Here is a 144,179-nt window from a genome sequence, read left to right on the forward strand (position 1 = left end):
CATGGCAGGCAGCAGGGCCTTTTTTGGTCTTTAAAGTATAACTAGGTAATGCCTTGGAAGTTGAACTATTTTCCTAAATAACCCAGTAAAAATTAATGCACTACTTCAAAGCACTGATCATGCAGCTTTTATTTACCACTTAATATCTTCTGGGCATGGGAAAGATTTTCCTTTCAAGACTATCACATGCTTAGCTAGCTTATTACATATTGCAGAGGATTCTATGAGGACTTTGCATATAAAATACAAAAATCTGTTACATATACATCCATTTAACAACAGTCTGTACATTACAATGAGTGCCAGTGTCAAAGTAATTCCCTGTACTTAACAAGCAGCATAAATATACTGTGGCAGCAGCAGATAGAAACTTCCCCCAATGGGCAGACAGTGTTCACACAGTGCAATTGCTACTAGAGCACAGACCAACAAGGTCACATCTTTTTTTCTTTCTTTTTGTTAGTGAATACACAAGTAAAGATGGAAGGGTAAAGCAATAGAGATTTGGTGGCAGTCAGTTTCATTGTGCAGGTACACTGTTTTACAGGTGGACACACTGGCAATTGTAAACTGGACACAAACAGTAATTAAAGAAACAGCTGCTCTTTATCACCAAAAAGACAGTTTTATACTTTGATTTCCAATTGCCAAATTTCAGGTACCCCCTTTTCATATATCAATAAATTTGTGAAGATACAGCTAGTGTACTAATTCCAGGAATAAGGAATTGAGTAGACTTTCTAAATCAGTTGCTTATATGACATGTAGCACTTAATGTTGCTAGGGAAAAATAATAAAAATCTGTTCCAGATAGCTTTTGGAAAACGGTGGCCAAAGATATAAATGTACACAGGGTCCTTTTGCCATTTGTTCACGAATACCAACATTCCACAATTACAAACTCTCAGTTATTAACTCTTAAATAAACATGTGTGCACATGCACACCAAACACAAGCTGCACTGGGAGACCATGATTAACGATACTAGTTGTGCAAATGACTTGTCTGGTCAAGATGAAGGCAGTTAAGTGTAAAACTCAGAAATGTGCTTAGAAAACTAAAACAAATTAATTCAATAGCACTAAGCACTAAGGTTCAAGTATCTTAGCACCTCTCTCAGCACCATGGGAAATTCCCAATATTGAATAACAAAATGTTTTGAAAGCATAAAATCTGATGAGGTTTCAAACTTGATATGGGCCAAGAGCACAATCCTTGCCCTTACACTCTTACTTTCTAAAAATACCTGACCTATATCATATTCTTACCTAGGAAGGGTGTCCTAGGTACCATACATGAAAGTCAGAGGGCACTTTGTGGAGCGGGAAATACTGATATGGAAAACACCAACTACTATCAGGACACAAGCTTTCTGAAAAACATCCAGAGTTGATTTTTTTTCTCCAGGCAAACACCATTCTCAAGTGGAAGTCCATGATATTGTACTTAAATTCATGGATGTTACTAAAACACACAATTCTATTTCCTATTTAGTATCAGCTAAGAGAATGTTCTGGTAATAAGCACATAAATTTTCCATTGTACACCCCTTTTCCAACCAGAAGCAACCCCTGAACATAACACATACAGCTAAGTTTGGTTACTATCTATGGCAGTGTTTTTTAAAATATAGCAACCCATTTATGAGTCAGGAACTTAATTTAGTGGGACTGAAGAGCATTCAAAAACATGGTGGGGAGCTGGGGGGGGGAATCAAAGCAAATCACACAGAGTAGGTATCATCTCACAAAACACTTTATTTCAGTTAAATATTTTATATTTGTTTTTTTTCCTCTCTCTCTTACACACACACACATGCACACACACTCTGCTCTGGGTCACAATGTAAAATGTCAGTTTTACTATGGATCATAGTCAAGACAATTTGAAATACTTTGGTTAATAGAGACCACCAAAAATAATAAACATGGAGTTTCCACCCTGGTGTTAATGTCAGGAAGGGGCCACTGAGTGTAAGCCAATTTCGTGCTTGGAATTCAGGTTGAACTAGAGTTCTCGGTTTACCTGAAGAAATACTTAGGTTAGACTTGTTTTTTCCCCTTACCTTACACCCCTAGGCAGGAGCATGAGCAGTATAAGGAAGAAACCCTAGCTGCAATTATTTACTTTGAATGCCCTCATGTTATTCCCAGGCGGCTAATTAAAATGCTTTCCTTTCTATCTCATGGGCATAATGTTAGCATAAAAATGGGTGGAAATTTTTAATTTTTAATTTGTCTTTACAGTTTTGAAGTTATAAATGGTCTACACCAAAGCAGTCGTGATTTCGTCGTTGGTTTGTGTTTTGCAAATTACATAACCAAAGATACAGACAGAATGAACACTCTCGTCCTGATCTATCTTCATCCGCTTGCAGAAGGAGGACAATTAGAATTATCACACGAGGATCAAATTTTCCCTCCCAACCGGTAAAGCTGGTAAATAATCATTCTCTGAAAACCAATCATCTAAACAAATGTGCAGCTTCTGAAGTTCAAGAATCCAGTGGTGCTTAGGGTATGGGTCAGTTCCGTTCTGCTGCAAGGACGGTTGTACCGTCTCGGGAGTTTCTCAGGGAGGCCAGGGGTAGCACTGATTGGCAGCTGGTTGTAAAGGACAGTATCCTGGGCAGGTCATCAAACACACAGGTTCCAGCCTTGGCACAGGCCTCCGAAAGGAAGCCAGGTCATTTCATAGCCTATCTCTTCAGGTGTAAAGAAGGGGGGTTAAACTAAATGCTTTGTAGAACCCCTTCCAGAAATAACTTCATTGAATTTGGATGCAGTTCTAAGATGTTTATGCAGCTTCCTCTGCAACTTTGTCTATTCCTTTAATAACGGCTTTAAAATTCTTTCAACAGCTATTTCTGTCAGTCTCACCTACAACCACCTCTCAGATATCCAAGGTTTCATTTAGCTCATTAAGCCCAGATACTTTTAAAACATCAAGTAAAATAAAGCTAATAAGGAACAAAATTTAAGGCATTTTTTTTTTTTATTTCAGCCAAGGAATGATGCATGCTACAGATTAATCTTTACTTTTCCCCACTTGGTTTTTCAAAGAATACCACCATTTCAACCCCCAATGAACATGGCACTTGTCTGTTTCTTCCCCTTCTAATTTATTCTAGATTTTCAAGTGTTTTCTTCAGTAACGATGCTTTCTCCTGCAGCTCGGGTCTGCTGTCTGTCTCCATAGTTGCTAAAGACTCAATTAAGAGCACTCTGCACTCAGATGTCAAGCTTTCCCACTGTTTAGATTCTGAATGGAAAGAGAAAGAACAACAACAAAAGAATCCTTATAGAACAAGCAGGCAGAAAACCCAAAACTATTCTTTCTGCTTTTCCTCCACACATCCTATCCCCAAAATAAATGCAAAGCAACCCCTTGGTAACAGTTCTGTAAATAATGATCACAGGCTTAACAGCTGTCTCCAAATCTATTATCAACAATAACCTGGCCTATCAGGGAGTTTCATCCTCTGTCCCCTGATGGAACAAAGAGAATGAAGCAAGGCTGAAGCACAGCAGGAAGCAGGAGGCCCTGAGGCAGGGCACACACAGTGACAGAACACCTACTGCCGCCACAGAGAACACCTCTTTATAAGACATGCACAGTAAAAACCATCTTTAATAAATTTCACAACTGCAAAGACAGTTTCAATAGATGACACTTTATTACTCCTTCTTTAAGAAAAGCACCAGAGAACCACAAGCACACTCAAAATTTTAAAAACTCAGAAAGCATGTGAGATACTAAATCTTGCTCATAAGTTTCTGACACTTTCTGGTGATGCGGTTTCAAGCAAGTTGTTTCACCATTTAGCCTCGTCTAGAATATATTCAGACAGATGTGGCAAACTGTGAGAAACTGGAGCTATATCTAAGTGCCTACCTAGCTCTTTTACTTCCACAAGGACAAAATGGATTATGAGACGTGTAGTGTTCCTGGGTGTAAAAGGCCTGTTTTATGGAGCACTCAGAGAGGTGCTTAGCTGTAAGCAAAGATACAGAAATAGGAACAGTAAATACACACAGCTCTGGAGAAAACTGTTCCATCTTCCCCATTCTTAATCCAAGGGGTTGAAATAATGAAAAAGAGGCCTCCTTCTGAAATCAGTAACAGATATACCGCCAGGGAAAATACTAACAGTTGTCTTCTGCCATTGACACAACATACCATGAGGTGAAATCTGCTTTTCAATAAGAAGGTTTAAAAAAAGAAACACAAAAAAATACAGGATTAAGAGAATTGCCATCAACTTTGATGACTCAGGTAGATGACTGTTAAATGTTTTCCCAACTCCACTTCTCAGTGTGTCATTCTGCTTATTCACATGTGTATGGTGAGTTCTGTGCCACTGACAGCCGTGTGCTATAACTAGCCAGGATTAACTCAAGATTCATGATGGAAACAAAATCATTTTTTTTCAGATAACTATAGCTTCATAGTGCATTAAAAGTATATAAAATCAAAGAATACCAAATTTAACACTTAATAAAATTTGACGGGTTTAACTATATATATTTCACTTCCATGTACATATGTATTGATTTGTATTTTAGTGTATGTGCTTATCAAAAACAAAAACAGAAAACAACAAAGTTCCTAAAACATATACCATCAAATACCCTGGCTTTCTGGTCCTCCAATCGGAACTATCAAGAACTCACCTTCAAGTTTTTTAAGCAGCAATTCTATCACAGATAAAGCTTCTGTTCTCACAGATGAGTAGGTCTTATTTTCTAAGAAGAAAATCATATAGTTCACATTATTTGTTTTATATGCCTTACAAAGAGAACGTCAAAGATTAAGTTAGTGTTATTGGAAAAAAAGATGCTCAGAAATGATAAATTCAGGGAAAGTTACACTTGTTCTTAAGTAAGCCTCCCTTTGCCAATTATCATCAAATACCTCAAATGTGCTACATGTCCACATGCCCTTTAAAAAAAAAAAAAAAAAAAAGCCCTCAGCCAAATACACCTATCTCCACAACGAATGGCAATATTTAAAGGACCCTAAGCTGAAAATGAAAAAACACTATCTCAAACAGGTAAGTCATCTTCGCAGGAGACCTAAGAAAGGTCTTTAGGTTTGCATGACCTCTTCACTTTACCAAATGACATTACACAACACAGGGGTTAGGCCAACTCAGGGACACTGGCTGGTTCCCTGCAAAGACTGGTTTCTTAGCTGGCAATTCTTTATCCAAAAACACCTGCTACCTCCAAGAACTGCCGCTTAAATATGCTTCCTTGGTGTCTACTCTAGACACAGCATCTAGTTCACAGTGAAACTGTCTACTGAAAAAAAAAACACACAACCAAACCCAAGACAAAGAAAGCTCAAGATGGGCTTATAATGTCCATGTCCTGTTACGCTCCAAAGTACAGAAGCACTTAAAAGAATGATGGTGACCTGGCAACAGGACACAGGAGTCGGATTGAAGGGACTTCCACCGGCTCAATCTGGGACAATCTGAGCAACAAATTAAGGAAAATAATTATAAACCAATAGGGAAATAAAAGAGTCCAAGAACTAGTAAGGATAAGAGGTAAATAAAACTTAGGGAGAGGGAGGGACCCTGCTTATGAGTGGATACCAACTGTCAAGTGGTAAATGTGGAAGAAGTGCTAGAGTTGGAAAATCATCTTAGTAAAAGCTGGTTCAGGAAAAACCCCATCAATGCCACGTCTAGAGAAGACACTGTGAAGAGGAGCAGTGCATCTGCAAGGTCCTGAAGGGTCTTCCCCCAGACGGCTTAGGAGAGACCGTTCTGAAGAGGGGCCTGTTCCCCGAGTGGTCCTGAAGCGTGTTCCCAGAGGCTGCTTATTAGACAGAGGGGGGAAACCAGTAGCAGCAAGAGAAAACTGAGTAGTACCTTGCCTGGGTAATCAAAATAGACATGGCCACTGAGGGCAGATGGACACTGTGCCTACTGATGTGAGAGGACACAACCTCACCTACGGAGCAGCCCACCTGGGACTTCACAACCTGCGTCTACAGACCAACACCAAGTGAGAAACAGTCTTTTTTTTTTTTTTTTTGGCCATGCCCACAGCATGTAAAAGTTCTTGGACCAGGGATAGAACCTGCACCACATCAGCAACCTGAGCCACAGAAATGACAACACCAGATCCTTAACCTGCTGAGCCACAGGGGAACTCCCTGAGCAACATTCTAGTTTAAGGGATGAGGCAGGGCGGGGGAAGGGGAGTTCTTCAAAATTGTCAGTGTCATATATGACAAAGAAAGACTGAGGAAGCATTCCAGATTAAAAGAGACTAAGATAGGACAACTAAATTCACTAGATGATTCTGGATTGGATTCCTTAATGGAGGAGAGGAAAAAATTATATAAAGGACATTACTGAGTCAACTGAAAACCTAGAATATGAACGGTTAACAATAATGCCTCAATGTTATACTATGTCAAGATGGTACCTTTACTCTAGTTATATAAAAGAATTTAGGAGAAAAGGGGTATGATGTAAGCAATATACTTTCAAATGGTTCAGGCAAAATAATATATAGAATTGCAAATAATAAAGAAAATGAGGCAAAATGCTAACAGGTGACTCTGGGTAAAGGATATACAAGTATTACATGCATTATTTTTATAACTTCTATGTAAGTTTGAAATTATTTCCAAGTACATGTTTTTAAAAGCTACTTATCACAAAGCCTTTTCTAACCTCGTTGTTAAAATCCTAAATCACAGTTCAGATTTGTATAAGACACTCCAGTTTGGGGGGGCACATATTGAGTACATTAAATAGGAGAGTTCAGTAGTTGTTCCATAAATTTAGCTCCTAGTACAAAGCAGGGAATATTTGAAGCCTAACTCCTTGAGCTTTAAAATTAAAACTCCCTGGAGTTCCCATGTGTTGCAGTGGATTAAGGATCCTGCACTGTCACTGTGGCAGCTTGGGTCACTGCTGTGGCATGGGCTCCATCTCTGGCCCAGGAAATTCCACATGCCATGGGCGTGACTAAAAGTATTTAAAAGTTTTTTTAATTAAATTAAATTAAAATTCCTTATCAATGTCAGTTTACCACTCACCTAAAGAATATGTGATTGATTTACAAGTTTCAAGGAGAATTTCAGCCAAAGCCTCAGGATCTGCATGTTCTTCTTCTAAAAGCATTAATCTGTACAAGTCAGAACACAAGATACAAATACCAGTTACTAATAAACATTCCAAAAGCTTTCTGGCACATACAATTTCTAACTCTATGTATCACTTGACGATGTCACTACAGCTTTTAGCTTTAAAATTTTTTTTTAATTCCATTGATTTTTTTTTTTTTTTTCCGTCTTTTCAGGGCCACACTGGCGGCATACGGAGGTTCCTAAGCTAGGGGTTGAATTGGCGCTGTAGCTGCTGGCCTACACCACAGCCACAGCTACGCCAGATCCAAGCCACAGCCATGACCTATACTACAGCTCAGGGTAACGCCACATCTTTAATCCACTGAGCGAGACCAGGGATCAAACCTGCATCCTCATGGATGCTGGTCAGATTGGTTTCCGCTGAGCCATGACAGGAAACTCCCCCAAAATTCCACTGAATTTATATAAGATGCTAAGGGGTTGGGAAAGGTCAAATAAATGACTAAACTATGAAGCAAATTACCCCTGAAAAAAGGCATTCATTGACTGTAGGACTCCTAGCTGCACTTTCCACGTGCTGAGTTTTAGCCGTTCACACATCAATTTGCACAGTTCCTGGCGGTAACAACCTGGAAAGAATGACAGAACAGGGCAGAGCAGGACAGAGGGTGTGAAGGAGCAAAAGACAGATCGAGGAGGGCGAGAGAGAAGGACAGAGAGATGGGAGCAGAGAGGGACAGAGAGAGAGGGTAGGAGGAGGGGGAGGGAGAGAGGCAGAAAGAAAACAAATGCTTTAATTAAAGCCATGAAATCTCAATGACACTTCAGTAGGAGTTTATGCCTGATTCCCACAAACTTCCCTGATCAGAAATACCCCTTCCCCTACAAGAGCCTATGTTCATCTTCAAGGCAATAGCCTTCTCTGAGGACCTGACACAGAGGCTTAACCACACTGCCTTTTCCCTGTGAAATACCCTGAGTGATGGCCAGAGACAGCAGAATGCCGGGGGCCAGGAACTCCTCTCTGGACGCTCACATGATTCTACATGCTGCAGGCTTGAAGGAGTCAAAGGTGCTTTATCCCAAACCTGTCATGCCAACTGCACTTACTATTGTAAATATAGAATTGATGTTATTATGCCAATTGATGAAACAGGGGTATCAAACTCAACAGAATAGTTATCTTTAAAATGCTGTAGAATTTAGTAAAGTTCACAAATGTAAAAATGGATGGTGGTTTAAAAAAAAAAATCCAGAATTCTGCATCTGAATTGCTTCCTAAGAGACGATGATTTCCTTCCCCACCATAAAGAAATGAAACCAGAAATGGAAGCTGTAACATTATGAGGAAGATGTGTACGAGAAGCCGGTGTGGGACAAACTCTCAAAGGCCAGAGCCCTCCCCCTCGATGATAACCAGCATAACCTTACACGAAAAGACCTTTGTATATGTATCATCTTTTTATATAATGCTCTGCTTGAACTTTTTCTACCTATCAAGCAAAAGTTATTGTCCTAATGATATAAAGTAAGTGGGCTTTCACTGCAGCCCGCACCGTAATACCAAGAAATAAGACCTCTTACAAATCTGTTTCTTTTGGGAACCCATCCTAAACACAGCAAAAATACTTTCTGAAGTTCACACAAAGGATGGCAAGGCTCAAAGATCATCTTAAGTCTCATTTTAGAGACCTCCAATCAGAGAGAGTCAGCAGTACTTTTAATAAGATTCAAAAATATTGGGAGTTCCCGTCGTGGCTCAGTGGTTAATGAATCCGACTAGGAACCATGAGGTTGTGGGTTCGATCCCTGGCCTTGCTCAGTGGATTAAAGATCTGGCGTTGCCATGAGCTGTGGTGTAGGTTGCAGACGCAGCTCGGATCCCACGCTGCTGTGGCTGTAGTGTAGGCCAGCGGTGTAGGCTAGGTGTAGTTCCTAGCCTGGGAACCTCCATATGCCACGGGAGTGGCTCTAGAAAAGGCAAAAAGACAAAAAAAAAAAAAAAAAAAAAAAAAAAAAAAATTAAGACATTCAGCAGAACGCACCAAAGTAGCAATGCAAGGCAAACTTAAAAGCAGCATCATCCCGAGGTTAAGCCCTGTCCAAAGGACTCCTACTAACCGCAACCTAATCCAACAGTAAAGGTTTATTCTTTACTTACTTCATCTTTTGGAAAGACATGTTCAATTCTGAAAAGCTCTCAAAACTCCTGAGTTTCTCAGTGAAATAGAGATTTGCTCATTGAAGATTTGGTAACAAAGCCATTAATTTCAAGATGAAGAGACCCCACTAATAAGTTCTGTGGATTCTTCAGAATACAGTACCATAGAGAAGAGTAACAGAATTCTCTGTAGAGTCAAACTACCTACACAGAATGAATCATGGTTGTTATGAAGTCCTAACCCCAAGTATCCCAGAATGTGACTGTGTTGGGAGATAGGGTTTTTAAGAGACCATTTGGCTGGGCCCTCATCCAAAGACTGGTGTCCTTATAAAAATATGTTAGGACACAAAGACACAGATGGCCATTTGCAAGCCAGGGAGGGAGGTCTCAGAAGTAACCAACACTGCTGACACTTTGATCTCAGACTACTAGTCTCCAAAACTGAAAAAATAATTTCTGAAGTCACCTAGTCTATGGTACTCTGTTACAGCAGCCCTAGAAAACTAACACAACAGTCAGTGAGATTATCTGCCAATGCGGGAATGAAACTTCTATTAGGTAATTCTCGCGATTAATCAGTCAGGCTCTACGAGAAGCAGCAGCTGTCCTCCGTCACACAGAACACCTCTGCTCTCATGAAGAAGCCCCGGGTTACAGCACTGCTCCAAGGGCACAGTCTGCTGCTTACGTTGGGTCTCCACATTTCGGGGCCAGGCTTTGCCCAGACTTTCAAAGGCTCCCAGCAGAGATTCCAGCTGGAGCTCCTTTTCCTTCTCATTCTCATCTTCGTTTTTGCTTGTCCGGACTCCAATGCTTTCAGGTGAGTTCTAAAATGTGCCAAAGACAAGGAAAGCAAGTTTTAATTTTTTTTTCCTTCAAAGTCATAGGAATAAAATTAAAACAATCAGGATACCAGAGTAGGGGAGGCTGACCAAGAAATAAATGCTAAATTTTCTACCAGGAGTTTTCCTATTTGCAAAAAGATTTTGTAACAGAATACTACATCTCTCCAATAAATTTTCAGAAGGAATCTGTAAGCAAAGATGAAAAAAAACACCATACAGGTAGTATTTTGAGACCAAGAGAAAAAGACTTGCATTAGAATCACAGAATTAAAGGAGGAAGAACTTGGTCATGTTGTAAAAATAAATCCAAACTCCTTCTTAATAAGATATGGAAAAGGCTGAGAAGTGACTTGTCCAGCTAGCTGGTGGCATAAGCCATTTAAAATATACATCTTCCAGTAGTTCCTGTCGTGGCTCAGTGGTTAACAAATCTGACTGGGAACCATAAGGTTGCAGGTTCGATCCCTGGCCTTGCTCACTGGGTTAAGGATCTAGTGTTGCCATGAGCTGTGGTGTAGGTGGCCAGACTCAGCTTGGATCTGGCGTTGCTGTGGCTGTGGCGTAGGCTGGTGGCTATAGCTCCGATTAGACCCCTAGCCTGGGAACTTTCATATGCCACAGGTGCAGCCCTAGAAAAGACAAAAAGAAAAAAAAAATTAAAAAAAAAAAATATATATATACATCTTCCAAATCCATCCACTATTATTATGCATGTAACAAAAATTATTTAAACAGGATTTTTTACTGAAAGAAAACAACTGCAAATTAGCAGCATCACAAGAAATAGACTAAGAATGCTATTTAAAATATTTTGTGTTTCACGGTGTTCCCGTCGTGGCTCAGTGGTTAACGAATCCGACTAGGAACCATGAGGTTGCAGGTTCCATCCCTGGCCTTGCTCAGTGGGTTAAGGATCCGGCGTTGCCGTGAACTGTGGTGTAGGTTGCAGATGCGGCTCGGACCCTGGGTTGCTGTGGCTCTGGCGTAGGCCAGCAGCTACAGCTCCGATTTGACCCCTAGCCTGGGAATCTCCATATGCCATGGGACCAGCCCAAAAGATGCCAAAAAGACAAAAAAATAAATAAAAATAAAATAAAATATTTTTCATTTCACAAAAAAATAAACCATACCCTTTTCTTTGAACCAGTGCTCAACTTTCAAAGGCAAGTACTTCATTTTCCAAATGAAACTAAAGTCTGTTTTCAATCAAAGTCCCCCAAAACATGCCGAAGGCAGTCAACAGTGACACACTGAGCTCCGTGCCTTCACTCCGGGATGCCCGGGGTGGCGGCTGCACACACACGTGCACGGCAGAGCTTAGTACAGCCGTGATGGAGACCGTTCCTTCACTCCAACATCACTCACGGGAACTCACTGCTCCCATAGCCCCTAGTTGCCCAGCACGCAGGATGACACTCCTGCAACAAACTCATCTTTCTGCTTTATTTTAGAAAAAAAATAAAAACCACCCACCCTTCTCCCACGGAGGGGAAAGAGATACCCAGAATGAAGACTACTATGCCCAGTCTCGCCTGCAATCAAGTGTGGCTACTTGGCTAAGAACTGGCCTGTGAAAAGTTCCTTTGTGGCACAGCGGATTAAGGATCCAGCACTGTCACTGCAGCAGCTTGGGTTGTTGCTGTGGCTTGGGTTTGATCCCTGGCTGGCAAAGTTCTACATGCCATGGGCGCAGCCAAAACAAAACAAAAAAAAAGTAGCCAATGGGATAGAAGTGAAAGTGCCCTGTGGCAGCTTCCAGGAGCTCTCTTAAGAGCGAAGTGACATGACCACTTTGCGCCTTCCTCCTTTCTCCATCTCCTCTGCCATCACCTGCCTGAACTGCAAATACACTACGGACCATGAGGGCAATGGCCACACCCTGGGATGGCAGAGCTGGGAGCTGGAAAGAGCCAGACTCCCTAAACTATTACGGGAGAGACAAATGTCTACCTTGTTTGAAGCGGTGAAATTTTGTGATTTTCTACAATTTGCTTTTTTTTTTTTTTTCAATTTTTAAAGTATAAACCAGACTTGGAAGAATATGGCAGTCATTACCTTCTTGATGAGAGGTATGACAATATCAGCAAACTCCTGGAATCTGTCTTCTTTGGTGGCCTTTAAGACATCTGCGGTACAGCTGATTGCTACAATCTTGTATTTGGGATTCTCCTTGCCACACTCCTTCAGAACAGCCTGGAGAATTTCATTTATGCTGGGCTGATTGGGCACAGACTTTTCCAGCTCTGCACTACAGAATTCATACAAAAGTACCAGGACAGTTAATAAAGGCTGAAGCTTTCAGGTTCAATTTAAGAAATGGCATCGTCACTGAAAGAACGCTTACCTGCAAGCTGTCACCACACAGGCAATGGCTTTCAAGAGTTCCTCCTAAAGGGTTGAAAGATGAAGGGATACCATTAAGCACACACGTGTCAGTTACATTCTCCATGCTGTGTCTACAATTACTTCAGAAATATTTCAAAATTATGACAACAAAAATTAACCAGAGTCACCAAATCTTTTAATACACTTTACTGTTTAACAAGCATGTGTGCAGAGTTTCACTCCAACTACAGAAGCAAGATACTTGTCTTTGTCTCTATTTCATGAAGCCTAGAGAACAGACCTGTTCAAGGTCACGGGGCAGAAGCATCAACAATGGAATCAGAACTGCCTGACTCCTAGTCCTGTACTTGATCTAAAGTACTGCCCTGGCCACTACGGACTTCCACAACGCCAAGTGGACTGTGTATGATGCCACAGTCTCATGTTCCCCACAGAGCTGTCATCGTGTATAACCTACTATCGCCCTTATGTGAAAAATGACTATTACTCGTTCAGAGGCCCAGAGCCAGGCATCCTCCGCTCGGGGTCTAGACGCAGTCTGCCTTGCTACTCAATTTCACAGACACTCAATCATGACTGGTTCATGAGGTCAATGGGTGCTAAGACTTATCTTTGAAAGCTGCACAAGATAAATAAAAACCAGCCTCCAGCATTACTGTGCAGTATTCAAGGATACGTGAGTTATACTGATGAAACGTCACATTTGATCAGGCAGAGTTTACTCAAAGCTTCCCACTGCCCAGGAAATCTAATTCACAGAAACAATCCATCTGATGTCCCACAAAACGACATTCTAATTGTTACAGGAAATGACAAAGGAAAGACGAAGTCATAATCCTTTAAGGATACCTTAAATGTAACTGGGCATGAATGGTTCCTTTACCTTTCCTGCCCATGTTCTTCCAGCCAGGCCTTGCAGTAATGCAGTCAGTATCATCCCCAGATACGGAGGCACCAGGGAGCTGGTTTGTTTAGCAATGGATGCCATGGCAATTGCACCCTGGGCTTTCATTTTCCAGGACTGAGACTGTAAAGCCTTCTGGGCAATGGTTATCAACTCCTGCAGGTATAACCGAATGCCGCCAAAGGAACCTAAGTTACGAAAAGCAAAATTAAAGCGACTTTCAAGTGATTAAAAAAAAAAAAAAATTAACTGCTTTTTCTTTTCTAAGTCTGGAATAAAAGTCCATGACCGTCAGTCTAAAGCAATGATTCTCAATGCTTATACCACATTGCTCTGTGAAAGGGAGAGAAAGTGGGGGGTGGTGTGAAGTGTCTTTACAGGAGCAGGACTTCACGACCTTGGATATGGCCATAGGAGGGCCGTCATCCATGCATGCGTGTCAAGGAGAAAAGCAGAGTTCAGAGGCATTACTGTAAATTAATACTCTAAGGCAACAACAAAAAAGATATCACTGGACACTCTGGACTGAAATAAGCAAATCTCTGCTTCGCTTGGGCAGGTGCCATTCTCTCACGTGGGCAGCAATGAGGGAGGAAAGAAAAGAGCTCTGGGACCAACTTGAGAACCCAGAAACCTGGACAGGCTTAGACCCCAATGGGACACACATTGTCAAGATTCTGGAAAAGTAACTGCAAAAGCTTATGAGTAAAAAATGCGTGGTTCAAAACCGTATGATATCACTTATATCTGGAATCTAAAATACGGCACAAATGAACCTTTCCACAGAAAAGAAAATCATGGACTTGGAGAAGAGACTTGTGGTTGCCAAGGGGCAGGGGGAGAGAGTGGGATGGATTGGGAGCTTGGAGTTAACAGATGCAGATTATTGCCTTTGGAATGGATAAGCAATGAGATCCTGCTGTGTCGCACTGGGAACTATGTCTAGTCACTTAGGATGCAGCATGATAATGTGAGAAAAAAATCTATACATGTATTTGTAACCGGGTCACCATGCCGTACAGTAGAAAATTGACAGAACACTGTAAACCAGCCTATAATGGAAAAAATACAAAACATAATATATAAAAAAAAGTTAAAATAAATAAACAAATAAATAAAACGTGTGGTTCTTAAGAAGGTTTAACGCACAGGCACTGCTTACTAACCAGGTACGTTTTCCTGCCACACCTCAGTCCACAAGTTACATTCTTCTTTTTCTGCTTTCTCCTCATCGGCAATTTCATGCATGCCTAGAAATGCCAAAGGCAGGACTTCTTTGGCATGGTTCTTCAGTACATCGGGGCTGTATCGTCCAATAGCATGAACAGTCAAAGCACAAGAGGTCTTGTAGACGGGTTCTGAAGAGAAGCGGAAAAAAACCATCATCTTTCGATACCTATTGTTTTTAAGGGTAACTGCTCAACTTGCACCAGAGCGAAACAGATCAGTAAAATCAATTAGAAGTGTTTCTAGCAAAGCACATAAAATCAGAAAGGGTTAAAACCTGATTTGTACTGTTTCATTAGGTTCTTTACATCTAAATTAACAATAATATAAAGCAGGAAGAGAAAGGCACCTTCTTTCTCCATATACCAGCCATTGAGCTTCTGCAGGAGTTTCTCAGTGCTGCTATCCCGTGAGGTCTGAAAGAGAAACAAGCCCGGTCATTTCTCTGCAATTATCCATGTATAATTACTCAACAAATAAGAACTTCAACTCACCCGAACTAAATGGCCCATGGCAAAAGCACAGGATTTCTGAATTACACTGTTCCGATCCGTCAGGCCGCTAAGCAAAGCACTCATAAGTTTACCTAGCAGAAACGAAGGAGAAAAATCTAATATCTGGTTGACCAAATGCTCTGCTCTGTTCCTAGGACCAAAACAAACTTAACCCTATATTTAGTATCTGATTAATTCTGTGATAGTCTATAACCCTGCATGTTACCTTTGTACTATCCATTTGCCTCTCTTTGCATGGCGTAAAATTAAAAATTAATCTGTGTCTAGAATATTGTGGGGCAAGTTGCAAAAATGAGAACTAGTTACATAAAGTTCATCAGCCCCATCTAGGAGCCAATCCAAGAAGAGAAAAATGCTGCTGTCAAATCAGCTATAGATGGTAATAAACAAACCCCACAGGACAGCCAATACTTTCACTTCCTTATACCACTAGGAAATCAACATTTACAAAACAATGGAAACTTGCTAAACTTGATCATCCTGTACCTCTTACAAACAGCAATAAAGGTAGAGGTGGGGGAGTCTGAGAGAAGAAAAAGTATACAATATCACAAGCATGTCTGAATGATCATACTTTTCCTTTTAAAACCATGTCACGCAAGACATGGCCTTACAAAAGTATCACCCCATGTGGTTTTGACAAACTCACCTGAGTAAGGTGTTAGGTCCTGGGGACACTGGGTGGTTAATGACACAATGACACTGGCACAGCCTCCCTACAGGGTTACAAAGGCAAAGGTCTAAATCTGACGGTCATAATGTTCTATCAAACCCTTCGTTTTTAAGAGTCAAAGATTTAAAAGACATACACAGTCTAACAGCCCCTTTCAGGATTCAGTGTAGAAAGAGTAAAACTAAATTATTAACACGAAGATTTTCAAGACCTCCAGTAGAAGGTTAGGGTGCGAGCGTATGCTGCTCTCATACACTGCAAGTGCGAAAAAGACCAGTTCAATCTTTTGGGAGGACAACATGTCATCTTGTCCATCCTTGTTCTAGAAACTTAACTACAGGAAAGTAGCTTCAGATGTGTCTCATCACAGTGCTTTGTTTAGTATCAAAAAAGCTAAAAACAGGTGAGATGTTCCTCAGTGGGTTAAAATCAATGACGTTCCAGCCACACAAGAGTAGATGCACAGAAAGAGGCTGGAAGAAACATTTTGAAACAGTGACAGCAATGACCTCTGGATGGTAAACTTATAGACAATTTTGATCATTCTCCTGATAGAAATGATACAACTTTAAGATACAAGCAAGTGTTAATTTTGTCAGGAGAAAAAATGTGAGCTGTTTGCTTTCCAAGGGGCGGGGGTGGATCTGATCTTTGAAAGATCTTGCAGAGGAAGACATTTTTCCATCCAAATACCTGCTGATTCCTCTGTGAAAAATCCCACTCACCACCTGAAACAACCATGCCTTGATAACTAAGTGAGATCTCCATTAATAACGGATATGAACGAGGACCCAGGCACATGTACACGGCAACCAGGGGACGGAAATGATTCCACTAAAAACGCAAGACAGTATTTACTGAGTAAGTCACGTTGTATATTCTGAATGAGTTACATGTTTTACGTTATTAGTGCAACCATAGAAACAAAACAGTTAATGTAAAATAGTATTAGACTTTAAGGGAAAAAAAGAGTAATTTCACTCAAGATGGCTGTTGTATTTTTGTGGCCCAAACTAATGAGGACGCACACTCCTCTTATGAAAAATACACTGGCCTAGGAGTTCCCATCGTGGCACAGTGGAAGTGAATCTGACTAGCACCTGTGAGGACAAAGGTTCAATCCTTGGCCTCACTCAGTGGGTTAAGGATCCGGCACTGCCGTGAGCTGTGGTGTAGGTTGCAGAGGTGGCTCAGATCCTGTGTTGCTGTGGCTGTGGTACAGGCCAGCAGCTATAGTTCCGATTAGACTCCTAGCCTGGGAACCTCCATATGCAGCGGGTGCGGCCCTAAAAAGATACACACACGCACACATACACACACACACACAAACACACTGACCTACCTTAGTTCCAAGACCTACACCACTTCTGATCAGTTCACACAATCTAGGAACTAGCTCACCCAGCACCGACACATCAAGATATTGCAGGCACTTTGGGAAGAGAATATATATAAAGTTAACCATAGCAAATAATTAAACCAGTACCACATCTTCAATTAAAAACTGCCCATGTCAACTATGTACCCAACTGGTTTTGACATGAAGTTGAAAAACTGCTGGTTTGATTTTGCTCTGAGGTCAGTGTTAAAACTGTACTACAAACAGGAAAACCATTCATCAGTGGTTCAACATTAAAAACAAAACAAAAGTATTTAAAAAAAATTGATTTATAAAGGAGCAAACAAATAATGATTACCCAAAAAGAAAGGATCTCTCTGGGCCTATTTCCTCTTTATCAAGTCATATTTAATGTGAAAGACCTAGATTAAAAGTGACCTTCTTCCGGGGGCTTGCCCTATCGAACCACCTTATTAATAAAGTTGACTGCTTAGTTGAACTTGCTATACTGTATTTTTGAAAATATCATGATATATATTCTATTACTGAGGAGCATATCTATAAAGTGTTTGCTAACTATTCCTATTTCTTTAAGCTTTCTTCTCCCCCATCATCCAGCTAACAACCTTAGACCATATTTTGTAACAGTTCCCCAGTAAGCACTAAAAAAATTTCATTTTTCTCTTGTCCAGCCTTGTGACCAGCCAAGCAAAACCATTTCCAGCAGCTCACGAGCTCTCAGTTAACCACTCCAGGGCATGCGCAGCAGAGTTGGTTTTGTGACCTAGCCTCTCCTAATCCTTGACTCCAGAAACATTACACCTTGGAACCTCCATGCCAAGCAGTTCCCTTCCTTCGTCTGAACAACCTATCGACACTGCTCAATTCTCTTTCCCTACCTTTTATGCTGCCTACTTCATCAAACACTTCCAGCTTACACCTTCCTAGGTCCTCCCAAAGACGGTGCTCAGGCAGAGACAAACACCTGAACCCTTCTAACAGGCAGGCTGAAACATACACAGATACAGATTTATAGGGCGATCCTTTAATATATTGTTCTCTTATGGAACACAAATCTGGATTAATGGATTCTACTATTTGGAAAAGTACTAATTCCATTTATTAATACAGGAGAAGAAAAGAGAGTTATATTAAGAAAAAACTAGAGTCACAACAGCTGCTTGACACACCCCTTAAATCTCTCCTTCAGTTAATGTAACCTGAAGACTTGGAACAATTACACTGTAAGGCAGGCGAACAAACCGAAACGCTGTCGTGACATGAGGCACTGACCATGTTGATTGTTTCCATCATGGGAGAGGATTTGGCAGCACTGAGTCGGGCACTATCCATCGCAGCCTGAGAACACAAATTCAAGCACATTCAAACAATGAAGAACCGCCACACACTCCCACTGGGCTTTGCTGCCAAAGTAAAGAATATTTTTAAAAATAATGTGGAGGGATTCCTGCTGTGCTACACCAAGTTAAGGAGCTGGTGCTGTCTCTGTGGCCGCACGGGTTTCATCCCCAGCCTGGCGCACTGGGTTAAGGATCCGGCGTTGCTGCAGCCGTGGCAGAGGCTGCAGCTACGGCTTGGATTCGATCCTGGCCTGAGAACTTCCATATGCCATGGGCGTGGCAGAAAAAGGAAAAAAAAAAGTATGGATGCAACAAATTCAAATACAAGTCTGAGTAATTTCTTTTGTCCTACACTCATATACACGTAGAGGCAGCATCTCACCCCAGGTGAGACATTCAGACAACAGTGTGAAATTAACTGCAGTTAAAAAATAACAGTGTGGCTTTGAACAAGTTATCTAAGCCTTCTTGAGCCTCAGGTTCTCCAAGCACTAAATAAAGAAACAGACTAAGTAATTTTCTATCTAAGACACAATTTTTAATTTTACACATGCATTGCTTTAGCTCTGTGAAGGACCTTCATATCTACAATGGTATTTTAGTCAAACTATGGTAGAGGCTGACAACAGCCAGCGAAAACAAATGAGAAAAAAATAGGCATACAGAAGTGACCTGCCTAGGGCTGCCAAGTTTAGACTAGAATTTATGTTTCCAAATTCTCAACACCCAGGAGGTGGGAACCTAAGGAGGGGCACGATTACTGCTGAAAGAGGAAAAGAGTGATGAACAGAGAAGAAACAGTACTATGAGACACAAAAGGAAAAGAGAGTAAGAGATTAGGATAGATTGTTGAGGCAAGTTAAAAATCAAATAGTGCACTGAGAAAAAACTTTTACAAGTCATATGACAGTGATTTGATATTCTTAATAAAGACAAACATAAAAACATAAACAGTACAAAGATAGACATAAAACAGAAACATACAATCCACAGAAGAATGGCTAACACATTACGAAAAGGCAATGGACAACGCCAGAAACAGGAAAGTGTAAGTCAGAACAATGAGATTCTTGCTTAGGCTGATGTTACTCATGTTGGCAAAGATGTGGAGAAATTAAACATTCATAGGAGTTCCCGTCATGGCGCAGCAGAAATCCATGGGGGAACCATGAGGAACCATGAGGTCGCGGGTTTGATCCCCGGCCCCACTCGGTGGGTTAAGGATCTGGCATTGCCATGAGCTGTGGCATAGGCTGGCAGCTGTAGCTCCGATTCGACTCCTGGCCTGGGAATTTCCATGTGCGGTGGGTGCAACCCTTAAAAGAAAAAAGAAAAAAAAAAAAAGGAAATTAAACATTCCTAACTTTTGACGCCACAAATCTCTCTCACAGAAGTTCAAAATCACCTCACTATAGAATGCTATACACACATTAAAAAGAATGAAATAGATCTACAAATACATGATATAGTCTTTAAAAAAAAATCAAGTTGCAGAAAAATATTCATAGTCTGATTCTATTTTAAAATTAGCATATTTGGTTTTGTATCCTATAACTACAAAAGAATTTGAAAAAAGACCCAAGAAGCTGCTGACAGTGGATATTTTGCTGGTAGGGGAGAGGCAACTCCTAAGGAACTACTTACTACTCTTCCATGTTCTAATTTTTCACAATAAATATGTTTCATCTGTAACTTTTTTCAAAGAAAAAACAACTCTGATCAGAGACTAGGGAACTACTACAGTATACCTAAAAAGCAGAATAATTTTGGATTATGCCAAAGTCTAGACACAAATCCTCCTGACTTTTAGGGCAGGAGTGGTCCACAGAAGGACTCTGAGGGTGTAGACCCAACCCCTAAAAAATAAACAAATGTGTACCCAAAACTGTGTTAAATCAATGTATTAATGCAGATTTTAAATGGAAGAGTCATTTTCCCTGAACTGCCTCCCTGCCAGCACCCCTAAAAGAATAATGCATGTGGGCACAGGAGTCGAGCTGATTCGGGAGTGGGGAAATATCCCTGGAGTTGGTGCGTTTGTCTAAGGGCCCTGCAAGGACTGTTCAGTATCTTAACAGAGCTCTCCCTTCATGATAACGACCAATACGTCTATGTGGTCAACTCACCTTTTCTTGGTCTGTAGCCCGGAGGCTCAAATAATTGAGAACCTGGGGCTCCAATACACTTAAGGACTCCAACAGGGCTGGGATGAGTTTTGGTGCGTGTGGCTTCAACATGGCTCCTGCACTTTTGCTGATCTTCACAAGGGTGTTAATGCTACAAACACAGAAAACACAACTCCTGAGTCTTAACAAAAGTAACAGGCCCTACAGGTCTCATCATGAGGATATTCTGCACTTTACTTCATTAAGGAACATACGTAGTCTTAGCTCTACATCGTTTTTATTGGTTTGTTTTTTTTTTTTTCACCTTTTTGTAATAGAAAATTTCACACATATAAGAAAGCAGAGAGAACCATAAATGAAATTCTGTATATTCTCCATCCAGTTCAACAACCCACAACCTTCGACCAATTGTGTCTCACTTCTACATCTACTGCATATACACACCATACATACTTTTTTCCCTGCCATTGTAGTATTTTGAAACAGAATTCCCTAACAGAATTTCCTTAACTGTATCGTTAAGAGATCAGGACTCTTTTTCATAATGAAAATATTTCACACCAAAAAATATTAAGATTTTTATTCATTATCATCTAATATCCAAATTTCGTGTTTCACAAAGGTCTTTAAGAGTAGGTTTGTTGGAATCAAACCCAGAGTCCATCCATGCATTGCAATTTACTGCACTTCTTAAACCTTTTTAACAGTGTCCTCCTCCCTCCTCTTCTGTTTGTATAATGAATTTGTCCTCATTGGTTGTATTCTGATGGTGTCACTTAACATGTTCCTCTGTAGATCTGCAGGCTAAATCAAGTTCAGGTTCAAACAAGAACCTTTCATAGGTAGTCTACACATGCCCTGTCCCATCACATCAGGATATAAATAAAGGCTGCTTATCTTTTTTTATGCGGTGAAGAGTGGTCAGTGGGTTCAAGTTCAGTTAGTATGAACCAGCCATCCATGATAACGCTCCCTATCAGCCTTTCACCAGTGGATTGAGGAGCCACTAATGATCATTACCTGAATTGTCTTACTGAGGACAGCAAAATCTTGATATCCTAATTTTACCATTCCTTTGCATTTGTCAGGTGAATCTTTCTAAAAAGAACTTTCCCATACCGACTATTTAGTTACCATGAAATACTGTTGGTACTATTAATTTGATCTAATTTCAAAAGTGAAATAAAAATGAAACAGATGAAGTACCTAGATAGCATTCTCGTTTAAGGAAAAAAAAAAAAAAAAACAGAATTCTTCACTATTGATTTTAATTTAAAAGAGCGACATACGGAGTTCCCCTCATAGTTCAGCCCTAAAAAACCCAACTAGTATCCATAAGGACGCTGGTTCGATTCCTGGTCTTGCTCAGTAGGTTAAGGATCCAGTGTTGCTGTGAGCCATGGTGTAGGTCGCAGAAGTGGCTTGGATCCCATGTTGCTGTGGCGTAGGCTGGCAGCTACAGCCCCATTTTGACCCCTAGCCTGGGAACTTCCATACGCCACAGGTGCAGCGCCCCCCCCCCAAAAAAAAAAGAGCTGTATATATCTTAATGTGTAGGGTGTATTTCCTGAATACTTCATTGCTGCAGGTGTTAAATAGTTCTTTTTAAATCTAGTAATCTGTGATATATTACCCAGTGGTATAACCAACAAGCAAGATACTAAGTACTAGTGAGCATAACAGAATTGGAAGATTTGACTGCTGGGGGCAGAGGCCAGTGACAAGAAAATAACATACTTTACTCCAGGCAGAAGCAGAGAGGAAAAGCAAGATTCCAATGAGAACATCTCTGCAAAAACTGTTCTGACTCACAACTTCCCACAAAGGCTCTTGGGTCACCGCAACAGATTCTCCTTAACTCATTCCTCCTCACTTTCAAGAACCTAACATTCAAGAAACCCAATTTCTGCTGGATGGCCGATAACTAAGTAAATCTAATACATTCATTTCATCAGCTGATTCAAACCTGAGGGCTCGAACTTCTGTCACAGGACTCATCATTCCTTTGTCCAGAAGGCAAGGCAGAAGGACAGCAATGGTTTTCTGGCCAGCTGCTCCTTTGGCAGGGTCACACATTTTCACACAAACCTCACATACAAAGAGAATGGAAATTAGGGAAACTGACCCCACACCCAGTAAAGCAATCATCTGACAACACTTCCACTTTCCCATATCCACAGAGAAGACTGAATGATTACTTTCTACGAGACCACAGAGAGAAAAAGAAGAACGAGATCTGGGACTGAGTTCCTGTCTGCCAACAACCAAGCAGAAACGCTGGTAATATATTTTACTTTCTAAGCTTTGGGCTTCTAAGTTGTGGAACAGGAAACAGCTGAAGATGAAATGAGAAAATGTTTAAGAAAGCACTTTCAGGAAGCCGTAAGGTACCATTATTATCAGCAGCAGCAAGAACTTTGGGTGGCAGCATGACACAGATCAAGAACACAAATGCGGAATAAGAAACACTTGGTTTTAAAAAAATTTTACTGCTTATTAACAACATGATTTATGGCAAGATTTATATAGCTAGAATACATTAGAAGTCCTTGGTATATCACAAAATCAAGTTCAAGTGGGAAACTAGTTTCAAAAAGTCTGCCACCTCATAAATATGAAAGGCAGATTAACACATACAGCAACAATAAAGAGCACAGATGTTGCTTGATCTAAATGTAATGTGCTCTTCAAGATCAAGAGAAAGTCAGACCCTCTATAAAGGCCCAGAAAAACTTGCCATTCAAAGAGCCCAGAGATACTTTGTTAAAAAAATACTAGTCTCCTAATGTAATAGCAACCAGTTTCCCATTCACTGTCAAGAACAGTGGACTGTGGAGTTCCCAGTGCAGCTCAGCGGTAAGGAACCCAACTAGTACCCATGAGGATGTGGATTTAAACCCTGGCCTTGCCCAGTGGGTTAAGGATCCAGCGTTGCCATGCGCCGTGGTGCAGGTTGCAGATGAGGCTTGGATCCCGAGTTGCTGTGGTGAGGGCCAGAGGCTGCAGCCCTGATTCAACCCTTAGCCTGGGAATTTCCATACGCCATCGGTGCAGCCATAAAAAGACCAAAAAAAAGAACTGTGGGCTATAAAGTGAAGCACTAACATAGCAACTAATGTCACTTTATGTGACAAAAAAATGTCATTAGTATTACTGTCGCAAAGAATCCTGTCCCACTTCACCCCCAAAATAAGATAAGAGTTTTCACCTTGCTCAGAGTTTTCAAAGCTAGTTCTGCTGCTTTTCGTACAGATTCCTAAAAATAAGAAAAGTATGGTGTCATAAAAGTCAGCATTTCCTTCTCATTTACTGCAAAATGTGTATTTAACTACTTCCAACTCTACACAAATTAGTGAAAAATTCTACTTTCATTACCAGGTAAAAAAAATTATGTTTCATTAGGCTCAATGCCCATTAAGGAACATGTTACCATGCCATACTACTAAAATGTTTTAAATTAGATACAACCTAGTTTGACCTTATAAAAATATAGCTATTAAGTATAACAGTTTAGAAACTGTGGAATCTGAAAGAAGGAGAGAATGAACTTCTTTGCAGAACAGATACTGACTCACAGACTCTGAAGAACTTACAGCCTCCAAAGGAGACAGTTTGGGGGGTGGGGGCATGCGCTGGGGTTGTGGGTTGGAAATCCTATAAAATTGGATTGTGACAATCATTGTACAACTATAAATGTAATAAATTCATTAATAAAAAACTAAACATAATATAAAAGCAAATGTATAAAGCGCTAAGTGAAGATTCTAAAAGACTTAAAAAAATCTCTGATGAATAAAGCTAAAAACCAAAGTGCCTCGTTTTAGGTAAAACTGACGTATCTAAAATTTAGACTGCCGAAGCAAAATTCAGAGAAAGTGGTCATGCATGTTATTTGGGAATAACTGATCAAAGGAAAGTTATCTTGGATTACTTCTAAACTGTTTCTCTGTCTCGAATCAACAGCATCACAAGATACCTATTCAAAGAAAATCAGGCAGTAGGTGCTTTTTTTTTTTTTGAAGTTAATTTAGATCTAAAGATACCTAAACTTGCCAGTTCACAGACACGTCAAGACTGAAACTTTGGAGGAAGATTCTAGTCTTTTAAAAAAACTGTCTGAACTTTGAATTCTGAGATACGTAATACAACACATTTTAACAATTCTGGTTTATATTATTCTACAAGTAAATGCAGATTTCTTTATATAGTACCTTTATATCATCTTGTACTCTAAAGAGAGTTTCCCAAATTTCTGGAAGTTTATCAATGATGTCATCTAGGGGTCTTCCTCTCAATAAATCATTCAGAGCTAAACAGCTGAAAATAAACAATTTGGTTTCAAATATATGACTAAGAAAGCTCACTATTTTACTATGATACATTCATATCAAATAAGAGTATGGATGCTGCCTAGACTTCTAATCCTCACCGTTCACCCCAGGACAGCGGTGATGACTCCCTGCTTGGTGCCTCGGATGTACCACAGGCACACGGCATTTACAGTCATCAAATGTCTGCGTCCCGTGGCTATGACACAACTTCCCTAAGACAACACTCAGTTTTTACTTACCAGTGTACTTCCAGGGCCTAGCTCACTGCCAAGTACATAGCAGGCACTGAATAAACATACATTGTATATGTATAAATAAATGCCACCCTACAAAGTCATGAGAGTATATAAACATATCTTGATGTCTAAGTTAACAAGTGAGCTTGCACTTCTTTAACTACACAAAGTATGATACTTGGAAATTTGAAGGGAAAAAATTTCAATTTTATTTGACTAGTCTTACATTTCCAAAAATGGTACCTGGATTCTCGAACTCGCCACATATTGCTGGTAAGATTCTTAACCAAATCCTGAAGAATTTCTTTCAAATACTTATCCACCTAATGGGAGCAAAAGGATAAAAATGGAAATTCAATATCCATCAACAATGAAATGATTCATCTCAACAGCACTGTGTTTCTGTAGTAATAGCCTAAGCGTCTCTCTAGGCATCCCAGGCTACAACTCTCTCCCCAATTTAGTTGCTAAGGGCTGCTCACCTGATCATCCTAAAATGCAAAGTTGATCCCTTTATTTTCCTCAGCATGTGAGACAAAGTCCCAGCACCCAGGCGTGGATGCGAAGCCTTCCTGGGACCTGCCCAGCTCCCAAGGTCTCCCGTCCTGTCCCACTGCCGTCCCTTGGCACACACTCACTACCTCTACCTCTCCCGTCTCCTACCTGTTTGGCTGACTCCTACTCCCTGAGACCCGAGTCAGACATCGCCTTCACAGACAGAACTGGCCTACTCTGCCCCGGGTTTCCACGGCACCTTCTTAAGGACATCACACCCGAGGACACGGTCACTGTCCTGCCCCATCACACTGAGACCTCATTTAACCTGCCTTTGCATCCCCGGTGCCTTGCACTATGTCTGGCACGTGAAGTATCTGACTGTTCAGAATGAAGATGAATTTAATCTTCTAACCCTCTTTCGTTTTGATACATATGTATCAACTTGGAAATAATGACACACTGATTTGCTTTGTATGCTGAACCTAAGAACTTCAAAACCTATGGCTTTTCCACTCTCATGGACAGCAGAGGCTTTGTTATCCTCACTTATATGTAAGAAAACCAAGGCGGGGTGACTAACTCCCCTGAGATTTAGGTAACCGAAGTCTTTCCATGTCCCCATCTCCAGTGATCTCATCCACACCTGTGGCTTTACCTTCCATTCACATCTCCAGAGCCTAGGCCCGGGCCCTGAACCTGGGTCTCTGATGCCAACCGGCCGATTAGATCTCGGCTGCCCCATTGGCACCAAGTACTCTCCTGGAGCAAAAAAGACTCACCGACCCCTCCAGTGCCTACCAACATCAGACCGGAGAGAGAAGAAAAATCCATGTCATGCAATGCTCAGGGGTGGAGAGCCATGGGAAGGGTCATGGGGTTTATTTAAAGTGAACGAGGATGCCACTCAAGGATTTTAACCCAAAATGCAACCCAATTTGCATTTTTAAAAATCACTTTCGCTGCTGGTAATTAAATGGAGGCGGGCAAAGAGAGGGGAAAGATGACAACCTTCCTGTTCATCGGGGAAGAATTAGGAAAAAAGGGAGTGAATTCAAGAAATACTTTGGAGGAGTTCTCTCATGGTGCAGCAGATTAAGTCTACGCATTGTCACTGCAGCGGCTCGGGTCACTGCTGTGGCACAGGTTTGATCCCTGGCTCACGAACTTCCACATGCCATGGGCACGGCCAAAAAAAAGAAATACTTTGGAAGCAGAATCAACAGAATTTGTTACTGGATTCAGTCGAGGGTGGGGATAAGAGACAATAATCAAGGCTGACACCCAGCTTCCTGGCTTGGATAAACGGCTGCATGTGGAGGAGAAGGGAGGGAGAGGGTATTTTTTTTTTTTTTTTTTTTTTTTTTTTGGTCTTTTGTCGTTGTTGTTGTTGCTATTTCTAGGGCCGCTCCCGCGGCATATGGAGGTTCCCAGGCTAGGGGTCCAATCGGAGCTGTAGCCACCGGCCTACGCCAGAGCCACAGCAACGCGGGATCCGAGCCGTGTCTGCAACCTACACCACAGCTCACGGCAACGCCGGATCCTTAACCCACTGAGCAAGGGCAGGGACCGAACCCACAACCTCATGGTTCCTAGTCGGATTCGTTAACCACTGCGCCACGACGGGAACTCCGAGAGGATATTTTTTTTAAGTCCTGTTCTGGACGTGTTAAGTCTAAGGTATCCTGAAACAACATCCAGGTGACAATGTCAGGCAGGCAGTGAGAAAGGCAAGTCAGGAGTACCAGCTGTGCCTGGGCCAGAAGTATACGACTGGGAAGCATCACCGTCTAGATGACACTTACAAGCCTTGCAACAGATGAGTTCACCTAAAAAGGGAATGTGAAGAGGGTAAAAGATACTCAGAGGCAAGCCCTAAGAAATCGTAATATCTAAAAGTGGAAGAGAATATGAGAGGCAGCCAGATGGGAGAAAACCATATAGGATAATTGCCTGCTTCCTTATCTAACCCCTCAACTAAGTGAGCTCCTTGAAGGCAGGACCCATGGCTGTTCTCCATGTATCGGCAGTAACTACGGACTATTTGTGTGGATATCCATTTGTGTGGATACACTGCCATTTCCTTAACCATCCACACAATGGATATTTAGATTGTTTCATTTTTGAGCTTTCAAAAAATGTTGCCATGAGTACCTTGAAAGATGGAAGCAAGGGATCCATTTGTTTGACCAAAAAAGCACACAGAGTAGAAAGGAAGATGAGGATGGGCTTACATCACGTGTGTCATCTCAGACAAACAGGGTTCACAGATACTTGCCATTGATTTGTCAGTGACCAGTGCATTCCAAATACTTGTCATGGCCTGTCGAATACCAAGGTTGGGATCAAACTGATAACGATAAAGACGAGGAACTAGTTGAGGCAGGAAAGGAGCCAGTTGTTCTCCCGCTCTGGTAGCAATTACATTAAAACCAAAAGCAGCACCCTGAAATAATAATAAGATGAAGTGGCTCAGATACACCTGCTCCAGTAAAACAGTAACATATTAAATATCACAAAATTCTCCCTCCCAGCCTTGTCCCTGAATAGCGTTTGATTTATTGGGTGTCCAGCTTCACCCATCAATAACAGCAGCTATGTAGTGGTCCAGATCGCTCTAATCACAGACTTCTACAAAACACACCGCATATCAATTGTCACTGTCTACCAATGCAGCAGGTTTAACTGAGAGGAAGGAAAAAATAAATCATCCAGCAACAGCACCTTACCTTCCGAGAGTTCCACATTGCATGATGGTTGGCTAGATTCATAAATTTATAGACTAGATCTGGCTGACTAAGATCACTTGCCAGAGAACAAAGCTCCTTGTACGTAGAGAGGCCCTGGCTTGAAAACAAAAAACAGAAAGTATGAAGTAATGTATTTCTTCACCTCCCAACTTATAAAAATTACATTGCGAATGTTACTAGGACATTTTAAAATTATGTTTGCAATAAATTTCTAATACTAAGTTATCTCATTACCACAGAGGTAGAGAACGAGGGTGAGGAAAATACAAGAAGTGGCCTAGTTCAGCGATCAGCAATGGCTGGCAAATGATCTAAGCAGCCCTCATCACCCCGAGAGGTGGCGTTAACTCTTCGGTACCTGTGCACAAAGCCCTCTCAGGATCCTCAGAAAAGACAACTTCTGTCTTCCCTGCATCTTTTCTAAGCTGGAGCATCCCAATCTTGATAACAACTTCTTTGGGTCCTGTTAACTTCCTTCTGAATAAATAATGTTGCTCAAATACCTGATCATTTGCATTATCTTGTGAAAAGTAAGCACTTTTTAAAACTCAGAAGGAGTCTAGAGAGGGGGTCAGTGAAGCTAAACATCGTGGATGTGAAAACACGGAGCTACGGCGAGATGCCCTGAGGCAGGGCTCTGCGGACGCCCCAGCAAGGCCCAGCAAGCTGCTGCTGGACCTGAGGCACTTCAGAAGAAGGGCGCAGTACGATCACAATGGAATAACGGTAACAGAGAGGAACGAACTTGAAATGCCAAGTTGGTGGACTCCAAAGTGCCATTAAGAGCTGCCTCCCCAAAAACTCAGTAGGTGTCGATTCTTCTCTGAGGACCCGCTGGCTGGTAGTTGACAAAACTGCCCTCAGGCCAAGGTCAGGTCCTCCCCCAGAGTAGCCCACCGCCAAGGGCTAGTCAGTGAGGGCGTGAAATGGCCTGAGGAGGGAACACAGAGCAGGGCCTCCCTCCTGACAGGTCAGGATCTCGAAAGCATGGGCAGCAGCTCAGCCCCTCCTTGGCCACCAGCCCTGTCCTGCCTTCTCATTCCCCTGGGGTGACTGCCCTGTGGGACCCTTCGATAAACTTCCAGCACTCAGAGCTCCTTCTCAGTCTGCTTCCCAGGAACGCCAGGCTCTTTCATTGACGTCTTCTCCCACTGACGCACAACGCTTCCCACAAGGGTGGACATCAACTCAGGGAGCGCTCTCTTCGCCGGACGGACAGTGTCTCCAGGGACTGAGTGGCGGATGTGGCCCACTTACCCATCAGGGGTTTTGCCGAGGCTTCCCCCTTGAAACACCACTGTCTCTCCAGAAACTTCATGTTTAGCTCTAAATGAAAACAACGAGCATTTAAATTAGCCTCAAACTTTTCATACCACCATTCAAGGACTGCACACATTTCATCTATAAACTGATAAAAATCAAATTCCCTATCAAGAATCTACGGTGTGCACGAGGTAAAAGTCAACTAACCCTTCCTGTTGTAACCGAGCAGGACCCTGTGAGGCCTTCCCAGGGTGGGCCCCCCGACTCAGTGTTCCACCTGCCTTTTTACCTACAGGAAAACTTTAGTCAAAGAACCAATTTAATCAGAGAAGTGGAAAAAAAGAAAAAAAAAAATACAGAGAAAAAAGAAAACAGTAATAATTCAGCCATTCAGCAAAGTCAACGACCTTCAGTTCTACAAAGACTATACATCATATCCTAAGCCATGTCCCTGAAGCTGTTTTGCAGGTGCTAAAGCCTCCACCAGGTGGAAGAGGTTGGCTGGATGCTGCCCACAGGCCTGTGGACCCCAGACCAGTCGGAACCAGAGGGTTGAGGATGCTGACTCCCAGTTACCTCACCACCCACCCATCAGGAAAATGTCCATGAGCTGCTGAGCCCCGCTCCTCAAACACCACAAGATTCCTCACTACCCCCTCCGAGGCAGGGGCACAGTCCCTGAGGCACTAGCCTGCTGTGTTCCCCTCTGTGCCTGGCAATTAAAGCTACTTTTTCTGTTGCCTCCAACTCTGTCTCTGCATTTCTATTTGGCATTCGTGTACACAGAGAGGCAGCCAATATTTCGGCAACTCTATCAGTCTGTGAATTTTGTAAAATGAAGTCTAGGGAGGACAAGTAGATGTAAAAACATCCCATACAAAGTTACACTGGATTAAATGCAGTTGCACATTAAGAACCACCCCTCCTACAAGGAAGGTAACATAAGGCAGCAACCAATCACGAGGATGACTGCCCCTCTGGTCCTCTACGCACGTCAGACTGTGCACGACACACAAGCTCCCTCTCCATGTCTTCACTTCCAATTAGCCAACAGTAATTATGGTATTTCCGTAATCCAATGCCTTGCCTATCCCGAAATCATTTCATTTGCAAAACCTGACCTACTGGCATGTTTTTTTTTGAAGCAGTAATTTAGTGTACTTTCTAAACAGTATACATGAGATAATTAAACTGCTATCCACAGCATAGCAATCAATGACTTGCAATGTAGAAAAGACTTAATAAACAGGAAAATCAAAAGCTTAACTCTCCTTCTTCCACTGTACATTCTCGGTATGTGCAAAACCAGCCCGTGTGCTCAAATCTGAAATTTTCCAATTCACCGTACCTTTTGCCAGTCATCAGTGTTTCTACAAGAGTAGAAACCAATTCCTGTTGATCTTGTTCATTGCCCAGTTCATACACCAACCCAAGGCCTTTTGAGGCAACATCTTGGCTAAGTTCTACAGAAAAGTCAGACAAAACAATACTCCTTTAAGAAAAATCTGTCCACTGGCCATCAAGTGGAAAAAAAAAAAAAATTAAACTTGTAACATTAACCCAAAATGTTATCAAATTAAAGGTACAAAAACATCTTCAACCTGCCTGTTTTGTTAACATACTAAGTCATTTCAGTGGACATGACACCAGCAAGTCTCTGTAAATGAGAACTACGTTCACAAAAGATCCAGCTCACAAACCAAGTCAACCCCGCTGGGCCTTAGCGTGCAATGCACAGCGACAGAGGACCCACAGATGCCAGTCACACACGTGAGGGGTAATCACAGGATCTCAGGACACCCATGCGCAATTTTTTAAAATGAAAAGTCAATATCAGATCACATGTTTAAAACAACTTATAAAACAAATCTACTATTTAAATAACACATATATTTTCACTGGCTTCAATCACAAGGAAAGGAATGAGAAGCAGAAGAAAGCTATTATTTGGTAGAAACACTGCTGTTAAAGAAGGCCTCAGCTCCACTTTTAAATGGAAAACTGATCTAATGAATGATCTAAATAACAAATACATAAGAACTGAATTTTCCATAGCCTTCTTTTATGTTCATTAATTAAGATTTTTCAAAATTTAAAATACAAGTCTAGGGAGTTCTCGTTGTGGCACAGAAACGAATCCAACTAGGAACCATGAGGTTGTGGGTTTGATCCCTGGCCTCGTTCAGTGAGTTAAGGATCAGGCATTGCCGTGAGCTGCAGTGTAGGTTGCAGATGTGGCTCGGATCTGATGTTGCTGTGGCTGCGGTATAGGCCAGCAGCTGTAGCTCCGATTGGACTCCAAGCCTGGGAACCACCATCTGCTGCAGGTGTGGTCCTAGAAAAAATTAATTAATTAAATAAAATAAAATACAAGTCTAAATGAATGCATCTACAAAACAGAAACTGACTCACAGATTTTGAAATCAAACTTATGGTTACCAAAGGGGAAACGTGGGGAGAAGAGACAAATTAGGAGTTTGGGATTAACATATAAACACTGATATACATAAAACAGATAACTCACAAGGACCTACTGTATAGCACAGGGAAATCTACTCAATGTTCTATAACAACCTACATGGGAAAATAATTCAAAAAAGAATGGATATATGTATAATGTATATGTAAAACTGATTCACTCTTCTGTACACCTGAAATTAACACATTATATGTCAACTATATGCCAATAAAATGCTTTTTTTTAAGATTAAAAAAATGCAAGTCTAGAGAGGTTAGCAAATCAATTATTTACCAATTACTTACCATCATTCTCTGACAAAACAGAAACAAATGCACTCTGAATTTCTTTAAGATGAGACTGAAAGAAGAAAAAAGGCATTTAAGAACACTGAAGCACTACTTCCTTGCAGGAATAAGAATCTGGCTGTCAGGGAACACAATATCTGCAGTCTTACAACCCAAGGCTGTCACAAACCCTGCCGTGCTCTCATCTTTGAACGTGGCCAATTTACCTAAAGGTTGTATGGCTTACAGGCAGTCTAATGTGCACAGTCTGATCCTCCCTGTCCTTAGCACTTCCTGACTTTACATCTTCAAGTTAAGAATCGGCTTCCAGCCCATATTTATCAGGTGCTACTCTTCATTCCTTCATGCATAGCTTATTTCGAAATATGCACTACTGGGACTTCCCAGCGTGGTGCAGCAGAAATGAATCCGACTAGGAACCATGAGGTTGCAGGTTCTATCCCTGGCCTCGCTCAGTGGGTTAGGGATCTGGCATTGCTATAAGCTGTGGTGTAGGTCACAGACATGGCTCGGATCTGGCGTGGCTTTGGCTCTGGCGTAAGCTGGCAGCTACAGATCTGATTAGACCTCTCCCTAGACAGGGAACCTCCATATGCCACGGGTGTGGCCCTAAAAGGACAGAAGATAAATGCATTACTGGATAATGGCCCTCATATACTTTCCTTCCTTTCAATTATAAATATTTCATAAACAGGTTCCAATAAAGCTGGGTCACCTTTAGAATATGGCTTACCTTCACTTCTTTATGGGCACTTAGCTTCCTTACAAGGGAAAGGAGCCAGATGCAGGCTGCTTGTCTCACATGTGGGTTGGGGCTGGTGATATGCTTATTTAAAATCACATCTAACACCCAGGGGACCACATCATTAACTTTGGCTCCTAGAGGAAAACAAAGAATGATGATAAGCAATTAAAACAATTGAATAGAACTTCATGAAAAAAATAAATTTTAATCAACATTTACTCAATGCAACAATCCCACAACATATTAAGATCTAAATGTTTAAATAAATTGCTGATGGACCTGATACTCATTTCAGAACCTGGCATAAACTAAATAACCTCTCTAAGGTCCTCAGATAACTTTAGTTCCCTAGAATGAAAAATTACTGACATAATGGGGGAGGCTATGCATGTGTAGGGGCAGGGGGTGTGGGAAACCTCTGTACTTTTCTCTAAATTTTGCTCTGAATCTAAAACTTCTCTTTTTTTTCGGAGTTCCCGTCATGGCGCAGTGGTTAACGAATCCGACTAGGAACCATGAGGTTGCGGGTTCGGTCCCTGCCCTTGCTCAGTGGGTTAAGGATCCGGCGTTGCCGTGAGCTGTGGTGTAGGTTGCAGACGCGGCTCGGATCCCGCATTGCTGTGGCTCTGGCGTAGGCCGGTGGCTACAGCTCCGATTCGACCCCTAGCCTGGGAACCTCCATATGCCGTGGAAGCGGCCCAAGAAATAGCAACAACAACAAGAGACAAAGGACAAAAAAAAAAAACTTCTCTTTTTTAAAAAACTACCTTTTTTTACTTATCCCTATTTTCTCTAGTGTTGGCAATTTTTCTTTCTCTACTATATCTTTCCCATCTCCCGTCTAAAAACTAAAACACAGAGAGTTCCCGTCGTGGCTCAGTGGTTAACGAATCTGACTAGGAACCATGAGGTTGCAGGTTCGATCCCTAGCCTTGCTCAGGGGCTTAAGGATCCGGCGTTGCTGTGACCTGTGATGTAGGTCGAAGACAAGGCTCGGATCCGAGTTGCTGTGGCTCTGGTGTAGGCCGGTGGCTACGGCTCCGATTGGACCCCTAGCCTGGGAATCTCCATATGCCGCGGGAGCAGCCCTAAAAAGACAAAAAGACAAAAAAAAAAAAAAATTTAATTTAAAAATAAAATAAAAACTAACACACAAACGAACCTCTATTGACCTCACTTTTCTCCTCCAACTACCTCAACATTGTTCTCCTGTCCTGTGTCCCTTCAGACTTCCTCAACCTCAGCACTACTGACATTTGGGGGAGGACAGTCTGTTGGGGAGAGCCATCACATGCACTGCAGGATGTTTAGCGGCATACGAGACATGTGACGTCACAGTCTCTGTAACACAGTCAGAAAGTGCATGCTCCCTGCCCCTGCCCTTGCAATCACGAACACCCAGAGTGACTCAGCCCAGAGGCACCTGCAGCAAGACCTTCACTATGCGATGAAGTGCTAGGGGACACAAAACTTGGAACTGCTATGCCCTGACCTCTGGCACTGGCCAAATGCACCAGTGCTCATGAAAAGAGCCCAGGTCTGAGGTAATCGACAGCTCACTCCCCTGCCTGCTTGCTAAAGCACTAGCCAACAGTTCTTGTTCATTTTGCACACGGTCTCCTTTAACCAACTATTTGATAAAACATATATAAATATTGGGAGGGAGAGTTCAAATTGAACATATACATTTTTTGCTTCAAAGGTGATCACAAGAACAGAAGAGAGTTACTAGGGGTTATAAACCAATTAGCTGACTACATGGTACCAGCAGGGGGGGTATATTCTTCCTCAGTCACCAGCCAAGCATCCCGGGCGGCCACGGAGCTGGTTCCTATCGCAGCGCTGGTAATGGCTTCGCCGATAGTGAACTGAAGTTCTATCTGCTTGGCCTGCAATGAAGGAGAAAAAACCAGGAGTCAGAGAGAACATTTCTCGAAAACATCCATTTCCAAGAAAAGGCCGTTGACCATCTTGACTCTCAGCGTGCTTTGTTTTCGCTCTTTTGCCTGAAACTCTCTCAGCGAACTGGATAGTTGGAAAATGAAACAGGCTAAGAGAACGGAGAACACAAGAATGACCTGAGGGTTCTTCTCCCAAGTCCATGTTGCTTGCTCCTCCATCAGGAGAAAACCACTAGGCGGTGCTTTTCAATCTTTGGAAGAATGGAACCATTTACTTAGAGGAGAAGCACACAGACCTCGGTAGAAATTCTGTCTCCCTCCAGTTACATACCCTTATTTAAATTCTGAGCCTCAACTTCTTCACGGGTAACATGAGCATAAATAACACCATCACACACCTCATCAGGCCACAAGGATTAAGCGAAGTTAAGGCACATGAAGCTTCTAGTAGACATCTGACTGCTAGTAACTGGACAGTAACAGCAGGCATTCTCGTTTATTAACACCTCCTCTTTGCACTCTTAAATTACATGATACCTATCTGCAAGTTACCCTCAAATGGGTCAGGAAAAAAACAAGGAATGATAAAGCAAACATGTTAAAGGCTAAAATTTGGTAAATATAGACAAAGGGTTAACAGAAGTTCTTTACATTATGCTTACAAATTTGAAATTGTTTTAAAAATCAAAAGTTAACAGAATTCTCAAATATACACTCAAATGTTTAAAAATCAGATTTAGAACTTTTTTTTTTTTTTTTAGGGGCATACTTGTGGCATAGGGATATTCCCAGGCTAGGAGTCGAATAGGAGCTGCAGCTGCCAGCCTACACCACAGCCACAACAATGCAGAATCTGAGCCACGTCTGCGACTTACACAGCAGTTCATTGCAATGCCAGATCCTTAACCCACTGAGCAGGGCCAGAGATCAACCCGTATCTTCATGGATACTAGCCAGATTCATTACCACTAAGCCACAACAGAACTCCAGATTTAGAAATTCCGACACGTTTCACAATTATGAATCACTGACTCATGGAACTGGACCTGTCTTAGCTCGCTTTGGTCTCTTTCTCTATTCACTGTGAACTGGAAGAGACTTAAGAACAGGAGAACAAAAAGAGAAAGAGGAACAAACAGCATGAGGGGTACAGAAGCCCTGACCTTGGGGAGAGCTCTGAAAAGCACAGACAACAGGTTAGCCTTTCCCAGGCTCAAACTGCTAAAGGCTCTAGCCTTACTGAGGTGTCAGGGGCTGATACCTCATGCTTCCTACTCTGAGGAAAAAAGATTTCAGGGCTTCAGTCCTACAGCTTCCATGGTCATCTCTAAGCTGAGAAAAGGTATCTCAATACAGAGACCCCCACATTAGAGATTCATTTCACATGCCTGTTTTTACATGTTTACATGTAAGTTACAAGATTCCTGACATTACAAACAAAAACAAAACTCCCTAATTCCATTTGTAAGTTAATAGCTAGACTCTGCTTTAAATACTCTAAAGATTGGGTGAAGAGAATGCAACAAATCAGGCACATGGGAATCATTTTATTATCATTCTCTCTACTTCTGGGCATGTTTGAATTTTTCCATAATAAAAAGTTAAAAGAAACCAAAATTCTTACCCTGTCATCTCTCCACCATGTTTTGAGCTTTCCATATTTCTGTACTTCTAAATGCTTAAAATAATGTTTTCAGCAGCAAGTTAAGATCAAGACAAACCTTCATTTATTTAAACAAAACTGGAAGAAACCCATCTCTATCGTAGACTTAAAAAAAGAAAAAAGCAGGTATCACAAGCTTTTCCCCAAGAGGTTGCAACGTCAGGGAGACTCATCTCCTATCAAAAAACTTCACCTTAAAAATACTGAATCAAGAATGCAGAGACCTGGGGAGTTCCCACTGTAGCTCAAAGGGTTAAAGACCCAATGTTGTCTCTGTGAGGATGCGAGTTCCATCCCTAGCCTCTCTCAGTGTGTTAGGGATCCGACGTTGCTGCAAGCTGTGGCGTAGGTTGGATCCAGCGTTCTCGTGCCTATGGCATAGGCCAGCAGCTGCAGCTCTGATTTGACCCCTAACCTGAAAACTTTCATATGCCACATGTGCATCCATAAAAACAAAGGAAAAAAAAAAGAATGCAGAGACCCAAATCCTAATACAGGCTCTATCACTCAGCAGCCTTATCACCCAATCCCGCCGCCCCTCTTTCTTCCTTCTCATCCTTCAAGGCCCAGCAGCATCTTGGCCACCACACAGTAGGCACCAGCCCTCCCAGACAAAGACTCAGGCCCTCCTTTGTGAGTCCACTGCCTGACATGCAGTGGCTCTTCATTGAGTTACTCTTCCAAACTTTTTTGAGGTCCTACCACTAAGATCGCACTGCCAGGCCCCTCTTTTATAAAGGCGGGGAGGGTAGACTTTGCCCTCAGTCTAGTAGGCCAATAGAAATTATGGTAAATGTTAAAAGAAAAGTATGGGAGTTCCCGTCATGGCTCAGCGGTTAACGAGCCCAACTGGCATCCATGAGGACTCGGGTTTGATCCCTGGCCTCGCTCAGTGGGTTAAGGATCCGGCGTTGTTGTGAGCTGTGGTGTAGGTCGAAGACGCAGCTTGGATTTGGTGTTGCTGCGCCTCTGGCATAGGCTGGCAGCAACAGCTCCGATTAGACCCCTAGCTTGGGAACCTCCATATGCCGTAGGTGCGGCCCTAAAAAAGACAAAAAAAGAAAAAAAAGAAAAGTATGGAAAGGCACAGATAATTAAAGACTCTACTCTAGTTTGAGGGGTGGGGAGGTTTTCAGAGGGGTGCAGCAACAACCCGAGAAAGAAGAGGAGGTATGGGTCTTTCCAAAGCTCAGAGCAGGAGTTCCCTGATGGCCTAGCAGGTTAAGGGGTCCAGCGCTGTCACTGCTATGTCGGGTCACTGCTGTGGGGCAGGTTCCATCTCTGATCCAGGAATGTCCATAGGCAGCCCCCCACCCCCCGAAAAAAAAAAACAAAAAACAAACTCAGAGTACACAAGGACAAAGAGGCTGGTATACAAAAATGTAAGTGACAAGAACCAAGGACCAATCAGGGCCAGATTAGGCCACATTACAACACTTATCACACTGGCCACCAACTATCTACTTGGAGGTCTTCTTCACCACACTGGACATTTCTGTAGACGATAGAAGCCAAGTCACTAGATTCAATACCGGCAACCACGGCCACCCAGCTGACTAGGTAACTTTCCCCTTCTACCCATGCCGCACCACGCTTTATCAAAAATCATGAGAAAAGGACTTTCCCACATAGGTGATGTACTCAATGCTTGACTACCACAGTAATGAGCCCAAGGCTAGGACTCAGTAAGTACTTGCTACATAAATGAGCAAATGTTTAATTCAAAACCTTGTAGCATGCAAAATTCCAGCTAAAAAAATGCCTTCTGTTTGAATGGCTAACAATCAGATAGCAATATAAATACCTCCACAGAATCCATCAGACCTTGCAAGAGGAGTTTCTGGTGAGGAAAATCTCCATCTCCAACAGGAAAATATCCCAGTGTTTGGATAGCTCGTTCTTTCATCTGGAAGAATAGAGAATGTTTTTAAAAAACAAAGTATACAACAACTCAATCCCAGAACATTTCCAAAATGAGGAGACAGGGAGAGGGAGTCTGTCTATCTGCAACAGGGTGAGCATTTGGGGTTTTCTTTTTTTTTAGTATCCAGTTTTACAGCATTATGTCTGTAAGACATTGGAGACAGAAAGAAAGAAAACTGAGTTCATTAAGGGTCCAGAGCTGCAAAAGAAAAAAGAATAGTCTTTAGGTTCATTTTCCTACAAACTGTAACAGTTACAAATGCAGGTTCTGGGCCCAGAGTCACAACTCGAACATGTTAGTACCCTTTACAGCTCTGTGATCTTAGGCAAATTACTCAACCTCTCTGTGACTCTATTTCCTTAACTGGGAAAACAGAGATGACAACTGTTATCTACTTCACTAGACCTTTTAGGGATTCAATTAATTAATGCATGTGAAACATTCAGCATACGCTTGGCAGATTCCAAGTGCTCAACCATGGATGGTAATGATGGTTAATAACAGCTAATAAATACTACACTTTGATCTTCTTAGAAAGTTTTAAACAGTAGCTAGATGAAGAATAAAGTAACATATTTATTAAACTTGTAATTAATTGATTTTTCTCCACATTAAATCACCTTATACATCAACATAGAGGTGCTCTTATCACAAAGAAAAAATTTTAAGCCTATGAAAGTTTTTACTGAAAAATTATAAATGCCCTTTTCCTCAGAGATTACTCGTACTCTACTTACGAATACCCAGATTTCTTAAAACCAAATTGGCTGTAAGAAGTTAAATTTAGATTTGGTCTAAAATTACAAAAATCAAAAAACTATTTCACAATGTATTACCTACTTTTTGCATGACAAAAGAAGTACCTGATGCATTTCACAATGACCCAAATCTTAATGGTTACAGGCCTAAACTGAAGTCACTGGGTCAAAAGCTGTGCACAAGTCACGCCCACTTAAAAATTCAACAGTCAGCTGGACTTTTTTTTTGTTTTGTTTTTTGTTTTTTAGGGCCACACCCACGACATATGGAGGTTCCCAGGCTTGGGGTCCAATCAGAGTTACAGCTGCCAGCCTGCACCACAGCCACAGCAACGCAGGATCCAAGCCGCATCTGCAACCTACACCACAGCTCACAGCAATGTCAGATCCCTAACTCACTGAGCAAGGCCAGGGATTGAACCCACAACCTCATGGTTCCTAGTCGGATTTTGTTCCTCTGTGCCACAACAGGAACCCCTGGACTGTCTTCTTTATGTTACCACTTGTTCCCACTAAACTCTTCTTCCAGGTGTAATGCCATCCATCCTTTCTGTGATTGCATTTTTACTCATTTATCTGTGAATGGAAAGAATTTTAGAAAGAAGGATAAAAAGGAGAGACTTGCCTTATTTGTTTCTTTACTGGAGGGTATTCTATTTAGCAGGCTTTCCACAAGATGCAGCTTGGTGAAGCCAGATCCCTCACTGGGGATGGGCAATGGACCATTTCTACCAATTTCACCCAGAGCTGTACAGGCAGCAATTGCCAGGAGGGGTGAGGTACTGTCCAAAAATGAGCCTGTAAGCATATTCAGACAAAAGAGAGAATTAGATATTATTACCCCTGTGATCCAAACCGACCAGCAAGGTACTCCAGATTTTTTAAAAGAGCAAAATAAAATCAAAGTCTACAACATTTTCCAGTTGATAACTTGTTAGCATTTATTTAGAAATAAAACACCAGAGAGTAGTGTCCTTTCTTACTGTTTAAATTTTTTCCCATAATCATCTCTGTTAACTAGAAACACGCAGGGAAAAAAATATAGAAAAACTAGAGTATTTTCACGGTTATTAAAAACACAATTTATTGAGCATCTAGATTTTGTGAAAAAGCTTGAGTGTTTAGAGTGCAAAGCTATAAAAAGAAATTATAGAAAGAAATGTTACAATAAATTTTAACCTAATTCACAAAAATTTTAACCGAATTATGCTGACCTCCAAGTCAGCATAAACACATTCGTTACCTATAGTTTCTGTGGCACTCTGAATGAGTTCCTCTTGCTCAGGCAGGAAATCAGCATTTGTCTCCACACCTTGTTGCTCTGCCATTTTCATTTTCTTTTTAGCCAAATATCTTCCTACTGTGAAACCCAATGCAAGCAGGGATCCGTGCTGTATCTCAGGGCTCTAGATTCAACAACACAATAGCGTGTGTGTCTCTCTCTCTCTCATACGTGTGTGCATGCACTGAAATAACTGTGTGTTTATTACAATCATCTCTCCAATAAAAACATCAGGCCAAAGAATAAAGTGACCATTTGAGGCCCCACTGGATGTTGATAAATCAATTAGCGCACATGAGAAACCCTGAGTTTCTAACACAGAGAATCCTGAGAAGTCAAGCTGAGTTCTGACTCACTTCGAGATTGAAACTCCCTAATATCACACCCACTCCAACTCTGGGCAAGGGGATTTCCTTGCCCGCTCTTATACACACCCACTTTCTTTGAGCTTATAACACTTATGACTACATCAGCACAATTTTCAAGTAAAATTTTCCCCTACTGCCAACAAAACACACCGAACAGATCCTATTACTAATCACTAAAAACCTCCAAACACAAGGTAGGCAATAAAAGCTTACGGTTTCTACAATGCCTTCTCATGGGACAGGTACAATGAGAAGTGGCGGTGGATGGAGAAGAAAAAGGAACTAACATTTCTGAGCACCGAGCAGTACTAGGGCTTCCTGCGTATTCACTCCCCACTGTATTCCTAGCACTTGAACCAGTGCCTATGAGACACAAGGCACTCTAATTTGCTGAATGAACTGACAGAATCTACGTATTCTCCATCTCATTTAATCCTTACAATCATAAAAGCAAGGAATTTGTGAGTTCATTTTACAAATAAAAACCTCAAAACTAAAAATACATTAGATGCTTTTGTAAAACTATTTTCCACAAAAAAAAGAATACAGACAAAATGATAACATACGTGATTGTCCTTTGTCGTCTTTATAAGCTGTTCAATCATTGACTTCAATTCATTTCCTGACACAGTAGAAACCACCACGGAATAAAACAATGCTGCCAGTTCACGCATCTCTTCTTTACTGCTATTCATCAGACTCTGAGTGGTGTAGAAAAAGAAATACATACAGGATACAAGATCATCTCCCTGCTGACAACTTCTAACATTTAAAGTTAAGAATAAGTTACCCATTACAATGTTCAACCTACTGGCATCTATGAGAAAAGAACTAGCTGTTATTTCAAAACAAAAGCTGTTACAGACCAAAATCTGACATGGATTTTCAGCAAAGATACAAAGCATAAAACAGGGAATAAATGCACAGATGACATGAAACAAAGGTCAGCACGTTTTCTATAAAGGGCCAAATCTCTTGCAACAATTCTACTCTGCCCTTGTGGTGAAGCAGCAATCACAGACAACAAATGGGTGAGTGGGGGCTCCAATACAACCTAATGGACACAATTTTCACACATCAGGAAGTTTTATTATCCTTTTGATTTTTCTTTTCAACTCTTTGAAAGTGTAAACATGGAGTTCCTACCACGGCTCAGTGATAACAAACCAGACTAATATCCATGAGGACGAGGGTTCAATTCCTGGCCTCGCTCGGTGGGTTAAAGATCCGGCATTGCCGTGAGCTGTGGTATATGTCACAGATGGGGCTTGGATCTGGTGTTGCTGTGGCTGTGGCATAGGCTGGCAGCTACAGCTCCAATTTGACCCCTAACCTAGGAACTTCCAAATGCAGCAGGTATGGCCTTAAAAAGACAACAACAACAACGAAGTAAACACTGGAGCAATGGCATCATCGTATCTCTGCAGCACCAGAATGCAGATTTGATACCCCGCCAGGCACAGTGGGTTAAGGATCTGGTGTTCCCGCACTTGTGGTGGTAGGTCACAACTGTGGCTGGGATCTGATCCCTGGCCCAGGAACTCCATATGCCACTGGGCAGCCAAAAAAGGAAAAAAAAAAAAAAAAATGTAAGCTTAACTTGCAAGACGTACAATCAAGAGGCAGGCCAGATCCAGTATGTGGACCGTAGGTTAATGAGCCCTGATCTACAAGATCGAAGGTCAAAAACTCTAAGATCATTTTAAAATCAGCAAATATGCACAAAGAATAAAAAATTTTTCTAAACTAGAAACAATTTCATATGACAAGATTTTCCAGAAAAGTGCAAAACTCATCCCTGGTGGTAAATTACATTCATGCTTTCACACTTAGACAGATAATTGGTACATTTTACTGTAATTCAACCTGCATTTTCCAAAAAGAACTGTATTATGTAGCATGAGCGGTATACAAAACTATATGAGCCAGACCTGTACTAATGAAGATTATTCATTGTCTGAAATTCGAGTTTAACTGAGCATCTTGCATTTTTATTTGCTAAACCTGGCAACACTTTTGGTGTGACCATGGGACAAGATACTTTCCAAGCACATCGCTGGTGGGAGTGAGCAATGGCACTGCTTATTAGGAGGATGTGTATTATCTACCAAAATTGCATCCATGTGTCCTCAGTTCCACTTCTAACAAATCCATCGAAAGACACACCCGCTCAGATTCAAATGATGAATTGTTCATTGTAGCCAAATGGAAGCACCCTAAACGACCATTAATAAGGATCTAGTTCTCCTGTGGCACAAGAGGTTAAGGATGTGGCATTGCTACTGCAGTGGTTCGGGTCACTGCTGTGGTGCAGGTTCAAGCTCCGGCCCGGGAACTTAAACATACCACAGACGTGGAAAAAAATAAAATAAAATATACAGAATCAAAAAGGAGGATATACCTTTATCCATTCTGTTTTGTCCACAAATTTAGCAGCCAGTTTTTCTGGATACACTGAGACAGCTTCCAACAGACAGTACATGACTGGCAAACCTAAATAAGAAGGAATTCAGAAATGTTTTGATTTCAGGAAAGTGGTAAACACACAGGGATCACTAAATTCCTCTAAAGCATAAGGCTACTGCTTTAGGAGGTATTCCCCAGTTCTATGAAATAAAAATTAACCTAAATATAGTATGTGATTCAACGTAGCAAATCTACAGACTAGTTGTCTAAAAAGATGCCCTGTTCTTCACACCCACTTCCAAAGTAAAAATACACTATCCTCTGTTAGCATTTCTTTCTGAAAAGAGAAATAGTGTATCAAAGATGCATCAGGTAAGTTTAGAAAAGAAACCAAGATTAATATTCAGTTACAGAAGTGAAGAGAGAAAATAATATCTTGCTATAAATTCTCAGCTGAGTTTATCTTTTCTTTTTTTTTTCGTTGCCAGAGCATACAGGAGCTTGATGTAGGACCTCGGTTCCCAGACCAGGGACTGAACCCAGTCCACAGTGGTGAAAGCGCAGAGTCCCAACCGCTAGACCACCAGGAACTCCCTCAGCTGAGTTTAAAATTAGATTTGTGCTTAAGTGCTTTAATATCTGTCCCAAACATCATGACCTCCTACCTCCGACACCTGCTAAGAGCTGCTGAAGCAGGCCAATGTAGATCTGAACGGGGTTGGTTTCCCCACTCTTGGAGGAGGAAGAAGAAGAGGAGGATGACGTCGCCTGGCTGCTGGACATTAAAGTCCGTATATAGCGTCCAATGGCTGGGGCATGATCTTGCATATCAGCCAGACTCTGAGAGGTGGGTACCACTCCCGCACTGTGAGCTAGGCACATCCGCAAGTACAGAACTATCTGCAAACAAAAGGAAGAATACCAGATAAGCTCCTCGAGAAAATCAAGATGGGAGATTCTCTTCAAAGTGACAGTTCCCAGTTTTGATTCTCCCACCTCCTTCATCAAGCTATTCAACAATCCTCACAGAAGCTGGAAAGCATGACTCACTATGTGAGCTGAAAGTACCACAATGGAGCAAAATTTACATAACCAGCTTTCATAATCCAGAGAGTGCTGTTTTCTTTTTAAACAAAGTTTAGTGGAGTTAAAATGCAAACTCAACTTTTAAAGTCTAAAATATGACAATGAAAATCATTATTTTTTTAAAGATGTGTGTGAGAGAGAGAGACAGACAGACTCTGGGCAGAAACCCGGGGCCAATGATCTATTTCTCTGGAATTCCAATTGCACTTAATCCCCTCTGTCGCAAGAATTTGAGAAAATGGGTTCAAATCATCCAGAGAAGTGTAGCTAAGATGCCATAAAAAGCTCTGACATGAATTAGCCACAAAGGAGTCTTCTGGAAGCTCTTTCCTTAACAGCTAGAATAGGACAGGCAGCAATTTCACTGTGAGTACTCCGACTCTGAACAAGATTACTTCTTGCATTTAATTAATGCAAGTCAGTGACTTAAACGAGAATTTCCCTTAGTAAATGTGAAAATTAAGTCTCTTAACCTTCAAAACTGCATCAGCCAAATAATCTCAATATATTGTGGGCTGTAGAATTCAAATTTAATTTGCTAAAAATTCCCAATAGCAATCAACGCAGAGCATCCAGTTCTCTTATGAAGAGAACTGTCCTGAGGTAAATATGAGTCTAGATTCCAGATTCCACTATGAGTTAAAATAATACCATTTACACCAAGTACTGTTTTCCTAATGAAGAACCTGGTATAAAAGTGACATCACAACATGCATTTACCTAGAACTCAAAAAATTCAGACCTTTTTTTGACTGTAACATTCTCTTCAAGAACCTTTAGTGGAAGCAAAATAGAAATACATGCCAGTCCTACCTCTCCAAAGGCAGCCGGGTTAAATGGAAGGACAGTGGTCCCAGTCATGTACTTGGCCGGAGTTTTCATTCGATGGGAAGCCTAACAAAAATAAGCCCCCAAACCAAATTACTGAAAAACAAAGCACATGTACTCTTTCTCAGCCCAAATATAAACTATCCTCTGGCTACACTGTTTTTCCATTCATTGTGCTTGATTCGCATAGACCTCAAACCCTAAGCGACAGGTGTGTTCCCTTTGGACTGGCTTGTTTAAAAAGAATAAACCTATAAATCAACTGTAATAAAAGAAAGAAAAAGAAAAAAGCTGCAAAGATGACATAAAAGCAATTAACACATACAATAAAAATAAACAAAAAGAATAAACCTACTCCAGGCATCTACTGACACGGTCACCCCAGGACACTGCATGCCAGTTATTTTCATTAATAATAGAGGTAGAAGGAAAACGTTAGCACGAAAGCATCTTCTGACTCTAACTATGAAAGAGCTATAGAGAAGAGAATCGGGGCCGCTACACACAGACCCAAGTGACCCAAAACACCCTAAGATGTCTATCTAAGCAAAAAGCTAAGACTACTAGGAGAGGTAGAAGGCAGCAATCGGGGGGGGGGGGGGGGGTGTCATGACTGCCAATACCCTAAAGCATTCTTAAACTTATGATGCCCCACATAGGGCCCTTACAAAGAGAAAGACATATTTTTAAGTATGTCATGCCAAGGGGAAAATTTTTAAACACAGCCACAATGCTGAAGAGCATAAAAGGAACAGTAAGTAATTCAGATGTGGGCAAAAGAATTTCATTACAATTGAGATTTATATTTTTCTCTTCATTTTGTACCTTCCTCTTAGTGTAAATGATCACATTGTTAGACACCTTACTACTGTTCAACATTTAGTGAGTAACATTTTAAAATATACCACCTAAAAAAAGTATGTTCATTTTCATCATACATTATATGACTCAAACTAATTATCTGAAGTTAAATGCCATACCTTTTCTTGGATATAATATACCATTTCTGGGAAAGATGGCATCTGCTTAGAAGAACTTTCTTTTCTGTTTCTACCAGGAAGACACCTTAATACTCGCTGTGCTTCTCCATGAACTTCTTCCCGTCTTTCAGAAAGACAAATAAGAAAAATAAGTAAATTTCACCAACTAGAAAATGAGCATATGAAGATTAAGAACAGCAATTTTATTTGGCATCTGTCTTAAATATATTCTTGGCTATCTAAGCAAAAAGTCATAAAATACATGATAAGCAATCACTTATTTTTGGAAATTTCATGAGATCTGTAGAGCCATGTGGCTTTTATCTCTGATTTTTACCCACAGAAAAAGCAAGACATGGTATGAGTACAGATCTATATATTACATCGAGGAGGCCATACTCTGAATTCGAATGACTTGCTTCTAAATTCCACAGACCAACACCGCAAACGACACACCTTTTAATGAATTTTCAAATAAATTTTAAATGAACTCGAATTCAAATTAACATTTTTTGAAACTTACGGATCTCCAGCAGCTAGTAAGAGCAAATATCTGGACGGTATATGATCTGAGGGAAACACCGTGCTGGCAAATTTCACAGCCACTTGTCGAACTTGAACTTCAGGCTATTTGACACACAAACACAGGCACACACACGTGAACAAAGAGATATAAACATTACCAACAATTCATTACAGTCAAGATAAGTCATTTTAATTGTAAACAATTAAAATTTAAGTTGCTATTTCAATTATCTTTAAATAAATAAAATCATTTAGTCAAGATCTTTAATCATGTTGTTTTTTCGAAATCTTTGGACAATGACACTTTTTAAAAACTACTTTTATGGAGTTCCTGTCGTGGCTCAGCAGTAACGCACCCGATCAGTATCCAGGAGGACACGGATTCGATCCCTGGCCTCATTAAGTGGGTTAAGGATCTGGTGCTGCCGTGAGCTGTGGTGTAGGTCGCAGACACAGCTCAGATCCCATGTTGCTGTGGCTCTGGTGTGGGCCGGCGACTACAGCTCTGATTAGACCCTTAGCCTGGGAACCTCCATATGCCACAGGTGTGGCCCTAAAAAGACCAAAAAAAAAAAAAAAAAGTACTTTTATGATCTAAGAGGCCCCTCCAAATAAAACAGGAAACCCTACAAAAACCACAGTCAGAGAATCTCTGTAGAAGCACATCCTCAGCCCAACGATAGGACCAATGTCGCCGAGGCAGTTTCTCGCCACCACCCCTGCTTCCCTAACTCTCAAACTCTCAGGCACATGAGTGAAATTCAGATACTTCTCAGGGAACACACACAGAACTTGCTTGGAACCCTTACAGATTTAAAACAAAATACCTCTAACATTTTTAGGTTGGAATTCCTGTTGTGACTCAGTGATTAATGAACACGACTAGTGTCCAGGAGGACACAAGTTCGATGCCTGGCCTCACTCAGTGGGTTAAGGACCCAGCATTGCCATGAGCTGTGGTACAGGTTGCAGATCTGGCTCCCATCTGGCGCTGCTGTGGCTGTGGTGTAGGCCGGCAGCTACAGCTCTAATTAGACCCCTAGCCTGGGAACCTCCACATGCCACGGTGCGGCCCTCAAAAGACGAAGAGATTAACAAAAAATAGATACTGTCTCATTCATTCAGGTGTTCCTGCTCTTTGGCATTCCCTGAGCTGTTGTGAAGGGCAGTGAGGACTAGTCTATATGATTTAGCCCAGGGTAAATCATATCGACTGCCTTACATGTAGTCTGAAAAAAGAAAATAAATCACCTTTGCCTTGGAAATATTGTTATATGCTTTGATCCACATAAGTATAACCAACACCCATGTGCATTACACAAGCATTACATTTCCTAGTAAGGTTACCTACAGAAAGTTTTAAGTATTCTAATGTGCTTCCAAACAAGCCTGTATTTCTTTGTCCGTGTTCTATGACCATGAACCATGTACACTGGACACCAAGAGCATTTGACAATGGGACTCTACATATAATAAACCCTCTGAGTGTACATAATTATCCTGTGATATTTCAATAGAAGCCAGATACCTTTCTGAAGCTTTAATAATTCCTTCAATATAAATGTATGAATATGATGGTGAAATTTCAAGAAGACACAATGCATGTTAATCTCACTAATATTTTACATCATTCCCTCTTTCTACTCCTAGAAATGGAGGACAAAGAGCTGACTAAAGCAACTGCATAATAAATTATTTTACACTGCATTTTTCTTCACTTTAAATATATTACATATTATGCATCGTGTATACATATGTGCATATATAACCACAGACATTCAAATTTCTCCTACCAACTCCCATGACAGGCAAAGAGGACTAGAAGGAAGAAGAATATGTATGATGGTACTGGCTGACTTCCTAAAAACTCATTTTGATAAACAACATGTGTCTTTCTTTCCTTGTGCTTTTCCCCCCAAAGTTACCTACAGAATTCCACCCCAATGGACTGCAGCACTTAACTACCAGTTAAAACCAAAACACTTCCAACTGGAAGAACTATGGCATTAAGAACAGTTTTCCAACAAGGAAGGCTTTAAACATAAGGCCTTCTCCCCCAAAAGAGATGCTAAATCACAGTCCAAGTAAAAGCAAATATTCCTCTTCCTTATCGAGAGTTAAGACAAAAAGCAATTTAGATTTTGATCTCACAAATGTAAAATGCAGACACTACCAGCCATGAGAGTTCACATGGTTGAAACCTACCTTTATTAAGTACGAAGCCACAAGTGCCTCCATGAGAGTCCGCTGTGCTCCTTCCAAAGTACTATAAGCTCCAACCATCATGGATAACGCTTCTTGAATAGCAAGTCGCGTCTCGGGCTCTTCCTATGACGATGATAAAAAGAATGTTTCCCCCCGTCGAGCTTCTGAGTGAGCATCCAAACAGAAAGCATACACTTGCCAGGTGTTTCCCTACCTTACACAGGGCTTCAAAAAGCTGCTGCACGAGAGCTATGTCCTTAGTGAACAAGTGGGGCATTCGACTGTAAGAGAAAACGAGAGCATCGTTATGTCACAAGCTTCCATGAGGTGGAAGAAAATGCAACTAAGCACAAATGTTCCTGAACTTGTACTTTCACCTTTGAGCATCACTGGATTACCTCCCCAAAGAGCCAAATACTTTTTAAGGTAAATATTTAATTCTTCAACCGTCTAATCCAAGTAACCCTGGATTAATACACATATTATCCAAATGGTATCATTATAATCCATGCATTCAGTTAACATTTCTGATTTTAAAATAAAGAAAACAGGTAAGACTAAATGGTATTTAAACTAAAGACTATGGTGATAAGGAGCTTTGTCACTTTGTGACCACACACAAGGGACAAGGTTTGCTGTGGTGTATGAGTTGCTCTGGAGTGGCTTTCTTCTGAGTCCCAAAGCTCCTTCCCCTACACAGGGCAGAGCAAGACCCAGTCCACACAGGCCAATACGGATCGCGTGCCAGAGGTGGAGGCAGCACCTGGGGCCACTGAGGAGGTGAGCCTCTATCCCTCTGCTCTGAAATACAGAGGAAGAGGTAACCAGGAAGAACTGGGTACTATACCAAGTAGAAGAAAAAAAAAAAAATCCACCTTTGGCAACAGGGTAACTCAGAATCATAAAATAATACTATCAGAAAAGATAATCCCTAAAAAAAACCTTGATTACGGAGATTATAAAAACTAGTAGGAAGTAGCAACAAGCACACTTAAGGTCAATTAAATGTCTCGAGGGTAAAAGAAATGGAACACTTTAGATGACACAGTCCAGTTCAGAATCTCAATTCAAGACTGCCATTTAATATGGTGACATAGCTTCAAATGTAAATTAAAATATCTCATGTCATTATCCTTCTACAAGGAAAACATTTATAAACAACCTATGGTTATTAAATACATCTCCTTTCAGAATCATGACAAATCTATTCTCTATCCATTATTAAATGCCACAATTTTTCTTAGTTTACCGACAAGACATCTCTCACTGAAAAAGAGTTTACTCACCTGGAGAGTTTTCCAACAGCTGAATATGCCATTGACAGTAGCTTAGGGTCCTTGAAATTAAGGGGGGAAAAAAAAAAGAAAAAGAAAAAAAAAAGAACAAAAGCAGACAAAACAAAAAACACAGTAAACGGCAAAACCTTTTTGCTACAATTAAATGCATTATTTTACTCCTTGTTAAACCTAGGCCTTACTCTGCCTACCTATATGATATCAGCATCTGAACAAATAAACAAAAATGTTCAAACCCAGAAGAGATCACACGACTAAAAGGAAAAACTAAACAAAACCTTACATTCCTGACTCAAAAGGAAAATACAGTGGTCGTATGCGAAAAGGGTCTCTTAGCTGCCACTAAGCTCAGAATATTTTCAATATTATGTAAACTGCAAATACCAAAATTCTCTGCCAACATACTAGGAAAACAGCTTAACTTATGAGAAAATTCACCACCGGCCCACCGGACTAGGACCCACCCTCTCTCACCCCAAACTGTAGCAAACTGGGGAGCTATTGTCTAAAAATCTGCACTCTAGTAAACTTCTCATACCTACTACCATAAAAAAATTAAAGGGCTCATAGTATTTGGGTGAGTCAGTGAGGTTCCCACCTCAAGATACAGGTAGAATTTTACATGGTTTTATGAAAACCGATAGTCTGACATTACTCAGAAGCATTACCCAGTAACACTGAAGTTTATACATTTAACATAGGATCCACACAGCTGCATGGCCACTCTTAGGGGTTTGTGTGTTGGCAAGACATGCAGGCATCATCTGGAGGTAAGAGGATTAGAGCCCTGTAGTTTATATGGTCTCTCTAACCTCTTTTCTTTCTTTCTTTTTCTTTCTTTCTCTTTCTTTTTCTTTCTTTCTTTCTTTCTCCGTTTCTTCCTTCCTTCCTTTCTTTCCTTCCTTTCTTTTACTTTGCTTTTTAGGGCCGCACTCACTGTACATGGAAGTTACCAGGCTAGGGGTCAAATCAGAGCTACAGCCCTGGCTTACACCATGGGCACAGCAACGCGGGTTCAGAGCCGCATCTGCGACCTACACCACAGCTCACAGCAATGCCTGATCCCGACCCACTGAGCAACACCAGGCATGGAACCCACATCCTCAAGGATTCTAGTCTCATTCATTTACACTGTGCCACAAAGGGAACTCCTGAACTATTTTCAAAAATACTTTTTCTCCCCAAGCCCCAAAGTATTTTTATTTCTACCAACCATCCAAAGCATTTGACTGTCTATGTCATAAAAATAATCTGAGAGTGTCTCAAGGTCTTGTGAACCACGCAAGCTCTATTCAGAGGAAGACAGGAGAGTCAGACCTAACACTGTGCCAAACCACCGCCGCACACAAATACGTAGCTTTCACTAATAATAATATCTACTAATATGCTTCACTGTGCTGAACAATTTACATTATCTCATTTAATCTTCACAATAATCCAATGAAGTGATTTTTTTTCTGATAAAGAACAGAGGTCCAAAGAATTTAAGTAATTCACCAAAGAGCAAAACTAAGATTCAAACCACAATTCTAACTCTAAATGACAAAGTGTTGGTCAAGCATGCATTCATGTTGAGCTAAGACTTCAGAAAACAATGCTAACTTCAGAGTTCTTGAAACCTTACCTTTCTTACCAAATTCCCCTGAAATACTAGAGATGGTAAGAGTGATATGGCAAGGAGAAATAGGATTTGAAAAATCTATAATCCAAGGAATCCTCATCCCACTTAAAGAATCAAAAATTTACTGAATGCATGTTTTGACAGAATTTTGAATCAATAAAATCAGAGTCCCTAAGAATTAGCACTATTTCTCAAGACAAGCAAATCCAAATTGACCCATATGGAAACAAATCATAAAATTTAATTCTTTTCATTCCATTTTTGCACAGTGCCTAAAAGTAAATTAAAATGTACTTTTAAAAATGGTATCTAAAAAAAGTGTTAAGACAACATCAAGATCCTTATCAGTTTTGTTTTGTTTTTGTTTTTGTCTTTTGTCCTTTTAGGGCCTCACCCGCAGCATATGGAGGTTCCCAGGCTTAGGGGTCTAATCGGAGCTGTAGCTGCCAGCCTATGCCACAGCCATAGCAACACCAGATCCAAGCCATGTCCGTGACCTACACCACAGCTCACGGCAGTGCTGGATCCTTAACCCACTGAGCGAGGCCAGGGATCGAACCTGCAACCTCATGGTTCTTAGTTGGATTCATTTCCATTGCGCCACGACAGGAACTCCCCTTATCAGTTTTTAACACTCATTGCCCAAAAAAGGGCAAAAGATGGCAGTAATTTCTAAAATTTGCATCAGTTCAATTTAAAATGTTAAGAAACAATGGAACAAGAGCAAACTTTAACTATATCAACATATAGACCAGAAAAATTTACAATAGAAAACACTTTAACGTGTAAAGTATTAAACACAAATTAAAAAAACAAGTCACTTACTTCTTTATATTCATTGATTAGCTTGGTGAGGCCATTCAAAAGCATTGGACCTAATGGCTTAATCTTGACTTCTGGACAGCTTTTTAAAAAATAACACATACACATAAGCAAGATATAAGAATCTCATAACATCTTTCCAGGTGACTACTTAAAATAGAGACATAACTGAAGTTAAGTTTAGATAATCTATTAAAATACAAAATATTTTAAGAGAAGCAAACAGGATTTCTTTCTAGGTAAGATATACTTGCATCACTTGATCACTCCAGCTTGAAAACTTTACAAGTAGTTCAAAAGACTTACGTTACACAAATGTGATGTACGAATTGGAGAGATAATGTTCTTAATTTTGAATTTGTATTTGTACCAAAGAGTCCATCATACACCACCTATGAGAAAGGAACAATGTCACGAACACCAATTAACAAGAACAGCAATATACTGTGTTCAAATACTGTTAAGGATCCAACAGCAGATCTTTTACACGACATCTTGCTCTTCAAAAACAATGCAGTTCTCGTCAATAAAATATTTTCGCTGAGAAAAAAGAATGGTTACATTTACACGTATGACTGATTCGCTCTGCTGTACACCTGAAATTAATACAACATTGTAAATCAACTATACTCTAATAAAATAAAGTTTAAAAAAATAAAAATAAAATAGATAACAAAAATGAAAAAAAAAAAATAATACAGTTCTCTTCAGTACAAATATTTTCACTAAGCAACTCAGGAAGCCAATCAGTAGCTTCAATCAACAGTCTGTGAAAGTTCCTGTCATGGCTCAGGGGAAACAAACCTGACTGGTACCCATGAGGACGCAGGTTCAATCCCTGGCCTTGCTCAGTGGGTTAAGGATCCAGCGCTGCCGTGGGCTGTGGTGGAGGTCACAGATGTGGCTCGGATCTGACATTGCTGTGGCTGTGGTGTAGGCCTGCAGCTACAGGTCTGAATTGACCCCTAGCCTGGGAACCTCTATATGCCACAGGTGCAGCCCTAAAAATACAAAAAAAAAAAAAAAAATCAGTAATCTGTGGTGCAACAAACACAATGGCCGATGTTACAAGCCTACAAAACTTGCAGATCTACCACTTGGAAGCAACAGATTTCAGGTTGCAGCAGGCCACCACCCTGTCACACAGGGGACATTAGCAGATAAGATCACTCGGGGGGGGGTTAGATTTCTTAATTACATGTAGTCACTCAGGACAAATTATAATAAAAGCACCATGGAAAATATCAAGATTAAAGTATTCTTCAAGTGTACAGTTGGAATATGGGTGCTCCATGTATTGAGGAGTCACACCTAAAAGGCAAAAGTTCTTGTAGTAGATGAGTCCTGGGCAGCATCCAGAAGGTTCAGACAGTACATCAACATCAAAGAAATCTACACTCCTCCACTTCCTATTTCTATAGGAAGGACAGTCTTACACTTAATTAAAACAAACGAACAAACAAACAAACACTTACTCTGGTTCCTAAAACTACTAGCAGTAACCTGATCTTACGTGACAATGTCGTGTGACTGGACACAGACTAGTACTGAGCATCTGCTGTGTAACTGACACTATGCAAGGTGCTGTAAGATATAAAAAAGGTGAGCACTGCTATCAAGTCACTCCGTCTTGCTGGGGAGTCAAGACATACATAAGTTAAAAACGACATAGCACAACACATAATTAAACACTACATTATGTGGCAAAGACTTTTTTTAGAAAATTATCTGATCAGCTATATTATGTAGAATCATATGGTAAGATGACAGAAACAAAAGAATTAGCATACTAAAGTTTTGTGGGAAAAAGTAAAATTCATGGCTCACATATTACACATGAGGAACTGTTCTAGGTGCTTTCATAGGTTCAAAATTGAGGTGAGGTAATAGGTGCTTGGTTAAAGGTACTGATACCAGGAAAGAAGAGGCTCATCGGAAAGACGCTTTCAAGAACTCTGAGACTGACGGAGAAGTGGAAAAGAGAGGGGTAGGGCCCACTACCTAGGAGAATGGAAATGCTATCCTTAGAAATGAAAATGATAAGATGAAGAATATTTATGGGTGATGAACAATGAGTTTATCTCTGAATACGCAAAATTTTAGTTGGGCTTATTTTGAAAACATAAATAACTACAAATAAAGTGTATACCTAGAAATATTTTACTACAAAACTCCATCTGTTTATTACATAACATAGTGTTACTACAACCAAATTTTCTGATCCAAAATTGTTAAGACATTTTCAAAATTGTTAAGACTGCAGGAACCAGTGCCTGCAAAGTGAAATGGAAGCAGCTCCGTGATTATCCTGTTTATGGAGACACAGAGCAGCGTACTTGAAGTCGGTAAAATACTAGAGAGCTAGATGCTGGAATGAAAGCTTTGTCACCTACAAGGAGGAAGCAGCTGCCTAAACAAATAAGCCTTAAGAGGGAGAGATTGCTAAGAGAGAAGTCCACGACCACCACACATGTACACCAATAACCACAGTGAGCAAGAGGAGAGTGTTCTTACTTTGGGACTGAAAGAGGGGCGAGGCAGGAAGTGGGAGCATTTCAGATAGCAGGGAGCACATTCGAGCAAATCCTGAAACTCGAGTAGATGTTTACCAGGCTACATACAGGAGCAGAGGCTCCGTGCCAGGCAAAGGGAGTATCGGGAGCAGAGACACAGAGCCATAAAAACAGCATAAGGTACAGGGTAAGGGGGTGGTAAGATAGGAGCCCAGAAGGGAAATTAACTGCTACCTTTCCACCATTTACTGAGACCTTCCTAACCAAATGAGCACAGGCTACTATGCTCTAAGCTTTCTACTTGTTCTCCCACTCGGTCCTTATAACAGTGCTATGAGGTAACTGCTGTCATTACACTCATCTTACAGATTAAAAAAAAAAGAAAACAAAAATTTTAAAGAGAAACAGGCAGACCCCTGAGGCTTACTTCAGAACAAAAGCAAGTAACTAATGCTAAAGTTATACTCGAACGTTATCTGCCGCCAGAGCTGAGCTGAGCTAGTCATCACCTGAGTAAAAGGCAAGGGCTTTTGCAGAGGGGCTTGTAACCCACACCGACAGAGTACAAGGATTTCCAGCTGCGAAAAATAACTCTGGCGACAATACAGAAAACAGACTGGCTGTGGGAAGACTAGGGGCAGGGAAACAAGGAAGATGCCTGTGATAACCAAAACAAGGAGTGCCAACCTCCACTAATATCAGCATTAGATGTAGGGAGACGAAGACCTGGAGGCGGCAGGTGATCTGGCCACTGCCTTCACATATGGTTTCCCATAAGGATGACTCGTTTTTCCATTTAAGTGACAGTTTAGGGTGGTACCATTTTTGGAAAAAAACACTCAGAAAAACACTAGTTTGAAAGGGATTATCACCATACCTTTAGGGGGAATAATAACCACAGAGAGTATATATTCTACAAGACAAATTTTAAAGTATTTTCAGCAGCTTAACTTGAGAAAAAAAGATGGAATTTCATTAATCATGTGATACACATCAACCTGCCTCCTGGATATCCGTCAGTGCAGGTCTTTCTCTAATTAAACAGACACAGAAGCTATAAACAGGCCATTTTTCTCTGGAAAGAATGAGTTACCTGAATGTTAGCGGGGAACGTTTCTGCAGCTTGTCTAGAACGAAGAAGATGGGGGACAATCTTTAACTTGACCCTCGTACTGACAGGGTCCCTTTTCAGCTCTGGCTTCAGCACTGCTCCCTGTTGAAAATATGTTTGATCAAAATTCAACATTTCAAAATTATTGTGCACTGAAAAAAAAAAATCATGAGATCATCTAAACCAGTGGTCTCTCAAACTTTTGTTTCAGGATCCCTTTATACTCTTGAAAATTACTAAAGATTCCAAAAAGCTTTTGTTTATACTGGAAAAATCTATCAATATTTACTATACCAGAAACTGAAACCAGAAAATTTTAAATACTTATTCACCTTAAAATATTAAACTCATTATATATTTCTGTAAATAACACATTTTTAAGAAAAAGAAAAAATTACTTTCCAAAACAAAAAACTGTACTGAGTGGCAGTGTTCTGTATTTTCTGTAAATCTCTTCACTGTTCACCTTAATAAAAGAAAGTTACTATCATGACCAATCTCATCAGAAACGTCTGTAGGTACTGACAGGCTGTCAAGCTCATTGTGATGAAAACAAATTACTCAAAACTCCAATTTTTGCTTAAAAATCTCAACTTTCATTTCTGCCAATAAAGCATGTTAATTATTTTTCTTTAAGCCTCATTTTTTTCATTTTAGAGAAAATGCATGCCAAATACCCATCTCAAGAACCAGAGTTTGCCTATCTACTCTTAAGGTAAAATCATTTTTGCTGCTTCATCTAGGATATTTTTAAACTGAGTTTTATCTCTTTTTTTTTTTTTTTTTTTAACCATGCATGCTGTCAGTGAGGAATAGAAGACTCGCTAGTATTATTTAATGACAAAGCTCTGATTCGTGCTAGGATCCCAGCACTGACACCCACCATCGCTTTTACACTATCAGTGCAAATATCAACAGCTTAAAAAAAAAAAAGGCAAAACAATTTGTCCTTGTGGACCTCTCTAGAAGTTTCTCTGTGATCTGACAAGTGTGCACGGACCACACTCTAATAAGAGTCACTGATTTAAATCCAACTCCTTCATTTTCTATACGAAGTACATGAGGCCCAGAGCAGTTCAATTATTTATGGTTTAGAAAGTAAGCAAGACAACAAATAACCTTGCATGTCAATACTTGGACTTGGAACACTTTTAAACATACCGAACTAAACAGAACTTACGTTATTAAGCAAACATCTTACTTCAAGACTTAAGAAGAACCAACCTACTGTTCTAGATCTAGACCAGGGGCCAACAAACTACAACCCACAGGCCAAATCTGTGGGTTACCACCCTCTGACTTGGTCAGGCCAGTGAGTTGTGCAGCTTTTACATTCTCAAATAATTTTTTTTAAATTGTAATAATGTTTTGTAAAATTGTATCTCATGAAGATAACATGAAATCCAAATTTCAGTATGAATAAAGCCTTACTGGCACGTGGCCATGCTCACTCAGTTATGTTCTGCCTATGGCTGCCCTCATGTTATGACAGAGTTGAACAGCTGCAGCCGCAGATCTATACAGACAATAAAGCCTTAAATACCTATAGAAACGGTTTACTGAGTCCTAATCTAGACAATTATTATATAAGCACCTGAACTGAAAACACCAGGTCAGGCTAAATATGTTGGCAGGAGATTTTAATACACCTACACCAGTACAGCTTAAAAGCAGTATTTCCTATAGTATAAGTTCAACTTAAGTAAAAATAACCAGGAGAAAATGTTCAGATATATAGAGCTCATGTCACCTAAATACTTTTTATGATGAGGTGAGAATAAACCAAAACAACCTACCTCTTTTGTCTTCAGTGGTATATCTCCAAGGTATACTTTGTACATCTTATTAATGATGGCAGGATTATTCCAGTCAATCAAGCTATAGAAGGTTTCAACAAAGCTTGTTAAATTATTTTTCTCCCATTTCAATAATTTCAAAAAAAATCATAACCCCAATATGTGTTACCCAAAGAAAAATGTTAAAATACACAAATGAAATAGCCAACGGACATTGTCGAAGGAAAGGGATTAACCTCTACCAAAGTTAGTTTCCAGATAGAAAAAAAAAAGTCACTTATGCCACCATGATTCAATGTAAAACAGATCACTGTATCCAGTGGCCCAATTTGGTACCACACAAGAAATCTGGACTGCATCTCATTCTCAGGATCAATGCCACGGAGCAATTCCAACAGACCAGAGCCTTGGCACACTTGTTCTTAAAGCCCTAAGCCATGATCCTTCTGCTTAACCACTTGGGAATTCAAAATTGAGAGGGAAAGTAACAAAAAACATTTTACCCATTAAAGCTACAACCCTAGGAAGATTGCATTTCTGTAAATCTGTGTCACTATGATTCCCAGTATATACCTTACCTACCAGCACGAACTTGCAGTTTTAGCATCTAATTCTCCAGAGCAGACATTCTGCCACTAGTCACTAAGACTTAGCCCTAACTGGGCCCCACAATAAGGTGACTCAGAATACAACATGATTGGTGGTTGGCACCCACTCTCTGCAGGAGCCCCAAGACAGTCATTTTATTAACCTAGCAATAATGCAATGCTGCATTTCACTTGATTAGTAAGATTTAACCATATTACCTCCTCTCCTTTGACACGGGTTCTGCTTTCAAACCAGGCTGATTTTGTACAAACACATGATGCTGCTTGGACTGTTTTTCTAATCCATCTCTCCTTTCAAAGTTTATCAATCCATCCCTTGTTTGGATATCCACAATTCCACTATCCTCAAAGACATTCTACAATTCGATTTTAGTTATTATTTACCTATATCTTTCCTCAGCTGATTGCCATTAACTAATCTGCAATCTCCACTTTTGTTTCCCTTCTGTATACTTCAGGTTTAGATATTTTGACAAAACACATACACACACAATCTTCGGAAAAACAAACAAAAATTTGGTAGTGCTTAACTGATAAGGACAATTTTCACTGTTCTTTCTACTTTTCTTCTTGCCTTCTTTCTAGTTTCAGTTTTCTGATTACATGCTTGCGAAAATTCAGAAATAAGTAATATAGAAGTAAAATTTCTTATAATCTGCACCACATCCCTCTCTATTCCTTTTCAATAACCACTAACTTTTGTGTATCATTCTTTAGACTTCTTTCCTATGCAAGCAGAATAGATAAAGGTATGGCAGGGAGATAAAGAAATAGATCAATACTTAGATATGTCACCTGAAGAGACATTTGTGGATTTTTCTTTAATCAAGTGGGATATCTACATATTGTTCTCAACTCACTTTTTACCTCTTAACAATGTTACACTATTTTTATGGAAAAATGCATACATATGTTTTAATAGACAAAACCACAACTGATTAGAATACTTAAGTACCATATTCATATTTCCAACAACCCAATCCACTATATGGTGTAAAGGATAGGGCCAGTTCAAACACAACTAGAAATTTTAAAGGAAGATTTTTTTGATATTTCAAAACCAAATACATTCCTTGAAAGAGATACTAGGAAGATGCAGTCATAAGCAACATGAAGGAATATGAGACTTGGGAGGGAATGCTGAGTACAGTCTAGTCCAACTTTTATCATTTTACAGTGATGAGGGCCTGATGAAATTGAGAGCCTTCCAAACTCAGACAATCAGCAAGAGGCGTGGTCAGAATTAACTCCAGGACAAACATGCTTCTCCTGCATGCCACCTCAAAGAGCCCCTTGGTAAGCCGTTCCCAACCACCACCACAGTTTGCTTATATTTCAACAAGCAAACTAAGACACAATGAAGTTAAAGTCCTAATTCTATCACACCTACTTGTATAGGTTTCTTTGGAGAGGGGAAACTACAATACATACCTTTAAGAAGGTTTTATGGTCTTATCCACATTCCATGATCTTTTAGAATTTTATTACATTAAGCATTAAAATAAATTCAAAAAAGAACTAGTCCATAATTTGATTTTTTTAACCAAGTATCTTAAATTTTTCATGTATTCTTCAGTCTTTGCAATGCCATTTTTAAAAACCAGTACAGGTATCCTTTTGTATCATGCTTTCTTCACTTGCCATTACTTGGGGGCAATTTACATGTTGCCTTATTATTTTTTATAATTATTTGGGCAGATATAAAATATTCCATATAGATCACACAGGTAGTTTACTTAACTATTTACCTATTATGGAAATCTGAATTTGTTCCTCTTTTTTTTTAACAATTACAGGAAATGATATAATGAACAAATATAACATTTTTCTAAATACAATGTTTTTCTCCTTTTGAATGATTCTCTTAGGAAAAATTCCTAGAAGATTCAGATAAAAGATTATAAAGACTTTTATGATTCATTACCTACTGCAAACTGCTTTTCAAAAATTATTTCAATTTACAGTGACAACCAACAAGGCGTAAGAACAGCAGTTTCAACAGAAGCCTAAATGGAGTTATCAACTGTTATACAATTTTATTCACCAATGGGTACAAACTGGCATATCACTGTTTTTATTCTGCATGATTTTATTTCTTATATGGAATATTTTTATAGCCTATTTACTATTTGTATTTCCTCCTGTGTAAATGAAAACTGTTCAGGCACATCTTTTCACAGGACCCAATTTTCATCATATTAACCATAATACCTACTTATTCTTTATTAAAAGTCATCTCAAATGGTTAGAGATAGAGGAAAGATCAAAAACAAATAACTCCTGGGTTTTTCTTAATATCAGTTCCTAAAGTTCTCAATCCTTATGGTAATATTTCTAAACTATTACAATTTTAAACCATTTCTCCAAACGGTTTTCCTCTGTTCTTAGAATTCTGCTCTCTTGCAAACTGCCTTTATTACAAATTAGGTATATTTCACAATCTTACAAAATGGATGTCTCATTACACAAAACCCTAAAAGAACAAGTCTGTGCTGCGCGAGCTTTAAGAAATCTAGTCTGTTTTCCATTTGGAGAGTTAGAAAAGGAAGCCATTTACCTCTGCTTGCTTTTCAACTCTAGGTCTGCGGCCGTGGCCACACTGTGGCGTGTGTCACTAGAAGCGATCACCAGGTGGAGGACAGCTTCAAGTTCGGGCACCTGTTCGGCTTCTATGAATTTCACTATACCCAGTTTGCACTGTAGATAAATGAAGGGAAGGCAAAGCACTGATCAGAGAAACAAAGACCACTGACCAAACACACTCGTTTAACATATCAGTGTGGTCATAAACCAAGGATTACTAAAACAGGAGCCACTCCTATTTAAGCCTACAACGTGCCAGAGATGATACCAAACCATACATACTCATACTTTCACTTAACCTTCACAATCTATGAGGTATCATTATTCCCACTTTTCTGATAAGGAAGCTGAGGCAAGGCTTAAGAGCTTAAGACATCATTAATAAATGATGAAGGCAGGATCCAAACCAGATGTCTCAGACTCCAAGACCAGCATGATATACAGCCTTCCTACTTAGCTTACAGAGCGCCTCTAGAATGATGAAGCCTTGAACTGAAGTCCGAATCTGGAGGCTCCAGGTACAGTGAGGTTTGCTAGGGGTAAAGTACTCCATGGATTGTTTCGACAGTTCAAAAAGAACTAAACTCATTCCATGGAGTTCCACCCTACTGTTAATATACTCATCCTTGAACTCAATATTCTCATGTACTGAAAACAGTATGATTTCAAACATAAAATGCAAGTAAAATTCTAATCAAACAGTATTCAATCTAATTGGCCAAAATGAAACACAGACTGAAGAGAGATTCTGCTCAGAACTTCATGCAACGTGAAGGAGCTATGAATTTCACTACAAATAACTCTATTTAGGATAAATACACCTGAAGAATAGAACTTTATCTTTAAAAATCAGTTACATAATAGTTCTCATGTATATATAAATTAGGACGGATAAAGCTTAAGGTTACTAAATGACAGAGGATACAATTTTTAAAGGTAGACCTTTAACCTGGGAATTCCCATCGTGGCTCAGTGGTTAACAAACCCAACTAGTATCTGTGAGGACTCGGGTTCAATCCCTGGCCTCGCTCAGTGGGTTAAGGATCCAACGTTGCCGCGAGTTGTGGTGTAAGTCACAGGCACAGCTTGATCTGGTGTTACTGTGGCTGTGGTGCAGGCCAGCAGCTGTAGCCCCAAGGCTGGGAACCTCCATGCGCCAAGGGTGCAGACCTTAAAAAAAAAAAAAAAAGCCTGCCTTCCCTCCCTCTGTTCAACACAACTGACTTGCAACAAGAGCTACAACAGAGAAGACTCAAGCATTTACTATAGCCACAAAGTCAACGACACAAAGATATAAACAAAAAGTGTGCAAAGGAAACTGAAAACAATATTAATGTCCAGAAATAGGAGACTAGTTTAAAAAATAATATGATAGGTTTTGGAGTTCCCGTCATGGCTCAGTGGTTAACGAATCCAACTAGGAATCATGAGGTTGCGGGTTCAATCCCTGGTCTTGCTCAACAGGTTAAGGATCTAGCGTTGCCGTGAGCTGTGGTGTAGGTTGCAGACTCGGCTTGGATCTGGCATTGCTGTGGCTGTGGTGTAGGCCGGCAGCTGTAGCTCTGATTAGACCCTACCCTGGGAACTTCCATGTGCTGTGGAGCGGCCCAAGAAACGGCAAAAAAATATATATATGATAGGTTTAGACATATTTTATACAGGCATTAAAAAAGATGACATTGTTTAAAAACCTGATATACTGTTGAATGAAAAAAAATGAAGTTCATTAGTATATTATATGGTATGCAAAAATGTATCGTGTAAAATTAAATCTGCGTATAGACACACAGAGCAGGCTATGAGTGAATGACACAGGGAGGCAGGACTCCGGGTGGTTTTTAATTTCTCCTTATAATGTCTGTACAACTCAAATGTTTACATTATCACTAACTTTATCATTAGGAAAAAAAAAGCTGTTTTATCTGAAAGAAAAAAATGTAAAACAAAAGAGATATTTAAAAATTAGAGGAAAACGGCTTTCATCCTTGAAATTAAACTGTTCAACACTAGACCATGAACTTGACAAAAGGCACACAGAGGCCCTTAGATATTAGCAGATAATGACCAACATAAGACTATGATTTAATGTTAATAATTCTCCAGCACTTAAAACTAGCCCTCAGAGAGACTTAGATGCAAAGCCTAGTACCAGGAGCGAGACCTCGGTGAATCTCAAAACCTCTGTTCCTTTCCCAAAATGGAATTAGTTTAATTTCTGTACCTCATCAGGTTGCTGTGAGGATTAAATGAGATAATGTATTCAAAGTACTCAGCACAGACCCTGTCACATAGATCACACTTCAAAAGAGTAGCCTCTGTTACTATTTACTTTTCTTCCTTACTTACATTGTGGTTGAAGAAGAAGGAAGATCTATAAAACAGGAAGGCATTAATCTCATCAAACAGAACCCTCGCTGAACAAACCACTCTATAAATGTGAGTGGCAAGAAATGCCCACGGCCTTTTTCCCTCTACGGGGAAGACTGTTTTGATCAGTGGTCACTCACACTGCCCAAAAGAAAAGGGTCAAGCCATTTAGACCGCCATGGAGAGATGATGGAAGGGCTGCAAGACTACCTCATGCCGCCTGAATTCCACAATAATCACATACTCATCTCATCTGCTCTTCCCTGAGGTGCCTGATGACATAGACACAATGTGGCACCTTCTGTGGAGAGCATCCGTTGTTTTTTTTTTTTAAAAGCTGCTCAAAGAACATCTGTGTCCTGTTTAAATCGAGAATAAAACTCTTAATGCCAGTTTTTCAACCCCCAGGAAGAAAAGAAAAAGGGCGTCATGCTTCCTCCCATATGGTCACTTGCTCCTCACTTTACACAAAACGTGTGGCCCTAAAAAGCTGAATGATGTGAGATAATCTGAATTTTAACTGCACCAAAACAGCTAATTATTAAATCTATAATTAAAAGCTAAAGTGAAAGAAACTAAATATACTCAGTTTGTAAGTGGGCTGTATTTTATACTTGAACTCCATAAGCACTATTAGGAAAACTAAAGAGCCTTTCCCACTCCTCCCTTTCCCTGGGGCTTGAACAAATAAAAAACGTGATGACAACAACACGAACATGAGCCATTCCTCTCAGGTGGACTGCACAGGAGAGCTAAACACACTGGCGGCAGGGGACCCATGCTTCCACAGACTTGACGCGGCTGGCCGAGGGTGCAGGGTTAAGTTCCATGGGAAACAAGCAGTGTTTGCTACCTGTTCCAGCTGTTCAGGTGTCCACGGGTTATCACCAATAACTCGTTTAGCTGCATAAAAGCTCATTCCTGGGGGAGGCTGTGGGATTCCAGAACCTCCTCCACTATTTGAAGAAGAACCCTGTGCTGAAGATGAATTTTGGCGACTCTGGGATTCATTTAACACATATCTGGAAAGGAAACAGGAATTTAAACTGGTCTATAAAAACACATATATACACACACAAGCACATGTAACACATTCAATTATACACTTTGCTCCCATAGAATTTTCCTATAAGAATAAACATTTGACGTTAAATTCCATCACAAAGAAAAATTTTAAAGCTATCTAAAAAAGTACCTACATCTTTAGCAAATGAACCATGAGAATACCTCTGCTCAACTTGGTTACAAATGAACTATCACAGTTACCAACAATGAATATAAATATTTTGTTCACTCTCAATCTATAAAAATTGTTCTAAAAACCACTAAGGACTCCCTGTATTTTGAGTTTTTAGTTGACAAATAAAGAGAAAGCTTTGTTGATTGCAATGGGGGTTTAAAAAAAAAAAAAACTATTGGGCATTCCTGTTGTGGCTCAGTAGTAATGAACCTGACTAGTATCCATGAGGACTCAGGTTCAATCCCTGGCCTTGCTCAGTGTGTTAAGGATCCAGTGTTGCCTCGAGCTGAGATAGTCACAGACACAGCTTGGATCTGGTGTTACATGGCATTACGTAGTGGTGTGGCTATGGTTGTGGTGTAGGCGAGCAGCTATGACTCCAATTTGACCCCTAGCCTGGGAACTTTCATATGCCATGGGTATGGCCCTAAAAAAAGACAAAAAAAAAAAGTTTAAAAAAACCCCTACTGTTTTATACCCAAATCAGAGAATATTTTTACAGTCTTTCCCATTTCTGTTAGGTTGCAATTTACCTTCAATTCTCCTTGAATTCCTTATATCCCTATATTAGAAAACCCAATGAAGCTCCCAAACCACTTACCACACAAGCACATAATGCCCCACAATGAAAAAAATTCAAAAGGACCCAAAGAAGAAAAATCATACTAAGAACCAGCTTTGCCTATCACATGTTCAAAGCCTAACTTTGCAGCTACTTATTTATTAATTTATCATCCTATTTCATTTTTAGCTTCTATAGATTAAGAAGAGGATTTCTGATCAATTTATTTAGAACCAATTAAACTGGTACTCCTCATCTACGAGACAAAAATTTTGATATAAATATTAATTCAAGTCCCTCTGAACTCTAAAATTCTATGCTGACAAATTATCGGACTGGATATTAAATTAAATACCCATTATAATAAAAATTAAAGAAAACACTTGGACCCTAACAGTATAGTCAATTATTCTACTTATATATACCATATTCTACATTTACATATACCATATTCATTCAGTTCCTAAATTCAGCTATCTAAAAAAAAAAAAAAAAAAAAAAAGCTGTTAAAGATCACTTTAATATTTTTATATAAATGAGACAAATTTTTACTAGTACAAAAAATGTGAGGAATCACTGGCTTGGGTACACTGTGTGTCTAAGTTAAATCTGGATTTCAAACTTAAATCACCAAACTCATCGTCACTTGCCATTTTTGGCTGCCTCCTGATTTAAAAACAATAAAAGGAGGTTTTCATTTATTTCTAAGTTATAGCAAGACTGGAAGCAGTAAGTAAATCAAAATCAACATTTATGAACAGCTAACATAGTACAAAACACTACGCACAAGAGAGGACGATGGGGAGGGGTAAGACCGAGTCCCCACCGCCTAGAACAAGCTGAGACAGTAACACAATACACACTGTTATCAGACAGACTTGTCTGATACAGAACACGTTATCAGACAACAAAGACAGTGTAGGGAAATAAGAAATGCTGTGACAGAGATAGTGGAAGTTGCTGAAAATAAAGCTGCCAAATTAAAGGAGTAGGAGGAGAGGCAAGTAGGAGAGGAAAGAAATCGTACAGTGTCAACTCTCTTGTGGCTGGATTGAGGGACAGATGATCTGGAGCCCCACATGCCAAGCTCACAGCACACATTACATTTCTCATCAGGGAAGAAACATTACGGAGCAGTATTTTGGAAAAATATCTAGGGCAGCAGGACAACCCAGAAAATGAGTAGGGTGGAATGAACCACAACACGGGCACTATACCAGGGACCGGGGCTAGATTAAACTGGTCCTGATTGCAGAGAGTTCCCAATCTATTAGGCAAGATGGACATGCCAACAACAATGCAGTAAAAACACAAAGTGGCATAAGATGGGTGTTCAAAGTTAGGAGGACACAGAAAGGAATGTCCTATGCCTACGGCGAGGAACTTGCGTCAGAGACAACAGGGCTGATGTCCAAGCTAGTTTGTGATGCTTTTGCGGAGTGGGTTTTTTGGCTGTCTCTTACTGTTTTCTTTCTTTTAGCATTTCTTTCCTTCTTCTTTTCTTTTTCAATGGGTAAGCACTCTAAGCAGAGAGAATGATATTCTCTTAAACCATAGACAGAGACAGAGTGCATGAAATGCATGAATGCATGTAATGACTGGAAAGTAACAGCCCAAGGACTTCAAGGTGTGACCTGATAAGATCTGTGTTTTAAAAACCGGGAAACACAGTGTTAGAGAGTTTTGAAGAAGAGCAGCTGGTGAGAAAGTCGTGACATGAGCTAAAAGGAGCTGAAACTAGATGGGAGCAGTGGAATGGTTCCAGGCGACATCAAGGAGGAGGGATATAGGGCTATGGAACTGATATTGTAGCAACAAGGAAGAGAAAGCTGGAGGCAATTTGTAATCATGTGCCTACATGGCTCAGAGAATCATCACAGCACTGGTAGTAATTAAAGAAGAGAAACTACTTTTAAGGGAAAAGACTGATTTCAGGTCAAGTCTGAAAGCACAACAGCAGCTCCACACTCTAAGGTCAATAAGCAGTGAGGCTGGAGTGCAGAAGAGAGCAGGACTGCAGCAAAACAAATCTGAGACACACTGATTTTCAAATGAAACCTGAATCACTGAAAACAGTACTTGATGCCACACAGTCAAAGCAGTCAAGAGCAAGGTTGCTTTCTTTTTTTTTTTTAACTTACCCATAAGGCATCAGAAGGACATCGAGCATGAAGTCCAAAAGCAGCTGCACAGTCTTTGGTTTCTCAGCAAGATTAAACGGAGAAGCTGATTTTGATGATTCAACAGGGTATTTCATGTGAAAAAGGGTTGGTATTAAAAGATGCATTAAGCTGAAAAAACAATTACATTTATTGCAACTATTTAAAAAAAATAAGGTTTTCATACATGCAAATAACAGACAACAAAAAAAATCACATAACGAAGTGGTGAATGTTGCAAGGGCTATTCATTTTTAATACCACTAATTTACAAAGTCCTAATCTAGGAACCGGCCTAGATTTCTTATTGAAAGCTCAGTATATTGAGTGACAAGCGACATTTAGCCAATCTGGCTCATCACCAAAAACACCTGAAAAAAAATGTACATAACATGGGCTCAGTGTTAATATCTATTAACACAAGAGATTTAATATTAAACCCTAGGTAAAGTTCACCTTATATCCTTTCAATAATTTTTCCCTTTCCATATTTAATTAAAATAAAGTCATTCTAAATCTAAAGAAATTATACACCAATCATGTCAATATTTGAAATAAAATATTAAATTTCCACTGTGTGAATTTAAGTAATATAGCTTCAGTAATTACTTTTTTCACTATACATCTTTTGCTATTAAACTACATGAAAACAATTTCTAATAGTGTTTATAGTGTCTATTAATTTCACTTGTAAATATCTGTATTACAACCTTTTAAAATTACATACGCTCTAAAAAGTGAACTGAAAACATGACTTAACTCCACCTTTCTCCCACAACTTCCCTTCATGATTTTCACCATAAGGCTACAATATGGAACTTTTGGCCTAAACCTAGAAACAAAGGATGATACTCTAAACCTTCTCACCTCTCCAATTCCCATATTAATCCAAATGAATAATCAGTTCCTTAAGAAAACTGCTCTGAAACTTTATATTCTCCATGATAGAAATATTTGATTAAAAGCATATGATAACTCTAACTTTTACAATCACGGAAAATCTGTTGAGAAGCAACTCACCAAAATAAAAACACATTTACATTAAGAAAGTTGTTAGTTCTACACATTTTTCGATATGCTCACAAGAAACTCTATAATTTAGAAAATTAACAAAAACATAATGTTGAGGTAAACACAGAACTATCAGGTCAAAGAGCTCAGCTCAAGCCTTGGCACCTGCCCAAGTGAAACCAAATGTGCGGACCAATTTCTAAAAGGCAGCTGCTGACTCTTGCAGGTGGGAAATAAGATAACTGAGGAAATCCTACCTGTCCTGCTGGGGCTGAGGCTTCCCCTCCATGGCAGTAAGAAGCGTAGGAGCCAGCTCACACTGTTTTTCCACTGGTAGGCGAGGATAGCCCATCTTAACATAAATTATAGTGAAATTCTAAAGCAATGAGAGAAAAGTAAGTCAGTTAGCACCAAAGAAACACTCTAGGATTTCAACCAAAACACATGACTGATAACTTAGGCAGTTACGTTATAACAAAGAAAATGCACCCTTCTTCCACATGTTTATCACCGTTTGTTAGAGCTTTTGACCAATTAACTGTATCTCAGAAGGCAGCCCAGCCTCACTCAAAATATTTGCTTTGGGATGGGCTTCATACGAGGGAGCATGACCTAGTCTAAAGCACTTATACATCTATCAAACCATCACGTTGTACACTTTAAATATAGTCAGTTTCATCTGCCAATAAAGCGGGGGGGGGGGAATTAAGTACTCCTATTTCAATTACTTTTCACTGAAAAGAAAAAAGTAATCATTTGACCTACCCAAACTTACATGCGACATACACATCAGCGTCAGATTTCCCAGTTTCTTACATTAACCCTTTCAAGCTAAGGGGAGACCCCATGCTACACCCTAGGGTGCCATTTCCCAACTGGTTAGTTACTAAAATACCCTCAGTATATTGCGGCACTCTGGCTCCTCACCCTAACAACTGACCAACAGATGATGAAGCGAGGGACGCTGAGTGCCATTGGTTTGTCTGCATCACCGTAACCCATGTAATGCCTCATTTTAAGCACAGTTGGATTTATGCATAAGATAAAGATTTGCTCTTCTGAAGGATTCTTCACTTTAGAACAGGACTCATAAAATAACTCCTTTAAAGACACTCTACTTGGCAGTTTTGTTGGGACCATCTCTATTTGCTTAGAAGGAACATATACGGTGGAGCTGTATGTTCAGAGCAAGCACAGACAAGATGCCTAGACCAGGAGGAGGCTCCAAAGGTTTGGAATCCAGATGTTAGACACGACCCAACAGATTCTGCCTCAACTCAAGGAACCACAAAGACTGGGAAGAGAATATCATCTGTCATCATAAGGCATCGACACTTTTTACATTTAATTTTCATGAAGAGAATATTTAATAGGAATATTTCCTACCAGCCTCAGTTTATTCTACTTCTTTTTAAAAGTGATATACCATATATATCACAAACAGATTTTTTTTAGGTCAGCCTTCCTATCTCTTCTTACCATTTTACCTTTTTTTTCTTTTTCTATCAACCTTTATTCATGCCTATGCTACATAATCCTTCTCTTTCTACTCAGACTGACCTCCTATAATCAATCAATCATTCTTTTATATATCAACATACCTGACAAATCACTACATCAACATTCCTCTTCCCCGTGTAAACGGCCATGCATCATCCTGTTCCTATCACTTCCTCCAGGTCAATACTTAGCGGAAAAACAGGGTGTCCATTTGAAGAAAAACATCTCATGTTTCATTCAGAAACAGTCTAAAGTAAAATTCTAGGCTGGTCAATATACTGATGACATCTAATAAACATTACAAAAGAAAACTTCCTGCAAGTCAGAAAATACCCCAAGATAATACTCACCGTGACAAAGGAAACTGCAGCAGGGTCCTGGTACTGAACCAATAGTGTCTCCACTGGGAGCTGTATTTTGGGGCGGCTTTTTATACGCTTATTCAGATGGACCAATAGTTCCATTACCTAAAATACAGGAAGATATGAATTGAAATTACTGATCATATCTTAAAAACAAAATGCACTTCCCAGGAGTTCCCGTCGTGGCTCAGTGGTTAACAAATCTGACCAGGAACCATGAGGTTGTGGGTTCGATCCCTGGCCTTGCTCAGTGGGTTAATGATCCGGCGTTGCTGTGAGCCGTGGTGTAGGTCGCAGACACGGCTCGGATCCGTGTTGCTGTGGCTCTGGCGTAGGCTGGCAGCTACAGCTCCAATTAGACCCCTAGCCTGGGAACCTCCATATGCCGCAGGAGCAGCCCCAAAAAAGACAAACAAACAAAATGCACTTCCCTGATATTGCCTTAATGAACAGTAGCTACTTTGTCCTCTTAAAGGATGTAAGTCTGACGTTCCAGAAAGGGAGCATACAATATTGGAATCTTGTTCCAAAATGCTATTCCAAGAAACCATGCACAAGAGTTTCACTAGTGAATTTTTTTTTTTTTTTGGTTGCACTCACGGCATGTGGAAGTTCCTGGGCCAGGGACCAAACCCGCACCACGACAGTAACAACATTGGACCCTCAACCTGCTGCGTACCAGGAAACTCCATTTTACTAGTGAATTTATTTTTACAATGTCCTTTAGTTAAATTGAGATTCCAGATGGGCCTATGCTGAGGCACAGTGCCCCCAGAAGACCTCTGAAAAATGATTGCAGGACACCGTGCTATAGACTCAATGCTCATGTCTCCCCAAAATTCACACGTTAAAGCCCTCATCTCCACTGTGCTGGTTCTGGGAGGAACTTAGGTTTGGATGAGGCCATGGTGGATGAAGCCCCATGAAGGGCTGGGTGTCCTCACAAGGGGATGACGGTAATTTCCCCTCTCTGCCTTCGGAGGATAAAGCAAGACAGTTCTCTGTAAACCACTAAATGGTCCCGCTGAAAAGCCTAACCATCCTGGCACCCTGACTTTAGACTTCCAACCTCCCTGACTGTGAGAAAGAAATGCTGTTTAAGTCATCCAGTCTATGGCATTCTGTTACAGCAGCCCAAACTAACTAAAATACGCCATGAATACTACAGAAAGAGAAATATACAAGGTACTAGAGTTTCAAGAAGAAAAAGCATCTGCCAAGATCAAAGAGGACCTTGGGGAGGATGTGACAGAGAACTAAGTCCTAAGGAGCAGATGAAATCCCCAGCGGAAAATCAGTCACGAGGCAGTATCCAAGGCCTAAAAGAACATGGTGCACTCTGACTGACTGAAACAGAAGGGGGGCAAGAGAGAAAAGCAGGGCCCGGGTGATCAACAACCCAGGTAAAATGTGGAGCAATTTTTTTACTTTATTCTGAAGGTCATCTGACTCTACTAAAGAGTTTTAAGTAAGTAATATCAAGCTTCCCCTCCTTTCTGTGGGAAAAGACAGCAGAAATAAAGGTCGACAAGTCTAACAATTCCCATGGGTAGAAAGGAAGCTACAGGAATTTATGCCAAACGGCCCCAATCTTACCGTAAAGGTGGGATTACCTTGCTGAGCGGAGCACTGAGATATAAGACTTAGAAAGCCTCACCTAAGAAAGACTGAAGAATTTAAAGGGACTATTGGCCCTATTCCAGAGGGCCAAGTCTATTCTCTATCATTTTTGAAATCTGAACTCTAGCTTCAAAGCAAGTATTAAGGAGAGCTGTAGAGATGTTTACAGCAACAAGAAAAGTTCAGTTACCTACAGCAATAATGAAATAAGTGAATTTTAAGAAAAACAACAAACAGGAGTTCCCCTGTGGCATAGCGGGTTAGGGATCCAATGTCGTTGCTGCAGTGGCTCGGGTAGCTGCTGTGGTGTGGGTTTGATCCCTGGCTCAGGAATTCCCATATGCCACGGACACGGCAAAAAAAAAAAAAAAAAAAAGAACAACAAATATAATAATCATAATAATTACAATATATAATAATATAACAATCGTTAAATGAGTGATAATAATAATCATAAGGCAGCTGACATTTATCAAGCAGTTTCCATGCCCAAAAGCACTTTACATTCTTTATCTCATCTGCGTTTAGTGTTACTACCCACACTGCCTGTGAGGAAGCAGAGGCTCAGGAGGTGAAGTAACTTGTCCCACTTACTGTGTCAGCACATGGCATAGTTAAGACTGACTCCAGGATCCATATTTTTAACCTTATCAGACACTGACAGTTGAGCTCAATTTATCCAAAGCGTCTGTCACTGTGAGACATCCTTGGGACCCCTGATAATCCTTAACAAAGACCTAGAAACTTGCCTTACCACGAATACCTCATCCAACCGCCTGCCTATCCAGATCCATGATTTAGCTGGAAGACAAGGAGAAGAGTCAGGAGAAGCCAGGCTAAAAGAAACGACCCTCTTCTGTGATCTCATCTAGGCTGATCCCTAGAAGGACCCTATGAGAAATCATTATTGATGGTGACTGTCAATCATGCCCTTTTTTAGGACGACTTAAAAAAATTTATATAAACTACTTAATTTTCTTCTAGCAACATTATCACCATAAATAGTGATTCATTTCCTATATTTAGTTATCCATTGCCTGCAATCCTCTATAAGCCCATTAAAAAAACAAGAAATCAGCTGAACCACTCTTTCCCCTGGCTAAATATATAACTGTTAACCTCTGTCCATATGTCTAAAGAAGAACCAGCCTCCAGTGGTATAGAATTTTATCCCCATCAGTTGTCCTTATTCTTCATTTATTTATCCTCATTTGCTCATCAAACATTTTTTTTTTTTTTTTTGTCTTTTTGCCATTTCTTTGGGCCGCTCCCACGGCATATGGAGGTTCCCAGGCTAGGGGTCGAATCGGAGCTGTAGCCGCCAGCCTACACCAGAGCCACAGCAACGCAGGATCCGAGCCACGTCTGCAACCCACACCACAGCTCACGGCAACGCCAGATCGTTAACCCACTGAGCAAGGGCAGGGACCGAACCCGCAACCTCGTGGTTCCTAGTCGGATTCGCTAACCACTGCACCACGATGGGAACTCCATGCTCATCAAACATTTTAATTGAAGTAGCATATACAGCCAAAGTACAAAATTGAGAGTGTATGGCTTAATAAATTTTCACAAAGTAAACACACCTTTGTAACCACCAGAAGCACAAAAGCCCTGTACCGCACTCAGCCCTGTTCCTGAATTCCACCACCATCCTTAAATTTACATAACTAGAGAAAATAGGATGAACCTTGTCTTTCATTCTACATTACATTTGATAATTCATCCAAGTTGTTGTTCATAGTAGTAGTCCACTCTCACTGCTCTAGCAGGAAAAAAAAAAAAAAAGAATTTACCCATTCTCCTATATCATGATAGACATTAGATTATTTCCAGTTTGGGCCATTATAAATAATGCTATGGACATTCTTAGCAAGGCCTTTTGGTGCACATGTATACACACTTCTACTGTATATAAGCCCAGAATTGGAAATGTCTGGTTATGCAGTATACATATGATAAGCCTGAGAATATTTTGAACAGTTTTCCAAAGTGATTATACTGATTTACACTGCTACCAGGAATGTGAGAGCTCCAGCTGCTCCACACCCTGGTCAATACCTCATATGGTTAGTCTTTAATGTGGAGCTCTTCTAAGAAAGCTGAATATACGTTTGCGGTAAAACAGATTTCTACATAACGTATCTCATTTTCCTTAAAATAGGAAACATACTCTAATGATATGTCAGTAGCAATCTAAAACTTATTTCTCTTTCACCCAATTTATCCACAAATTACCAGCTACGTGACAGGTATCCTTGTTAAGCCTAACATACATTATGAAACTGACAGTCAGGAACCCTAAAATTACATAACTGAAAGTCAAGTCAATGCAAAATTAATTCCTAGTTCCATTGACAATAAAATTTTACATACTGAAGTTATTTATACATAAGCTTTCATTAAGAAATTCTGTGCTTTCATACGGTAGAAAAAGAAAAAGGCCTAATATTTGTAACTGCCCACAATTCTAGATTCATGATCAATATCCATATCCTTTGTTTTATTAACAATTATATAATAACCCAAACTGCAATTATTATATTCATCCTATTTACAAGAGGTTTAGCCTGAGTACATGACTGTACAAATCATGAAAGTCTGACCAAGTATCTATACTTTGGAACAAATAAAAGGGTAACATAAATAACATCAAGCCTCTGCTACCTGGGAGTCAAAATAACATACAAGCAAAATTATGCCATTGCTTCTGGTCATTCCTTTTCTTTTGGCCACAACCACAGCACGTGGCAGTTCCCTGACCAGAAATCAAATCCACACCACAGCAGTGACCTGAACCACAGCAGGCCTTAACCGCTAGGCCACCAGGGAACTCAGGAACTTGACTTTCAGTCATTCTCTATATTCAACTTTCATTCACTGACCCTTCCTGCACTGAATTCACCTTCATACATAAGCTAAAGAATGAACATGTCTGTCACCACATGGAGGTAAAGCCTGGTAGAAATCATTGAGTTTCGGAACAACATCTCATTTGTAAAATCCCTTGTTCGTCATGTGACACAAAGTGAATTACTCAACTTTTCTGAGCCTCATTTTTTTATTCATAAAATGGGAATAACATGAACACCTACACCCCATAGAGTTGTTAACTGAGTTGTGATGAACTGCGACAATGCCCAAAGAAGCATTTAATGCTTTGTGCTATTATTACTTTCAGAATGACTTCCCCCCCATGCAGAAATCAAACGATAACATTTCACAGGCTACTGGGAGGACTAAATGAAATGTCAACAGGTGTCCCAGCTGTTAGATCTCTTTCCCCTCACTGCAGAAGTTTTCAAACTTATGTAATAAAACCCCTTTACCAACAGAAATTTGATAGGTACACAAAAAAGTATTTTATAACATAAAATAAATAGACGAGTTCACTATGATTATGACTTTATTATCTTATTCTATCTTGTTGCTTTTCAAAATTCTAATATGACAGATACATTGATTCTAACTATCCCTTCTCCCTAGTCCATTCACTGCCCCTTGAAGACATCAATAGGAACAGTTTGGTGTTTATCCTCACATCTTTCTCTGTATCCACAAAAATTTCTGCAAACATATTTACATCTTTAGATTTTCCTTGTTTATTACTTTTTACAAAAATGAGCTATACATCATTCACATTAGCATAAGTCCACAGTGTTTCCACTTAAAAATATAGACACTTCTTAATTTAGAATTAACTTATTCTCTGCAGTAGTTGCATAATATTCCACAGGATTCAAAGTTGTTTTTTAAAAAATCACCTGTACCACTTCATCACTCAAAGTAAATGTATTTTCATCTATATCCTTCAAGCTTTTTGTAAAATGGTTAGAAAAGTTCACCTATAGATCAAAGTCAGCATTATTTGAAATATGACAGGAAAATCGAGGGGTAATTTCTACAGAACAAGCACCAAAAGCCCTTTTGCAAATTTCCCCAAAAGTGACATACTGCACAGAGAACTATAAATATGAGATTTTTTTTTCCAGAATTCTATGGCTTGAAAAGAGGCTGGGCCTTCTTTGGAAAAGATCTTTAACACGTATTTTTTATTGAAAAAACCTTGGAGGACACGATGAGGAGTGGGGAGGCAGTGACAGAACAAGAAATAAGAAAAATGAAGAAAGAAAGTGGCTATCACTTAGAATTCTAACAACAGTATGTGGTTTAAAATTTCGCAGAGGATCCAACCAAACACAGATCCTCAGTGCTTCCTAAAGAAGTAAGAAATAGAAGGGGAAGGGAAGAGAGAAGAAATCTGAACAAGATAAAATAGTGTATTGCTGGTAACTGAGTAAAACATTTTGTATACTCAGATACTTAATGACTAATAATGTGGATAAGACTACTTGATTAATCATTATATTAAAACGGAATACAGGTTATCAAAGTCCTAAACAGAAAACATGTGGCAGGAAGGAGAGAAAGGAAGGGTGGGCGGAGACATGGAGAGAATGAGAATAGATCAAGTGATGAAACAGACTATTAATCATAAAAATTTATGTAAATGTGCCTTCCAATCACACTTCAAAAACAAGTGACATCCAGAGTTCCCGCTGCGGCAAAATGGGATCAGCTGAGTCTCTGGAGCACTGGTAGGTTGCAACTGTGGCTCAAATCTGTTCCCTGGCCTGGGAACTCCATATGCACTGGGGTGGCCAAAAGAAAAAAAAAAAAAAAAAAAAAACAATCCAACTGCAGCAGCTCAGGTTGCTGCCAAAGCACAGTTTTGATCCCCAGCCTGGTGCAGTGGGTTAAAGGATCCAGCAATGCTGCAGCTGCAGCTGTGGCTCAGATTCAGTCCCTGGCCTGGGAACTTCCACATGCTGTGGATGCGGCCATTAAAAACAGAAAACAAAACAAAACAAAAAAACAGGTGACATCTCTCAATTTTAAAAAAGTGACATCTCAATTACATTGATGAAGAAATGGAGCCAAAGTAAGTAAGGTTAAAACTTTTGACTGGGATAAACATTCATCAATCAAACTTACAGTGAAGGAAAACACACTGGTTATAATACTAATCTCTGACAAAGCAGGTGATGTAGAAAAAAATCTTAAAATGGGATTTAAAATATAAGAAAAATATGTAGCAGTTCCTGCTGTAGCTCAGTGGGTTAAAATCCCAACTAGTATCCATGAGGATGAGAGTTTGATCCCTGGCCTCACTCAGTGGGTTAAGGATCCAGCATTGCTGCAAGCTGCGGTGGATTCTGAGCAGACTGGCAGTTCGGATTCCGAGTTGCTGTGTCTGTGGTGTAGGCCAGCAGCTACAGCTCTGATTCAACCCCTAGCCTGGGAACTTTCATATGCTGCAAGTGCAGCCCTTAAAAGCAAAAAAAGAGGAGTTCCCATCGTGGCGCAGTGGTTAACGAATCCGACTAGGAACCATGAGGTTGCGGGTTCGGTCCCTGCCCTTGCTCAGTGGGTTAACGATCCGGCGTTGCCGTGACCTGTGGTGTAGGTTGCAGACGCGGCTCGGATCCCGCGTTGCTGTGGCTCTGGTGTAGGCCGGTGGCTACAGCTCCGATTCAGCCCCTAGCCTGGGAACCTCCATATGCCGCGGGAGCGGCCCAAGAAATAGCAACAACAACAACAACAACAAAAAAGAGAGACAAAAGACAAAAAAAAAAAAAAAAAAGGCAAAAAAAGAAAGAAAAAAAGAAAAAGTATGTACTATATTACAATTACTAAGACAAGATCTTAAACTTGTGCATCAAAACACATCAAGGTGAAATTAATAAAATTAAAAGGCAAATCAGAAAAACTACAACAGCAGTAGACTGTAATTCATTACCAATGTACAACAGGACTGGAAGACAGGGTTCTCAAGAAATAAAAGCACAGTGCTGAGTGGCCTTACCATACTCGGAGCTCCCATATTCCACCAAGAGGAAGTATTTTTTTTCAATCCTATGAGTAGTTTTTATGAAATAAAGTGTCAGGGAGTTCCCGTTGTGGTGTGGCAGAAACAAATCTGACTAGTATCCATGAAGATGAAGGTTTGACCCCTAGCCTTGCTCAATGGGTTGGGGATCTGGCGTTGCCATGAGCTGTGGTGTAGGCTGCAGATAAGGCTTGGATCCCATGTTGCTGTGGCTGTGGTGTAGGCCAACAGATGCAGCTCTGCTTCAACCCCTAGTCTGGGAACTTCCATGTGTTGCAGGTGCAGCCCAAAAAAAAAAAAAAAAAAAAAAAAAAAAAAAAACTCAGAAATAATCTTTAGGAAACAAGCTAAATGTCCTTCAACAGATGAATAGATAGAGAAAAATGTGGTATAGATATACAATCAAGTATTAGCCATTAAAAAGAATGAAATAATGCCATTTGCAGCAACATGGATGGACCTGGAGATGATTATACTAAGCAAAGTAAGTCAGACAAAGATAAATATTATATGATATCACTTATACATGTAATCTAAAATATGACACATGAGAGTTCCCTGGAAGCTCAGCAGGTTAAGGACTCGGTGTTGTCACTGCTGTGGCTCAGGTAGTTGCTATGGCATGGGTTCAGTCCCTGACCTGGGAACTTTCGCATGCTCTGGGCACAGCCAGTGAATAAATAAAAAATGGCACAAACGAACATATCTACAAAACAAAAACAGACTCCCAGATACAGAGAACAGACTTGTAGTTGCGGGGGCAGGGAGGTAGGGGGTAAGAGAGGAAAGTATTGGTAACTTCGGATTAGCAGAGGCAAACTAGTATATATATACATAGGATGGATAAACAACAAGGTCCTACCATACAGCACAGGGAACTCTATTCAATATCTTGTAATTAAGCCAAAATGGAAAAGAGGATGAAAAAGAATACAGGGAGTTCCCGTCGTGGAGCAGTGGTTAATGAATCTGACTAGGAACCATGAGGTTGTGGGTTGGATCCCTGGCCTTGCTCAGTGGGTTAAGGATCCAGCGTTGCCGTGAGCTGTGGTGTAGGTCGCAGACGCGGCTCCGATCCCGTGTTGCTGTGGCTCTGGTGTAGGCCGGCAGCTACAGCTCCGATTTGACCCCTAGCCTGGGAACCTCCATATGCCGCGGGAGCAGCCCAAGAAAAGGCAAAAAAAGACCAAATAAATAAATAAATACAAATAAAATAGTACTTTAAAAAAAAAAGAAAAAGAATATATATAACCAAACCACTCTGCTGTACAGCAGAAATTAACTAAACATTGTAAATCAACTATACGTCAATAAAAATTTTTAAAGATTATATCTATACTTTTTTTGTATAATTAAGACACCCCCTTATGAAATTCCTTGTGTAACAATTTAAGCAATACCAAGGCAACAAAGTCATTTGCTATTCAGTATAAAGCTTCTTGGAGTTCCCACTGTGGCTTGGCAGGTTAAGGACCTGACATTTCCATGAGGATGCAGGTACGATGCGCTCAATGGGTTAAGGATCTGGCAATGCGCCTCATATCTGGCGTTGCCATGGCTGTGGTGTGAGCTGCAGCCAAAGCTTCAATTCGACCCTTAGCCCAGGAACATATGCCACAGGTACGGCTGTTTAAAAAAAAAAAAAAAAAAGTTGTATACTTTTTCTTTTTTTAGGGCCGCACAGGCAGCATATGGAGGTTCTCAGGCTAGGGGTTGAATCGGAGCTGTAGCCGCTGGCCTACACCAGAGCCACAGCAACATGGGATCCAAGCCACATCTGTGACCTACACCACAGTTCACGGCAACGCCTGATCCTTAACCCACTGAGCGAGGCCAGGGATCGAACCCAGAACCTCATGGTTCCTAGTCAGATTCGTTAACCACTGAGCCAGGATGGGAACTCCAAGAAAAGTATATTTTAAAAGACTAAAAACATGTAGTAAAACCAGGCAAATTTTACACTATTTTGAAACTAAAAAAAAGTTCTTATAAACTAATTATTCAGTCAAAAAAAAAAAAACAACTAATATGGCTCATTAATATAACTATGGACTGTAACCAAAATAGTAATCAAAGAGAAATCCATAAACTAAAGTCATTTTTGGTTGTTTTTTTTTAAAAAAATACAATTAAAGAACAAACCATTTACCTTGATGGCTGGCAGGGCTTACTTACACTTTTAGGTTGTAGAGCCCTGGGTTCAAATCCTGCCTCAACCACTTACCATCTGCCCTTAAACAAGTTATTTAATCATTCCAAGCCTCAGCTTCATCTATAAAATGAGAAAATATTCTACACCTCATATAACCTTAGGAAGATTTTTAAGTGATTAGCACTTTTCTTGACACATAATAATCTCTACCATTACTATACGAACAGAAATTTTTTATTAAACATAGTTGATTTATAATGTGATTTCTGCTGTACAGCAAAGTGACTCAGTCATACATATTTATACATTTTTTTAAATTTTATTTTTCATCATGGTCTATCCCAGGAGACTGGATATATTTCCCTGTGCTATACAGAACCTTACTGTTTATCCATTCTAAATGTAATAGTTTGCATCTACTAACCCCAAACTCCCAGTCCATCCCACTCCCTCCCCCTCCCCCTTGGCAACCACAAGTCTGTTCTCTATGTGTTTTTATACAAATGGAAATCCTGCATGAGAAAAACCTATCAAAGGAAAACAAGATAAGAAATAATTTGGGAGTTCCCATCGTGGCACAGTGGTTAACGAATCCGACTAGGAACCATGAGGTTGCGGGTTCGGTCCCTGCCCTTGCTCAGTGGGTTAACGATCCGGCGTTGCCGTGAGCTGTGGTGTAGGTTGCAGACGCGGCTCGGATCCCACGTTGCTGTGGCTCTGGCGTAGGCTGGTGGCTACAGCTCCGATTCAACCCCTAGCCTGGGAATCTCCATATGCCGCAGGAGCGGCCCCAGAAATAGCAAAAAGACAAAAAAAAAAAAAAAAAAAAAAGAAATAATTTGGATACAAATGAAAGAAAAATACACTTTAAAAAGGAAAATTAATCTAAAAGCTGTTTTTCCTTTTAAAATGCCCCATAAAAAAAGTAAACCTTTGGCAGTAATAATAAAGTAGAAACAACAGAATTTCTCCACTTGAATGGTTAATGGAATATTAAGAATACTATGATAGTGTATGTGTGACCAGGTCATCTTGCTGTGCAGTAGAAAATTGACAGAACACTGTAAATCAGCTATAATGGAAAAAATAAAAATCATTATAAAAGAAAAATATGATAGAAGTAAATTATATTACCAAACATTTAAAGCAGATGGTTAGAGATGAATGCTTTTCTACAAAAAGATAAAATACAAGGAAATACTAAAACCCTAATAAGTTAAAAAAAAAAGGGGGGGGGGGGAACCATCTACTGAAAATAGCCTAGAAATCTGAACTAATGCAAAAACTTCCTTCTGTCTACTCTCCTGGTCTCCACTCCAAGTCTTCCTCCACCCAGCAGCCAGAGTGACTGTGTCATTACCCCCAATACCCCTTCAAGTGGCTGCCACTGGAATCCCCAGGCTTGACCTCCGGTCATCCGTCCTCTGGTGCACTGGCTGCATCACTGTGGCCTTCTTTAGCTCCCTGAAGGCTTTACACTCCACTGCAACTCAGCGTCTCTGCACAAGGCCTTCTCTGCCTCGAGTGGTCTCCCCATCTCTCTGCCTGACTACTTCCTACAACCAGAGAGGCCTCCCTTACATCCCACACTTAATTTAAATCAAGTCCCTGTACATATTCTTTCATAGAATTCTTTTCCCTATTAGCATTTATAATTATAACTGTTCACTGTTTGCCTAATTGTTAATACTTATCTCCCCAAGTAGATGTTTCTTTCTTCACCAACATATCCTTAACTCCTGGCATATACAAGGTACTCAGTAAATATTCATCAAATGAATGATGAGATTGATGAAGCTAAATAAGAAAACAGAGACCAACTCATGAAGGGCCTTTTATACCTCGCTATTCCAAGGGTAAGAGAAGGCAATAGAAGAGTTTTAAATGGGAGAATGACATCATTGAACACATACCTATCTCAGCAAAGCAGTATTAACAGCAGGCATGTCATATGTATGACAAGAATGTCCTATTCCTTCCTACAAACATAACAGACACTCTTCTAAGATACTCTTTTTCCACTGAACTCAAATCGGGCCTCAGAATCCCTCTCCGGGCAGACCTCCAGGAAGCCACTGCCAGTCAATTAGTGTGGCCCAAGGGAAGAAACTTGATGACAGCTCAAAAACCCCAAGGTCTAGTATAAATACAGTGGAAGACTATGAACCATTTTAAAAATGAAGGAGCCAAATGTTCCATGGAGAACATTAGGTTAGAAAAGAAAATCTTGATGTAACAATTATCCAACTTTTAGTAACAGTACTTTACAAAAACCTAAAACAAGAGCTGTACAACAGTAGCTTGCTTTTAAAAACATTTCTTTTGCTTACTTTTAACTAAATTTATATTCACAGTCGGCCAATGATTAAAGAATATTCTTGCCCCATTACCACTTGACTTTCGTATTGGAATCAAGGGCACGAACAAGCCTCCATATATTCCAGAATAATTATCCCAATTACATCATCTAATACTGGTGCCAAGTGTACAGTTGGTGCTAAATGCAGCTGTGCTAAGCATACAAGGTACTTTTAAATCATGGGAGCTGGTCCTGGACTTACTCTCCATTTTTAAAGGCCTTAAAACTGGGACCAGTGAAACTATATTTTGATAATGGGAAGAGAAAATTCACTTGATAAAATATATCCACGTATTCACCATTTAATTCCCCCAACTGTCCCAGCATGCTTACCTTTTTGCGTACTCCTTCTTGGGTGCTGGACAGCTTGAGCAAAACAGGAGGAAGGAATTTAGATATAATATTCTGTAACTGTTCATCTGTTTCAGCATGGCCAAGTCGTAAAAAGACCCGTTCAAGCTGATCTAAAATACAGAAGGAAAAAAAGGAGAATTTAGCAGATCAAACACAACCAACACTAATTACTTTTACAGTTTAATCCTTTTTTCTATACTGCAGATCCTTCAGTCAGAACTTTAAAGCTAGCTCTGTATGCAGATGCTTTTGGCACAGCTCTGAAACAACACTAAAAAGGTTTACTAGCTAATTATACTGTCTTAACACTTGTCCTGGTCATTGAATCTCTAGACGAGAAGAAAACAAAGCCAAGAACAGCAAATCTCTCTCCTACATACGAAGTTACTTGGCTTTTCTAAAGGATTTGGACACTAGGAAAGACACAAGGTTTTGAAGAAATCTTTTAGACCTCACTAGCAGAGCGAGGCAGGAGAACTATAATCAGATACCAGGGATAAGACATCTTTGGTGAAACCATCTTACTAATGAAGTTCTCCAAAGGCAGAATCACTGCCCACTACCGCTGGGATTAGCTAACCAGACCGTGAGACAAATTTCCACCAAGAAAGCCACTGAGAGAGAAACATGATAGCACCATGGGAATGCTCTCGGCAAAAGCCAGGTTGTGATAAACTGGAGAATAAGAAACCCAACCAATACACTGCAGGGGAGGAGATGCGACAGAGGTGAGAGGGGAACCTACCAAAGGCATATGACTGAATATTTGATTTTTTTAAATTACTGTTAATTTTGTAGGTGTTATAATGGTATTTTGGTTATGTTTGTTTTTTAAAGATTCTTACAAAAAGTATCAGTAATGAATAGGGAGTTTCCAAAGGGGTTGGAAATGTCCTATATCTCAATCTGAGTGATGATTACACAGATACATACATTTATAAAAATTCACAAGCTCTACACTACCATAATTTCTACTGGTTCTATTATACCTCAACTTTAAAATTTATTTAAAAACAGAGAAAGACAAATACCATGTGATACCACTTATATCTGGAATCTAATATATGGCACAAATGAACCTATCTACACAAAAGAAACAAACTCATGGACATAGAGAACAGATTTGTGTGCCAAGGGGAAGGAGGAGGGAGTGGGATGGACTGGCAGTTTGGGGTTAGTAGATGCAAACTATTGCATTTGGAGTGGATAAGCAATGAGATCCTGCTATAGAGCACAGGGAACTAGATCTAGTCACTTGTGAAGGAACATGATGGAGGATAATGTGAGAAAAAGAATGTGTGTGTGTATATATATATATGAATGACTGGGTCACTTTGCTGCACAGCAGAAATTGACAGAACACTGTAAATCAACTATAATAAAAAATAAAAATCTTAAATAAAATAAAAATAGAAAGCAGAAAATTTTTAAAAGTCCTTTTTCAGAGATAAAGACTTAAATATCCACAAGTGAAATAACACAGTTCCTTAGATTTATATCATATAATCAGAGGTGTACCAGAAATCTGCTTGAGAAGTAAATTTCAGATGTTCTCCTCACACACAAAAAAAGACAACTGTGAGAAAAAGACATGTTAACAAGCCTAATGAAGTAATCATTTCATTAAGTATAGGCATATCAAATTGCCATGTTGTACACCTTAAATACATATAATTATTTCAAAAATAAAAATAAATTCATGGCCTCCTTTAGGTACTCAATTAAAAGTAAATAAATAATTGGGGGTGCTGGGGTAAGGAATATGGAGGGGCTGTATGAATGAAACCAAGACTGGTCACTAGTTGATAACTGTTCAAGCCACATGCTAGATACTGAGAATTGCACTTTTGTATATGCTTGAAATTCCCACAATAACTTTAAAAGGAAGACAGATACACACACACACACACACACACACACACACACACAGATACAAATATATAGATAAGTATCACCAGAGGGAATCTAGTGATGACAGCCTGGTCACAACCTAGAAGCAACAATCACATCCAGCACCCAGACCTTGCTTTGTAAACCTCATTCTCCAGTAACAGGAACCAGACTCTTGGAGAAATGGCTGACCCTAGGGGTGCAGCAGGGAAATAGCAAGATGAACCTGAAGCATCCTGCAGCGCCAGAAAAGAAATGGGGCCTGGAGTAAGTCAAAGGGATACAGGAACCACCCTGAAAGCTCCATTATGGCCAAGGCTGGAACAAATCTGAGGAAGGAAATTAATAACATAATACTGGATTCTAACCCAAAGCATAAAATAAATCGACATGACTCCATGATATAAATAAATGATTAAACGATTAAATGCACTGGCGAAAAGAGACAAGCTTTTCTTAAAGAATTCCAAATGTTAGATGTAGATACTTCCTCTCCAGGAGGTAGAGCTTAATTCCTGCCTCTACCCACCCCTTCAGGGCAGACCAGATTTAGCGACTGCTTCCAAAGAAGAGAAAAGGGAAAGGGAAATGTTAACTTCTCAGCAGTGAAACCTGGTAAATACCACCTTGACCAAGTGACGAAAGTTTTATCATCAGGGATCGTCACGTGGGTATCATGATTCCGAATGGGACAAGAAGGGCCTTTCACCTCTGTTGGATTCCTTCCAAAAACTTATAATCACCCTTGAATCATGAGTAAAACAAACAAAAACAGCAAACTAAAATACATTCTACAGGATACCTGGCCGGCGCTGCTCAGGATTGTCAAGATCCCAAGAAACAAAGAAAGACTAAGAAACTGTCACAGACCAGGAGTCTGGGGAAACACGACAACAAAACCCACTGTGGTGCCCTGGACCGGATCCTGGAACAGAAAGAGGACATTAATGGGAAACTGGTGAAACCCAAATAAAGCCTCAAGTTAGGTTTGAAAATTAACAATAAAGGAAGAAAAGAATAAGGAAGGAAGGGAGGGAGGCGAGGCAGGAAGGCTGCCGCTGTGAGATTACCAAACCAAATGTTTCTAATGCTGCTATAAAAGGAGCTCTTAGGAACAGTGAATTCAACCCACCACAGCTTGGAAGTTACAGGTGAGGCGTCTCCACCCTAGCCCCTTATAGATCTCAGGCAGTGGAAACTGCCTACAGATCTTAGCTCCAGAAGCTTAGAAGATCTGTCCTGTGGAAGAAAGCAGGAAGCTAAATTGTTCATGACTAACGGACCTGGAGAATCTGTTGTGCCAAAGGCTGAAAAAACAAGTGATATCTGGTCCCTTTCATTTTTCATACAATCACTTGGGCGCTTCCTACGTGTCTGAAGCACAACACCTGTCACTTCCCACTCTCCTTTACTAGAAAGGAAAATAGAACATTCTCAACACAGCGAAAGTAGTTATGATGGGAACATGGGAAAGGAAAGAAAGGGCACCGAGCATCCCAGGGGGTCCGCAGCAAGCACACGGAGCACACGCGAGGAGGCGGCCAAGCCTCTACACCCTCTGAGAGGATCAATGTAACACTGCTGAGTCATCCTGAGAGACACATCAATACTTTAAATAAATAATCATCGGGCATGCTCGAACTTTACTAAAAGAAGTGTAAATAAAAGTACAGATACAATCAACCACTAAATTGTTCTGCCTATCAAAGTTAGCAAAATACACCAAGATTTAGCAACAGTGTGGTGCCTGAATCCTGCTGTTGGAGGCACAGGAAGGAATGTGAACCCTGTGCTTTTACCAACCTCAACCCTTGGAACTGAGTCTGTGAAAGTGACAATCCAAATCAGGCCTTTTCCTCCAAAACCTATCTATTGTGAAACAAGACGGGATATAACTGAAAGTGCTGAAAATTCAAGAGGATCTAAAACTCAAGTTCACCTTTCACAAAGACGCAGTATTTAGCTGTAGCAACTGACATCCTCCAGGTCATCACAAAAGTATCTGAGGTACAATTAACATTACTTTAGAGTTACTCTGCCGTTAAGTTTTCTACTTGCAAGAAATAATTCCCCGGTCCTCAGACTACACGTGGTAAATCACTGTACTGGAGAAAAATTCCCAGGGAAAGACAACACAAAGCACCTATAAAACCTGTAAAAAAAAACAAACTGTTAATAGCCACAGGATCAGAAAAGGCAAAAAAGTGGGGGGAGAAGACGGGGGGGCGGGGGGAGGAGAACAATCTAAATGTCAGTCGACAGGAAAACCGAAAAGAAAATATGGCAGGGGCGTTCCCGTCGTGGTGCAGGGGACATGAATCTGACTAGTAACCATGAGGTTTCAGGTTCGATCCCTGGCCTCATTCAGTGGGTTGAGGATCTGGCGTTGCTGTGAGCTGCAGTGTAGGTCACAGACAGACAGAGCTCAGATCCTGCATTGCTGTGGCTGTGGCATAGGTCAGCAGCTGTGGATCCAATTTGACCCCTAGACTGTGGGAACTTCCATATGCCGTGGGTACAGCCCTAAAAAGACCAAAAAAAAAAAAAAAAAAGGAAAGGAAGGAAGGAAGAAAGAAAGAAAAAATGTGGCAGGGTCATAGAGCAATGAAAATAAGCAAGAGCCACATGTCACAAGGACCAACATGACAATATCTTAAAAACTAAGATCAAAGAAAGCAAGTTGCAGAAGAACATGTACACTACGGTTGGACTTATGTCAAATTTTCTTAAATGCTATAAATATATATATACATACACACACACATACATATATATATGTGTATATGTGTATATATATATATATATATATATATATATATATATGGCTTATGATACATACAGCACAGGAATGTCAACCCCTGGGCAAGGAGGTAAGAGAGAAGAAGAAAAGGAAGAGAGAAGAGAGAAAAAAAAGGAAAGAAAAGGAAAATTTGTAAAGGGTAAATAACACAGGGAGCTTGAATTCTATCAGTAACGTTTATTTCTTAAAAAAAAAAAAAAAAAAAAAAAAAAAAAAAAAACAACCTGTAGCTTATAGCAAAAAATGTAGAGCTCTGACAAAGATAAGTAGGACATACATAAGTGTTCCTAAGATTATTCTCTATACTTTTCTTTGTTTTTTCTTTTTTTTTTTTTTTTTAGCGCTGCACCCTCAGCATATGGAGGTTCCCAGACTAGGGGTCGAACTGGAGCTGTAGCCACCCACATACACCACAGCCAAAGCAACAAGGGACCCAAGCCTTGTCTTTGACCTACACCACAGCTCAGGGCAATCCGGGATCCCCAACCCACTGAGCGAGGCCAGGGATCAAAACCACGTCCTCATAGATACTAGTCGATTTCGTTAACCGCTGAGTCACAACAGGAACTCCCCTCAATACTTTACACTTGATATATTTCATTATGTTAAAAAGAACATATGCATCATCATAATTTTGTTTTCTGATACAATATGAAAAGGAGAACATGTATATCAGCAACTTTTCTTCTTTGTACTTTCATGTACTTTTTAAGCATCTTTCTGTACAAATACCATTCTTTTTAGAAAAAAAAAAAACACACAGAGCAAATTTTTTTAAAACAATCCATGCTTCAAGGCTAAAGAAAGGAATTTAAATCACAGAATTTTAAAACTTGAAAGGAGCCTTAAAGGATATGGAAGAACAAAAATAAGAACGTTTACTGATAGGAATGCAAAATGGTACAGCTGCTTTGGAAGACAGCCATACTTTTACTATAGAATCCAACAGTTGCACTCCTTGGTATTTACCCAAAGGAGTTGAAAACTTATGTCCACACAAAGGCCTGCACATGGATGTTTACAGCAGCTTTATTCATAACTCCCAACACTTGGAAGCAATCAAGAGGTCCTTCAGTAGGTGAATGGATAAATGAACTGGTCAAAGAGACAATGGAATATTACTCAGCACTGAAAAGAAATGAGCTTTGATACCATGAAAAGACATGGAAGAAACTTAAAGGCATATCACCAAGCGAAAAAGGCCAATCTGAAAAGGCCATATGCTATATGATTCTAACCATGTAACATTCCGGAAAAGGCCTAACTATGGAGACAGTAAAAAGATGAGCAGTTATCAGCAGGGAAGGGAGAGCGAGGGATGAATATGAAGAGTACAGAGGATTTGCAGGGCACTGAAAACACTGGAAAATACTCTGAATGACATTACAATAATAGATACACATCACTATACATTTGTCCAAACCCACAGAATATACAATACCAAGAGTGAACTGTAATGTAAACTGTGGGATATTGGGTAATTATGATACGCCAGTGTCAGTCCCTCCTTGGTAAAATATGTACCATTCCGGTGAGTAATGTAGACAATGAGAGAGGCCATGCAACTGTCGGGGCAGGGGGTATAGGCGAAATCTCTGTGTCTTCCCGTCAATTTTGTTGTAAACCTAAAACTGCTCTAAAAAAGGTCTTTAAAAAAAATATTTAGTCTCAAAGGAAACATGTCAAAAACACTGGGATTCTTTTTTTTTTTTTGGTCTTTTTTTTTGCCTTTTCTAGGGCTGCTCCCGCGGCATATGGAGGTTCCCAGGCTAGGGGTCAAATCGGAGCTGTAGCTGCCGGCCTACACCAGAGCCACAGCAACACGGGATCCGAGCCGCGTCTGCGACCTACAGAGCTCACGGCAACGCCGGATCCTTAACCCACTGAGCAAGGCCAGGGATCGAACCCGCAACCTCATGGTTCCTAGTCAGATTCGTTAACCACTGCGCCACGACGGGAACTCCAAAAACAGTGGGATTCTTAAATCCCAAAACAAACAAAACCAATTTCCAGCTTAGCTTATATCAGCTATTACATTCATATAGGGAAAAAAAAAAAAAAAAACCTACTACGAATAAATATATTCATTTATTTTCCATTAAATTAATCTCTAATTCATATTATTCACCTGCCTTTAATTTTTCAACCTAAAGTAGAAGAAAGGACCTTCCTTCCTTCCTCCTTCCCCCCAAGGAAGAAATAACCAGTAGAGGAATTCACTCCAGTGTTATCTACCATTAGCCGCTGATAATTCTGAAAACATGTAATTATTCCTGAGAAATAAAACTGTCTACATAAATCACTCATTCCTCATATCACTCGAAAAACCACAACTTTGGCTTCTGAGTCAAGGAGGAAAGGCTATTTTCTCACAGTCTCATAAAAGGCAAGCTCTGGCTTTTCACTCATATCATCACTTACGAAAAAAATGCAAACAAAAAAAAAGAAAAAGCAATAAATCACTTTCCTCGGATAAATCACCTCTTCATGACAACCTGAACATCAAAACATTCCTTAGAAAGTATGAGAGAAAAACATGACTGTCAAAAAGACCAGGGAAAGGGCTTTATTTAAGGTAGTGATTATCCTTGTGTGGTGGAATTTTAGAGGATTCTTTTTTGGTTTGTTGGTTTAATTCTATGTCATTACTAATTTACTTCACGAGCATGAATTACTTGTGTGAATTAAAAAAAGAAAATGGTTATTTCAGGGTGACAGGTTTCTGATTTCTTCAAGCTTGTTTAAATGTTCTACAAAGAACACTTTTTTTTCTGAGTGTGAAAGTAAAGTTTAAACTATAAATCAGGTCAGAAACCTTAAATGGAAGCTGAGATTAAAAGGGAAAGGTGAAAAATACCTAGATCACTGCCAACTGCATCATAAATCAATTAATAATCTAATGCTACAGAATATTTTGAAAAAGATCTGTCAAGTTACCACTGAAATACACTAGACTACAACAGAATAATTTCACAAGGAAATAGTTTTTAATTTCTTTTAATTCACACATATGTTAACACATTACAGTCACAAAGCAGTCTCACTTGGCCTCTGGGCCTCAGAAAAACACTGTGAGATGGGCAGCTATTGTCTCAATTTGTAGATGAAAAACTGAGGCTCAGAATCTGACTTGCAAAAGGTCACCCAGCTAATGAAACAAAGAATCATAAGGTGGGGTTCCTGCTATGGCACAGCAGAAACGAATTCGACTAGTATCCGTGAGGATCCAGATTCAATTCCTGGCTTTGCTTAGTGGGTTACGGATCCCCAAGTTGCTGTGTGCTGTGGCTGTGGTGTAGGCTGACAGCTGTAGCTCTGATTAGACCCCTAGCCTGGGAACTTCCATATGCCTTGAGTGCAGCCCTAAAAAGCAAAAAGAAAAATTCATAAGGTGAACCTAGAGTGAGAGGTCTTTACCCTCCAAATGACCCTCCACGTGCACACCAGAACACAGCACCTCTGTCTCAAGTACTACTTATTAAAATGGATAGTATCAGCTTCAACTTACAGATGAGGAAACAGAGCCTAGAATTCACTGAGGAAGTTAACCAAGATTACAAAGATCCTAAATGGCAAGGCTGGGCCTCAAACTCCAGGCAGTCCAACTCCAAACCCAATGATCCTCAGTATGTTAAACTACATCACAGCTGAAGCTGGGAAAGTGGGTGCAGGTGATGCTAAGACTTAATAGACAACTACAAACAACACGACTTTGCACCCTCAACACAGCCAATGTGAAAGGATGGGTCCCTGACTCATTCATCCCTTCCTCCGGAATTCAGAATGGAGACCAGAGGTAAGCCTCCCTTGAGTACCTGGACCTCTGAGTGAGCCAGGGGATATGATATAGGCATCTTCAACCTACCTCATGGAGCACAAAATCAGAAGAAGCTGGTCTTTAGAAGGAAAGGCAGGGAGGTACAGAGAGAAGCTGGAAGAAATGAATGACCTCTAGTCCTTAGTTCCAAAGCCCTCCTGAAGGACCCTCTTATTTCATAAAACTCTCTGATTCCTTATAGTAAGCACCCCATTTTTGCTTAAGCCACCTTACAGCTGGGTCCAAATACAAATGGAAGGTCTTTGCCAGGGGTAAAAAAAAGACCTACTTCCCCAAAAGTGCGTTAAAAAAAAAAACAAGCAGCCAAATTCCCACTGCGGTGCAACAGAATCAGTAGTGTCTTAGGAGCACTGGTTTGATCCCCAGCCTGGCACAGTGGGTTAAGTATCCAGTGCTGCTGCAGCTGCAGCTGAGGTCACGACTGCGGCTCAGATCTGATACCTGGTCTGGGAACTCCACATGCTGCAAGCCGGCCAAAAAAAGAAAAAAATAAATAAGCAAGCAGCTAATCTATGTAGCATATGCCCAGGGTGAATACCAGATTAGAGAAGAAGTCCTTCCTAGGAGTGGGCCAGTCTAGCACCAAAGGACCTTCTCCACCACGCACTGCATTACTCCCCAACAGCCATCCAAACCACAGGAGTTTCTTAAGGGCATCATATGCTGTTCCTGCCCAATTCAACCAAGTCCCTCAACCAGAAATACTCTCCCAATCTCTCCTGACCATCTCTCCATCTCCATTCTCAGCTCAAATACTACATGTTCCACATCCCATCCTGGCCCTACAAACCCCAAAGACCTTTTCTTTTTTTTTTTTTTTTGATGATTTTTAATTTTTCCACTGGCTTACAGTGTTCTGTCAATTTTCTACTGTAAGCAAGGTAACCCAGTCACAAATACATGTATACATTCTTTTTTCTCACACTATCATGCTCCATCATAAGTGACTAGACATAGTTCCCAGTGCTATACAGCAGGATCTCATTGCTTATCCATTCCAAAGGCAATAGTTTTTTGCATCTATTAACCGTAGGTTCCCAGTCCATCCCACTCTCTCCCCATCCCCCTTGGCAACCACAAATCTGTTCTCCATGTTCATGAGTTTGTGTCATATGTTAGATTCCAGATATCAGTGATATGGTATGTGTCATATATTAGATTCCAGATATTAGTGATATGGTATGTGCCATATATTAGATTCCAGATATTAGATTCATTTGTGCCATATATTAGATTCCAGATATCAGTGATATCATATGGTATTTGTCATTCTCTGACTGACTTCACTCAGTATGAGAGTCTCTAGTGCCATCCATGTTGCTGCAAATGGCATTATTTTGTTCTTTTTTATAACAGAGTAGTAGTCCATTGTGTATATATACCACTTCTTCCGAATCCAATCATCCACTGATGGACATTTAGGTTGTTTCCATGTCTTGGCTATTGTGAATAGTGCTGCAATAAACATGCGGGTACATGTGTCTTTTTCAAGGAAAGTTTTGTCCGGATATATGCCCAAGAGTGGGATTGCTGGGTCACATGGTAGTTCTATATTTAGTTTTCTGAGGTACCTCCATACTGTTTTCCATAGTGGTTGTAACAATTTACATTCCCACCAATAGTGCAGGAGGGTTCCCTTTTCTCCACACCCTTTCCATCATTTGATATTTGTGGACTTACTAATGATGGCCATTCTGACTGGTGTGAGGTGGTACCTCATAGTAGTTTTGATCTGCATTTCTCTAATAATCAGCGATGTTGAGCATTTTTTTCATGTGCTTGTTGGCCATCCATCTTCTTTGGAGAAATGTCTCTTCAGGTCTTTTACCCATTTTTCAATTGGGTTGTTGCCTTTTTTGCTGTTGAGTTGTGTAAGCTGTTTGCATATTTTAGAGATTAAGCCCTTGTCAGTTGCATCCTTTGAAACTATTTTCTCCCAAAGACCTTGTCTACATCTCTCTGGGCACCTGTTATTTTCACTGTACATTATGGAAGTGCCCAATCATCTTCCCTTCCCTAGACCACTACAGTTCTTTGAGGTGTTGTTTGACTCTGACTCCTTCTCACTGCCTACTCATTTGTCCATCCATCTCTAGAGCTCCTCTGACTGAGAAGCTGTGATGTAGTGTCTTGGTATCCAGCATTTAACTCAGTGCCTTACAGAGAGAAGTGGTTCAAATACCTGTTGAATGTATCAAATAGTAATTTCTCATGCACAAGGAAAGCCATTTAGAAGTCTATACCTCTAACCTCTGCAGCAAAGGAAAGGAGAGCATCAGTGGCAGTTTGTAACATCTGACATCAGAATCTCTTGGAAAGGGGACTGTACATTTTGTAATACCATGACAAGCACTTAAGGCTTCTTTGTTTTGTTTTGTTTTTAAAGAAAAAGAGAGAAATTTCAGCAGGTCTGACTATGTGACAGAACCCTTCTGCTCCAAATCAGGAGGAGTGCAGTAGTCACTGCAAAGAAAAGGACTGGGGGGCGGGGGTGAAAGGGGAGGACAGACCAGGAAAGGGGGGAAAAGCAAGGTGTTTCCCCATGACTCACCAGATCTTCAAGAGGTAAGTGAATTCCTGAAATGCTTGGGAAAAGAGGACTCTGTGTGTGTGTGTGTGTGTGTGTGTGTGTGTGTGTGTGTGTGTGTGTGTGTGAGAGTAACAGTGAAATGGGTGGGCTTCATGTCCAAACTGACGTGAGCAGAACCAAAACACCATTTTCAGAAATGGGAGCCCAGAAGCGAAGAAAAACATAAGTACACTAAATTAGGGGAAATTCACAAAGCTGGATATGATGGAGTGAGGGGGAGAGGGTGAGGACCTCTGAACTTTGACCACCTCTACAATCAGGAGTTTGAGGCTAAAACCATGAAGAGGAAGGAAGCCCAAGCTATCATCCAGATTTTGTCTGTAACAGTCAATCTCTTCTAGTAGATCAATCCTATGAATTAAAAATCTAACCAGAAGTTCCCGTCACGGCTCAGTGGTTAATGAATCTGACTAGGAACCATGAGGTTGCGGGTTCAGTCCCTGCCCTTGCTCAGTGGGTTAACGATCCGGCGTTGCCATGAACTGTGGTGTAGGTTGCAGAAGCGGCTTGGGTCCCGCGTTGCTGTGGCTCTGGCGTAGGCCGGCGGCTACAGCTCCGATTAGACCCCTAGCCTGGGAACCTCCATATGCCGCAGGAGCGGCTCTAGAAAAGACAAAAAAAAAAAAAAAAAAAAAAAAAAAACTAACCAAACTGGTAGTTAAGTCCACATCACCTACTGATTCCTATATACCATTTCAATTCACTAAATGCCACTATAACACCTGGCCAAACCTAAAAGAGGCCAATAGGATACTTCACTAGAATTGATGCTTAGAACTGTGATGTCCACTCCTGTGTTTTTAAATACAGGTTTGCCCCCATTCCCCACCTTAAAAAAAAAGAAAGAAAGAAACTCATTAATTGCAAATGTATTAAAAGGAGAATGTCAAGAAGTCCAGCAATAAATATAAGTCAGGGTGAAGGGAGGAGCCATTCCCAGAAAGATAAAATCCCTCGTGGTTCCAGTGGGAGTTGCCTCCCTCCAGCCAGGGTAGCCCACAGGGGCAGCAGAGAGGAGCCTTTGCAGGCAATGAGGTCCCGAGTGGGAGGTTCCTGCCAACAGTCCCCGCTGGTACTCCTTCCCCCAAAACGAAGCCAATGAGACAGGCCTGTTCCTGGTCCCTGGCCCACAGGCCCTACTCCCAGGCCCAGAAAGATACTCATGCATCAGGATGCACCAGTGACTAGACTCTTACCAGCAAAGCGGAAAGGAGCCTTTCTTCTGCCACTTCAGAAGTCCTAGCCATCTGCAGATAATGTCAGGCTACTTTAAGCCCCTTACTAACTGGCAAAGCCCAAAGTAAGGCTACCCCTCCCTGTTCACTCCCAGTACCCACCCCCCAAAACACACACACACACACACACACACAAGGAAGGTTGGAAGAAATCACAGCATTAGCTTGGCAGGGTTGGGTCAAGTGAGGAAAGAGCAGCGCTCAGCTGTCCCCGAGATTTAATGAACAAGTGCCGGACTCCAGAGGCGCTGAGGCTCACTAACACGCCCATCTCCCACAAAGGTCCTTTCCCCCAAGGGCAGCAGCTGGCAGAGGCCCAGTTAGTGACACCAAAGTGATGAGCAGAAAGATTAGCTCAGTTTATGCAAGTCGGCTTAGAGGAGATGATACCCGTACTATCTACAAGTTCAGACTGCATGAAAGTCAAACGCATGATGGTTAAGGTCCGCCCAAAGCAGCTCATTACTTAGGACAACGTTCACTTGGATGTGTAAACTCTAGGATGTATAAACTTTTTTAAGTCACCATTTAAATCTCAGCATTTGTGGTTTGACCTGCTTGCCTTTGGTATATCATAACATCATTAACACCTCTCTCATAGCCCCAAAAGCTCTAAGTAGGAATCGAGGCACAAGTGACGTCCTCGTTTCTCATCCAAACACTTTCTGCAACCTTCCAATTTTCCATTTCTCTATAATGGAATGAAGATATGTGAAATAGCAAAAAATAAACCAAGTTTATTCTAAAGCTGAACTTTGGTTTATAAAATATTCCATTTATTCCACCACTCAAATTCCACCTAAATGAATTCAGGCATCATACACCATCAGCAGCAACATGCACACCAAAAAAGAGTAGAAGGCACTTAGGGAAGGGGGTCCCAGCAGTTAAAACAGAAGACAGCAATAAAATGGACCTTTGGACTGAAGCTACAAAATCTCAGATACTCACTGGATACTGGCTGCAGAGAATTACAATCTGAACTTAGGGAGTTTCAACCAAAGGACCATCCAGTAGCATCCAAGAGTGCAACTGACACCATATTGTGTTCAGCCTCTGAATGAAGTGGCTTTTCCGTCACAGTGCATGTCCAAATGGCAGAATCAGGAATATGCAAACACCATGATGATGCCTTTTTCAGTATCTCTCTTTTCACAAATAAAACAACTAACTCCATGATGACATTGCTGGAGCAGATAAAGTCATATTTTGTGGTTGTGGCAGACAATACCACTTATAAACGAATACCCATAGTCTTTTCCTTGTGCACACTGCTACGTAACAACTTAAAGTTTTATCTTTCTCTCTCACTAATTTTTTTAAATTAATGTTTATGTGATGACAGAGAATAGAGGCTTCAGACCTGTGTAAAATGACATCAACTTCACTGATTCTCTCAGGATAGCTAGAAAAGGAGAAAAACCCAGGAAGTCTTGGGAAGAAATTGCTACTTGATAATCTATGCATTTTAAAGGTACTAAAAAAAAAAAAAATGCACACATCCTAGAGAACTAAATCTACTAACCTCTACAATCAATGTGATACATGGTTTATCCAGTCTTGACAAAAATCCTCTGGATCACCAATGGTATGTTCATCCACTCGTACATATGCAATTGTATAAAGAATCTATTATTTAGAACACCAGGGGAAAAAAAAACAATTAAAAAATTTATACTCATAGCTACCATTTAAAAGAACAAAATAAGCACTTTTCATTTCTATGCTAAGATCTCCTAATTTGATGCCCTGCTTTGCAAATTCAGAATTGGGGGGGGGGAGCACATAGCGATTACCAAACTGGAAAAATAGGAAGGAATATGTAAAATACAATCTGGTGTGCAGAAGTAATATGCTAATACTTTTTTTAAAAATACAGTGGTAGTTATTTACTGAAGGCCAAAAATTTCCAATATAACATATTTTATCATATATATACACTTATGTGCGTATCATAAACATACAAAACTTTACATTAAAATCAGAACGAAGTGTCTGAATTACACAATAGTTTTACAAGAGGAGTCCTGGTGGATGAGCACACATGCTATTAACACATTACAACAACTGAGAATGCAAATGGCTGATAGTCAGAACCCTGGGAAAACTTTGCACTCTCTCAAGACTTCTCATCCCTTTCCCTGGTTTGTTTTGTCTTCTTTTTACCCCTACTTATACACGGCCCCCAGACAGCTGACCTCGGGATCATCTGTCCACTCTCATGACTCCGCCATCACCCCACACTCTCCCAAGCTTCAGAACCAAAGTTCCCACACACCTGCAACCCTCGTGGCCGGAACTCTGCCAAGTTCCTAATGTGCATTATTTCCTCCCATTCTTAGAAAAATTCTGTAAAATAGTTTTGTTACTATCCTATCTTACAGATGAGAAATCCAAGGCCCAGAAGTCAGGTCCCTTGTTTAAGGGCACTAAAACTAAAAAGGTGCAGAGTCTGTATTCAAAACCAGCTCTGACTGCAAGGCCAGAGGTTTTACTCACTATTCAAAACAGCCTCCCTAAATAATTCAACCCAGTCATTCAACAAATGATTTATTTCTTGAACACAAATCTGTTCCCTCTTTGCTCCACTCCTACCTCCCTAAATCTGTCCAGAGGCTACACTCTCTACCCCCTTAATCCCTCAGGTAGATTCTTGGAATCATCACTAACTTCTCCCTCTCTTGAATAACTCTGAACTACTGGGCCGATCATTTCTGCCCATTTGGGGGATTCTACATTATATTACCTCCTTGCCAAATCCACTTCCACTGTCACAATTCAGAACCTAAGCTTCTTTTAACTTGGCTGCTGTGTGATCCCTTCCTTTTAGTCTCGCCGCTCTGGGTCTCTGGACCCTTGTAATCAATGTTACACCACTGCCACCTGTTATCCTTACACAACAGATCAACTCAGGTTACAACCCTGCTTAAACGCCTTTGATGGTCCTCGACAGGCTACAGAACCAAGTTCAAACTAGCTGTGTTGGCATTCCTACACAAGTTGGTCCCAACCTACCTTCCCAGCTTCATCTCCTACCCCCCGCCTCACTAAAATTAATAACAGTTTATATAGTTTGTTATACAGTACATTATCACACCCATTAAGCCTAACAACGCTATGAGTATTTCTCATTATCCCAATTTTATGAGAAAGAAACTGATACTTAGGAAGGTAAGCTAATTTGCCTAAGATCCCAAATTGGAAACGGCAGAAAGGGCCAAGTCTCAAACTCTCAATTTTCTCTCCTTTCCCGGTACTTCATGCAGCCATAGGATCTCCATTCCAGCATATCAGAGTCGCTCAAACTTTCTCTGAAAATGCATGCTATTTTCCAACCTCTATGTCTTCGCTCAAGCTATTATTCCTTAGCCTGGAATGCTATTCTCACTCCTTGATGTTTCTAAAGAAGAATGTTAGATATTTTTCATATCATGCTTCATATTAGTTATTTATATTTACATATAAATCTGCCTCTACACTGAATTAAAAGCCCTATGAGGCCAGGACCATAAGTCAGTCCTTTCATGTTTAAAGCCTGTTTATTGAATTGGAAAATGTGTGGGAAAACATGCCATATAAAATGGCAAGCATCGAGGCCGAGACAGGCCAGGCCTGAAACCAGAGACCAGTAACTTGGATCAGACCATCTGAGTACACTGGCAGTGCCTACAATTTTAACATTCATCTTCTGAACAAGGTCGAATGTCCCAGCGCCAAATATTCTCACTGATACTGGCCTTTATTAAATATAACAATTTACTGAAAGCATAATTCAAAACAAGACAGGGTAGAAGTGAAAAACTAGACGTTAGAAAATATAGAAATACCATGGTTTTCCATTTTAACCTTCCCATTTGGGTAAGTAACCAAAATGAAAATGATACAGACTTGATTTAGCCTTTCTACCCAGATCAGCTGAGCTGCATGGGTGGCTGTCATTAAAGCAGCCATGTCTCTGGGCTGCTTCAGTATGCTCACAGAATCATGTTCCCCACTTACACAGCTTCCCACGTCTCAGCGCCTAAAAGAGCCACTAGCATTCCTGACATTGGCAGAGACTGAAGTTTCCCAGAGCTGCGTCAAAATGGTCAAGTTGAAAAGCGTCAAGGTGCTTTAAGATTACAGGCTGTTACCCCTTCGTGAGTTGTCTTCATCCCAATGAAGATCAGATCCTAAGGATGCCTTGGAATTATAAAGCCCATAATATGAAACCACTAAACAGCTGACCAGGTGAAAAGTCCCAAATGCTTCCTTCCCTTTGTCAGAAATCTCCCTACGCACTGCTACAATGTAACTACAGTGTCAACTTGTCCATGGACTGGCAGAGGATAATATTAGAAGAAAAACTAGCCCACATGCCTTCCATTGAATTTCATTCCATTCCAAACAGTTGTATCACCCTAAATATAAAGAAAGAAAACTAGAGACTATGACTTTCAGTAATTAACAAACCAGATTTCAGAACTGCCTTTAACAGCACTAATTGTTCTATATGTTAGCATCTTAACTAAAAAGCTAGTGCGTGCTATTCAACGAACATCAGAATATTACCACATTTTATACACCATAGGTTTCTTCTGGAGGCCAGCAAGACATGGGGGGAAAAGCCACATTGATCTTACTATAATCCATATTTTCCCCTTCAGAGACAGTAATACAGTGATCGCACAGAATTAACAGAACCTTTGGAATCAAAGAAACTGAGTTCAAGCCCCAATACTGTAATATGATACAGTAAGCTTTACTACTATTCTATTACAATCACTTGACTCATAGGGACAATTACACAATATTTATGAAAGGATAACAAATTCTAACAAATCTCAACCCAAGATTATCCTGCTTACCTTTTGGCAACTTTCATACATATTACTCAATGATACTACTCAGAGGGGAAAAAAAAGAAAGAAAAAGATAAAAAGAAAAGCAAATTAAAAAAACCCTAGGAGTTCCCAGTGGCCTAGTGGGTTAAGGACTCAGCACTGTCACTGCTACGGCTCAGGTCACCGCTTTGGCACAGGTTGTCCCTGGCCTGGGAACTTCTGCATGCCACAGGAACAGCCAAAAAAAGGGAGAAACTTAACATCAGTGCTGCTTCTCAGGAGCTCCTACAGAGTATGGTAGCAGATACAACTGAAAGCAGCTACAAACTTGACTTAAATTTATGACACAGATATCACTTCAACTGCAAAGGTGACACACAATGATCTAAAATCCACAGAAAGGCAGTGTTACCAGCTATACATCTCAAAATAACAGACCTGGGAACCAGAGATGATGATATTACTCTCGCATTATCTATATCATATAATCATACATTTTGGTCCTTACATATCCGTTTACATGCACTCTTCCTCTTTTTTGTCAACAGTATTACAATTCCATCATTGGACTTTGGTATACCCCACAACAATGTTAAATAGCACGATTACAGTAAAAGAGCTCAGCAATGCATCTGATTTGATCTCCTCACTGGCATAAACACTCTAAGGTACACAGAGGTAACACAGCCTAAAGGCTGGTTATGAATGCAAGCCATCTGGGATCCAATTCCAACTCCACCACTTACTAGCTCTGGGACCTTGAGAACCTAAAAAGCCTGTTTTCCATTCCATAAAACAGCAATAATTTTACCTACCTCTTAGGATTATATTGACAAACAGAAAAATATAAACAAAGCACTTAACACTGGTACTGAAATATTTAAGGGGGAGTATACCAATGTCTCCACAATTTACTTTGAAAGGCATCAAAATAAGATAGGTTGAGTACTTAATGCCACTGAACTGTACACTTAAAAAATGTGGCGTGTAGAAACAAGATGACAAATTTTATGTTTTGTGTATCTTGCTACAATCTTTTTTTAAATTAAAAAATGGTTAAGAACAAATTTTATGTTATGTGTATCTTACTATGATCTTTTTTTAAATTAAAAAACAGGAGTTCCCATCATGGCTCAGTGGTAACAACTCAACCAGTATCCATGAGGTTGCAGGTTCGATCCCTGACCTTGCTCAGTGGGTTAAGGATCCAACATTGCCGTGAGCTGTGCTGTAGGTTGCAGACACAGCACAGATCCTGAGTTGCTGTGGCTGTGGTGTAGGCCAGCGGCTACAGCTCCGATTCGACCCATAGCCTGGGAATTTCCATATGCCATGGATGCGGCCCTAAAAAGCAAAAAAACAAAACAAAACAAAACAAAACAAAAAAACAGAAAGAAAAAAAAAGGTAAAATAATTAAAATAACATTTTAAAATGTGGTCTGAAAATGGACCAACGGACATGTAATAAAGCTAGCAGTAAAATATCACATGCAGAACCCAGGTAGTCAGTGTATGAACACTTGTTTTCAACTTTCCTGCTTTTTTTTTTTTTTTCTTTTGCTTTTTAGGGCAACAATGCCAGATCTGAGCCGAGTCTGCAACCTACACCACAGCTCACTGCAAGGCCGGATCCTCAACCCACTGAGCAAGGCCAGGGATCGAACCCACAACCTCATGGTTCCTAGTCAGATTCCTTCCGACTAGGAACGCCACAACGGGAGCTCCCTTCTCCTGTATTTTTGAATATTTTTTTCTTTTACTTTTATACTGAAGTATGGTTGATTTACAATGTTGTTTTAGTTTGAGGTGTACAACAAGTGGATCAGTTACACATGTAGACATATCTATTCTTTTTCAGATTCTTTTCCCATAAAGGTTATTACAGAATATTGAGTATAACTCCCTGTATTTTATAATAGGTCCTTCTTGATTATCTATCTTACATATACTTGTGTGTATATGTTAATCTCAAACTCCTAATTCATCCCTCCCCCCACCTTTCCCCTTTGGTAACTGTAAGTGTTTACCAGGTCCTAGGAAAAATGAAGCCCTAGCTTACTGCGAGACTGTTTCTTGAAGGTTTTTATAATAAAACGTTAGGAGGAAAAAACAATGCTGACCTTTCGTAGCTTATTTTTATTATCATCTACTCATCAGAAATAACAGCCAACAAGTATTCAGTACCTAGGCTCCTTTTTTTTATAGCAGAACCCTAAAGAGCACCTTTTTATCAGCCATCTCTTCTATTATAGCCTTTCTGAAATTAAAACGGGTTTATTTCAAGTTCCTTGGCCAGCATGTATGTGTGTGATTTCAAGTTAAATTATTGTAAGGTACCAACTGCCAGGTATTTAATATCTCCTGAAGAAATATAGAAACCAAGTCAACAGGTATCTGTGGTAGAAGATAGGTGATTTGACCAAAACAAAACAATGGAAAAGCAAGGATTGGAATGATTGGTTCCTAACGTTTCCAGTAGCTGCTAAAGCCAGTAATTCCTTAATAAGAACTACAAGCATCTTAACAGAAGCACACCGCGTATAAACAAATACATCAGCCACTTAAGAATGATATACATTTCTTTCTTCACTATTTTCCTCATTCCAACCAGTAAGTCAGTTAACATGTTCAGTGGTACAACACAAACTCAGAGATCCTGCAGTGTAACAATTTTGAAAGTCAGATCACCTCACACCCACTGGGATGACAGCTCTCATAAATATGGAAAATAACAAATGTTGACCAGGTCCTAGAAAAATTGAAGCCCTTGCTTACTGTCAGTGGGAACATAAAATGGTATAGCCACTGTGGAAAACAGTATGACAGTTCTTCACAAAATTAAAAATAGAATTACCATATAATCCAACAATCCCACTTCTCAGTATATATCCAAAAAAACTGGAGGCACAGCCTCAAAGAGATATTTGTACACGCATGTTCATTAGCAGCATTACTCACAACAGCTAAAACACAAGCAACCCAAGTGTCCATCGACAGAAGAATGGATGAGAAGATACGATACATGCATACAATGAAATATCACTCAGCCTTAAAAAGGAAGAAAAACTGTCACATGGTACAACATGGATGAACCCAAAGGCCATTATGCCAAGGGAAATGAGCCAGTCACAAAAAGACTAATCCTGTATGAGTCCACTTATATGATATCTAGCGTCATCAAAATCATAAAGACAGAATCCAGAACCGTTTTTGGTAGCCAAGAACTGGGAGGAAGGGGAATAGGGAGTTAGGGTTGAATGGTTATAGAGTTGCAGTTTTGAAAGATGAAAAGGGTTCTGGAGAAAAATGGTGGTGGTTGCACAATGAATGTACTTAATACCACTGGCCTGTACATTTAAAAATTGTTATGATGGTAAAGTTTATGCTATGTGTATTTTACCACAATAATGAAAAATGGAAGAAAAAAAATCAGGGAGCTCACCTCCGCAGAACACCTAGTGGTGTTCCAGATTGAAAGTGACAGATAACAATCAATTCTGGGGCTACCAGCCCTTGCCTATTTTTTTTTTTTTTTTTTTTTTTTTTTTTAGTGCTGCACCTGCGGCATATGAAAGTTCCTGGGCTAGAGGTCCAATCAGAGCCACAAGCACACCAATGTGGGATTCACGCTGCACCTGTGGCCTATGTGGTAAGCAGGCCAGGGATGGTGGGGCCAGGAATAGAACCAGAATCTTCATGGATACTTGTCAGGTTCTTATCCCGCTGAGCCACAATGCTAACTCCCCTTGCCTATTTCTAACCACAGCAGGAGACTTTATCTACTCAGGTACTCCCTCCTGCCCAGGGTCACACCAATTGTTTATTTCAGCTCTAAAACGATCACACCACTGCTGCTACACTAGTCTTGTGGCAAAGCAACAAGGAACTTAATCTAAGCCTGCCTCCTCTTTAAAACAAGGATAATTCCTACCTACCTGCCTTACTAGGCTGTTATGAGGGCAAAAGTGACATCATGTATATAAAAGTCGCTTTCAACTGCAAAGCACCAAAGAAACAGAAATTATGATGTTTATGGCTACGTTCATATGGAAAGTCAGAGGGGGCTGGAACAGCAGAAACTTCACAAGGCTTGGGACACCTCACCCTTGCTTCATTCCATTTAAAACTCACATCATCCCTAAATAACACCTTTCTTGTACCTGTCATAAACTGAAGGACAGCACTGAAGAAACAGACCCTTCAACCTAAAGCTTTTCATCTAACCACCCTAAACCCAAATAGAAATTACCATACATGTCCTGGGATAATTCAATTTCTATGACCCCAGCGTGGGCCTGCGGCGCCCTGAGACTACACTTCCCACAAAGCACCGAGGCGAACCCGAGCGGCAGGCGGGGCGGCCTGCGATTCGGGGTGACCATCGCTCTCCCCGAACGTGGATCGCCGTCCCCTGGAAAACTGCAACATTTAAGGTCAAGTGTGCACTGGCTCTCCTTTCTGAAAGCGCTGTCACCTCGAGGTTTCCCCTGCGGCTAGCGCCACGACGCTCCCTGCCCTGCCGTCCTTCCTGCTCCACCGGAGGGTCACCGCCTATTCTTGACCTTTCCACTGATTTCTAGAGTGTCATCATAAGGCACCTTCTCCCCCTCCCCGAAGCTCCGTTTCTAGAGCTCGCCCAACCTTTGGGACCAGGGGCCAAGGAAGGGTCAGACGGGACGGCAGGCACAGCCCGCCACCCCGAAGCTGCGGTCGCTCCGCCAAACCAGCCCCCGCGGGCAGGGGGCTAGGCTCCCCCCAACCTCCGGGCCGGGGCGGATCGCACACAGAGGTGGCTCCGCCCGGGGCTCCGGTTTCAATTTCGCAACGTGACGGTGCAAACCTGAGGCCTACAAACGCCGCCGCCGGCGGCCGGCGCCCCGCCCGCCCGCCAGGCCCGAGAGCCCCAGTCCCCTGCTTGCCGCGGCCGCCGCCCGCCCGGCCACCCAGCCCGGCGCCCCGGCCCGCTTGCCCGGCCCCGGCCTGGCCCAGCGCAGCGTCGGCTCCGGCTCGCGGCCGCAGGCTCGCGGTGGCACTTACTCAGCTCGTCCTGGGAGGCGGAGGCGGCGGCCGCAGCCATGTTGCGCCGGGGAGGGAGGGAGGGGCCGGAGGGGGAGGGCGCGGACTGGCGGCGCGGGGGGCTCGCCGCTCGCGGTGCGGCAGGGGCCGGGAGCCGCCTCCGGTCGCGCGGCGCGGGCCGCGCTGCGCCCACGAGGCCCGCCTGCCGCCGCCGCCGTCTGCGTCCTTCTCACTGCACGCGTCGCTCTCGCCGACCCCCGCGAGCTCGCGACTCCAGCAATCCCGCAGCCTGGCGCCTCTGCGGAGCCGCGGCCGTCCGTCGGCCGAGTCCCGGTGCGCTCGGCCCGCGCGGCGGCTCTGCGGCTCCGCGCCGCGCTCGCCCAACTCACGCCGGTTTTATATTTAGAAAGAGCTGAGCCATCCTCCCAGCGGCCCCCCCGCCGGGCCCCTCGCGCGCCCGCCCGCCCTCGCTCGCTCGCTCGCGGCTTGTCCTGCCCACCTGCCGCCGCCCGCCCCGCGCGCGGGAGCCGGCCCGCGAGCGCTCCCCGCGCGGACCCGGCACGCGGCGGCCTGCGCGGGCGGCCCGGCCTAGCCGCTGCTCGCCGCCCCCCTACACCCGCGCAGCCTGCGGCGGCCCCGACGCGAGACGGACGCGCGGGCCTCGCTCTGACCTGAGTCCGAGCCGGTCTCCATGCCGGGGATGCTGCGCTCGGCGCCGCGACGTGGGCACCCAAAAGCCTAGCGAACGGCGGGCTCGGCCCCGGGGAGCGGCGCGCCGCAGTCCGTGAGGGGCTCGGCCGAGCTGGCCCGGGCTGCGGCGGCTTGGGGAGGTCCTCAAGGCGGGGCCGGAGCTCTTTTTGTAAAGGTCTGTGGCTGTCACGTTGGCCGGTCCCGACCTGAAGAAACACGCCCGTCCAAAGGAAGAGACGTGGACTAGGAAAAGTAGAGCCGAGTTCGGAGTCGGCGGGAGGAAGCCCCGCCCTGCGCCTCCCGCCGAACTTCTCGGCCCCGCCGCTGACTCAGTCCCGGGCGAGCTCCCGCGCCGCGCTCGGCCCACGACCCCGCGCCCCGAGCTCCTTTTTTAACTTAAAGGCAGTGACAGAGTGTAGGTTTCTGATGTTCTTAGGAACTGGACTACCGAGTGAGCGAAGATCACTAAGCCCTACTAAAAGTTCAAGGAACTAAGATTTTTAAAGTTCAAATGCAAGTAAATATGCTTATATGAAATGTTAAATTTTTATTCTTATCCCGAGGTCCTTTTTGGTAACCCGAGTGATTTATTTTGACTATACTGGTTTTAACTTTATGCCTCAAAGTTTGTCCGTGAGGTCACGTACGTGAAAAACACTTCCAATATGGAATTCAAATTAAGAGGTTGCATAATCGCTGTACTTGAAGTGGCAGTACCTCACAACAAATTAGATACAAGATCAGATACTTTTTCTTTCCTTTTTTTTTTTTTTTTTTTTTTTTTGGTGTAAGAGGAAAAAATCAAGAGCCTAAATGGATTGAAATTGCATTTATCCCTAAAAGCAGAAATGTATAAAGCTCTCGTTAATGTCTTTAAAAATGAACATGTCATGCCAGATGTAACTTGGGCAAGTTTAAAGTACTTAACACGACATTAAAGACATTTATGTCCTTTATTGTTTTTATTAGAGAAATTATAAAAAATTTCACATGATGCAGAAGATAAAATTAAAAGAGTTCCCTGGTGGCCTTGTAAAAAATTTCACATGATGCAGAAGATAAAATTAAAAGAGAGTTCCTGGTGGCCTTGGATCCAGGGTTGTCACTGCTGGGGCTCCAGTTACTGCTGTGGCAGGTGTTGAACTTCTGCAGTCCACCTGCATGGCCAAAAAAAAGTGAAAGGTCTTCCTCCCACTCCAACCATCCATTCCCCAGAGAAAACTATTTTGTTAACAGGCATAGTGAGTGTATATTCACTGAGGCCTTGTCTCTGTGCAGGTGCATATACAGACCCAAAAATAACTGAGAAGGGGGTTCAGACTCATGATAACATTCTGTATCAGAATTTTCCCCCATAATTATTCCTCCATTAATTCTGAAAATGGCACCACCGCCACTGTTCTTGTTAATGACTTCATAGCACATGAAGTAAACCAATCCCTCTTTTTGAGGACATTTTGATGTTGACACAAAATCAATACACAGTAACTATTTGCCAACAACACAATAAGTAAGTGGAAAAGGAAAGGTCCCCACCTCCCTACCCACCATCCCCTCATCCTACTCTAGAAATCATCCCTGTTAGCAGTTTGGTGCCTGCAACCTTTCCTGACCATTTCCATGGATGTATAATGGCTGCACCACGGCCTAGTTTGAGGAAACTTTGACTTCCCATAACCTCCAACAGAGTCTCCTAAAACCACCCTGCAAAAGTATAGAATCTAAGTTTAAAAAAAAAAGTTAGTTGCAATATTAACTTCCAGAGAAGACCAGTTATCAACTTCTAAATGCCTCCTATATAGAAATTCCAGAGACCTAGACATGCAAATTACATATAGGTATAGACACACAAAATTTGCTTTGACAAAAATGGAATCCTAGTATACATATTATTATGTAACTTGACTTTTTCACCAAACAACGTATCACAGGTGTCTTTCTATATAAGGTAATGATAACAGCTAATACTAATTGTGCCAGGCAATTTCAGGCAAGTGTTTTAGGAAATTCCCTTGTGGCACAGGTGGGTTAAAGATCTGGCATTGCCCCAGCTGTGGTGCAGGCCACAACTGCATTGCAGTTTCCTTCCCTGGCCCAGGAATTTCCACATGCTGCAAGTGAGGCCAAAAAAATAAAAATAAAAAAGTGCTTCACTTGGATAAGTTCATTTAATCCTTACAATAATCTTATAAAGTGGGGATTTTTATTCACAGGATGGTTGAAGGACATATCTAAAGTGCCACAAACCAGGAAGTGGTGAAGTAGGATTTGAACCCAGGCAGTAGGAATCCAGAGTCTGCATTCTTAACTATTATGACCTGTACATACAAAACTACCTTCTTTTAAATGAATGCATGGTAAGTGCATGACAAAATTTAATCATTCCACTACTGATGAGCATTTAGGATTCTACAGGGTTTCCCTCTCTCTCTCTCTCTCTCTCTCTCTCTCTCTCTCTGGCATGCCCACAGCACCACAGCATGTTCCTGAACCAGGGATCAAACAATGCTACAGCAGCGACCAGAGCTGCTGTAGTGACATCAGGTCCTTAACCCATTGCACCACAAAGGAACTCCCAGGATTCTACAGTATTTTGCTATTGTAAATGATGTTGCTGTAAAACATCTATCTTTATGAAGTCACATATTTCTATATGTAGACATAGAACTGTTAGGCAAAAAAAAAAAAAAGATATCTTCGATATCTCACTACATACAGTAGTTTATAGCAGCTTACAACACTGCTTCTAATCATTACTGTTTAAGTTTTTTATAGTTGTTTCTTCAATCTACTTATAGTTTATTTTTTCACTAAATAGCTTCATAGTCTTACTAGACATTTTGGCTTTGAATAGTAGCCTTGGGATATTCCTATCTAGAATTTACTTCAATTTTCAAAAAGACACAGGTTTGATGCGTGACCTGGAATGAAAAATGAAAAAAAAAAAAAAAGTGCTCTCATGCACTGTTAGGAATGTAAACTGATGCAGCTGCTATGGAAAACAGTACGGAATTTCCTCAAAAAACTAAAAATAGAACTACCATATGATGCAGCAAGTGCACTTCTAGGTTTTTACCTGAAGAAAATAAAAACACTAATTGAAAAAGATACATACACCCCAATATTCATAGCAGCATTATTTACAATAGCCAAGATATGGAAGCGACCTAGGTGTCCATCAATAGATGAGTGGATAAAGAAGAAATAGATGTGGAGTTCCCACCGTGGCTCAGTGGTAGTAAACCCGACTAGTATCCATGAGGATGTGGGTTCAATCCCTGACCTCACTCTATGGGTCAAGGATCCAGGATTGCCATAAGCTGTGGTGTAGGCTGCAGACTCGGCTCAGATCCCACATGGCTCTGGCTGTAGCATAGGCCGGCAGGTGTAGCTCTGATTCGACCCCTAGCCTGGGAACTTCCATATGCCTCAGGTGTGGCCCTAAAAAGATCAAAAAAAAAAAAAAAAAAGAAGAAGAAATAGATAGATAGATAGATAGATAGATATACACAAGAATATTATTCAGCAATTTTTAAAAAACTTGCCATTTGCAACAAAATGGATGGCTCTAAAGGTATTATTCTATTAAGTGAAATAAACCACACAAATACCATATGATCTCACTTATATGTGGGATCTAAAAAGCAAAACAAAACGAAGCACTCATAGATACATAGAACGAATGGCTGGCGACACTGGAGGAGAGTGCAGGGTGAAATAGGCGAAGGGAGTAAAAAGATATAGACCTCCAATTATAAAATAAATAAGCATAGGGTGTAATATACAGCATAAAGAATGTGGTCAATAATATTACCATAACTTTGTAGGGGACAGATGGTTACTAGAACTATTTCGGTGATCATTTATTTCCTAATTTATGCACATGTCAAATCACTGTGTAGTACACCTGAAACTAACATAATATTTTACATGAACTTTACTTCAATTTTTAAAAAAAAAAACATACAAAGTAATTGGGGGAGGGGTAAGCAGGGAGCAAAGAAAGAGGCTACTGAGAAACCAAAATAAGATCTCACACAATCCAAGAACTAAAAACATAGGTCTTTACTCCTTACAAGCCCCCTCTGCTCACACTAAATATATACAAACTTGCAATAAGGTGAACAATCATGTTTCATTGTCAAATCAGATTAGAAGCAGCATGTTCTCTTCTAGGCAGGTACATGGATGATAGAAGTGCTAATGGACACCCTAAAAACAAGGGAAGAAGCAGGAAAACTATGAAAAGAAGCTAGAAGAACTCAAAAAGTGGAGTTCCGTGGTGATCTAGCAGTTAATGATCTGGCACTGTCACTGCTATGACACAGGTGGATTCGATCCCTAGCCTGGGGAACCTCTGTATCACGTGGGTGCTGCTGGAAGAAAAAAAAAAAATCAAAAAGAAAACATGCTGGGGTTATTTATAAAGTGCCAAAAACACTACCTACCCCACAGACACTGAAATCATTTCACTTGAATAACTGATGTTCATGGTGCTAATCCTGACATCAAGAAATGGTAAAAAATTGGAGTGGATGAGAAATGAGGTCCTGGGTGTTCCCGTCATGGCTCAGTGGAAATGAATCTGACTAGTATCCATGAGGACGCAGGTTCAATCCCTGGCCTCGCTTAATGGGTTAAGGATCCGGTGTTGCCATGAGCTTCGATGTAGGGTCACAGACATGGCTCAGATCTGGCGTTGCTATGACTGTGGTGTAGGCCATCGTCTACAGCGCCAATATGACCCCTAGTCTGGGAATCTCCATATGCTGTAGGCGTGGCCCTAAAAAAAAGACCAAAAAAAAAAAAAGAATAAATGAGGTCCTGCTGTACAGCTACAGCACAAGGAACTATATCGAATCACTTGTGATGGAACGTGATGGAAGATAACATGAGGAAAATAGTGTATCTATATGTATAACTGGGTCACTTTGCTGTACAGCAGAAGTTGACAGAACATTGTAAAGCAACTATATTTTTTTAAATGTTTTTAAAAATTAAAATATCAAAAAAAGAACTGGTAAAATTATATCTAATTTCAAGCATCAAAAATCAAGGAAGTACAGAGTATACTTTACCAAGCTTTTCATCTAACACAATTATCATAAGCAACGTTCAATGCCTAAAGTATTAATTCTAAGCTACCTAGAAAATCCAGCTATCGTAAAGGTTTCAAGTATCCATTCCCAAAGAGCTCCAGATAAGCCAAAATTCAATATAAATAAATCTCATCTGGTCTTTGTTTTGGTTGCTGAAAAAGTCAGGGACTGGATCCAACCTGGCAACAGAGCCACAACACTAAAGACCTTTATCTCCACTCTCTTCAGTCAGTCATTAATTAAAGACATATTTTAAATCACATAAAACCATGTCATGACTCAAAACATTCCACTTTCTAAGAATCGAACTTAGAAATGTATCTCTAACCATCATGTAGAATCCTCTCTCTGTCTTACTAATTCCTATGGATTTAAAGTACATTTTTGTTTTGTTTTGTTTTTTTAGGGTCAAACCCAAGGCATATGGAGGTTCCCAGGCTAGGGGTGAAATCAGAGCCACAGGTGCTGGCCTACACCACAGCCACAGCAACTCCAGATCCAAGCCACATCTGTGACCTACACCGCAGCTCATGGCAACGCCAGATCCCCAACCCACTAAGTGAGGTCAGGGATCGAACCTGCAACCTCATGGTTCCTAGTCAGATTTGTTTCAACTGCACCACGATGGGAACTCCTACAGCACATTTTTTTAATCACAGAAAACTTTATTTTCAATTTTAATGACCAGGTAAAACTACTAGGCTCGACAGAGCAAATTAGAGAATTAGCAAACTGCAAGATAGCAAAAGGCTAAGCGTAATGCATTGCAAAACAATGAAGAGGGAAAATACAAAAAACTAGCTTGAAAATATAAAAGCTTCAAACTTCTCTATTAGAAGACTAGGTAGAGAGAACATAGAAAATTATGGAAAAGCAGTTTTTGATGTGTCAAAAATGGCCAAAGTGCATCTAGTAGCTAATTCAATAGCCATAATTTGTTTAGAAGAGGCTGAGTCAACATGTCTTTTTTTGCTTCCTGCCTTTTCCATTGATTCTGCCCAGAATTTAGACAAGGCTGGAATTCCTGCCACTGTATCATGAATATAAAATGACCTCTGAACATATAGGTCACTGAAACAAACCTGGGAGAAGGCCAGTTCCCTGAATTGTGGAGCTACCACAGAAGCTTCTGTGGTCAACCTCTTCCAATTTTATTATTGGAAGAGAAAAACAAAATTCTAATTAATTTCAGCCTTATTTTTAGGGAAATAGAGTATATTTTAGTTGCTCATCATCACCTCAAAGGTTTGAACCACTTTCTGATCATGGCCATGAATTCTTAGTAGCACCTTCAAGTTTTTCCTTCCTTGGTTTCTATGCCATAGACAATGCCAATCACTTCCCCACCATGGGCAAACCCCACCATTCACTTCTTTCACTCAGGCAAAAAACGGACCTGATCCAATAAAATACCACACCTTGCATTTTAGAAAATGAGGCAAGCTTTCCTCTAGGGATAGGATTTAGCCCTACACCAGAAGAGTCTATCTCCCATGATTTCCTTAGGACATTGACTTCATAGTTTTTTGTTCACAGCCCCCTCCAAAAAATTCGAAAAACAATGTAATCGATTCACACGTTTTTAGGTTGGCAACAAAGTTTTCCCTCATAACTTTTTGAAAAGAAGAAATGTTGACATTGAATTCTACTGTAAATTGTAACTTTTTCTTTTTCCTTGTCTTTTTAGGGCCACACTGTGGCATATGGAAGTACCCAGGCTAGGGGTCAAATTGGAGCTGTAACTGCTGGCCTACACCACAGTCACCGCATCTTGGGATCAGAGCCACATCTGCAAACTACACCCCAGCTCACCACAACACCGGATCCTTAACCCACTAAGTGAAGCCAGGGATGGATACCAAGGCTTCATGGATACTGGTCGGGTTCATTACCACTGAGCCACAACAGGAACTCCTGTAAATTGTAGCATTTTAAAATAAAGGCCCTTCCATCACATAAAAAATGTATAGCACCTAAATATGATTTTTTTTCTGAATAAAATATTGATTTGATGCTCACCATCATCTGTTTTTTTCTGACCCATGATTTTGTTTTTAATTCTTAAGCTTTATGATCAGGCAATTTACAAACGTGTGCTGATGGCATAGTTCCTCTACTCTAAACCTTTCAATGCGTTGGCAAAAGCACCATTACCAATCACACGTATTTAGTAGTTCTACGGCTGTGTTTTTGAATACCTGTTTAAAACACACTCCTGAATTATGGCAGCCTGCCTTTGTAGAGAATTCACAAGCAAAGTTCACGAACCTATCTTGTGACAGTGAGTTTTAAAAGCATCTAATCTTAAAGATCATCCATAAAATGTGAGAAGTGCTAAATATTCTTCATCTGATGCTGCACATAAACCACACTAAAACGCCTTTCAATAAGTAAAAGGCAGTATTTTAGATACAGAGAATTTTAACTAAGTTGGCATGGTTAAGACCAAAAAGATAAAGTGGACATTGTCAGTTTATCCTCAGCTCTTACCTTAAGAGGCTAATGAATACAACTTGAAACATGAATCTTGCTCTGTTCCCATGACAGAATGAAGGAAGCTTCTCAGTATTTAAATATATTAAAATAACCAGGAGTTCTGATTATGGCTCAGTGGTTAGCGAACCCAACTAGTATCCACAAGGACACGGGTTTGATCCCTGGCCTTGCTCAGTGGGTTAAGGATCTGGCGTTGCTGTGGCATAGGCTGGCAGCTACGGCTCTGATTAGACTCCTAGCCTGGGAACCTCCATATGCCACAGGTGCAGCCCTAAAAAGACCAAAAATAAGTACCTAAAATTTTTTAAAACAAATAAATATATTAATCTAACCAGTTATAGAAATCTAAATGTAAAACCAATCCCTATAGGTTTTAAAAAGGTATTCACCATCTTCTTGAAAAGTTTAACATTCCTTATTCACATGGAATCATCTCTGTAGAAGGGAAAGCAGTGACCTTAGTTATTGAACTGGAATTGCTATTAAAATTTAAAAAGCTGACCATATTCATGTAGTCATAGCCAATCTTATTTAAGTCAAGACCGTCCAACAGAAATAGTCCCTCAGCCATTCATGATCTTAATTCTAGTGTATGACATCAATTTAAATATGGTACACATAAAGAAGTCAGGAGGCAGCGGCCAACTATTAGTCATTAGCAGCTTTTTTGAGACAAGCTATTAGATCTTCCCTTTCTTCCTTCTTAATGCCAACAAAGACCACTTGTGTTCCAGAGATGCACTTCTTGGGATTCTCCCAAGTACTTCAGCAGCATCTCCTCTCCCCAGGTGATGCCTTTGTTGTTGTTGGCATCCATGTAAGTGAATCCAACAGTCTGACTTGTCTTTCCCCAAACAGACCGTGGAGATTTTACCCCATCTTGTGCTCACCACCCTTCCCCACAGTATGGCACCAGGCACACTTCTGAACAAAAATCTTCTTGCCCTTCGCAACATCACCCATTTTTAAATTGCTCCTTTGCCAGACGTGCAACAGGGAAATGACCACTTGCAAGCAGGATGTCCCACTCTATAACCATCATCTGTTTTAAAAATATATGAACAATGGGAGTTCCCGTCTTGGCGCAGCAGAAACACAATCCAACTAGGAACCATGAGGTTGTGGGTTCAATCCCTGGCCTCACTCAGTGGGTGAAGGATCCAGTGTTGCCATGAGCTGTGGTGTATGTCACAGATGCAGCTCGGATCTGGCGGTGCTGTGGCTGTGGTGTAGGCTGGCGGCTACAGTTCCGATTACACCCTGAGCCTGGGAAGCTCCATATGCTGCAGGTGCGGCCCTAAAAAGACAAAAAAAAAAAAAAAACAAGTTCCTAGGAACCAGAAATTTTACATAACTGTGTTTTCTCCCTGAACTTTTAATTTTAATTTTACTTTGCCCACAATAATTTATACTAGGGCAGGAGTTCCAATTGTGGTTCAGTGGGTTAAGAACCCAACTAGTATCCATGAAGATGAGGGTTCAGTCCCTGGCCTCTCTCATTAAGTTAAGGATCTGGTGTTGCTGTGCCTGTGGTGCCTCATTAAGTTAAGGATCTGGTGTTGCTGTGTCTGTGGTGCAGGCTGGCAGCTGCAGCTCCAATTTGACCCCTGGTACGGGAACTTCCATATGCCACAGGTGCAGCCCTAAAAAAATAAAAAAATTAAATAGGAAGTTCCTGTCGTGGCTCAGTGGTTAACGAATCTGACTAGGAACCATAAGTTTGCGGGTTCGATCCCTGGCTTTGCTCAGTGGGTTAAGGATCTGGCATTGCCATGAGTTGTGGTGTAGGTTGCAGATGCAGCTCGGATCCTACGTTGCTGTGGCTCTGGTGTAGGCCGGTGGCTACAGCTCCAATTGGACCCCTAGCCTGGGAACCTCCATATGCCGAGGGACCGGCCCTAGAAATGGCAAAAAGATTTAAAAAAAAATTTAAATAAATAACTGATTTATACTAGGGCAATATACTTTTAACCTTGAAAGTCTAATTGTTTACTTTATCGTCCTTTCCTTTTAACAAAATATGTATATTAAAAATTAAAATTTTTTCTAGGGCTACTTAAAAATGATTATGACTGAGTAATCATAATTAACAGTACACAATTTATCAAAACAACATAAATACATAGAGACTTTTTTAAGGCTTCAACTATTAGTGAATAGACATTTTTGTTATAATTTGAGAGTTATTAAACATAAGAAGTAAAAATCTGCAGTTCCTCTGTGGCTCAGTGACTTAAGGATCCTGCACTGTCACTGCAGTGGCCCAGGTCACTGCTGTGGTGCAGGTTTAATACCTGGACTGGGAACTTCTGCATGCTGCGAATACAGCCAAAAAGAAAAAAAAGGAAAATTTTACTGGAAATGTGTATGTTGAGCTGTCTAAGCAAACATTGTCACTCCCTTCCCATCCACTTTATTTTTTCATTTTTTAAAATTTTATTGAAGTATAGTTGATTTACAATGTTGTGTGAATTTCTGCTGTACAGCAAAGCGATTCAGTTATACATATACATATATCTATGTTTTTTCAAATTTTTTTCCCATATAGGTTATCATAGAATATTGAGTAGAGTTCCCTATGCTATACCGCAGGTCCCTGTTGACCATCCATTCCATATACGATAGTGTGCATATGCCAGTCCCAAGCCCCTAATTCATCCCTTCCCCCATATTTTACCCCCTTGGTAAACATAAGTTTGGGGGTTTTTTTGGGGGGGCACACTAGGGATCAAAACCACACCACAGTAATCAGAGACACAGCAATGACAATGCCAGGTCCTTAACCTACTGAGTCACCAAGGAACTCCATAATTTTGTTTTCTAAGTCTTTGAGTTTCTTTCTGTTTTGTAAATAGTATCTTTTTTTTTTTACATTACACACAAGTGATATTACATGATATTTGCCTGTCTTACTATTAGTATGTGGTCCATCTATGTTGCTGGAAATGGCATTTTTGTTCTTTTTTATGGCCGAGTAATATTCCATCACATATATGTACCACATCTTCTTTATGCATTCCTCTATCAATGGACATTTAGGTTGCTTCCAGGTCATGACTATTGTAAATAGTGTTGCAATGAACATTGGGGAGGCATGTATCTTTTTAAATTATGGTTTTCTCCAGATAGATGGCCAGGAGCGGCACTTCTGGATCACAGTGTAGTTCTGTTTCTCGTTTTTTAAGGAACCTCCATACTGCTTTCCATAGCATTTACACCAATGTACATTCCCACCAACAGTGTTGGAGGATTCCCTTTTCTATGCACCCTCTCCAGCATTTATTGTTTGTAGACATTTCAATCATGACCAGTGTGAAGGGATACCCCACTGTAGTTCCGATTTGCATTTCTCTAATAATTAGCAACGTCTGGCATCTTTCCATGTGATTTTTGGCCATCTGTCTATCTTATTTGGAGAAATGCTAAGCTGTATGGGGTATTTGTATATTTTGGAAATTAATCTCTTGTCCACGGCTTCATTCTGCCCAACCACTTACTTTCAAAAAGTACTAAAAGGTGTATAAAGGAGAAGTTATACAGAAGAGCAGAGGTTCTGTAAAAGGTTCGTCCAGTGTCTAGCAACCATCCAGCTCTAGGGATGAGAACTGACTCCTGAGTCATGAGTGCCTAGCATATTTCATGGGAGTCCAGCTCTTGTATCCAGGGGCTCAAAGAATTGTTTAATTCAGATTTCCTTTGGAACTGAGTCTATAAGGCAGGGAAGATTCGTAGGCAAACAATATTCTACATACTATCAGATAGAAGAAAAATAGCCACTAACACCTTTGAACTTACCCCCAGGTTAAGAAATGCAGGAGATCTCTCTGTTCCTGTGCTACAAACCCCCTGCTTCTGTGCATTCCTCTCAGGCTGACCTAACCCCTCTTAAGCACCACACCCACCTCCCTCACCCAGCCTTCCACTGAGCCCTCTAGGACCTGCTTAGTAGTTAAGAACACCCCTACATCTTTGGTAGCTTCACAGAACCCACTTCTTCTTCCTACCTTGTCTGATAATGGCTTTTTCCATGCAGCTCTCTCCAGTATAAAGTGTTTAACCTCCTATCTCACATTCTACTGGTCAGGTGGTAGAATGAACATCCTCCTAGCTCTGCACTACTGCTCTCAGACCAATGTTCTCCCTAGCTTACGTCTCCTTCTCCATCCTAAGTCCTGGAGCATCTTGGGTGTCAACATCCACTGATGGAGCCACCCATTCTTGGCCTCTTCTTGAATGCATCTTCTTGTTCCCCAGCCCCTTGACTCCACTGCAGTGACCCACTCCAACAGGCACACCCTAGACCTGGTCACCACCTACAACTCTTCTACTGCTTAAGCTTTCCCATCTTTTGGTCCATCCACTAGCCTGCCATTCTGCCTTTCGCTCAGTCACTCCAATATTCATTCTTTTCTGAAAGTCAGGTTTATTGGGTTACAAAAATTTTAAGCTTTATCCAGCTTTAATTGATATAGAATAACCTACATATATTTAAAGAGTATAATTTGATGAGGTGTTTTTTTTGTTTGTTTTGTTTTGTTTTGGCTGCCCCACAGCATGTGCAGTTCCAGGGATCAGATCCAAGCCACAGTTGTGACCTAAGCCACAGCTGCGGCAACGCCAGATCCCTAACCCACTGGCCAGGCCGGGAACTGAACCTGCATTCCAGTGCTCCCAAGATGTCACCAATCCTGTTGGGTCACAGTGGGAACTCCACAATTTGATGAGTTTTGACACCTGTGTACACCATGAAAACATCACCACAATCAATATAATGGATATATCTGTCACCTCCAAAAGTTTCCTCGTGGTCCTTTGTAATTTCTGCCTCTATCCCCCAGGCCCTCTCCCCTCCCAGGCAAGCACTGATCTGCTTTCAGTCACTATAGATTCATTTCTATTTTCTAGAATTTTACATAAATGGAATCATACACTATGTATTCTTTTTTTGTTTAACTTCTTTCATTTTGAGATTTTACCTGGATATGGCACCTATCAATCACATATGGTAGTATTCCATGTATCACTATTGTTTATCCATTCAACAGTTGCTGGATACTGTGGTTTTTTGTTTTTGTTTTTGTTTTTGTTTTGGCTGTACTCACAGCACACGGAAGTTTCTGGGCAAGCATCAAAACCAAGCCTATACCACAGCTGTGGCAACACCGAGTCTTTAATAAGCCTTGTACCACAAGAGAACTCCAGTTTTTAACTATTACCAAAAAAAAAAAAAAAAAAAAAAGCTGCTGTGAACAGCCACAAACAAACATGCTTTAATACTGAAGCATAATTCACTCATAATAAAATTTACATTTTAAGGTGTCCAATTCTACTTGACAAGTGTATATTATACATAATTTGACTGACAATCATGTATGATCACCATAATCAAACTATAGAGTATTTCCATCATTCCAAAAAGTTGCCTAAATCCCTTCCCTCCACCCCTGGCACCTGGCAACCACTGATCTGATTCTGTCCCTGTAGCTCTGTCTTTTTAGAATGTGATGTAAATGGATTCTTACAGTGTGTACCGTTTTGTGTCTGGCTTCTCTCAGCATCCTGCTTATAAGGTTAACTATATTTCTGTATGTATCAGCAGTTCATTCCTTTTTGTAGTATTCCACCATGTAAATGTAAGACATTTTGTTTCTTGGTTCACTAGTTGTTACAGATTTGAGTGTTTTCAGTTTGGTGGCCATAAATATTCCCATCCAGCTCTTTTGTGGGCATATGTTTTCATTTCTGGTGAACAAACACCTTGATGTCCTTGAAGCAGCTCAGAATGCTGAAGCTCAGGGGCTCTCAGGGTCCTAAGGAGACACTTCAAAGGATGCCTGGGGCAGGGAACCCAGGACTTCAATCAAGAATGCCCCTCTTGGGAGTTCCCATCGTGGCTCAGTGGTTAACGAATCCAACTAGGAACCATGAGGTTGCAGGTTCGATCCCAGGCCTCCTCTTGGGAGTTCCCATCATGGATCAGTGGTTAACGAATCTGACTAGGAACCATGAACCATGAAGCTGCGGGTTTGATCCCTGGCCTTGCTCAGTGGGTTAAGGATCTGGCGTTGCCGTGGGCTGTGGTGTCAGCTACAGACGTGGCTCAGATCCTGCATTGATGTGGCTGTGGCATAGGCCCAGGGTTACAGCTCCGATTGGACCCCTAGCCTGGGAACCTCCATGTGCCGCGGGTGTGGCCCTAGAAAAGACAAGTAGAAAAAAAAAAAAATGCTCCTCTTGGGTGTGAGGGTGATCTGGCTGTGACATCTGTCACCCCATTGATTGCCAGGGTTGGTTGGGCTGATCTGGCTGGCTAGGTAGGTGTCTCCTTCCTCCCCCCCGCTCCATGTGTGTCCCTCCCGAAGCTGAATGCTTGATTGGAGAGGACGACCATCCCCGATAGAGGAGGACCGTTCTTCGGTCAAGGGTATATGAGTAGCTGTGCTCCCCTGCTAGAACCTCCAAACAAGCTCTCAAGAATGAATGCTCCTCTTTCAGAGTTCCCACTGTGGTGCAGTGGGTTAAGAAACCAACTGCAGCAGCTCAGGTTTATGCAGAGGTGAGGTTTCAATCCCCAGCCCGGAACAGTGGGTTAAAGGATCCAACATTGCCACAATTGTGGCGTAGGTCTCAGCTGCAGCTCCAATTCAGTCCTTGGCCTGGGAACTTCCATATGCCTTAAGTGCAGCCCTAAAAAGACAAAAGACAAAAACAAACACCCCCCCCAAAAAAACAAACAAAAAAAGAATGCTCCTCTTTAAAAACAAACAAACAAACAAACAAAAACAAACAAATAAAAAGGAGGTCCCTGGTGGCACAGTGGGTTAAGAAGGAAGCTAAAAACAAACAAAAAGAATGCTCTTCTTTCATTTTTTTTGGCTGTGCCTACAGCATGTGGACGTTCCCAGGTCAGGGATTGAAACTACATCACAGCAGCAACCTGAGCCACAGCAGTGACTACCTGGAGATCCTTAGGCCTCTGTGCCACCAGGGAATGCTATCACTTTTAATATTTCTTTTGGATAGAGTTTGGCACTGAAACAACAACTTTAAAAACTCTTGTGTGGGACTCCTGCTCAGAGTCCAAAGCTGCCCTCCTCCCTCTGGCTATGGGGAAGATGTGCTTCCTGCTCATGAAAAGCTTCTGCCCAGAGCCCAAGCTTCTACCATTCACCAGCTCAGGGGCCCTGGGCAAGCACCTTCCCTGCACTGGGAGTACATTTTCTGTACAACAGGGGTGGCTTTTCAGTTTCTTTAAAGGGGGAGTGATTCTAAAAAGAGTAGAAAAATCAGACAGTCTCACCTCTTCACACACACGAACTTCCTCCCCAACTCCATATAAGGGAGCAAAAGCTGGGCAAGGGGCTGTAAAAACAGGAACCTTCAATCTAACTAACAAGTCACAGGGGAATACTACACAGCAATGAAAATAAATGATTTTCATTGATTTATAACCACATGCAGCTATACTGGTAAATCTCAGAGACATAACGTAAATGAAAAAAGCCACATGCTAAGAGTACATATTATATGATTCTGGTTATTGAGGCTCTAGGTTCTAGGATATGAAAATACATAAAACTGTTCTACTCTATTACAAGTCAGAATAGTGGTACCCTTGGGAAGATAACTGAATGGGAGTCCGAGGGGAAGTGGGGCTTTGGGGCTGCTGGGAGTATGTGCCCAGTCTTAGAAGTCAGGCAGCATCACTTCCAGTGCATTCTATTGGCCCAGATTTGCAAAGGTCAGCATAGGTTCAAGAAGGAGGAAACACCAATATCGCCTCTCCGTGGAAGGACATCAATGTCACATGGTAAGACTGTATATCCAAGTGGGATAAATACTGGTGCAGCCATTTATCCAAAACATAATCTGCTGCATAGGGCATCATCTTCCACCTTTTATTTGCCCTCCCACACTCATTAGTTTTTGCAAAAAAAAAAAAAAAAAAAAAAAAAATCGCCAAATTCTACCACTGCTGTCTCTTGGTACTACTGTTTCCTAGGTCTTGTTCAGTCCACCACCATTTAGACCACCTTTATTTCATGCCATCATTATCCCACCTGGATTACTGCACAACGTCCCAACAAGACAGGTCCTTTCGCCTCCAGCCTTACCTCTTCTAATCTATTCTCTATACGGATGCCAAAACAGCTAAAACAAACAGCACATGGATTGGCTTTAGTATTTCTAGGCAGGTTTACCCTGGTTAGGGATCCTGCTAGATTACGGACAAGTGAAACTAATTGATTTGTAGGTTTCTCTTTCTTGACTGCTGCATAATCCACCACTCATTACCATGATGGTTGTGTTTAAAATTTGACCCCCAGTTCCAAGAAGGTGTCATTCTCTCCTGATAACGTATTCATACGTAGCATGGTATTTAACTGCAGAAAATTTCAACTAGTGTAGTGTTTCTCAAACTGTAGTCCAAGGATCACCCGCAACAGGTTGTGGGGGGAAGGGAGGATCTCAAAATTTATATCCAAATGAAGAACATCATGGGATTCTAGCATATCATGTGATCGAGAACCACGACAGAAAGTTTCTCTGACTTACGCAGTGAAACCAATGAGTCCATTTCATTCCATGTTCCCCCACTTTCTCCAGCTTCTCCCTAATGTCCCCTCCATTTTCAGCCAGCCAAGGAACACCAAGCAGAGGAAAAGAATATGCATTCAGACATTGGACTGGACAGCTTCTTGACTTCTGGCAGCTAGGTCTCCTGGGTCAACCTTGCTGTCCGTGAGATAAGTGCAGTGGGTCATTTACAGAGCATGCTCTCTTGTTTTAAAGTCTCAGAGCCTTAACTCACTCGGTTCCTTCAGCCTAGAACACATTCCTCTCCCAAGTCCTTCTTCTAAAAGTCATCTAGTTGTTAGGACCCTCCAAACAATCCTTCTGGGGTTCTTCAGAACTCTTTGCTATGCTCCCAGTAATCCATGCAAGTACCACTTACATATTAACAAATATCTATGAAGAGTCTATGTACCAAGGCACTGTTCTAGGGCCTGGCAAGTGTATTTCCATGGAACAAACCAGATAAAAATCCTTATCTTTGTGAAACTGATATTCTAGTGAAAAAACCAAGACAATAAGTAGTAAACAAATATAAAAAATATATTGGAAGGGGAAATAGGAGTGGAGATGGGGTTCCAATTGAAGTATAGAGGTTGGAAAGCTTCACTGAGCCATATCAAAGGGCAGGAATGCGAAACATACAGGATATGTATGCTGGGAGCAATTCAGCCATAACTGCTAGGCAGGCTGAGGGGAGAGGGTGATGGAGGCTGTTGTGACTACAGCGGCTGCGGTGGCGGCGGGGGATGGGGAAAAGACGTCGGGAAGACTACGAAAGGCCAGATTCCATCTGTCTTGTAGACTACTGTCAAAATGTGAATTTCTACTGGGGGTGAAATGGGAAGCCTTCACAAAGTTTTCAGCAGAGGAGGGCCATAATTTGTTTTTGTTTTTGAAGCATCTCTCAGGCTGCAAATGTGAAGAGACAAGGGAAGAAAAGTGGGCCCAAGAAGCTATTGCAATAACCCAGGCGAGGCATGATCGTGGTTTGGACCATCATGGTGGCAACTGTGTTAAGTCATAAAATTAATATTTGTTTAATTCATGTTATGGCAATAATTACGGCTTGCACTGAATGCATCACTAAGACGCCTTTGCGGTGGGTTTTTGCAGCCTGGATTTCAAGTTAGGGTAAACAAGGAAAGGGGGAGAAATGGTTTGAGGTTACCAAGGAAACAGAACATCATTCGCGCTGAGGTAGTTCTAGGCCTTTAGGCCTCTGGCGCAGCAATAATTCCTCGGTTGAGACCACCCGCTGCTTCCCAAAGACCATGCGCAACAGGCCGGGGTGGGAGCCTATGGAAAACTCAGGTCTTTCCGCAAAGCGGGACAAGCGCATCCCGGGAATCGTAGTTCTGCGCCCTTGCGCAGGCGCAGTGGACCACTCCTCCAGCTTGCGCGCGCAGCCCCTGCAGGACCAGCTTCTAGAAGCTCATTGCGGTGGTGTTGGTTGTGGCTGCGAGTCCTGACGCAGGTAGTGGTTGCCCCGGGCCCCTAGTTTGGGGGCCGAGTCTGGGTCTTTGGCTCCAAGGGCGCACCTGTTGGCGGGGTGGGGACCGAGGGGCGTCTCGCTGTGCACTCCCAACGCCGCAGCTTTTGCGGGAGGTGGGCGCGCTCCCGGATGGAGCTTTCCCCTCTCCCTTCTCTGCGCCCATGGTCTTACAACTTCGGTACTTTGGTGTTTTGGGCGGGAAAATTCATTGTGAGTGCGCGGGGGAGGGGGCGGTCCCGTGTATTGCGGGATGTTCAGCAGCATCTCTGTTTCCACTCATCAGGTACCAGTAGCATCTTTCCTCCCCTGGCGTGATAGCCAAAATGTCTTCGGACATTGCCAAACGTTGCCTGGTGGCAAATCCCCCCTCCTTCCCGTTTGAGAACTACTTTCTGCCTGCGTCACATTTTCGCGGAGCCTTTATTGTAAGCTCCCTGGAGATCGCAACGAGTGTTTTAGCCACTGCAGAGTCCCATGTGCCCAGCGCGGCGGCAAGTAAAATGTGGTGGGCGCCTAATCTTTGGCGGAGGAATAAATGACGTCATGCATACTGTGTGTAGGGCTCCGTGCTGGGAGGTGGGTAATTAATTGGTAGGATAGTTGCAAAAGGAGGAGAGAGTCCTCCCTCGCCGAAGAGTAGCTCATCTCTTGGGTGCTCTGTGAGGGTCAGGACCCTGATCCGACCCATCCACGCCCGTCTCCATAGTGCCCGGTTCCCAAGTCATTGTAGATGGTCAGTTATTTGTGGACTGAGAGGATGCCCGCAATACAGGGTAGGCTCTGTGCGGAAGAGCACTTGGGAGCCAGAGAAAGCCTCTTGGAGGGGACCATTGAAAGGAGTCAGGTATTAAAGAATGAGTAAGTTTGGTGGGGGAGGAAAAGAAGGTAGCACTCCAAGGAGAAAGAATGCCTCCAGTGCAAAGGGGGAAGAGGAAGGAGTTTCTGGAAATGGAGGAATACTTCTCAATGGCTGCCGTGGTCATCAGGGGCAGCTAGAGCTCGAGGGGAGGTCATCAGGGCAGGGCTTCTAGATCTTCCTGCCTGGCTTCTGCATTTGAATTTTATCCTGAGACAGCTGGGCAGCGTTAGGACCATATTTTGCATATTAAAAGGAATCCTTTAGCTGTGGTGTGAGGCTGAGTTGAAGAAGCCTGTCCCTGTTCTGAGGTGGTTTGAAGAGCAGAGGAGGGGAACTAAAACCATCAGAACCTGCTTATTGATTATGTGAGAAATTTGAAAGTCAGATATGAAATTATGCTTCTGCATTGAGCAGCCGGGAGGAAATGGTTGAGAGCAGGAGTTGAAGGATTTGTGAGTGGATCCTATAGCAATGACCCTTTCCTGATATGTTTTGCTTATGAGGAGTATTTTGTCTGAAGCTACTGTTTTCCTGGCGGTTACCTTTAAGTAACTCCTCGGCTTTTCCTCTCCAGAGAAAATTATTCCTTTAATCTAGTAGCTGCGTAGGGCTGGTCTAGGCCTCTGAGAATGTGTATATAAGGACATGTAGCAGAATCAAACCAAGAACAATGTTTTTAAGATTAACAATGTGTTTCACTTATTTAATATCTTATATTTCTTGACAGTTTCTGCAAGACCAGAAAGTGACTCCTTGGAACACTTGATATTTTGCTGGAGAGTGCCTGTCGGTGGTCTGTGCTGACACTCACAGTCTAAAGGGGCCTGGATTCCTCCTGGGGATACACGTTAGAAGCCGGAATAGCCTGAACGAGATGACAGCCATCTCCGCAGACCCTCCAACTCTGGTCGCAAGTGAACAAAACAGGGTCCTAAGGATGGAGACCCCTGGAGATCAAGAAGCTCTCCTAAGAGGAGACGTTGCTGACCCAGAGTCTTTCAGGCAGAGGTTTAGGTGGTTTTGTTACTCAGAAGAGGCTGGACCCAGAAAAACCCTGAATCAACTGTGGGAGCTCTGCACTCAGTGGCTGAGACCAGACATTCACACAAAGGAGCAGATTCTAGAGCTTTTGGTCTTTGAGCAGTTCCTAACCATTTTACCTGCAGAGATCAGGATTTGGGTAAAGTCCCAACATCCTGAGAGTAGCGAGGAAGTGGTGACCCTAGTAGAGGATTTGACCCAAATGCTTGAAGAAAAGGAAGGTGAGAGTTATAGACAGAGGGAGGGAGTGGGAGAGGTCTCAAGACTTGAGGGTAAACTCGCCCACAGAAAGCACTTCATTACGAAAGAGTTGGGACTGGCTTTGAATTGGCTCTGCCATTTACTGTGTGACCTGGGGCACGCTGCGTAACCTCTCAGAACTTTAACTTACTACTCTAGCAAAAGGGAGGATTAAACCAGATGAAGTATAATACTTGGAAGATGTTCGAGAAATATTAATTTCTTTCCCTTCACCCTTGGGCAAGGGGACCTCAGTACACAGGAGAGAAAGAAATGATCTGAAAATGTTTGAAGTCGCAGGCACATCATCCAGGCCAGGGCTCAGCTTTTAGCCCCAGTGTGTGCATCACATGTTTCTTGAGTGGGACTGTCCAGTATCTGCAATAATGGAAATATGCTCTGTACTGTTAAGCACACGAAATGTGGCTAGTGCAAATAAAGAGGAGAATTTTTTTTTTTTTTTTTTTGGTTGCACTGGCGACATGTGAAAGTTCCCAGGTCAGAGATCGAACTCTTGCCACAGCAGCAGCCCAAGCCACTGCAGTGACAATGACGGGTTCTTAACCCATTGCACCCCAAGGGAACTCCAAGAATTGAATTTTTAATTAAATTTAAACTTGAATAGCCATATGTGGTAGGTAACTCCACCTAATGGGTTAGTGCAGTTCTACAGCCTTAGGGAAGGAACAGCTGACTTATATTTTTTATTTACATTATTATATATTATATGTAAGTATATAAAATGTAAAACTGAATTATAGCATTGCAAAACATTGATAGATTTTGCAGTGGTGGATGGCCCTTTGAGGGCATGTGGTTCAGTTTTTATAAAATCCCTCTAATATATGCTACAAATATTTCAAATATTGACCTTAAGGCCCTCAAAATGTATGTGTGGCTTTGTAGTCTACCAAGAGTTCTGAGATAGGGGAAATAGTGTTTAGCTCCACAGACTTCATTTGTGGTGACACAGTTAATTGGTGTATCCAAAATTTTGAGTTTCCTGGTGCCTTTCCTGCTTGTCTGTCACTGCAACATCATGCTTCCTCCTCTCTGTGGAGGCCCCTGCAATAAAGAATTCCATGAATTGATTACTGTGATATTCCATAAGATATAACAATTTCCTTAAAATAATCCTTTTTTCCTGTTTTTACATGATTCTAATTGTTAACTTTTATTGTCTCATCAATAAGCTGCCTAAAATTCTTTTCATGAGAAAATACAATAATGATTTTAATTAGAAGAAGAGCTGTTGACATCTCAAGGTATTTAATACATATAAATCATACATTCAGAATTCCTGATTTCCATCTTTAGGAATCTGCTGGTAACCCCAGAGGTGGAGCTTGTTCTTAAGACTGGCTTTCCTTCCATAAGTGACTCTGGTGCAAATCATTGTGCTAGGACTGTGAAGAAAACAAATCAATACATAAAACAAATACACTGTTTCACCTTATACATCTTGTAAATATTTTTTAAATGATGATGAAAATTAAAAACAATAAAACTGAGTATGTGGAATGAACGAAATCAGTTTTTGTGAGCTTAGGAATTGAAAGAGTATTTTATGGGTAAGGGGGAAAGCTTGGGTTTTAATAAGAAACTATCTGTGGCCATCCTCTCTGTTTTAAAAGCATAGGAAAGATTTTTTTTTTCCCCTCTTTTTTTTTTTCTGTCTTTTTTGCCATTTTTGGGGCTGCTCCCACGGCATATGGAGGTTCCCAGGCTAGGGGTCGAATCGGAGCTGTAGCTGCCAGCCTACGCCAGAGCCACAGCAACACGGATCCGAGCCGCATCTGCGACCTACACCACAGCTCACAGCAACGCTGGGTCGTTAACCCACTGAGCAAGAGCAGGGATCGAACCCACAACCTCATGGTTCCTAGTCAGATTCGTTAACCACTGTGCCACAATGGGAACTCCTTTTTCCCTCTTTTTCTGACCCCTTTCTCCAGAAGGATGTATCTAATAATTTTCAGTCCGTGGAGCCCATATGAAAAACTGGACTGTTTTTTTTACCCCCTTCCTAGATCCAGTTTCTCAAGATTCTGCTGTTTCCCAAGAGGAGAACACTGAAGAAGATAAAACGGTTTCTGTTCTTCCCAGTACTGAGTCCCAGGTGAGCGTTCCTTCACTGGTTTTCATTCCTGGTTTGTTTGTTTCCTGGTTGCACTCATAGTATGTGGAATTTCTGGGGCCAAGGATCAAACTTGCACCACAGCAGTGGCCAGGACCATAGAAGTGACAACACCTGGTTCTTAATCAACTGAGCTACCAGGAAACTCCCATACATTTTTTTTTGTTTTGTTTTGACCATTTTTCATCTTTTTAATTTTCTTTTTGTTTTGTCTTTTGGTCCTTTTAGGGCCACACCTGTGGCATATGAAAGTTCCCAGGCTAGGGGTCAATTGGAGCTACAGCTGCCAGCCTACACCACAGCCACAGCAATGCCAGATCCAGGCCACGTCTGCCATCTACACCACAGTTCACGGCAATGCCAGATCCTTAACCCACTGAACAAGGCCAGGGATCAAACCCTCATCCTCATGGATCCTAGTTGGGTGAGCTAACCACTGAGCCACGATGGGAACTCCAAGTTAATTTTCTAATTGAGGTCTAATTGACATGCAACATTGTATTAGTTTCAGGTATACAATGTAATGATTGAAAATTTGTATATATTGTGAAATGGCCATATTAAGTCTGGTTAACATCTGTCACCATATATTGTGAGAGTTGTCATTCTTTTTTTGTGTGTGTGCTTTTTAGGGCTGCACCTGCAACATATGGACATTCCCAGGCTAGGGGTCAAATCAGAGCTGCAGCTGCTGGCCTACACCACAGCTCACGGCAACATCAGATCCTTAACCCACTGAGTGAGGCTGGGGACGGAACCCATATCTTCATGGATTCTAGTCAGTGTTGTAACCTGCTGACCCACAACGGGAACTCCCGAGTTTTCATTCTTAAGTGAATGCACACTGAGCTTCTCCTGAGTGATATGAAGACACTAGAATAACTAAAGACAATCTTCTTTTTCTCACAGTCTTCACAGTTCTTAGAGTTCATCTGTGAAATAGTAAAATGTGCTATTTTACTTCAGTTACCAGGATTGATCAGAAGTCTGACTAATAATAAAAACAAAACCATTCATTAAAATTCAGCAGTTTCTCCTCATACAATTAGTCAGGTGGAAATAGAATTTTATTTCCCGAACATGATTAAAAAAAAAAAAGTCTCCAGCTGGATAGAGTTGAAAAATAAAAAGCAGTCTTCACAATGCCAGCAGAAAGATAAGGCTGTCTCACCTTAGTGCTATTTAAAGAATATTTTTGGAGTATTCTAGTCAATGCAGCATGATAAGAAAGAAATGAGGTGGGTATTGGTATGAAAGGAGCAAGTGTGTGTTATTTGTAGGTAACGTCTTTGGAAAATCTCAGAGAAGCAACCAGACAAGTACTGAAACTCATAGAGTAGCTGAGAAAAGTAGCTAGTTACAAATCAGCAAATTTCCTATATACCAGTAAGTATCAGTTGTGGGGAAACACTTCTTACTCACGGTAGTAAATGATAGTGCTGTGGTAGGATAATAGCAGCTCCCCAGAATTTGTCCCTTTCGAGATCCCTGGCACCTGAGATTGTTGCTTTATTTGGAAGCGAAGTCCTTGCAAATGTGATAAGGATATGAATTGAAATTGTTCTGGATTATATGGGTGGACCATAAACGCCATCACAAGTGTACTTAGAAGAGAGAGACTAAACACGAAAACAGGAAGAAGCAATGAACTTTAGGAGCCTAGAAGAAGATTGGAATGATAAGGGTGCAAACAGAAGAACCCCAAGGAACACTGGCAGCTGAGAAAAGCTGAAAGAGGCAGGGAACCCTTAGAGCCTCTGAAGGGAATGCTCTTCCACCCAGCTTCTGGCCACTTGAATCAGGGGAGAATACCCTTCTGATATTTTTTTTAGCCCTAGTTATGGTCATTTATTACAGCACCCACAGGAAGCTACTGCAAGCGCTAACCGCCACACTGCTGTACTGCCTCACACATCATGCAGGGGATGCTGAAATGTGTTTTCATGATTTACTGGGCTAATTTGTGATTTGGAGTAATTGTCAGTGTGAGTTTGGGTTGTTGAGCCCAGGTTCTTGTTTGATTGCTGTAGAAGGTAATTGCTACTTAACAACCAACTGGAAATTGAAATTTGGAATGTAGTCACTGATACTACTCTTACATATTTAGTTATGGCCTAACTTATATTCATTTGGATTTGGGGTTGGGGAATGTAATTCGTATCCTTCGTTTAACATTTTCTGTTAATCCTGGAAATCATTGTATTAAGGTGAAGTCGATCATTGTTAGACATTCCAGAGAATCCTTGTACAGCGTTTCACACCAGGGGCTAAATGGAAAAGGCGGGGATCATATCATAATCCTGTTCTATATCACTTGTAGTTGGCATATAATAGCTACCTTATAGTTTGCTTTGGAATTCTTAAAAACTTGAATATTATCAAAACGATTATTTTTATATCCTGACCACTTCTCCGAATTCTTAGGATCTCTTTGGGAATAACCCAGTACAAAAAGGCTCTCTTTGGTGTCTAGGAATCCATGACGCTCAAGGATGTGGCTGTGACCTTCTCCAGAGGAGAGTGGAGGAAGCTGGAGCCCTTTCAGAAGGACATATATAAGGAGGTGCTGCTGGAGAACTTTAGGAGCCTAGAGTTTCTGGGTAAAGACATCTTCTCTCCATGATCTAGCATCTAAGGGGGGTAACTTTTTGTCCACTATTATTAAAAGGTAAAATAACTGTTTTGACTGGGCTCAGAACGATGATGTGACTAATCCTAAAAATGGGTCCTAAAAATATACTTCTCTGCAGTGTCTTCTCCAAAAAAAGGAGTCTTTGCTTCATTGGACTGGAAATGTTAAGGGTCATTTTGCTGTCATCATGGCTATACCGCCCCCATTTTTCTCCTCAAATTCCAGTGTTGAAGTCTGTATTTAATAGCATCTCCCCCCTGGAGAACCAGAGGCTGTGAATGTTGGAATATCTTGATTCTAGGCAAAAATAGCCATTTTCTATTCTTTTCTCTTATGAGCAGGCTTTCCAGTTTCGAAATTAGATTTGATTTCCCAGCTAAAGTGGGCTGGATTGCCACGGCTGCTGCAGAAAATCTCAAAAAGCTCCAGACGAGGTGAGTTGGTGAAAAGTAGAGGAGGAAGTTGAAGCAGTTACTTACCAAGTCGTTTGGAAGAGCTTTTGAAATATTGGGTGGGCTACGTACTCAAGTAGAAAGATGGTTAGAATATAGGTCTTGCTTTCCTGGAATGTTCATTTTAAGAGGGGTGACTGTTAGTTGGGTCCTCTGAGAAGTCGACACCAAGATATGATTAGCCATGTCCTGGGGAGAATTCCAGAGAAGGGAAGAGGGGAGGGAACTGATTCAAGCTGGGGTTGCTGTCAGTGTGATGCAGGTCTGACACCAGTGATCAGAGAGGAAAGGAAGGAATATTGGGGAGGAAGAATCTTAGATTGAAGTGCAGGTTAAGAAAGTTTTGACAGGAGTTCCCATCATGGCACAGCAGAAATGAATCTGACTAGGAACCATAAGGTTGCAGGTTCAATCCCTGGCCTCATTCAGTGGGTTAAGGATCAAGCATTGCAGTGAGCTGTGGTGTGGATCACAGACATGGCCTAGATCTGGTGTGGCTGTGGCTGTGGCTTTGGCTGGCAGCTATAGCTCCGATTCGACCCTAGCCTAGGAACCTCCATATGCTTCGGGTGTGGCCCTAAAAAGCAAAAAAAGAAAAAGAAAAAAAGAAAGTTTTGACAGAGCCAAAAAAGTCCTCTCACCAGAGTTACCTGCCAGAATTGTGTGCCTCACAGGAATAGGCCTAAATATCCTTGCTGTTCTTGTCACTGATGGGGCACCCATGCAAAAGTGGCCTTGGTATGATGGCATGGTGCAGTCATTGAGCAGTAGCCAGGGCTGTTGGCTCAGTGGTCCAGAGGAGGGCTGAGAGGCATGTTTTCATGGATGGAGTTTCTCAGACTAGGGGTTGAATCAGAGCTATAGCTGCCAGCCTATACCACATCCATAGCAACACAGGATCCGAGCTGTGTCGGCACGCTATACCTCAGCTCACAGCAACGCCGGATCCTTAACTCACTGAGTGAGGCCAGGGATCAAACCCGCATCTCACGGATCCTAGTCAGGTTCATTAACCGCTGAACCATGAAGGGAACTCCGAGATGTATAACTTATTTTAAAAGTCATTTATAGTGGATTGGAGGGAAAGTTTTTGGAAAAGCCAGAATCTGTAGCCCTGATTTATAAAACGTTCATGCAAATCAGTAGGGAATACTGAGTCTGTTAGAAAAGTGAGCAGAGAACTTCAGTAGATGACTGACAAAAATAAAATTTCAGAGTTCCCCTTGTGGCAAAGTGGGGTAAGAATCCTATTGCAGTGGCTCTGGACGCTTTGGAGGCAAACGTTTGACCCCTGCCTGGTGTAGTGGGCTAAAGATCTGGCATTACCACAGCTGCAGCTGGGATTCAATCCCTGCCCTGGGAACTTCCATAAGCTGTGGGTACAGCCATTTAAAAAAAAATTTAAGTAGCTGTGAACATGAAAAACATGTTCCAGGTCACTGGTCAACGATGTAATTTACATTTAAAGAACAGCACTATTTATTATGAATCAAATTTGCAAAGGTTTAGAGAAAGAGCATTTGACCAGAAATGAATACTCAGATACTTCTCATCATGTGTTATTTGGTGATAGAACTTCTCTTCCCTTTGGTTCAATAATTCCAGTTTTATGACTCCCTTCTGAGGAAACAGTAATCATTTGAGAAAAATTTAATGAGAAGCTAATTAAACAAACAGTATATATCTATGATGGATTATTGTGTAACTGATTAAAATTATCTGTATGAAGAATAAACCAATGATGTGGGAAAGAACTGTGAATGAAAAAAGTAATCTTAAATATTATACCTAGATTTTTCTATCCTAAAATATGTAGAAAAATTTCCAGAAAAAACATGCAGAATGTTCAGTAATGGTTAACTTCTGGGTAATAGGCTTTTGTGTTTTATTTTATTATTTTTTTTTGAAAAGCGTTTGTTAGCATTTCATGAACCTCCTTCCGTGTGGCTTCAAGCTACCAGGATAGAGCCGCCTCCCCCTCCCCCCAGACTCCCTTCCCTCATTCTTTTCTTTTCTTTCTTTTTTTTTTTTTTTTTTTTTTTTTGTCTTTTTAGGGCCGTACCCCAGCATGAGGAGGTTCCCAAACTAGGGGTTGAGTTGGAGCTGTAGCTGCCGGCCTATGCCACAGCCACACCAAAGCCAGATCCAAACCATGTCTGCGACCTACACCACAGCTCACTGCAATGCTGGATCTTTAATCCAATGAGCAAGGCCAGGAATCGAACTTGCAACTTCATGGTTCCTGGTGGGATTCGTTTCCGCTATGCCATGACAGGAACTCCCTGCTCCCTCATTCTTAATCTCAGCTCTTCTGCTGAAAAATTTGGCCTTTAGGGTGACATGCTGCTTTGGGAGCTTGCCCTTCCCCAAAACTTTGTAGTAGCCCAATCATAGCACATCAGTGGTAGGAGCAATTCCAGTCTTGTTTTTGGCAGCATTTACCCTTATCTGCCCACTGACCAAGGACCATAGTTTATCCAGGTTGCCAGGTGGGCAGAAGCCCTTGTTCCCTATTAGGTGGTAGTGACTCACACCAACTTTTCCAGAGTAATCTGGGTGGTACTGGTCAAAATTGAGCCTGTGGCGACATGTGCCACCAGCATTACCCTGGCCTCCTGGATGCTTCTGGCATTTGCCGTAGCAGCTGTGCCCATGGCTTGTGCCCTGAAGCTTCCAGGTCTTTCTTAGTCTGGAGACATGTCAGCAACTGAGACCAAAGAGGGGACCCTCCTCAGAGTCTCGAGAGCTACCTGGGGTTTTGTATTTTATAATCATCTGGTTAAAAAGTAGCTTTGTGAACGTGACACTGTGATCTCTTGATTAAGAGCTAGTGTGAGTGATGTGGTTAGAAAATGAATTCAGGGTCCTGAGAGGAGCATAAACCTTGAGAGTACAGTGTTAGAGACTATTGGATTTAAACCCTAGGCCCTATCAAATTTGTGTGCTGGTGAAGGTGCTAAGGGATTGAATTCTAGGCAGTATGAAGATTGAAAAAACAGGACTGAAAATGCAGTCATGTGGGAGGGCCGGTAAATGGTTACCTGGCTAGGGTATCTTTAAGGTAGGGCCAGATCATGGTAACCTTGGAAAGGCTAGCGAATGTGTTGTGCATCTGCGATGTGATTAACATTTTTTATGAACTTAGTGCTGTTTGGCTGCTTTGAGGAGAGGCAGTATGGCATATGGATCAAAATGTGGGTCTTGGTGTCAGTCTGGGTTAAAAATCTGGCTCTACCTTTTAAGGTACATGTGACCTTGGGCAAGCTACTTCACACCCTGTGTGCCTCGTTGCCACATCCATAAAACAGGTGCGATGATAGGACCTACTTCATGGTCTTATGGTAAAATGTAAGTGAAATGCAATTAAAGTGTATAGGACCTGGCATTGGGTAATTATTTGATAAATGCACTATCGTTATTATCATGTGGAAAGAAAGCAGATTGGATGTAAGGAGGAAAAGTTTGAACCTATTATAGAAATTGGAAATAAGGGTGAGAACTTGCATCTCTAGCTATAAAGCATAAACCTTTCATCTTCCTCAGTGTTTTTTCTGAGCTCTGAGTTTACCCGGTATCCACATGTTACTTTCCCTTCCCTGTCTCATAAGACTCTGACAATTATCCACACCCTATTCCTTACCATCTCTACCATCTCTATTCCTATTTAAGTCCCTAGTGCAGCAGCTTCCTTTATTGCAAACAGGAAATATTCTATTTGTTATTTCTTTTAGAGTATGAACTTAGCGGTGAATGGAAGGAATCTGGTGGCAATCAAGACGTTCTTGTGGAAGAATCGACTTTAGATAAAATAATAGAAAGATATCTAATGAATAGGGATTGTAACTTGACAGGAGAGTCCTGGAAACGTTCTGGCAGATTAGAGGAGGGTCGTAGTGATAAGGAACATTCACAAGTAGCAGCCACACAAAAGAGCCCCTTTGGAAATAGCTTCAAACCACCTTCAAACCTAATTAAACACCTGAGAGTCTATTTAAGGAAGAAATCTCGGAGGTATAACGAATGCAAGAAACCCTTTAGTTTTCATTCAGATCTTGTTCCGAACCGCAAAGAACATGGTGGAGAAAAGCCACGGAAATGTAATGAAGGCAGGAAAGCCTTAAGTCACTCTTCCTCTCTGACTGAACATCAGAAACATCAGAAAATGCATTTTGGGAAGACCCACACGTGCAGTAACTGTGGGGTAGCCTTTACTCAAAGCTCATGCCTTGGTAAGAAAAAGAGCTCTATATGTGAAAAATGTAGGAAAAATTTAGGTCAAGATACAACCGTAGATAAAGATGAGGGAGCTGAGAGTGGGGAAAAAACCCATACCTGTAGCAAATGTGGAAAAGCCTTTGGCTATAGTGCCTCACTGACCAAACATAGGAGAATTCACACTGGAGAAAAACCCTATATGTGCAATGAGTGTGGAAAAGCTTTCAGTGACAGCTCGTCACTCACACCACATCATAGAACCCACAGTGGAGAGAAGCCCTTCAAGTGCGATGACTGTGGAAAATCTTTCACCCTAAGCGCCCACCTCATTAAACATCAGCGAGTTCATACTGGAGAGAAACCCTATAAATGTAAGGAGTGTGGGAGGCCCTTTAGTGACAGCTCATCTCTCATTCAGCATCAGCGAATTCATACTGGAGAGAAACCCTACACGTGTAACAATTGTGGAAAATCCTTCAGTCACAGCTCATCCCTTTCCAAACATCAGAGAATTCATACTGGAGAGAAGCCCTATAAGTGTGGTGAGTGTGGGAAAGCCTTCAGACAGAATTCTTGCCTTACTCGCCATCAGAGAATTCACACTGGAGAGAAACCGTATTTGTGTAATGATTGCGGGATGACTTTTAGCCATTTCACATCTGTCATTTATCACCAGAGACTGCATTCAGGAGAGAAACCCTACAAGTGTACCCAGTGTGAGAAAGCCTTCCCCACTCATTCGCTCCTTAGCCGTCATCAGAGAATTCATACGGGCGTGAAGCCTTATAAATGTAAGGACTGTGGAAAATCCTTCAGTCAGAGCTCATCTCTTAACGAACATCATCGGATTCACACTGGAGAGAAACCCTATGAGTGTAACTATTGTGGGGCAACCTTCAGTCGAAGCTCCATCCTTGTAGAACACCTGAAGATTCATACCGGAAGGAGAGAGTACGAGTGCAACGAATGTGAGAAGACGTTCAAGAGTAACTCGGGCCTCATCAGACATAGGGGCTTTCATTCTACAGAGTAATTCTTGGAATATAGTAAGGTCGGGGGGAAATTTAGTCACAGTTTCCCTGATTAAAAACCTGAGGTGTAAATTCCCACAGCCTTGATGAATAGCTGCAACTCTGATGGGTTGGCAGCTGGAAACAATATACTTTCTGTCATTCACCCCTCTTCTTGGCAAGGATGTTGACTTTGGTAGGTAGTGAGAGGGTTGGTAAAGGCATGTGAAAAAAGAAGAAAGTAGTAGGAGATGGGAAATAATTCTAAAAGGCCAAATGTGAATATAAATGCAGGAGAGGGGTGCACAGGGCCCACCTTACCAACTTCTTCAGATTTCCCTCTCTCCTAGCTTCCCCCTTCACTACTGGCTAGTGTTACTGAAAGGACCTGACTGGAGCCAGGTAACCCTGTTCAGTCCCAGTTTGCTGACCAACTCCCTCTAACCTTGGACAAACCATTTGACCTTTCTGAATTGTAGTTTCTTTTTTTGGTAGAACGAAGGGATGGGGCTAATCGTTTCTGAGGTTTCTTTTCTTTTTCTTTGATACTCTGATACTTTCTCTGATACTCTCTGAGGCTGTGGGAATAAGTTTAACATTTTGGATTCATTGTAGAAAAGAACTCATTTAAGCTACTGAACTTGTGGCTGAGTGAGAATGCAGGATGCTGTTTGAATACGTGATGGCCAGAACTGCTAGAACGCTACGCATAGGAACAAGTCAGTAAACTGGCTTCAGGGACTGCTTTGGGCAAAGCACCCAGCCTGTTCTTCTGGACATTGGCTCTGGGCTTGGGAGTCTTGATGATGTGCTTCTGGGCCATCTCAGCCATGCGAGTAAAAGGCCTGGGAAAATAGGTGAGGGCTTGGGGGGTGGGGGGAAATGGGTGCTGAAAACAGCTATTTTGGATGAATTGTCTTTTGCAAAATAGAATTCTATTTTTTAAAAGTTTGCCTATGCTAAGTACTGCTTCCTATTATCAGAGTGCAAACATTCTGCTTGGCAAAGGTCACAGCTAAGATTGGGCCCTTTGACATGTTTTAGTTGGTCTGCATGGTAAGATGTGGGTGTGTGTGACTTCATACCAAAAAAAAAAAAAAAAAGCTTGTCTTGAAAGATTATAAAGGCTGACAACAATGGGCCCATATTTCAGTGGGGCAGGTAGGAAGCAGCTACCTTTAGACACGAAATCTTGTCTTCTATTTGCAGAGTTTTCTCACTTACGTAACTTGACTTGCTTACTCTAGGAAGTTGATATTTTGACCCTACCATCTAGAGAAACATATCCCCAAATCTAAAGAGACTCTATTGATAGTAAAATTCAGGGAAGGAATGTGAAATGATGTAGAATAAACTGTCAGTTTTCTATTACGAAATCAGATCTCAAAGAAATAGGCCCTATAGATAGTAATGGTTCATTCCTTACAAATGTCAGTGGTAGAGTCTGAATAATAATTTCTAACTGTGAACAAGGAACTGAAAACCCTGGGTCAGTTAGATTTGGGTCTCAGGTCATAGGGTTCTGGAGGAGCCCCACTGACTCAACAGTGACGCCCAGTTCCTAAAGTTGAAATTTGAGGCAGCTCCTATAGAAAGAGTGAAACGGGTAAACTTTCAGCTTATGGAAGTGAAGAGATGCTTAATGCTTATCTGAGATTCAGCAATATTTGCTGTGATTTAATGGGTTTAGTTTGCAGTGCTACCTCTGGATGATGTTTTTGGCTTCCTCCTGGTGAGCCCACTCTCCCCAAAGCCTGTAGGTCAAGGATTGCTCTGTGATAAATTGGTCTGTGTGGTTATTGCTGAATGGACCAACCAGAGACATTGTAGCCATGAAAGGAAGGTGGCTTACCAGAATTATTCACCCTGGCTTAACTTTTTCCTGAAAAGATAGAAAACTTTGGTTTGTTGTTTTATTTTCTGAAAAGATGCAATCTATAGAGAGAAATATGTAAAAATCTTTGAGGCTTGTTCCAGGATACTTGTTACATTCCCCAGCATGCATAGGAAGATGTTCTATGTCCATATCAGTTGGGAATCTGGGACATGAACTTTTTTAAAAGTTTTATTACAGTATATATTACATATCATAGAAGTCATTCAGGTGTACAATTCAGTGAGTTTTAGCAGATTCACAGAGTTGTACAAATTGGCACCACAGTCCATTTTTAGAAACTTTCATCACCTTAATAAGATCCCTCCTACCCATCTATAGTAATCCTCATTCCCACCCCTGATCCCAGGCAATCCCTAATCAGTCTGTTCTCTGTCTCCAGAGAGTTGCCTTTTCTGGACATTTTGTAGAAATGAAGTCATATATGGTCTTTTTTAGTTTTTAATGTCTGAGTTCATCTGTGGTGTTTTCTAAATTTATCTGTGCTGTAACATATTTGTACTTTATTCTTTTTTGCTGTCCATTAATATCTGATTGTATGGATATGCCCTATTTTGTCCGTTCACCAGTTGAAAGACACTTGGGTTGTTTCCAATTTGCGGCTGTGAAAAATAATGCTGCTTTGAATATTAGCTTGCAGGTCTTTGTGTGGATGTAACATTTTCATTTTTCGTAGATGCCCGAGTGGAGTTGCTGGGTTATATGGTAAATTTTTGTTTCACTTTTTAAGAAGTTGCCAAGTTATTTTCCAAAGTGACTACATCTTTGGCATTCTGAATGTCAATGTGTGAGGGTTCCTGATGAGGTTACCTCCTCATCAGCCCTTGTTACTGTTTGTCTTTTTATCCTAGCCAACCTAGCTGTTGAAGTGGTGTCTCTTTGTGGCTGATGATGTTGCGCATCTTTCCGTGTGCTCTTTAGCTATTCATACATCTTTGGTGAAATGTTTATTCAGGTGTGTTCTCCACTTAAATAATTGAGTAGTTATTAACTTGTAGATCTTTTTATTCTACATGTAAGTCCTTTATACAGTATGAACTTTCTAAATACCATGTACTAGCCACAGAGGGCAACCTCGTATCCCATTGTACAATATTCATCAAAAGCTTGATTTCAGTAACCACATATGTATATAATTGCATAAAGGATACTTAATCTGACCCATCATCTATAAATACTTCCATTCATTTTGGGGTTCTATCAGATCACCAAAAGGTTTTACACTTCTTCTGACTCCTTATAGGATTGCTTTTATTAACCTGTGTTTTCCTCTGTGCTCTTTCTACACTGATGGTTGTTAAAGTCAATCCTATGACATATTTTACTTTAAAATGAAGAACTTGCTTTTAAGCATGTTTCCTCTTAATGAGTTTACATTGAGGATTTTTTTTTTCCACTCACAGGATAAGATGAGGCTTCTCCTGAATTAATTCACTTTCATATACTAATTTTAGATTTTTTTTTACTGTGGTGAAATATCCATAACATAAAATTGACCATTTTAAACCCTTTGGGGGTGGGTGTACAGTGCCACTTTGTGGCATTAAGTACATTCACATTATACTGCAATCATCCCCTTTTATTCGTCTCCCGGTCTTTCCCATTATCCTTACCTGACACTCACTCATTAACTAGTAACTTCCCATCTCCCCTCTCCCAAGCCCCTGGTAACCACTGTTTTACTTTCTGTCTATGAAATTGACTATTCTAGGCACCACATAGAGATAGAATCATTCAATACTTTTCCTTTTGTATCTGGCTTGTTTCACTTAATGTAATGTTTTTAAGGTTCCTGTTGCAGAATGTGTCAGAATTTCCTTTTTTAAGACTGAATAATATTCTGTTGTATGTGTACACCACATTTTGTTGATGCATTCATCTTTCAGTGGGCATTTGGGTTATTTCCTTCATTTTGGCTGTTGTTAATAACGCTGCTATGAACAGTAGTATGCAGATGTTGTTTGAGTCCCTGCTTTCCGTTCTTTGGGATGTATACCTAGAAGTGGAATTGCTGGATGCCCTTAGGGTTCATCCATGTTGTAGCAAACCACAGAATTTCCTTCTTTTTTAAGGATGAATAATATTCCATTGCAGGTATATACCACATTTCTTTATCCATTCATCCATCAGTGCACATTTTGATTGCTTCTACCTCCTGGCTATTGTGAATAATGCTGTAGTGAACATGGGTGTGCAAATATATCTTCAAGGTCTATTTTCAGTCTGTGTGTGTGTATATATATACCCACACATCTGTGTACATATATATATATTTCTCTCTCTCTCCAGAAGCAAGATTGCTGAATCATGATAATTCTCTTTTAAATTTTTTAAGGAACTTCCATGCTATTTTCCATTGAACTGCACCCAATTCACATTTCTACCAACAGAGCTGAAAGGGTTCCTATGTCTCTACATCCTTGCAACACTTATTTGTGGTATTTTTGATAGTGGCCATCCTAATGGGTGTGAGATGATATCTTGTGTTTTTGACTTGCATTCCCCTGATAATTAGTAATGTTGAACGTCTTTTCAACATTCATCTTCTAATGAATGCTCATTAGACATTTCCATGTCTTTAGAGAAATGTCTATTCAAATCCTTTATCCATTTTTTTTAATGCAAATTTTCACTTCCTATTCCATTCCTAGCCAAGAAATCATTGTCAGAAATTCAGTGTCAGGAAGTTTCCTCCTCTATTTTCTTTTAGGAGTTTTATCACTTCAGGTCTTATGTTTAGGTCTTTAATCCATTTTGAGTTCATTTTTGTTTTAAATTACTGAATGAATTTTATTACATTTATAGTTTTATAGCAATCATTACAACCCAATTTTATAGCATTTACATCCCAAACCCCCAGCACATCCCCCAACCCCTCACCCTGTTTCATTTGGAAAACATAAGTTTTGCAGTCTGTGAGTCAGCATCTGTTCTGCAAAGAAGTTCATTGTGTCCTTTTTTTAGATTCTACCTGTAAGTGATAGCATATCATGTTGGTGTCTCACTGTCTGACTAACTTCACTTAGCATAATAATTTCTAGGTCCATCCATGTTCTACAAATGCCATTATTCCTTTGCTTTTAATGGCTGAGTAATATTCCATTGTGTATATGTACCACATCTTCTTGATCCATTCCTCTGTCAACGGACATTTAGGTTGTTTCCATGTCTTGGCTATTGAAAAGAGTGCTGCAGTGAACATTGTGGTACATGTGTCTTTGCAAGTCATGGTTTTCTCTGTTTAGATGCCCAGGAGTGGGATTGCTGGATCAAATGGTAGTTCTATTTTTAGTTTTCTGAGGAATCTCCATGCTGTTTTCCACTTTGGTTGCACCAGTTTACATTCCCACCAACAGTGTAAGGGTTCCCTTTTCTCCACATCCTCTCCAACATTTATTGTTTGTAGACTTTTTGATGATGGTCATTCTGGCTGGTGTAAGGTGGTACCTCATAGTGGTTTTGATTTGCATTTCTCTAATAATGAGTGATGTTGAATATCTTTTCATGTGTTTTTTGGCCATCTGTATGTCTTCTTTGGAGAATTGTCTGTTTTAGATCTTCTGCCCATATTTTGATGGGGTTATTTTGAGTTCATTTTTATATGTGGTGTAAGATAAGGGTCCATCTTTATTCTTTTGTCTGTGGATATCCAGTTTTCTGAACATCATTTGTTGAAGAGACTGTCCTTTCCACATTGTATAGTATTGCACCCTTGTTGAAAATCATTTGGCTATGTTCATTGGTGCATTTCTGAGCTCTCTATTTCATTGGTCTATATGTTTTTGTGCCAGTACCGTAGTGTTTTAATTGCTGTACCTTTGTAGTATGTTTTGAAATCAGGAAGTGTGAGACTCCAGCATTTTTCTTTTTTCTTGAAGTTGTTTTGGCTATTTGGGGTCCTTTAAGATTCTGTATGAATTTTGAGATGGTTTCTTGTATTCTACAAAAAATGTCATTGGGATCTTAGTAGGAATTATATTAAATCTGTGGATTACTTGGGGTATTATAAATATTTTAACAATACTTAGTCTTCAAACCCATAAACATGGAATGTCTTCCCATTTCATTAGTAAAGCTGTTTTGCTTTCTTATCATTTTTGTGTTCACTGGAGTAGCACTTTTAATTTCCTTGAGGAGCTTTTCCTTTGCATTCACAACTTGGCTAACTGTTTGGCACAAGAGGCCTAGCTTTCAGCCTATCTCAGCTTTCAATATGCCTTCCTCGGTAAGCTTGATCATTTCTAGCTTTTGCCTTAAAGTGAGGGATGTGTGACTCCTCCTTTACTTGAACATTTAGAGGCTGCTGTAGGGTTTTAATTGGCCTAGTTTCAATATTGTTGTGTCTCAGGGAATAGGGAGGCCTGAGGAATGGGAGAGAGACAGGGGGATGGCCATTTGGTAGAGCACTTAGAACATACGTGTTTATTGATTAAGTCCACCATCTTATTTGGAATTGGTTTGGGGACCCAAAAACAATTACGGTAGTAATATCAAAGGTCACTGGTCACAGATCACCATAGCAAATATAATAATAACAAAAAGATTTGAAATCCTGGTGATCCTTGGACAACATGGGCTTGAATTGCACAGGTCCACTTATACATGGATTTTTTTTCAATAAATACATACTATAGTACTAAATGATTCATGGCTGGTTCCATCCATGGGTGTAGAACTGCAGATACAAAGGGTTGACTGTAAAGTAATACATGCATCTTTGTTGTCCCTAATGCCCAGGTTGTTCAAGGGGTACAGTATTTTTGAGACTTGTCAAGATATGACACAGGGAGTACACAGTGAGCAAAAACTGTTGGAAAATGGCACTGACAGACTTGATACAGAATTGCCACAAACCTTCAATTTGTAAAAAACACAATGTCTGTGAAGCACACACAAAGCAAAACACAATAAAATGAGATATGCCTATATTCTCCTGGAATTCAGTGGGCTTTTTGGATTTGTAGAGTTATGTCTTGCATCAAATTTTGGAAGCTTTGAGCCATCATTTCTTCAAATATTCTTCCTTCCTTTTTTCCTTCTTGGATTCCTAAATGTGTATGTTTGTCCCATTTATCATCTCCCACCTGTCCCTTTAGCTCTGTTCATTTTTCTTTTCATCTTTCTGTTCCTCAAACTTGAGTATTTTCAGTTGTCCTATTGTCAGATTTGCTGTTTGCTCTGCTTACATAAATCCTCTCTTGTATATTTTATTTCAGTTATTGTACTTTCAAGTCCAGATTTTGGTTTTGGTTCTTTTTTCTATAACCTGTCTCTTTATTAATATTTTCATTTTGTTCATATGTCATTTTCTTTTTGTCTGTGTCTTCCTTTAGTTTTTAATATGCTGGTATTTGTTGAAAGCTTCTTATGCGTAGGCCTACACATAATGGTATTTCATTTACATATTCATATACTATTTGTGAGGTAATGGCTTTTGCCCCTTTTAAAATGATCAGAAGTATAACGAGATATATCCATGTCCTGTTTTGTGTTCTTAGTTTCCAAGAACTGTCTTGTATCTTTCTTGATTCAATGCTGTAAGCATTTATTAATGGTTAGCATGTACAGGACACTTTAGGAAATGAGTAACATATGTTCTGTACTCTGAACAGTCATGTGTGTAAGACAGATGTGTGTGCGTATTGAAGGGGTGGGTGAAACCGAAGAGGGGAGGAGGTGGAAAGGGAGGTGGGAGTGGCAGGCACACTCGGTGAAGCTTTACAGAAATGCATTGTGCTTTCTGTCTGACTTTTTGCTTTTTTAATTTCTCTAAAAATGTTTCTGTATGACACGAGTCGCTTCCACTGTGTGCTTTAGTTTCATTGCCTGTGTTGTAGAAAGATTCAAGCTGTGAAAGAGGTCCAGGGCAGTCTTGAATAATCAGAACTCTTGTGCCACGTCACCTAACGTCAGTTTTCTGTGTCTTCTTCCTCATCATCTGGCACTGGTTCGGGAACACCCATCTCCAGCAAGTCATCTTCTGTTAATTCCAACGGTGTGGTGTTATGTTAGCTCTTACATTTCTCCAAAATCTTATCTTGAAACTCTTCACCCCCACCTTTTTGCCATATCAGTCCCTTTCATCATTTCCGTGATTGGCTCT

At 40.9% G+C, this 144,179-nt stretch overlaps 2 protein-coding genes and 1 pseudogene across 10 annotated transcripts; 1 reads left to right on the top strand and 2 right to left on the bottom strand.

Annotated features, from left to right (window-relative positions):
* Positions 1-2,975: 2,975 nt before the first annotated feature.
* On the bottom strand, positions 2,976-106,218 carry ECPAS (Ecm29 proteasome adaptor and scaffold). Of its 8 annotated transcripts, none has more exons than XM_021067473.2 (50): positions 105,914-106,076; positions 96,929-97,032; positions 83,030-83,160; positions 70,664-70,780; positions 69,071-69,189; positions 67,785-67,934; positions 64,695-64,863; positions 61,449-61,588; positions 58,284-58,365; positions 56,470-56,589; positions 53,170-53,255; positions 52,867-52,945; positions 50,412-50,461; positions 49,340-49,406; positions 49,126-49,248; positions 46,919-47,022; positions 46,396-46,519; positions 45,401-45,481; positions 44,167-44,401; positions 43,497-43,588; positions 41,662-41,796; positions 40,689-40,851; positions 40,071-40,243; positions 38,568-38,669; positions 34,965-35,088; positions 33,188-33,333; positions 32,452-32,506; positions 31,037-31,151; positions 29,683-29,751; positions 28,405-28,522; positions 27,954-28,121; positions 25,424-25,503; positions 24,825-24,930; positions 23,822-23,869; positions 22,580-22,701; positions 20,614-20,764; positions 18,420-18,485; positions 17,130-17,219; positions 15,764-15,830; positions 15,094-15,185; positions 14,949-15,015; positions 14,539-14,730; positions 13,352-13,560; positions 12,467-12,510; positions 12,178-12,370; positions 9,966-10,104; positions 7,637-7,742; positions 7,063-7,151; positions 4,674-4,745; positions 2,976-3,261 (listed from the first exon to the last, which is right to left on the bottom strand). In XM_021067473.2, exons 2-50 carry the CDS (start codon positions 96,948-96,950, stop codon positions 3,122-3,124), a joined length of 5,532 nt encoding a protein of 1,843 aa, XP_020923132.2. In that variant the 5' UTR covers positions 96,951-97,032; positions 105,914-106,076; the 3' UTR covers positions 2,976-3,121. The 8 variants fall into 8 exon arrangements, with proteins under 8 accessions (XP_020923132.2, XP_020923129.2, XP_020923117.2 ...); XM_021067470.2 differs by lacking the exon at positions 105,914-106,076 and adding an exon at positions 105,264-105,323; XM_021067458.2 differs by lacking the exon at positions 105,914-106,076 and adding an exon at positions 86,880-87,092 and having other exon boundaries at positions 96,929-97,027.
* A 17,320-nt stretch (positions 106,219-123,538) lies between these two features.
* ZNF483 (zinc finger protein 483) lies at positions 123,539-137,130 on the top strand. Of its 2 annotated transcripts, none has more exons than XM_084992301.1 (6): positions 123,539-123,578; positions 125,183-126,234; positions 127,462-127,855; positions 130,347-130,473; positions 130,847-130,939; positions 134,689-137,130. In XM_084992301.1, exons 3-6 carry the CDS (start codon positions 127,730-127,732, stop codon positions 136,203-136,205), a joined length of 1,863 nt encoding a protein of 620 aa, XP_084848427.1. In that variant the 5' UTR covers positions 123,539-123,578; positions 125,183-126,234; positions 127,462-127,729; the 3' UTR covers positions 136,206-137,130. The 2 variants fall into 2 exon arrangements, with proteins under 2 accessions (XP_084848427.1, XP_084848418.1); XM_084992292.1 differs by having other exon boundaries at positions 125,183-125,717; positions 127,767-127,855.
* LOC146407147 (large ribosomal subunit protein uL15 pseudogene) lies at positions 130,981-134,033 on the bottom strand (annotated as a pseudogene).
* Positions 137,131-144,179: the final 7,049 nt, after the last annotated feature.

Source organism: Sus scrofa, chromosome 1 (assembly GCF_054392235.1).
Source record: "Sus scrofa isolate SSC_HxYL_T2T_F1_AM1 chromosome 1, Sscrofa_HxYL_maternal_Yorkshire_Landrace_v2.0, whole genome shotgun sequence".
Classification (NCBI taxonomy): Eukaryota; Metazoa; Chordata; class Mammalia; order Artiodactyla; family Suidae; genus Sus; species Sus scrofa.

Excerpts from the sequence above, each read along its gene's own strand:
- ECPAS (XM_021067458.2), bottom strand. The coding sequence starts at position 86,931 with ATGACCTGGAGGATGTCAGTTGCTACAGCTAAATACTGCGTCTTTGTG. Across the intron at positions 61,589-64,694 it reads CACCTGAACAGCTGGAACAG|TGCAAACTGGGTATAGTGAA; the intron begins GTAGCAAACACT and ends ATTTATCTACAG. Across the intron at positions 46,520-46,918 it reads TTACTAGCTGCTGGAGATCC|ACGGGAAGAAGTTCATGGAG; the intron begins GTAAGTTTCAAA and ends TCTTTCTGAAAG.
- ZNF483 (XM_084992292.1), top strand. The coding sequence starts at position 125,330 with ATGACAGCCATCTCCGCAGACCCTCCAACTCTGGTCGCAAGTGAACAA. Across the intron at positions 127,856-130,346 it reads TTCCCAGTACTGAGTCCCAG|GAATCCATGACGCTCAAGGA; the intron begins GTGAGCGTTCCT and ends TTTGGTGTCTAG. Across the intron at positions 130,940-134,688 it reads CTCAAAAAGCTCCAGACGAG|AGTATGAACTTAGCGGTGAA; the intron begins GTGAGTTGGTGA and ends TATTTCTTTTAG.